General features: G+C 40.0%; 3 protein-coding genes, 1 long non-coding RNA gene and 1 pseudogene across 4 annotated transcripts; 1 reads left to right on the forward strand and 4 right to left on the reverse strand.

The window, feature by feature from the left end:
* Positions 1-15,175: 15,175 nt before the first annotated feature.
* Positions 15,176-58,580, reverse strand: LOC148026270 (uncharacterized). The gene is made up of 2 exons (XR_015692820.1): positions 58,470-58,580; positions 15,176-16,107 (listed from the first exon to the last, which is right to left on the reverse strand). It is a non-coding gene; the product is annotated as an uncharacterized LOC148026270 (long non-coding RNA).
* On the forward strand, positions 15,179-59,255 carry LOC148026271 (monooxygenase 2-like). Its single transcript, XM_087690690.1, has 6 exons — positions 15,179-15,459; positions 15,922-16,068; positions 16,280-16,342; positions 16,664-16,829; positions 35,165-35,390; positions 58,529-59,255. The coding sequence occupies exons 1-6, from the start codon at positions 15,179-15,181 to the stop codon at positions 59,056-59,058; spliced, it is 1,413 nt and encodes a 470-aa protein (XP_087546816.1). The 3' UTR covers positions 59,059-59,255.
* Positions 59,256-93,575: 34,320 nt separating this feature from the next.
* LOC148026272 (uncharacterized) lies at positions 93,576-94,619 on the reverse strand. Its single transcript, XM_087690661.1, has 3 exons — positions 94,205-94,619; positions 93,718-94,076; positions 93,576-93,632 (listed from the first exon to the last, which is right to left on the reverse strand). Exons 1-3 carry the CDS (start codon positions 94,617-94,619, stop codon positions 93,576-93,578), a joined length of 831 nt encoding a protein of 276 aa, XP_087546787.1.
* Positions 94,620-94,773: 154 nt separating this feature from the next.
* On the reverse strand, positions 94,774-95,545 carry LOC148026273 (uncharacterized; annotated as a pseudogene).
* Positions 95,546-97,898: 2,353 nt separating this feature from the next.
* LOC148026274 (uncharacterized) lies at positions 97,899-111,519 on the reverse strand. Its single transcript, XM_087690662.1, has 3 exons — positions 110,781-111,519; positions 110,297-110,652; positions 97,899-97,970 (listed from the first exon to the last, which is right to left on the reverse strand). Exons 1-3 carry the CDS (start codon positions 111,517-111,519, stop codon positions 97,899-97,901), a joined length of 1,167 nt encoding a protein of 388 aa, XP_087546788.1.
* Between the last annotated feature and the right edge of the window lie 32,660 nt (positions 111,520-144,179).

The following is a 144,179-nucleotide window of genomic DNA, read 5'->3' on the forward strand; positions in this document are numbered from 1 at the left end:
TGATGCCAAGATTCCTCCATTAAAGCATTAGCATGCCCTTTGGGTCCCCTCATGTGAGACCATATAAACACATCATGTTACTCATCCCAACATGAGCTTGGTGTTGTATACACCAATCCAAGGTTTAGATCACCAAAAGATATGAACTTGATGATACACATCAAATCTACCAATAATGAAAGAGCATCAGCATGCCCTCTCTCTACCCGCACACTTGCCCCCTCTGGCTAGGAGCATGTGTGGGCATATAGTATCACTAGAGCTAAGAAGAACCATCTATTCAAGCCATCAATAGGCCCTAAGTGAACCAATATAATATCCGCCACACGTAGTAGTAACATACCTCTCATATCTTCATGCTCTTTAAATATAACACTATGCTATACCATTCTGTCTCTTCACTTTCATATGCATGACTGCCACTATGTGGCATCTTGATAGAAGTAGAGATTCCTCCAAAGATTGGGGTAACTCAATAGAATCGCTGAAAAGCATTGATTAGCATAGCAACACTCAATCAAGGAGAGAGGACCAGAGGGAGTGTGAATAGCCTGCAAACCCTTAATTAGCTCAAAGTATCAGATGAGCTGCTTCACATCACAAGGTCAACCAAACACGGCACCAGCCACCAGGTCTCAACCGCAAACAACTACACCGCAAACAACTACAATAGTAGCATACTTGTCAAAACACAGCACCGAAGGACGTCAATGGCAACCACATGGCGTACGTAGATGGGTAGTTTTGTAGCAACAGTACACGCAGACAAGTAGACACAAAGTGATACCGACACAACACAATACCAAACATTGCACGTGCTTCTGGCATCAACCCCAAGGCGTCCACACAGTAGTGTGAAAATGCAAAGATAGGAACAGCGCTCAGTTAGATGTACACTACAGAGAGAAACGTAGTCCCCGTATCAAATCCATGCCTCGTGCACACCTCCATCAGCCATAGCTAAGCATGAGACATCTATGTCATATCTTCTTCAACAAACCTAAACATTTGACACCATGTTAGAAAAGCGAAACACATAGCGGAATAATGGAAGACACAAGATCGATGAAAGAGAAAATGTGCAAGATGTAACCAGGAATAGGAATCTACTATGATAAGAGTATAATGGCTAAGTGCCAACTCACATACTCCACAAGCTCACTCTCTCCATACCAAGAATCTACAAGTACATGAACGGATAGATAATGGACCATGGCCACAATCTCTCCTTTTATAGACAAAAATAAAGGAGTTATCCTATCTAACATAGGTTGGCCAATTACCAAATAAGAATAACTCACCCATAAATTAGGTCATGGGTGCCTATGTACCTGTGATATAGCCACTTCTAACAATTCCTTGTCAACATCGTGCTCTACCTCTTTATATTCAAGCTTTGGCTTTAGCTCTTCATAGGTTTGTGGATTATAATTCGTAATTGGGATCATAATATTTGTTCATGTTTCTTACATGTGGCATTATCATCCATATTCGGTGATAGTACTTTGCATTCATCATGTTTGTCACTCCCTACTTTGAAAATCATCATTAGGAACACGCTACCAAAATCTGTTCATAACTTTTGATCCATAACTCGGATCTCTAAGCTTTCTTGTGTAAAATTTAGCCCCACTTCTGATCTACAATTTTGTAAAGATAGTGGACCAAATGCCAAAAGATTCTACCCCAAAAAAATCATGTGCATCCCCTGCAACTCTCTTTTCTTGCATATAGTCCTGGTCACACATGAACTTCCAAAGCCTGTAACTCTTGCACATTGACTCAGATGACAATCGACCTTGGTAACCCTCTTCTTGTGGTATAAAAGCCCATCCTAGAAGTGACAGGCACTATGAAACCTCTGTGATTTAGAATAAATTTTAAAAACACTAAATTTGGCCTAAATTGCTAATTCCAGTAGCAGACATCCATAACCTCCACTTGGGTCAAATGGCCATATTGTAATCACCTAGTAAAGCATTCATACAATCCAAATACTCTCTCCTTAATTAAATGTTCATATTATGATCTCCCAAAGAATTCCAAAGTCTCTTGCACATAATCATATGTCCACTAAAAATTTTTCCCAACTTCTCAATATCCAAAACAGCCTGCAGAACTAATCTATGTATTTCATTTTAGATCATAAGACATCCAAACTTTAGACAATCCAAAAAGCATATATTCATAAGCTTCCACTGTCTCTAGTATACCCGCATCTTCAAACAAAGCTTGCATATCCTTGAATATTTTTTCATTCTCTATTGTTATATCTGCAATATGTTTGGTTAAAGCATCCTGCTCTTTGCATATCCTTGAATATTTTTTCATTCTCTATCGTTATATTTGCAATATGTTTGGTTAAAGCATCCTGCTCTTTCTCTTCCTACATTTCTTACTCTTCTAGTTTTTTGTGCTCTTTATTTTGTTCTTTCTATTCTTCTTTTTTCTCTTCTAGGTGTTTTCCCTTCTTATTCTACTCTAACATGAGTCTAGCAAGAGGTGTAGACTGCTCAAAATCAATCTTGCTACCCTCTCTAGTTTCTTTCTTCAAAATACCACATTTTCTTTCATCTCTCTTCCTCTTATCTTCCACAATATCTTTTGTAATCCAATCCAATATGAGATTTGATAGTTTGACCTACATTGGATAACTCTGTCTAATGCACCTTATGCTTTTTTGTATTCTACAAGGCATAGGCCCAATTCTCTATCTTTTTACCTTCAAGCTTCTTCTCAATTTGCAGTCCATAGGTTATAGCATCAGTAGTGGCATATCCAATCTGCACAAACAAGTCCTCTAAAATCTTCTCCATTCCACCCTTTCCAAATTTTGTGGCAATAGGCAAACTTATACTCTCACTGGTACAAATCTTCCCATCCTTCCAAAAATTTTAATTTTCCTACATAGCATCCCTATAAGCCTAAGAGTTGTTGCGATCATGTTCAACATTGTTGCACGACATACATCTACAAGCAATCTCTTTTCTATTTGGATTTATGGTGTAGTAGAAGAGCCCCTAAATCTTGTAGATTGTCTTTTTTTTTTGTGCTATTTTGATATGCAAATCATGCATATACTTGATCAATTTAGCCATTCTTTAATCTCTAGTAGGAATAGCTATAAGAACAAGCTATTTAACCATAAATATAGATATATATATAGGAGTAGAGATGGGAGTAGAACAAAAGAGGAGACTTGTGTAAGAGATCCAATGTGCATCTTAGTTTTGCACCTTTCTCTCTTTGGAAGAATAGAAACAACACCCTTGGCATCCTACCTTGGGGGGTCCACCTATAAGAAATCGTCTATATAATGTTCGTTCAAAGGATATTAAGAAATACCCTTTCTTTACATGCTATAAGGTCTTAAATTAATCCCTTTTACCTTACTAAATTTATAGATTTTTTTTTCAATTTGTAATTTAAAAAATCCTTTTGTAAATATAATCCTATAATTGTTACTAAATATAATACCCTTTCTTTTGAACTCACATGATATCTTACAAGTTTCATAAGGTGGACTCCTCGGGCATCCTGCCAATCTACCTATAGTCCTTATTTCTTTATCTTATCTTCCAACAACTACTCTAGGATTATCTACAAAGTGGGTTTTGCAGCTGTTAAAATAATTTCACATTCTTTATTGCTCCACAAAATCCAATTGATCAAATTGAAGCTCAAACTCTTGTATAAGCTCAATAATACCCAACCTTTGTTTGGTTTTTGAACTCATTCCCTAAAAGTTCTTATGGTCAGCAAGCTTGAGTCTTCAAAGGAAAAATTCTTATTTCATGGCTTTCTTGAATTCATCCTAAATAATCACTACAAGATATAGGTCTTATACCGATGTTAAAAGCGACGAAAATGTTAATAAAGAAATTTGCCCCCATCATCGCAAAAAGCATCATTATTAGCAACGCCATAGAACAATCGGTATTAGCATCGTTATCAGTGTCGCTATTTGCTTCAGCATTTGCGACGCTGATACTGACACAAATAACAACGCTGATAACGATGCTTTGCGATGCTAATAGCGGTGTGTGCAGTAAAATTGCAACACTAATAGCGACGATAACAGGAAAAAAAAAAATTTATGGCAGGGCAGATATAGCACTAGGTGCTTTATTTGGGCCATACAAAATAGTTTCATAAATGTGTACAATGCTCGTGTAAATAAAGACAAAGTGTACTTAAATCATAACACTGATACATGAAATAAATACATAATCGCATAATGAAAGCGACTGGTACAATCATGGCAAGATATCACTACTACATAGAAAATGTCTACACAGATCACGTGACCAAAAAAGAAGGGTGTATGAGCTCCAGAGATCCAAGGACGAGCTATAGATCATTGCCATCTGAAACCTCATCCCATCGCAATGGAGCATCGAATGAACTCTGCAAAAAAAGAAACAACTACACATCAGTCCACTATACAATAATGCATTCTAATTAAACATGGTAACTACGAACAAGAAAGATTAGTGACTTACAGAGCCACCGCGTCCATACAATCAGTCGATCAATGCAGTGAGACCATGCCTCTCTGCATATTGAGTCTCAAGGCTGGTCAGATTGCGATTTGTAATGGAGTGCTGCAAAGAAAACAAAATACAACTGTTAGAAACATGATTGTCAATAAAAAGGATATTGCAAAAAAATAAGTAAGCAAAACAAAAGAAAAACTTACAAAGTCCTCCAGATATGTCCTGTGGCTGCCACTCCCAAGATGATGGACCACTCCAGCCTCTACTCATGCCCTCGCCGCCTCGCGCTACCGTCTCCAACGTCCTGAGAATCTATAGCCTCCTCCCTAAGTCGGCACCAATTGTCCACGTCTAGCCACTTAGTCTTTGCAACCCCACTCTTGAGTGCCTTGCGTATGTCCGATCGTTTGTGTGATATATATGCATGCATGCACTCCATCATCCAGCCCATAGAAAACCTATCTGCTACAACTGGTACCGGAAACTTCTCATGCAAGGATGCTACTATGTAGTCATTGCTCCCCTCCAGTATGTTTTTTCAATGATCCAAGACATTGTGCTGAAAAACTTGTTGGCACAGCTCTCTTATGCGAGCCATCACCCTTCTCCCCTCATTATTTATGATAATGGCTCCTGTCCTATCATCTACAAGGTAGGCATACCCCTCTCGGGTATGCCTAAGATGGGTTATCTCCCACCTGCGATCACGGTCCTGGGCATATCCAGGAGACCGCTGTACATCTAGTATACCGACTGGGATAGTATCTATCGAAGTAGCACCCATAGGGATACCACCTGCGGATAGCTGAGCAAAAGCTAGAGTGAGTGGAGTAGACATCCCCATAGGCATGACAAATCTCGGAGGTGATGCAACTCCAGCAGAACGACGAGACGGAGATACCGTGTCCGTCCCTCCACATAACAACCACCTGAGCCACGCTCTCTGGAACCGCCACATGAGAGCGAGGAGTAGCACCTATATCCCGAGCCGACTGCAAGCTCACTGTATCTGGATCTCCGCAGTATCCCCTTGAAGCACTCCCTTCATCTAGCCCAAGTCTAGAGCGTCGACCTCATCTGCTCGAAACTGAAGCATCAAATCGCGCCGAAGTAGATCTAATAGAGCGGCCTAACGGTGTCCGAGACAGCTCTTGGTCCCCCATGTCTCTGAATCTCGCCATCTGATCTGGAGACATGCGCATGAAGATCTCCTACAGCTCCTCATCGCTCATCCCTCGACTCATCCTGATGATCTAAGTATCCACAAAGGTCACCTGCACATACAAAAAATGATGTTAGCATAATCAATTTAAATCATACAAAGCACGGTAATATAAATCTTTTAAAAAATGATCTTACTTAAAATGCATAACTTATGTATCCTTATAAGCGATTCGTCAACCAATTGAGTAGGTGGATGCTCCAAGTATGAAGTATCCTATGATCCCATGTCAATCTCCTAACACAACTCCGCATACACTGGAAGGTCGATAGACATGTCACCACAGAAGGATGAGTCTACCTCATTCTCAAAGAATTCTTGGACTCCTGTATTTCCATCATTGTTACCCGATGCTGGCTCCTCTACATTCTCCAACCTTTTGATGGCCTCTACCCCTTGTAATATCGACCCCTCTATTTGCATATTGTCCTCATCTATGCTCGGAACATCACTTTGATCATATACTCTCACACTTCGAAGAGCTGAAGGTATAACATACCACCATCGAGGTTGTCGGGGGTTTGGATAGAAGATTACCTATTCACAATCACGTACAAGAGAGATTTAACTATTGTGACATGTACCATGTCATAATACAATTAAAAATAAATGAGTTCATGCACCTGTTCACAATGGGCCCGCAACACAAAGGTATCGCGCAAATCTGTCCATTTTTTTCAAAATCTATTTCGAGAAATCCAGATGGACCTTGTCGAACTGTTGCTCCAGCTCCTTCAAGTACCACTTTGAACCACTGCGCAGCATCGAATAGTATCATGGAGAAGCTACGGTAATCCACCGTAACAATACTTTGCAAATTCTCAAAATGCTCCATCTCATCTATAACCGTGTTTGGATCCGTTGCTCGTCGTCGGCTCTCTTGCTTGAACCTTGCCATGATACCACAGTTTGTTGTGGAGCGCATTTTGTCAATACGCTTCTACGCAGAAATGTCATCCGCACGACCACGCTGCACTATATATTTTGTATTGTACATTAAAACACTCAATTAGTTATTGCATATAAAATATAGATACGACAAACCCTAAACACGTCATCACCTTTGGACTACATCCCCTCAAGAATTCCGACATGATGGTCTAAGCAACAGAGAGGAAGCTATTATTTTATGCACATTTTTAGTCTACAAGAGATTTATCTTCTCAGGATGCAAAAATAAATTGACATGCTTCACCTCTATGAGTATTCTTCTATTTCTTTAAACCCCTTCTCTTATGTCTACTCCTCTCCCTAAATCTCCCATCACCCTACTATCTCTTACCCCTGTGGTAGACTTTCGACCCCAAACGCTCAATGGTTCACCATATTGTGCATGAACATTAGCAATAAGCCCTATGGCACAAACAAAACCCCATGTGCATCTTTATAGGCAGCAAAGGACCATGGAGACACATGTACGAACCACAAACTCCCAAAAATCGATGCAAAATCCAATGCATGAGCACCGATCGTAAAGATGGCACCATGAGGATAAGAGAGCACGATGGTAGAGCCATTGAGACGGCAGGAATTGGTGTTTTTTTAGTGGTGGTGAGTGTAGTGCACACGGGTGCGAGAGGTAGGAATAGGGGCTAGGAAGGGGAAACCGATGGCAGAGGGAGAATTTGGTAGGGTAGAGTGGAAATGGGATTTATGGGAGGGGAGGTGGGGAAAAGCCAGGGTGAGTTTGGAGGATGGGGTGGGAATGGGGTTTATGGGGGAGGGACATGGGGGGTGGAGGAGAGAGACGAGGGGAGGTGAGTGTGATCGATTCTTCCTTCAATCCATTGAGAGGTGAGGATTAAGGAATGTTACAATATTGGTGATCAAGTATATTCCCATTTCCCTTTGCACACACAGGTTGAGTCTCTATCACCACATCAAGATACGTCACTTTGTTTTGTACACTGCACTATTTGGCTCTCATTTTTACACCTCTGCTAGATGGGTTGGGATGCACTGATACACCATCAATTATGCACACTAGCATACTCCCTCTGAGCCATCCCTCTTGTCGATTTCTAAACCGGGAATGAGATAATGGTTTCCTTCATTCCTCTTCGAGTGATATGAGCCATGGGGTGAAAGACTTCTCTCTCATTCCCGCATGAGCAGTTGTTGAATTGAGTGTTATATTCTTTGTCCTTGATAACTTAACAAGCCTTCATCAACAATGCTACCTCACTAGGTACTGCTACATGGTCTCCCTCTCATCTCCCTACCCTGATTAAAGCATACTACGACGAGCTCTGGTACCTTCTGCAATAGTCGACTTCAACATCTCACACGTCAATGCCTATCAACATCAACCATCTGCTAAACAAGCCAAGTGTTTCTAACCCTACCTCTTATGTTTATATGTGTATGTCATGTTTTAAGTATGGGGATGCAAGGTTTGCAGTGTCGTGACGATGTGCATCCACCACTGTGAACCCAAGGGTGGAGTTTTCGATAGGAATTTAATCTCATTATTCAACATCATTAAGAATTTGTTTTTCGTTGTGTGTGTCTTTTTGTTTGCATTTTGCATGACGCACAAGCACATGTAATTAGGCTAGGCACATTCTCTTCAGTGCATTCATAATTTTTGTGTGGAGTATTGATTGATTGACTGCATCGTATAGATCTTAATTTCCATATTTTCTCAAATCATGAATGATTGGACACGAAGTTTCATATAATAGCATATTCTTAATAGGGCACATTGGATTGCAACACTTGTTGAAGTGATCAACCCAAAGCAAGGTCATGGATTTTGAAGACAAGAAGCATGGAAATTCTTCTTGTCATGAGATTTTGTGGGGATGCAAATTTGGACGACTCGATGTTTGTAAGAAAGCAAAGCAATGGTGAGTGTGATTGTTCAAGACAATCGGGGTGTTGTACATGTGTATTGCAAGGGATCTTTTGAGAGAATAAAAGACTTGTGCCTTCAAGATGGCTTGCCAAAGGACTATTTAAAAGTCACACAATCTCTTGCCCTTGATGGCTGCTATGTTCTTTCATTAGGGCACAGGAGATTTGGATCTGATCTAGAGTTGCAAAATATTCTAGAAACCCTCGAGATGAATTGGAGACTAACCTACAATTTGTAGCTCTCCTGATCTTTCGCAATGAGCTGAGATTTGGATCTGATCTAGAGTTGCAAAATATTCTAGAAACCCTCGAGATGAATTGGAGACTAACCTACAATTTGTAGCTCTCCTGATCTTTCGCAATGAGCTGAAGGCTGAGAGCCAAGTGGCTATCAAGCCCTTGAAAGAAGGGGAGGTACACCCTATGATGGTCACTTGGTGATAATGCGCAGTGTGAACACTATATAGCTCGAGTATATGGTCTTGTGACACCACATGCACACATGTTTTTGGGTGATTTGAGTGATGAAAATGGCTTGTTCTAGGTATCAGTGAGTAAAGCTCGATGTTTGCAAACCTGTGAAGTTAAACGAGCTTTTAGAAGAGCATTAAAAAGGCCTTGGCAGGACTTGTTGAGCTTCTTGTGGACAAGAAAAGCCTTCATTGTACTTAGAAGCATTGGAATGATAGACACCCTTACCTACTACTACTCAGAAATAGTGGGGGAGTGGCGCTGTCGGAATGTGTACTCTTCCATAGGGTGTGACAAACTTGATAGCACACATGATGAACCCAATGAGTAAGGTGCTTAGGGATTACATACTACATCTTGCTATGCCCTTTTTTGAATGATATACCATTAAAGGCTTGTGCAGAGGATGAGAAGAATGAAGAGTTGGATGGGCATGGGTCATTAGAGGAGATTTGAACTCACTTTTAGGCCTTTTAAGCTCTTTGAAATTTTAGGAAATATTCCATAAGGGCCAATGAGGATGAGGGTACCATTACGAAACTTTTGAGATTACTTTTTGGTCAGGAGGTCATAACTTGAGCATATAAACTCCAAATTTTTCTAAGGTTGGTGCGTTAGAATCCTCTCATCAAGCTCTTTCTAATTATATGTTATATGATATACACTTTCTTCTTCCCTTTGTCTTTACCTACAATACTAGTAGATGCATGTGAAGATATAGGATTGCTCCTTAGTGTCCCAAACCAAAGGTGGCTATTTGACACATTAGTCACACCATCCATGATGTATGGTGCACCTATTTGGACCCTAGCTTGGTTACATACCTATTGATATAGATTGAGAGAACACAAATCATCATGCTCTCATGGATGATATATAGCAAACCATCAATAGCGCATGAGATTATTAGAGCTGAGTTTACTACACACCCATGCTAATGGAGGCCCTTTTTCAAACTATCAACTTCATCATATACAAAATATGTGACATGTACTCAGATAGACTACCTAGGAGGGCCTTCCAAGCCTTTAGGCAGATAACTCAGGCAAGATAAGAGACTTCATGTTATGTATAGGTCAAGGAGTGGCTTACAAGATATGGGATCAACATGGACCATCTCCCCACCTTTGAGGATGGTCCTAATTCCCCCTTCATACATCTCTCCCACATAAAAAGAAACTTCGTCATGTGATAGGATATTTACCAATTGTATATACATGATACATGGCTATCACCCAAGTAGCCCATTTCACCAAAGATGTCTTGCTACAGAGACCACTTCATGAAGACTACCATGGATGGCTTTATTGAGAGACCTAGATACCTAGATGTATACATGCCACATGAGAGGTGGATAGCCATTGGCCAATATAGGATATCCTCCCACCAACTTGAGATGATCGGGAGAGCAATCCACCTCCCTAGAGCTAAGCAGATCTATAGATTATACTAGGAGGAAGTAGAGAGTGAGGAGCACTCCATCTATAGATGCAGTGCTTATAATGCAGTCCAGGCTAGGTACCCCTTGCTATTTGGAGGAGACACCTCCCTCAGACTAGTCATGGAGTTCCCACATCAATGCCACTTGGGCTAGTTCCTACTCCAAATTCAGAGGCTCCATACATCACTACTATAGGTTGGTGTAGACAAAGAGGGGAAGTTAGTCATAGCTCATCGATTTCATCTAGACAGTGATCACCCACACATCACCCACACAAAGAGGGGTGGAGGAGGGGTGATAATCTAGAGAGTTGAGGAGATTAGAGCAATATGCCACCCATGGATATAAGGGTATCAAACACAAATGTTGCATTAGAGAGAGATGAGAGAGATCCGCTAGTGATATGAGTAGCAATTGATAGAGTTGAGGGCACATTCCAGATATTACCCTCATACTAGTTCATCCGAGATGTATGACATACTCTATCCATTGATCTTGATTGGGTGGAACTAGATATAGGGATATGAGTCACCCACACATCTAGACCTATACTATCTCAATCTCCTGTTGTATCTCTATACGAGCACTATTTTGCTTTGTACATCAATTTTGCATCTTTTCATAGTATATCATTGACCATCTTTCAGTATGTCACACTTTGATATCTACTAATGACCAAAGTTGTACATGGTTTTGTTTCATAGGCTAATATTGGCCTCAAGATACGTTAATATTTATTTAGTTATCTATCTATCTCTCTCTCTCTCTCTCTCTCTCTCTCTCTCTCTCTCTCAATTTCTCCCTTCATCTCAATCTCCTTTCCCCTCTCTCTTTCTCTACCTCCATACATCTCTATCATCTTTCCCCTATCTTGGTTTCTCTCCATCTCTCTCTGTCACCTTTCATTCTCTCCCCCTTGTTCATTTTTAATGCCCAATAATTTTAAATTTCTCTCTCTTTATTTCTCTCCCTCTCTCTCTATTTCTCTCTCCCTCCTTGTTTTCCTCCCTCCCCCCTCCCCCCTTCTCTCTCTCTCTCTCTCTCTCTCTCTCTCTCTCTCTCTCTCTCTCTCTCTCTCTCTCTCTCTCTCTCTCTCTCTCTCTCTCTCTCTCTTTGTATTTTTCTCCCGCTCTCCCTATTCCTCTCTATTTCTCTCTCCCTCTCTCTATTTCTTTGTCCCTCTCTCTTTGTCCCTCTCATCCCCACCCTTGAGCCCCCACCAGCCCCACTGACCTCCCGGCCGTGGGGGACCACCCTAGCCATAGCCACGGCAAGAAACAAAGCCCGACGCCCACACCCAACTGCTCCCCGTCCTCGCAAGAGGCACATGTCAAGGATACAAGGGATACTACGCCACCATCGGAGGGCCCTGCCCCACCGATTCAGCATCTCAATGTTAGATAGACCCATGGGGGACATTTTAAGGTGACCAAGATCCATGAGTAGTTCCACACCATACTTGGAACACATATGAATTGTACCCAACTTATATACCACCTTGTACCTACTCAATTAGTTTATCATAGCATTAGATGGTAGCTAACTAGGACCTGAAAAGTTTCCCAGACATTTTATATGTAATATTTTGGTCTCATAGGCCACTTTGGCCTTTCGTAGACGTTAATATAACTTTCTTTCTTTCTTTCTTTCTCCCTTTATCTCTCTCTATTTCTCTCTCTCCCTCTCTCTTTCTCTATTTCTCTCTCCATTTCCATCTCCTTTCGCCCCTCTCTTTTTCTCCCTCTCTCTCTCTCTCACAAACATAATACACAAAGAAAATAGAGAAATAAGAAAAAAAAAAGGGTTCACCTCTTCCTCTCTCATTTTCTTTACTTTCTCTCTCTATTTTCCTCCCCTTTCCCTAATTCTTTCTCCTCTTCTCTTTATAACACAATGCATAAAGAAAAATAAAGAAAGATGAGAGAAAAATGATTATCTCAAAGCTCGAAGAAGCACTCTTTGTGGTCTTCTTCTCCTTCTCCTTCATAGCCTTCCTCCTTTTCTTCTTCTTCTCTTTTGTGGTCGTCTCCTTCTTCTTTGTGGATGGCTCTCTCTCTCTCTCCTCTCAACCTCCCTTACTTTTTTTTGTGTTGTCTCTCTCCTTCTATCTAACTTCATGCTCATTTACAATGCACTTTTTGTGTTCAATACTTTTTTTACCCATAGTGAGCCACCACTATTTGTGTTAGTATCAACATTAGAATGCACATCAGGATTGTCAACGAGATTAGCATCAGTATTACCATCATTATATGCTTTGCCATATAGTGACACATATAACGACTGTAATTAAGTGATGCATATAACGATGGCAACCTCGACACTAATACCAATGCCCATATCGACAAGCATAACAATACTGAAAAAAGTGTCACTACCATTCATCTTGCTATTGTGGCTTCGTTTCCTTGTTTTGATAAACCAAGATTAGGGTTAGGGTTTGGTCACTTCTCTAGGATAGCACTAAGTTTGCATTTTAGGTTTGTACCCTTTTTATGTTTTAGAGTTTTCACAGCTAAGTTAGTGTTTGTGTCGTCTTTTAGGTGTTCTAGCCATCTTGTGGGATCTAGACCAATTGTTCCAGGAAGCATGCTTCTAGCCTATACTATTGCAATTACATGTTCATGTGCACAAAAGATACAATAGTTTTGCAAGTGCGACAAATACAACTATGGATGATAAATATAATGCGCATGAGAGCAAGCCTCGTTTTCACAAAATAATACAATGTGTAAGGGAGTGAGCACGCTGGCTCTCACAAAATAATACGACCATGATATTAGATAATATGATGAAGAGCTCTAAAAGTAATATCCTTCCAAAAATAATGCTAGCACTTGTGCTTTGATTGCCTTTGACCTTCTTTAACTTTACCATTGACTGTAGCCTTCCATATTTACTATTAACACTATGATTTTTCTTCTTACATATCTCCAACAACATTTGTTGTGTTAGCGTTAATACTTCTACCAAAAGAAAAGAAAACTATGTTTTACTTTTCTTAAAAATAATGGTGAAGACAATATACAATACCACCTATTTTGAAATGATAAATATGAGAGAGAGAGAGAGAGAGAGAGAGAGAGAGAGAGAGAGCACATTACCAAGGTACCTCAATTTCACCAAATGGCTTTTTGGCATACATGGATCCAAGTTTAACTAGTATCGTGAATTCTTTTAGGTAAACATGATAAACAAGAGGGACCTTTTAAAAGTGATTTCTAGCTTTTATGTTTATCATCAACGCATGGAGTTATTTTTGCATGTGGTTTAAGGCACAAACACAAGATTTGCCATAGTTATTGGAACAATTCCAATCAACTAGAAGATTGGAGTATTCCTTGTCAACATTCGCATTCAAAGAACCAGGGTAAGTTCTCACATGACCATGGTTCATAATGTGTGCAACTTGTGAGGGAGATTTATGGACCTATTCCCACCAAACCCATGTTTGCAACCAGGTTGGGAACTCCTTGTGAGGCTCATAGGACCTATCTCCACCAATGAAATGGCTTGCAACCAAGTTGCGAGACCATAGAGATGTGTAGGTTGTGTCAAAAGGAAATTGAAAAAATTAAAATATTACTTTCATAGCCTGAAAAGTTGTGCCTAGGCATTGCTGACCAATAATAGATCTTACACGTGCTGAATTAGAATTGAACCTCATTGAGCAAGCATCTCCTTGATGACTGAGAAAGGTTGGTGGTTGTGAACCAGATTGCACATTCTAGCACATGTGAACTAGTGGGTTCGATATGGAGTGTCCAACTCGGTTGGGAGCCCCATCATGGTGGGAATAGGTCCATAGGTTCCCATGGCTTTTGGATTTTTGGTTTGCAACCCCAATGGGCAATGGGAGAGCACTTGGTCCAAAGTGATTACCAATCAAATCAATATATTATATGTCAAAAACTATCACTTTTTGAACACTTGGCTACCACTAGGCAAATCAACCAACCTCATCAACCTTTTCGTGCTTAAAAAATTTTGACTTTCGAATTGGAGCACCTTGTCACTCCAATGCAATATATGCTTTTTGGGTGTTGAACCAAGTTAATCACCCAAGGCTTGGTGGGAAAACGTTCTATATATAGTCTATGTTGAATATTCATCATGGCAATGGCAATGCAAACATTTTATATTTTATACTTATATTTCCTTTTGCAATTGTAGTTTCATTTTTTTCCGTTTTTGCTTTTTTAAAAGGAAATTTAAAAACAAGCAAACACAATGGATGGCTCTCGGCAGCCCAATTTGCCATGAGGAACTGTAGAGTCGGGGTGGAAATCGTTTTTGTGATTTTTAAAAGAAAAGCATTCGGGAATCGGACTCTTTTGATTAAGTGGATGGTGGATGCCACCAACTCCGATAGAACCAAACAAAAGACGCACGAGTAACGAAGGAAGTCCAAATTATCTGTCCGGTCCAGTGCCCACCTGAATCATGTTGTTGTTTTGTTCACGTAGGGTGGACTGTAGAGTCGACTATACTACTATCCATATTCTATGGCACGCTGCGGACGTCATTACTAATTAGGAAGGAACAATGTCCTTGTCACAAAATAATATTGTTTCCAGAGAGTACGATACATAACAATACTCTCGAGTCTCGTCCCAGACAGACTGACTCACGCACACAGACAGAGAGAGAGAGAGAGAGAGAGAGAGAGAGCGGCCCGTTCTCCAGCTCAGGATGGCACCTCCTTGCATATGCCACGACGTCTCTCATAATCTTTCAGCGTCGCAGTTGAGGTCCGTGCTCTGGGCTCAGCCAATGTTGTCTGCTGCTGATTTCTCCCTAGCTCAGTCTTTAGCTCCAGGCCGTTGTTCCAACCGCCGGTCGATGCTGCTTTCTGTAAAATTATGCCGTGTCAATGCCCGCAATGCTAGTGTGGACAAGACAACAAACATAGACGAGGTGGTGATCGCAGGAGGTGGGGTTGCGGGCTTGGCTACTGCCCTTGCTCTCCACCGGTATTATTCTACTCAAAAATCTCCATTTATTCTTGTCGTTTTAATGCTACAGCTCAATTCACATATCTAGCACTGGATTGAGGGGAGTCACAACCCTCATCTACATGTATGACTAACCACAACCAGAAACATCCCATTTACCAAAGTTTCCTGCAACACGTTGAACACTGCTTTGGTGCTAGTCTCTATGCATTGACAGTTGTGGTCTAGGTGAAATATCAGCTATATATTTTTCAGCAATAATTCAGTCGTAAGATCAAAATGTGAGATTCCCAAACATTTACACACCTTCTCATAGTCGAGGAAACTATAGTTGGTCTTGGAAGTTCTGTGAATTTGTAGGCTAGCTATGTCCATCTGTGAAACCTTCTTGAATATCTATAAAGCTGCGTGCTAGCTATTATAACTTTCTTCAATCAGCTGACATTTGTGTTGGCTATGACTTATTGATGAATTTGGCAGAGTTGGGATAAAATCAGTTGTGTTGGAGCAGTCCCCATCTCTGCGGGTAACTGGAACTGCTCTGGGAGTTTGGACAAATGGTTGGAAAGCTCTTGATGCTCTTGGAATTGCAGATGGTCTTCGTGGAAAATTTTACAAGCTCTCTGGGTACAGCATATGATCTGTTTTTTCTTCTGTTGGGAAAACCTGCTGAATGACATCATGTAATAACATCTTCATATTCACAAATTTTAATTGCATCCTGTGTCCTACCTTTGCTTACAGCATTTAAGGATCATATTATGTTATGCAAGTGTTTCTAAATCCTTTCAATGTTAAGATTCAAAATGATGTATAACTGCATCAAACATTTGAACAGATTCGACTTTTACACAACTGATGGACTTGGTTTGCTGGACTTGAGCTTCCCAACACGAGACAGGTTACAAACATCTCTCTTCCTTTCAAACCAAACAAGCTATGCTTACAGTTATTTCTGATGTAGAGAATGCAAGGATGCCCAATATCATCCGAGCATACAACTGACTTTTCCTTCACAGATAAGCACAAGCATCTTAGGTTCACATTTTTATGCATGCAAGAGGATCAGCAAAAGATCAGTCAAGTTATCTGTTTGAAGATGGGCAGCAATTGAACTACATAATTGTGAATAGGGAGAAGCCACGGCTAAGTTTCCATGGTATGTTACAAGCAGGATTCTGGTAGTAGCATATTAGAAGTTAAAGTTTCTCTTATTTTACAGGGATGTTGAGCTGCGCGCAGTTGATAGACGAGTGCTGCTTGAAGCACTTGCAGACTCTCTCCCAGCTGCTACTATTTGCTACGACTCTCGAGTTGTCAATGTTTCCAATTTGGAAGGGGGTTACATTCAAGTTGAACTTCAAAATGGCTCAACCAAGCAAGCAAAGGTGATTTGAGATGTAAAAGTAACTTACTAGTGTTGTGAAAGGAGAATTTGACTGCGGATGTTTGTGTGTGTGGGGGACATGTGCGTGTGTCTGGAAGCTTATGAGTGGCATGAAGAATCGGTAAGGAAAAGCTTTCTGATTGGAAATCTCACAAGCACTGGTAGTAGGCTGCTTGGGTGTAAGCAACATGCAGTCATCGAATATTCCCTTGGCAATATAAAGTGTGTTTGGTTATATTATCAAAGTCAAACATGGAAGTACATGGCCTTAACAGCATGGCTGGAGCTGAAAATGTCTGCTTCACATAAATTCAAAGCCTCTTAGAGCCATTTGGATGCAATGGGGGGAGAAGCTAAAGATGGGGGTGTAGCACCAGTGAGGGTTACCATCACGTAGCATGAAAAACAGGCTATGGTAACCCTAGGTGTGAAGAAACATCTATCCGAATCTAATGGTATCGAGAGTCTTGCTAGAGTTGTTTCGGATACTCACAAAGTGAGTGAACAAAGGAGGATAGAGCTCCCAAGAGTGGTGTCGTTGAAAGACACTCATTGTTGAAGATCAATTGGCAAGGCTGCCAATGAGCTTCTAGACCTGTGATTATGACATTGAGGGCTTGAAGGCTGCCAAACGGGCAAGGTCTCCAACCTCGCAACAGAACAAGAGACAATCTCGATAATGAAAGTGTTATGTATCTCAGACTTGTAGAGCAAGTGCTAGCCTTGGTTGGTTGATTGCCAACATAAGGCTTTTCAAGATACAATTGAGCTCAGCTCTTGCAACTCTTGGTTGTCTTGCCTAAAAAACAATTGGTATATTTTTGTCTCTAGTATAGCAAAATTCACTTGTTTTTTTCTTTGTACTTGGTGTCAAAAGGTCAATCGAGCTTGCTTATGTGTAGTATCTCTTGTACCGATCTCGCATATCAACTTTGTCTATGCCTCACAACACTCATCATCATAGCGATTGTTTTGTTGAGCAATACTTTGTGCATTCTAGACCTACATCTACAATTTCCGAAGCTTATTGACAGGGTCCCGCATAAAAGACGACTTGTTTGGACTCAAAGTCCACATGTGAACCTCTAGAGGCACTCATTTCATAATGGCCATTTGATTGTACATTTGATCCAACTCTAGCCATGGTCAAGTGCTCGATGTAGACAGTGACAGCTTGAGTGCAAGAGAGAAATAGGAAAAAGCAGATGCAGGCATTTAGTTTATCCCAATGTGCTTGTACCTTGAGCAACTTAGCTTTCTCATTAGCAGAAAGCTTGGAGGAATCACGAGGTGCGGGATAGTCTATAGCCTCGGTCATGAGCTCTGCCAAATCACAGGACTCCATGATGGCAAGCACTGTTACCCGCTAGATGTGGTAACTCTCCCTATCAAGCTTCTTATCTGAGGAAGAGCCAGTAACATGGGGATCTTATAGTTTGAAACTCTGGGTCGATCTTGGAAGACATTGTCACTTGAATAACCTGCATAAAAACAAGGGTAAGCCCTCTCTGACTCTGCAGGTGCTTGCTATGACTTCTTCCGCTCATCCCAAACGTGTTTCAACCAGTAGAGGCAATGGAAACTCAAAATCTGCTCCAAAAGGCTGAAAATGCAATCTTTTCTCCTTCACAAACAGCAAAAATAGCAACTTCGCTCCTTTCCTGCACTTTGCCTATTCATCTTAGTCTTTGAGCGGTGAAAACACAAACTTTTGTTGCACTGAAATCTCTTGTTCAGGTCTGCCCATGATCAATGAGCTCTTCAACGTTGCTCTAATACGATGTCAAAGTGCAGCTAGTGTGGAAGCATCTGGACAAGACTAAAAGAGGGAGAGAGAGAAGAGAAAATAGAACACAGAAATCTGCAATGGACGAATGCTGAAATGAAGATGGTAAATGTACAAATGGACCGTCGAAGTATCTTTGTGAGCGGATCTCTCTCTCCATCTGAATATGACAAGTGAAGTGGGCTGACTGGAGTTGGACAATAAATAGCACAAAATAGGCCAAAAATTTGATTAGATCGGCCAACTAATTTTGGTCAACCAATTGCTAAAATAGCTGATTGCACACTAGAAAGTGCAGAAAATTGCGATCAACATTGTAATGGAGACCTAGGAGAGAGAAGAGAAGAAAACTGTAAAGAGGAGAGAGAAAGAGAAAGAAAGACTAGCAAAGGAGAGAGAAAGACAAAAGAAAAGAGAGGAAGTCATAAAAGTTGCAACAAAGGTAAAGTAAATGAGTCTCTCAACACCTTGAATATTTGGTCAATGTAACTGAGTATTCCTGTGCTAACCCCATATGTCCTACCGGTCTATCCCACTATTTTATATTCCATCGTGACCCCTAAGGTTTTTTCCCTCAAAAACAAAAAGAGGACTTATTGGTGTGGCTTACAGTAGGGCTACAGACTACTACTCTGTGGCTTACAGTGGGGCTGCAGAATACTACTCTGTTTAGCATTACAAGGGTAATATATATATGGAGAAGCTCAATCTCATGTGGAATTGGGGTGTATAGATGTATATGGAATATATGTACGATATGCATGAATTGATAGTGTATGAGTTTGGCCACCAATTCTTGACAGTTAAGGTGTGACAAACATTACAAATTGACAATGTATGAGTTTGGCTACCAATTCTTGATAGTTAGGGTCCGACAAATAGTGGATAGCTATGCTGTCCAGAATAGGCTTGTTGGAGAAAATTGGTCATAGATTTCTATGGGTGGCTCCAATTGAGACATGTGACAAGTCAAAATGATGCTCATGAAGCGTACTTTTAGTCTATATAGGTTACACATGATTGTCATTAGGACAGGGTAAATACTATTTTAAAACAAAGTGTTGTCTTAAGTAGTTTGTAGGCCAAATTGGGCCAAAATGAGCTAGTCTTCAGCCAAAATTGCATCCCTTAGGTGGGGGAACTCCTCTAAGATGGTTGTTGGTTTCCAAGAGGCTTCTTCCAAGGGTAAATTGAGGGTTCAACTTCTTACTTAATATGATCGTAAGAAGGGGCACCCTGTATCTATACATGGCCTCAAAGGGCGATACTCCAATGCTAGCATGAGTGGATTTATTATAAGAAAACCAATGATAAAGCCCTGTGTGCGAAATGCTCTTTTAATCTCATCACCTACTCTCATGCGTAATTGATGATAGCCAAATCTTAGATATATCTTTGTGAAATACTTCGTCCCCTTTAGCTCATCAAGCAAGTCATCAAACCTAGGTATGGGGTATCGGTTCTTAACTGTAATTTTATTCAAGTCTCTATAGTGAATAGACATCTTGAATGACCCATCTTTCTTTTTGACTAACATGATTGGGGATGCATAAGGAGAAGAACTCGGCTCAATGAACCCCATCTCAAGCAATCTCCTTGACTTGCTTTGCAACTTATTTATGTTTGCACTTTGGGAGCATATAAGGTGGCTTATTCACTGGCTTTGAATGGGGCTTGAAGTCAATGGTGTGATCTACGCGACTCTTAGGCAGCAAGGTTGTAGGCATTTTGAATAAATCCTTGTATAAGAGATCTTTCAATGCTGAATTTTTAGGTGAAATTATTGATTGATATGTAATTTCTTTATTCAAATGCAACACAAATATCTGTGATTGTTTCTTGAATTCCCTTTTGAGTTGCTTGGCTGTAATAAGCTGAAATTGTGCATTATCCTGAATTCCCTCTAAGCGTATGAGCTGTCCATGCATAACAAACTTCATGTAAAGCTAAGAGAAATTCATGGCAAATTTTTCCAAGTGTTTCAGCGAAAAAACAATATCAATGAAGTCCGTATCGAGTGTAATCAAGTCCACAAATGACACACAATTTTTGGCCAAGTATAAAGATACTCTAGAGCATATTTGAGTGCTGATTTCCTCATCACCATTTGCCACTTGCACTCTTAGGGGTTGCTGTAATTCGGTGGGGAAGCATCACAAACGATCCATGTCAGATTTATTCACAAAATTGTGACTGCTACCACTATCCACAAGAAAAAAAAGATTTTTTTCATTTATGCTCCCTTGTGTGATTGGACTTCTCGAGCCCGTCCATGCATCAATAGAGATAGAGCATATGGAAGTGGCATCATGTGGAGATATGGTAAAAGCATTTCCATTTGGGTCATGAGGTAAGCACCCACTCAGGTCGAAGGGAAAGATGTTCGAGGGATCATATAATTGCTCTTGACCCGTATGCTTATAGTCCTCACGATCAACATGTACTATAGCATTTGGATCCTCATCTTCCCCATCTGCATCTTGCAAGACATACATACTATGGAGATTAGCCTTCGATAAGCACATTTTGAAGCATGATCCGTGGTGTACTTTTTCCCACATCGAAAGTATAAGCCCTTTTTTTGTCCATCAGGGTGAATTTTTGGCCTCTTGATTACCTTGGGCTAAGGCACCCTTTGGTTTATTTTCAACATGCTTTGCGTTGTTTGTTGTCCTAAAACTTGGTTGTTGTTTTGAGGCATTCAATATCAAGGATAAGTGGGTATTTTGGGGTTGCTATATGGCATGTTACTTCCCCCATAGGCACCTCCTTAAGGGGTTTGTTTAGCTACTGCTGGCATAGGGATGTGAAATTTTGAGATGCTTTAATCTTGTTGATAACATTTGATTAAGTTATTAATCAAATGTGCAAGGTTGTTTAGTACATGTGATACATATGGAAGTTATTTTATGGTAACATGCCAAGAATCCTGAGGATGCAATGGATATCAAAGGCAAAGGTTGTGATTATAAGTTATACCAACTGGGTTTTGGTGGTTAGTTGGTGTCAAGTTTGACCCTAGGACATTTGTTTGGCCAATAAGTGTCAGTGGTGATACTAGGGACTAGCATTACTTAATTAATTAATGCCAATCTAAGGGTCAACAGAGGTTGGGGACCACTCCACGTTGCAAATGACCTAGTCTGTTTAATTATGGATGGGCACATTTTATTTTGGTAGGGTTAGAAGGATTGAAATTAATTTTTAAAATTATTTAGTTTTGAAAATTAATTTAATGGTTGGATAATGCTGAAAAATGGGTTAAGAAGGTTGCCACTTGGCAAAAATGCCTATGCAAACTGAGAAAACGTTTTTTGGACTGGGTCTCAACCATTCAGTTGGTTTGGAGCTTGAGAGAGAAACAGAGAAGGGACTATTGGTCAATTTTCTATAGAGAACATAGCCATTGGAGGTTAGGACAGTAGACAAGAGCCAATTTGGAGTTGGCGAATGCAGGAAGAACTTCATCAGTAGTAGGTGACAGCATTTAACAGTAGGCAATAATATTCTGGAGGCTCCATGCAGTAGGCGTCAGCATTAAATGCTGATGGGTGTAGGCTGCATGCAGAGCGTGGAAACTCTGAATTTTCTCTCTCTGGCATTCTCTCATCTATTCGAGTGCCGACATGCTGAAATTGACACTTATTTACCCTAATTGTCTATTATTCTTCTCCATTGAGAAAACTTTGCCGATTCTTAGGTAATCTTAGTATTTTTGAGCCATTCGGAGCATATCTCAGCCAAATTTGCTACACAGTAGAAGGATTTTTGTTGTAAACGCTAAAATTTTGCAAAAATTAGAGTTTAGCAACCACCTCGAGGGCTGTGCCAATAGGAGAAGACATCATACATTGAAATCGGCACATGCAATTTGTTGTATTGTTAGGGATTTCAAATGCCCAACCATCCATTGTAAATTTTGGGGCAACATTTGGCTAGTTGGGGTTCAAGTAGAGTAAGTCCTAGGTGAAAATTGAGGGGGAAATTGCCCAATTTGTTTGTTGATTGTCTGACTAGAAAGTGACTTTTGGATTAGCTAAGGAGATCATGGAATCTTGACTTATAATCAATCCATTGGCAATTGAAGTTAAAGAAATATGGAAAGGGGTGTCATTTTTGGGGCCAATAGGGTGTCCAATGTCCAAGATTATTAAGGTAAATTGCGCATTTTAATTTATGTTTATTTGCTGATTGTTGTAATTTAATGCTTGATGAGGGAATTACAACTCTTTCTGAGCAGGAAGGCTAGTTTCATGGTTCCATTACCGGAATACCACTCAATCCTTTGATTTGGTGGACTTCAGGCACTTGATTGCAAGCTGTGCTAGCCACTATGAGATGTAGGTAAATGAGTATGGTTGTTACCGCGGCTCTGAGACTATACTTTTGTATCAGTTTGGGATTAGTTCATGATTAGTTGGGCATGAGCTTTTGCCTTAGTTTTGAGATCAAATTTTGATAAGTCTTAGCTTAGTTTTGATCAATTTGAGAACCGTTTTTGTGTCACTACGTGGACACAGTGTGAAAAAGGTTGAAAAGTTGGATGCTAAGGTAGAAGAGAAGGGGCGGGCAACATCTTAAAGACCGTACAAAGAAGGATACAGAAGGAGATGCATTTGGTGTGACAGTTTACAACATGAAAAGCGAGACTGTATAGCCTACCGTGAAGTGGAAGCGAAAATGTTAGTCTTTTGGAAAGATGACAAAATACATGCAACAAAAATTGGTCTTCCAATAGAGCCAAATTTTGGAAATGGTGGCATGTAGAAGAGATTGGAAGAGATGGCAACAAGGACAACATTTGTTGCCATAGATACAAACACATATGGCTTGAGAATTGAAAGGATCAAAGAAGCTTGTAAAGGAGGTATGATTGAAGCAAAATCTTGCATTTGGATGCATGTATTAGATGCATGGAAAATTGTAAAATAACAAAGTTTGAATTGGCTGATGCAAGTTAGAGTATATGAGGGAGAACAGGATGGAGTGCACCAATGGATTCATTTTTAGCCTATGCTTATTTGGTTGAGATTTATAATCAAGAAGCTCTTGTGGAAGAAAAGAGAAGAAGAGATGAGGACACTACTAGCCCTTCCTCTGCAAGCCCATCTAAACACACAACACAAAGTAAAATGGAGCAGCAGAAAGATGCTGAAAAAGCCATATTTGAGCATGTTATGGAGGATGCATCTCAAGAGAAGGAACAAGAAGGGAAGAAAAGGGGCAAGTAGCCCGGTTACAGGTTACAATTGGATCTTGAGACTGCCACAAACCTTAAAAAGATCCTGGAAGATCGCATACTTGGCAGTAGAGTAGAATTCACACTTGGCGAAGTTCTTGGAATCGCGAAGTGTGAATTTCATGATGCATTCATTGATATGCTGAAATGAAAACGACAGTTTGATGGTGAAGTTTTACAAGTATTGATACAGGTTGACAAAGACATAGAGAAACAACTTCAGAGGGAATATGATGATGCATGTAATGTTGATTTGGAGCAGACGATGTTGAAAACGGGTTAAATGGGAGTGTAGACAGTAAGCTTGTGGTTGAAATTGGTCTTATGGGTAGCAGTAAGCATAGAGAGAAGGCTATGTATAATGGGGATGTCCACCAACAAGTACATGAAGAAGAAGATGCTCATTTTATCCCAAGCAGTCATTATTCACGAACGCATTGGGCTCGTGCTACAATAGAGACAATTGTTAAAGTGGGAGAAAGAGAGACGCCTTGTATAGCTCTCTTGGATCATGGCTTCGAAATGAATGTTATGGCACACAGCTTGTATGAGAATGGAGGTTAGCCGATTGATGTGGATCCGGGATGGCGCATGCGGGCAGCAAACAATTCATCAGGGATCTTTATGCAGCTTGTCCGAATGTACCCGTGACTATTGGAGATGCTAGGGATGGATATTATTTTTTTGTACAAGATTTATGTAGTTATCCGGTGATTTTGGGGCAGCCCTATATTTCAGAATTAAGGCTGGAAACAAAAGCCTTGGATGATGGTTTGTCATATGCTTGGGTTCGGAGTAAAGACAATACAAAGGCGGTACAGTTTCTCATTGTTTGTGTGAATCATTCCCACAATCGGGATAGGCTGTAGGGCAAGTCTTAGGTGAAAATCAAGGGGCAAATTGCCCAATTTGTTTGCTGATTGTTGGACCAAAAAGGGGCTTTTGGATTAGCCAAGGAGATTGTGGGATCTTGGCTTGTAATTAATCCATTGGAAATTGAAGGTAAAGAATTACTGAAAGGGGCACTAGTCTGGGGCCAACAAGGTGTCCAATGTCCAATATTATTAAGGTAAAATGTACATTTCAATTTATGTTTATTTGGTGATTGCTGTAATTCAGTGCTTGATTAGGAAATTACTAACCTTTTCGAGAAGGAAGGCTGGGTTCATTTGGTCTTTGCTATCAAAATTTGGCAGAAATCCAATGTCTTTCTTGTATTTACGGGCATACCTTTCAGCCAACTCTATCGCTTAGAAAAGTGTAGTGAGCTTTTGTGCCGTCACATTAGCGGACAAATTGGGCTCCAAGCCATATACATACTTATGCAACTTTGCATTGTCACTAACACTTTCCACATGCATTGTCAAGTTAAGGAATTGATTTGTGTAGTCTCTCATGGATAAGCTATGTTGCTCTAGTTGGTGGTAGCGCCTCCTAGCCAACCGCTCGGCTTCAACCAGAGAGAGAAACACTTGCATCATATGTGCCTTGAAATCTTCCCATCCATGAATAGGCTGATTTTCGCTGTTTACATAGCGTCACCAAGTATGCGTAAGACCGTTAAGATGAAGTGTGGCAAAGTGTATCTTTTGCTCATCCGTCTTGGGGTAGAGATCAAAGTAGGATTCCAACTTGGCTGTCCATTCCTCTAGATCCAATAGGGGACAAAGATTGGTGGTTGTATTTGATAACAATAATCTTGTCCTAGATCTCCTGATCATAAGCATTTGGTTGCCCATTCAAGCCATGTTGGCCATTGTAAGCATGCTGCCCATTGTGGCCATGCAGCCCATTAAATGCATGCTGCCCATTTTGGCCATATTGTTCGTTATGTGCATGCTGCCCATGACTATCAAGCTATCCATTTGGGCCAGTGCGAGGCTGAAAGCGACTCCAAAGTGGGGACTGACTTCTAATTTTGGGGCCGTACGGAATGCACTCATCATCAATTCTTCATTTCTATTGGAGGGTTCACCCACTTTAAAGATGCTGATAGGAAGGCCTGTACTTCCAATAATACTAGGCCGCAAGTTTGTAGGGGAGGTGGGACCACTGTGCACAAAAAATGCAATATCTTCTCACCTGTTGCTCTAATCAAGGGAATTTTTGATTGCAATTGAAGCAGACTTTGCCATCTTTGAGATGAGCTATAGGGCTTTTGTTCAGCAATAATATTTGATTTTTTGCAATTGAATCATTGTGGCAGTCCTGGAATTCCTGCATCTAATACACTATCTGTCTTGAACCATACTTGCATTGTTTGCATGCCTTAGGGTTGAGAAGCATATACCATGACATGATCAGCATAAAATACATACTCAGTACTGTGGAGAGCCATGTGAGGCCTGCATCAATGAGCCACTTATGTGTGCAATCTCAACAGAGATTTTGGGTGGCATACATTTCCATTCATTGTTGCATGCATCCCAAGAGCATAACATACATGTTTGCCAATACATTTACCTTTTGCGAAGTGTGTTTTCCGAGTGGTGCAGCCCTTCAAGGTCTTAAGTGGTAAGGGAGGGTTGCCTCTCTTTTGGCTTACCACCTTTCTTGGCATTGGCCTTTTCCTCAACTGGAGTATACACAACAAACGTTTTTAATTAAGCAACCAACATGAAATAAATTTAATTGAAAAGAAGCTATGGGCTTTTCATGAAGTGCATGGAATAGACAATGGTGTGGATAGGAGAAGGATTCCCCTGGCAGTCCAGTGACTCAGTGGATGCCAACTTACCCTTTTACAATTTATTTTGGGTTCTCATTGATCAGCACAACAAGTTAGACAATCATGACTATAAAATTACAATGAGCTGATAATGATTGGGGAAATTAGTAAGCGCATGGTTGCATAGAGTTTGCAATTGTAATTGATCTTCTTTAATGCATCAATACAATGAAGGGGATGGGTTGATTGATGACTAATGTAACCTTTCCAATTTTAGTAAGTGAAGAGTTCTTGATCAAGTAACCTTAGTGAATTTTGGGTGGGATTCGATGACTTACCTCTCCCATGGAGTTGATAGTTTCATCCATGAAGAATGGGTACCCTTGAAGCTCAATCCTGCACAATGGAGAGCCACAAGCACTTGAAGGTTGGTGGAGCTTTGTTGAAAAAGGGTCTTCAACTCTCTTGAGTGCCTGTCTACCAAGATTAGTACTCTTGAGAAGAATCTTCAAGAATTAGCCCCATCTTGCTTCTTGATGCTTGAATCCTCCCAAATATTGGACATGCTTCATCTTTGCTTGATGGAGATGGGTCTTGGGATTAAAAATTGAAGGTTTCTTGAAGGGGATGAAAGCTCGAGCTGAGGATTAATGGCTGCCTGCTGTGTATTCAGGGTTTCAGAAGCAAGAGCGCACAAATGTTGAAGAAGGATGACCAGGACCTTGAGCAAGAGGGAGGAAATAGTTATGTGAGACCTTGGGAAGCAATATAACTGAGCAGTGAAGTAGGGGATGGAGCTGGACTGAGCAGGGAGTAGCAGCACATCTTTAGCCGCAATTTACGAGGCTGCTTGGAAGGCCCAAATCAGCAAGACTACTCCACTTCACAGCTCAAACTGAAGCTGGAGGCGCCAAGAATTCACTAGTGAATGTCCTTGATGCCTTGGAGGAGGAGGAAGAAAGATCTGAAGGGATCCTTGGCTGTGAATCCATGCTAGCTTGTGCATGAAGAGAAGAGAGAAAGTCTTCTTTCAAAAAGTGAATGTGGCTAAAGACTTCTCTAATCCTTGGAGCTCCAAATTTGACCCTAGATCCTTAAAATTTACATAGAGAGGTGCCAAGAATTCACTAGTGAATGTCCTTGATGCCTTGGAGGAGGAGGAAGAAAGATCTGAAGGGATCTTCGGCTGTGAATCCATGCTAGCTTGTGCATGAAGAGAAGAGAGAAAGTCTTCTTTCAAAAAGTGAATGTGGCTAAAGACTTCTCTAATCCTTGGAGCTCCAAATTTGACCCTAGATCCTTAAAATTTACACAGATTCAAAGTGATGACTTGCTAAATTGGTACGGTTACCTCCTAGGGTTTTTTGCTCTGAAAGGGGAAAGTAGATTTGAATGAAGGAGAGAGAAAGAATCAAAGCACATAGCTACCAATTGTACTGAAGGAGACCTAGGAGAGAAGAGAGGAGGAAGACTGCAGAGAGGAGAGAGAAAGAGAGAGAGAGAGAGAGAGAGAGAGAGAGAGAGAGAGAGAGAGGGGAGAGGGAAATACTAGCAGAGGAGAGAGAAAGACAAGAAAAGAGAGGGAAAGCCTTGAAAGTTGTAAGGGAGGTAAAGAGACTTGATTATTGATAATTGATGTCCTAACTGAGTCTCTCAATACCTTAAATACCTCGTTAGTGTAACTGGATATTTGTGTGCTAAGCCCATGTGTCCTACCTGTCTATCCCACTCTTTTACAAGCATCTGATGTGCCACATGGCTTTGCTGCCTACCCACTGCATGTTCAAGCTACTCAAAATCAAGTGCGTGCGTTCGGTGACTACTGGAAAATGCCCAAATTGATAGGAAATGCATGTAAAATGCCCAAAATCTGATGTATAGTGCTTGTGCCTGTTCCCGGGATGACCAAATCTCTAACACTTGATATGATGTAGCATGCAAGGATTCTCCCTTGAGAGGAAGCCTTGTATATTACTAGCAGAACGGACATTCATATAATCTCATTGAGGGTCATCTTGGACCTTGATTCATGTAAGTGTAGACCATTAGCTAGAGTTACATTAATAAATGTAACTTATGGGAGACAGGCGTGAGGGATGACCATTCGGGGGCCTTGGGCACTTGAACTGGGTCAAGGGGAGCCTAGAGAGTGAGTGAGTCTAAGAATAGTAGGACTCACCTAAAGCAGACGGCTGGTAGTCCGAACTAGGGAGAGGAGCCAACAATCTTCTAGGCGAGGTTGGGTGGTGAATCGAACGACATCTCTCGTGCTATTACAAAGTGGTCACTATATGGTATTGAAGATTTATGACATGCAATCTTATACTGGTATCAGAGTTGTCGGGTCCCATTTTCTGGAAGAGCCGTTGGGTCTCGTTTTAACTGAGGCGAATGCTTTCGTATTGGCACGCTGGTCTCACACCCTACCAATCTTCAATTCGAGCTTGGATTCGAATCCGTGTGGGCGCCGTCGTCAAAGTTCGAGTACTTGACAGATTACGTCAGTACTAGCCAGCTGTCGCCTGATAGACTTGACGTTGATCAGCCGTCGCCTGACAGTATTGGCCACCGTCGCTTAATAAATTATGTCGGTATGGGCGCCATCGCCAGATTTCATGTATCGGAAGTGGATGGTAGTATGGAGCTAGTCCGAGCGAAGTCTCGAGGGCGAAGTCCCGTTTGAAATATTGCTGTGGGTAAAGCAAGTTTATACGTGACCTGTGGGGGGGGGGGGGTGTGTTTAATCCCCTTCTTATTTTGTATTCCTGCCCGACAGGCTTCATTTCAACGCGATTGGCTCGATTTGGAGGAAAGTCGAACTGTTCCTCACTTTTTTGGTTATCACTAAACTGTTAAAGCAATCAATAGCTGCCCTATCACTATAATCAGGGAAGTACTTCATTTTGTACGCAAATTTCTTATATTTGCTTTCTAATTCCAGTGTATTAATGGAGGGTAAAGAGAAAAAGGGGATGACAGAAGATTCTAGTTTTGGGGACCATCCTATGGCGGATCTCCATGAAACAGAAATTCAAGAAGAACAATGGGAATAATTTTTTGCTACATGAGAACAATTTGATGATTTAACTGCTCGTGTGCAAGTATAGGGGGTTCAAATGGAGTTTCTAACTCAAACACTCACAGAAATAAAATCTCAATTAGCCTTGTTACTAGAAAGGGATAAAAATAAGGTAGAAACCTCGGATATTCCATCTTCATTGAAAGATCTAGATGTGACTATGCGAGATCCTAGGGAACCCCACCAAAAGTTAAGGGATAACCCAGTGTTAAAAGATATGAAACCCCCTTAGTTTCTCAGGGAGGAAAAAAATAGAAATAAAGACACTATCTTTAATTTTCTCCAAGAATGGGAGGATTTGCACAAACTTAAAAATACTCCACCACATCTCCAAGCGTTGGAGACCAGTTTAACTTTGGGGCCAAAGGCATATAAATGGTGGAGAACTTTAAAGGAGTCAAATAAAATACCTTAAACTTGGGCTCAATTTGAATCGGTTTTTTTGAAAAAATTCCTTCTTGAAAATGAAATGGAAAGAAATTGGAAAGATTGGGATTATGTCAGACAAAAAGAAAGACCTTTGTTGACATATCTAGAGGAGTATCGTGAGATAATCCTCAAATTGGAAGGAATAGATGAATTTCAAAAGACAAGAGGATTCATTAGGGGACTAGATAAGGCCTGTAAAAAGGAAGCGAAAAGGAGTTCACCTAAGACGCTTGAAGAGGCAATTAAATTTGCATTAATCAATGAAGATAATAAACGTCCATGTACACTTACTAGTCTCACTGATACGGAGCCCAAGACTAAGGAATTTGAAGCCTCAAAATTTGTTGGCAAATTTAAAAGAAAAATGCCACGCCTTAAAGGCAAGAAACAACCATTTGAAAAGAAACAATATGTAAGGCCAAAGTTAAGTCAAGATGACTTTGATAAGGCCAAAAAAGAAAGGTTGTGTTTCAATTGCCTATCCCCTAACCATGCTGCCTGGAATTGCCCTCAAAGAAAAAAGGGGTAAGATAAAGGAAATGATAAAGATAAGGGCAAGGGAAAAGAAAAACAAATCCATGTAGTGCAGACCGTGGAATTAAAGGGGCATGGAAAGTATAAATCTTTAGAGGTCTTGCACAAGGATGTACAACACAGGTGTTGTATGTCAACTTCTATGTGGCAGCCTACTTTTGGGCCACATGATTTGGTTAGAGTGCATGGATTGATAGCTGGAAAGAGGGTTAGAGCCATGATTGATGACTCTGCTACCCACAATTTCATAAATTATGCACTTGTAAAAAAATTGAAACTTCCCCAACAAAAGAGTGGGCATCAATATGTTGTTCGTATGATGTAAGGTCAGGATAATAAAATATGGGATACAATGGTATCCAATTTGGAAATTGAAATTCAAGGATATAAAGATAAACTTGATTTTCAAATTATGAATATGGAAAGAGCCGATATTGCTTTAGGAAGGGAGTGGCTATGGGGATTGGAACCATCCTTAAAACGTAGTTATCATCATAATACACTGGAATTTGAAAGGGATGGTAAGACTTTTGTGATTCAAGGTGAACATGAAGTATCTGATAACCCTTTGTTGTGTTCCACTGAAGTTTAGAAGCTAATAAAGAAGGAAGCTTGTGAGGTATATATGTTATAGTCTCTTCTTGTACAAAACACTTTTACTTTCTGTAATATAAAGCAACAATTTCCTTATGTTTGTGAGTTGAATGTAAGTAATGAATTAAGTGGTTTGTTACATGAATTTAAAGAGGTGTTTCCTTTTGATTTACCAAGTGGCCTTCCACCAGATAGGGGTGATGTAAATCACCCAATTGACACAGATAGGGATACACACCCTATTTCTAAACCACCTTATAAGTTAAGTGAAACACAGCACCAAGAAGTTGAAAAACAAATTAAAGATTACCTTGATAAAGGGTTTATACAACCCAGCAATTCACCTTGGGCTTTGCTAATTTTATTGGTAAAGAGAAAAAAAATGGTTCTATGCGACTTTGTGTTGATTATAGAGCACTTAATAAGATAACGGTGAAGAATAAATTTCTATGCCCAGAATGGAAGATATTTTTAATCAATTACAAGAGGCAAAATTCTTCACAAAGATAGACTTAAGATCAGGCTATCACCAAGTAAGAATTAAGTCACAGGATGTTCCTAAGACAACATTTCGTACTAGATATGGACATTATGATTTTTTGGTGATGCCTTTTGGCCTTACTAATGCACAAGCTACTTTTATGAAGCTGATGAATAGTGTGTTACGGCCCTATCTTGATCTTTAGTAAATCAAAAGAAGAACATTTGGAACACTTACGATTAGTATTCCAATTGTTAAGAACACATTCCCTTTATGCGAAGAAAACTAAATGTGAATTCTTTGAATAAGAGGTCAAATATTTTGGGCATATTATCTCGAAAGAGAGAATCAAGATGGATCCAGAAAAAGTAAGGGCAATTATTGAATGGCCATCTCCAAGGAACCTGGAAGAGCTGCAGATATTCCTAGGTTTATCTGGATTTTATCATAGATTCATTCAAGATTATGCCAAAATAGCTATTCCAGTGACAGACCAACTTAAAGGGAAAGAGAAGAGCTTTAATTGGGGAACAGACCAAAATGAAAGTTTTCAAAAACTTAAGGTAGCTATTGCTATAGCTCTAGTACTATTAATTGTGGATCCTAATAAACCATTTGTGGTTGAAGCCGATGCCAGTGATAAGGCGATAGGCGCGGTCTTACTACAAGAAGGTCGACTAGTTGCTTTTGAAAGCAAGAAATTAGACCGTGCAAAACGGAATTATTCTGTTTATGAGAGGGAGCTGTATGCAATAGTACATGCAATGAAGAAATGGAGGCACTATCTGTACGGTGCCAAACTTTTGATCTTGTCGGATCATGAAAGCATTAAGTGGCTTAATGACCAACCGGATCTACAAGGGCGTAAAGCCAAATGGGCCGAACTTCTTCAAGAGTTCGACTACGAAATAAGGTATAGAAAGGGGAAGTACAATATAGTGGCTGATGCACTCAGCAGAATGCCCATCATAAATGAATTGAGTTTTACTCAGTTCACTTCCGATTTACTTGAATCTTTGAAAGGGAAATGCCAAGTTGATCCGACATATTCCAGCAGAATGCCCATCATAAATGAATTGAGTTTTACTCAGTTCACTTCCGATTTACTTGAATCTTTGAAAGGGAAATGCCAAGTTGATTCGACATATTCCAATATATGGGAAGCAATAAATAATGGGGATCCAAATGGAAGAGTCTTCATAGAGGAAGGAATATCTGAGGATGTTCATCAAGGAAATGGAGCATCATGGGTTGCTCAAATGAGATTCAAGTGGAAGAATTTTACCATTGATAATGGTTATTTACTCTACAAGGGTAGAGTATGTGTCCCGAAAGATGAAGAAATAAAATGCTAGATACTCTTTGAGTGTCATGATACCCCTAGTGCAGGACATCCAGGAGTTAATAAGACTTATAGTCTTATTAAAAGGCAGTTCTATTGGCCTGGAATGAATAAGGACGTCCTTGACTATGTGGTCAAATGTAATAAATGCCAGGTTAATAAAACTGAAAGATTGAAAATGGGAGGACTTTTCCACCCATTTAGGCTAACCAAAATGGCTAGGTTTATTCCAACTTCAACTAATGTTAAAACACCAGAATTGGCTAGATTGTTCGCAGAGAACATATATCGATTGTATGGCCTTCCGGAAAATATAGTTTCTGATCGAGATAGAAAATTTGATAGTCAATTTTGGCGTGTTGTATTTAGGAAGTTGGATATTAAACATAGCATGAGTATGGTGGACCACCCGCAAACTGATGGGCAAATTGAAAGGGTTAGCCAAATTCTTGAAGGTATGCTCAGGGCATATGTAAGTAAAAACTAATTGGGAAGAGTATCTACCGATAGCAGAGTTTGCATATAATAGTGCCAAGCACTCTTCCACTGGATATAGTCCATTTATGCTAATGTATGGGTTTCAGCCCAGAGCTTCTCATGCAGTAGGACTGCAGAAGGAAAAGGTTCAGGCAGCCAAGGACTTTTTGGAGGATATGAATAGTACGTTAAAATTTGCTCAAGAAAATATTAAGAAAGCTCAAAATCGAGCTAGAGCTTATGTAGATCCTCACCGAAGAGACATCTCCTTTGAAGAAGGAGAATTGGTCTATCTTAAGGTGCGTGAACAAACTAAAACCATGAAAACGGGACGATGTCCAAAGCTTTTACCCAGGTATTGTGGTCCTTTCACAATACTTAAAAGGGTGGGAGAATAGGCTTACAAGCTCCAACTACTTGCTGGTAGTAAAACACATCCAGTTTTTCATGTAAGTAAGCTAAGAAAGAAGCTGGGTGATTTGGACAATCTAATCTTAAATGATAACATTTAGGAGCTATTAGATGACCAATCTAATCCACATGAACCAGAAAGAATATTAAATGTTCGTAACAGACGAACAAGGAATACTATTTATCAAGAATATTTGGTCAAATGGAAAGATTGTTCAGAAGAAAGCTCAACATGGGAGCGAGTAAGTACTTTAAGGAAAAGGTTTCCCAATTTATAGTTGGACCTTCCAAGTATCGTTTTCGAGGATGAAACCGATTCTTAAGGGGAAGGAAATGTTACATTAATAAATGTAACTTATGGGAGACAGGCGCGAGGGATGACCATCCGGGGGCCTTGGGCACCCGAACGGGGTCAAGGGGAGCCTAGAGAGTAAGTGAGTCTAAGAATAGTAGGACTCACGTGAAGCGGACGGCTGGCAGTCGGAACTGAGGAGAGCAGCCAGCAATCTTCTAGGCGAGGAAGGGTGGTGAATCGAACGACATCTCTCGTGCTATTACAGAGTGGTCACTGTATGGTATCAAAGATTTATGACAGGCAATCTTATAGCTAGGATGGCTAAAATGTTATATGCATGATATCCAACTTGATAGGAAATTTCACTGGACAAAGACATTATGATTCCTTTAGTGATTGAGAATGGACAAAATTTTTATGAATGATAGATTCCTAAACCTCTTGTCTGCTTGTTCAGTCTATGCTGTATAATTTTGCGAAACCCAATTACAATCACCTTTCTTGAATGCGAGATCTTGTCTAAACTTGTTTGCTTGCCATGTAAAAGATATCTGCTTCGCTGCATGATTGCAGTGTACTTTATTAACTCCACAAATGCCTGATTCACCCCTAATTAGTTTGATACTGCTCTACAGCAAAAAGCTTTGAATGGCTTACAAAATGCTGCCTCATAATGGTGTCATGCCGGAGTAGGCACTGTTTAGGATTCTGCTTGCTAGTTATGCAGATTGAAGGTGAGAACATGAAATGCCATCTGATTGTAGATCTTAGTCTGCCTGTTTGTTTGGGATGGGAATGCTCTACAAAACTGTAATTGATTCAAAAGATGTCCAATAATGCCCTCCAAAAATATGAATTGAAATTGAGATTTTCCACTCTGTCATGATTCTTCATGTGCTACATTCCATCAAGTTTTCAGGTATACTATTTCAATTTCTTATTTATTAAATGTTTCTCGAGCCATAACTTTTTTTCTCCCTTTGGTGTTATTTGGTTACCAGGTCCTTATTGGGTGTGATGGAATAGGGTCAGTGGTTGCAAAAAACTTGGGATTAGGTGTAGCACGCTATGTTGGTTACATGGGAATACGAGGTTTAGCTTCATTTCCTGAAGGGCATAGTTTCAAAAATGCCTTGAGTCAAACCGTGGGGCGTGGTGTGCGAGTAGGACTGCTACCGATGGATTCAAAGAGAGTATACTGGTTTCTTGTCTTCAATCATTCTCCAGGTTTGTGCATGTTGTATGCAGTAAAGTGCCATAAACTTCAGATTCTTGTACTCAAGCATTTAGTGCTGGATTAAGTTACTCCTGGTTTTTGTGGTGAGCCTACTTGAGAGTCTAGATTTTTGTTAAAGAAAAGAAAAATCTATCAATATCACTTTGGAGAAATAAATCCCCTGAGGTAAAATACCAAGTACAAGGAACTCTGTAAAGAATAACTAAGTACATTACAAATACAATGGTTGTGTGAACAACCAATCTGGTGGGTCTATCAGTTCGTAATGTGAGTACAGGTTTATTTCTAAGGCATTTTGCATGCTTTATGAATTTACAATATAGTGGCACACATTTGGGTAAGGGTGTAGTTTATAACAGCTAGTCTCAAAGTAGTTTTTCTACCTTGAAGTTTGTTTAAACTCTGTACATATGAGGGAGGGAATCTTAGCATGTACGCCTAGACTTTTTCAACAGGTAGTCTCTAAGGCCACAAACTTGGAGGTGTTTTGGAAGGCATTCGAGGTAATTTGAGGCTGCTAAGAGCTGTGCCAAGAAGTTGAGTCTTTGGTGGCTGCTTGACTCCTACTTTTGCCATGACACACTGATTTTCAGTTTGTTGATGCAAGCTATATTATTGGTGACTCTCAAATGTGTTCATCTTTACTTTCCAAAGCTGGTACTTCTTTACATTCTGCCTTGAGATGCACTTTGACATCACTTAGTCCTCTAGGCTGTTTTCAATCAAGATGCAGTGTCTATTGCAATTTCTAGGGAAGGAAAGTTGGTTGCGAGAGGCATAGTGCTTGACAGGAGTACTCTATCTTGAGCTTAAGGGAAGGAGAGAGAAAGAAAGTTAATGTCTACAAAAGGCCAAATCGGCATATGAGACCAAAATGTTACATTTGAAAAGTTAGGGAATTTTTCGGAGTCCCAAAATAGCTGTCATCTAATGCTATGACTAACTAAATGGAAAATAAACAACAAACAATACATAGTTGATGAGTACAAAATGATGTCTAGGCTAGATACAATGTTGAACTGCTCAGGAGGCACTCTCATCCCAAGATATCTCTCATGGATCTATCTAACATAGAGAAGTTGGTGGTGGGGTATGATCCCCTGATGACAGTGTAGTATCCTTTGTATCTGCAAATGATGCCTCTTGCGGGGGCATGAACCGGTTCAGCGTGGATGATGAGCTCTATGTGTGCACTTAAATTACTGAGCAAGACAATGTAATGCATGTAAGAGAGAGTATAGATCAAAGAATAGCATTAGCAGCCATTCTGCTTACGTGAATAGGAGCAATACACACACACTTTTTTGGTGTAACTATTACATCAATGTTCAAAGACAACTATGTTTAATGTGAAAAGAGCTAAAGTTAGAAACATTGAAAAAAGAGTAGAAGGAGAAAAAATCTCTATAGTTTGTCTTCTCTACATGATTCTGCAAGTGTACTCTCATCATCATCGTGAGGTCTTTAAATTGAAGAAAAACTCCCAAAGCTAGTTTTGTTACCATATTTTGGTAGCTATGTGTGTGAGAACACTTAGGAATGGTGGGTTTGCTTCTAGCTTTGTATATAAGCCCATTCACTCTAGGATAAACGTAGTCTTATAAATCTTTTGTAATGATACTTCTCAATACACTTTTTATTGTGTGTTCTTAAACTTCTTCTCCAAGTTGTGTGAGTGCATTCTACAACCCTATATCCAACATTTGATATTAGAGTGGGCTTTGGCTTCTTGGGCAGTATTGCCAATACCCTTCGTTTCATCTCCTCGAATTGAGATGAGATTCGATGAGCATTGATAGGTTGACTAATATTGTTGGAAAATCATAGTTGTCAGGTATGAAAGGTACAAAACCGTATGGTGTTGCGTGATTACACGTTCAATAAAGAAAAACTAAGAAAAAGATTACAACATAAATATTCCAGATATATGCATACGGGATACTTACTCATAATCATGGCAAATTTTCTAGGTTCAGAACTAGTCTCCAAAATAGTATGAATATCCATTATTGAGTTCTATTAACTTAATAACAATTTTGGGTGGATAACAATACATGCAAGGAGTTATCTGGAGTGCTATAGGGAGTCCAGGCCTAAAAATACGGAAGGCAACACATTTTAAGAAAAGTGGCTTTTTGACTATTCTAAGATGATTTTTGCAATTCTGTCAGTGCTAGCTCGGAGATTGGGTCTATTCTAGTTGATTTGAGTACTGTTTGGCATCAAACCATATTCTGAGTTGGGAGAAAAAGTTAGGACGAAAAACAAGTTGTAGCAAGTTTATGACAGGAGTGCTGACCTTAGAGCTTTGATACAGTGTTTCTTGCTTAAGGCTTCTACTTGCCTACTGTTGATGGATGCTTTGGGCTATAAAAGAAACATTGTTTCTCAGGGAAAATGTGTAATCTAAGAGTGCATTTGTAGTGTACAGAGTGATTTATTGAGTAATTTACAGGTTTCTTTTGGTACTCTTGATTCTATCTTGATTTATTTCTTTCCTTGAACCCTTGTGGTTTATGGCTTGACACACATCTCCCTTGACATTTGGTGAATTTGACATGAATAGCCACGTCCAAGCTACGATAAGATGGGAGATTCAGTAGTATCTTCAAAATCTACAAGACCTAGAGGATTAGTACGTGCTTTTGACGACGTAAAATAGATGTTACAAGCTTTCAATATGTACATATAACAACAACAACAATAGCATCAGCAACAACTATAGTAGTAGCAATTACAACATCAACAACAACTATAACATCAAATTCAATTACAGTCTTATGTGCAATATGAAGTTAGAGCGATCAAAGCAATGGAGGCTGTAGAGAGCCAGATAAAGCTATTTGATGGCAAGAATATTGTGAGTCATCTAAAGTTGTATAAAGTAAAGATGGAATTCTTTGGGGTCCCTAACCGCATGATGAGTTAGTACTTTGTACGACTTATGACTTCTGTAATGAAGTCGCACATCAGTGATATTTATGTGCAATATTCTGGATGGTCAGAATTCAAGAAGGCTTTGAAGAAAGAGTATTTCCTTGAAGACTTAGGGGTGATCACCCATCGGTCTTTTCCAGAGTGGGTTCATAAGCCCAATAAAGGGCTAGCCACATTTGAGCTTCTATGGAGTTCGAACACTGTGGAGTAGATTGCTTCGGAGCCTGAGAATGTTGAGCTATTTCTATAGGCAGTAGACACTTCGTTGCAGATGGAATTAGTAAAGTTACTTGAAGGTGAAACCAAAGTGATGGGTCTAAACATAGATGTTACTCTAGTCTCTTCTTCTATACCTTCGTTTGTGTATCTTCTCTAATAGCTACTCCTATGCCTTTACTTGTTTCTGTGGTTAAACCGCCTATTTCTCTTGCTCCTCCTTCCAATGATGAAGGCATGGATGAGTTAATCAAAAGTACGAGGGAGCTAAAGTTGAAGATGTCAAGGGTGGAAGAACAAGTGAAGATTGTAGGTCCATCTATAGCACCCAAGAGTTCGAGAAGAGAAGCCTTTGTGGGAAGGTCTATATGGTGCGATAGCGAGACAACGTATAGTCATGGACTTTGGAAAAGGAGACATGAAGAAGATCCTTGAGGAAATGGTAGTGCGGACTATCTACACTGTCATAGATGTTGCATCTTATGGTCTACAAATTGAGAAGAAGCCAAAGGGCAAAAAGACAAAGCTTTTGACCTTTGCCTTGCAGACTACAGGGAAGGGAAAGATACCTCAAGCAGAGTTGTCTAGCACAAGTCAGACTATCAGATCATAGACAGTTTGAGATTCTCCAGTCAACACCTACTCAATCTATGCTTACCTAGCGAAGACTCATAATGCTGAAGAGATCGTGGCAAAAAAGCGGCAAAGGGATAATGTTTCTTCAGATTCTTCGAAGGGACCGACTAGAGGGGGTGAGTAATCTACTCCTATAAGACCGGGTCCTAAGTACGATATGGATGACATGCAAAAGAAAGGGAAGAAGTAGGAGCTTGAACCCAAGAAACAACCGGGTTACAACCTTCTTTTGGATATTAAGGCTGCAACGAATCTAAAAAGAGTTTTGGAGGAGAGGATTTTGAACAGTAAAGTGGAGTTTACTCTAGGCGAGATCTTAAACATTGCCAAGAGAGAATTCCATGAAGAGATCATCGACATTATCAAGAGGAAGAGGCAGGTGATTCGGACTGTAGAACGGCTCATCATGTAGGGTATATAGATTGGAGATAGATGAGAACAATGATGAGGATGCTCTTGTTGATCTTGTTGCAATATGTCAACCTGTGTAATATTCAGGGAATGAGACATCTATGATGGTTCCCTTCACTCATTACTCTTGGAATCATTGGGTCAGAGCGACTACAGAGATAGTAGTCAAGATTGGAGAGTTAAAACACCTTGTGTTTCCCTAATTAATCATGGTTTTGAAATCAATGTCATGGTTTGCAGTTTTTATGAGTGGCAAGTGGCTTGTTGGTGCAGGGCACAATTAGTGGATGTAGGCAACCAAAAACATTGCTGGAGAATCGTATGAGGTGTGCTCGAATGTAAAGGTTGTGAAAGTGTACAACAGAAAGGAATGGAAACACAAAGACAAAGGAATAGAGAGAGACTGCAAGAAAAGAAGAATGAAATCTGCACTGAACAAGAAAGAATGCTGATACGAACAGGAAAGCGAAAGGAGATTGACCAGTCCTTGCATGCAGCTCACAGCATTAATGAGGGCACAAGATTAGGAGGATGGTGATGGTAGTACCGGAGAGGGAGGAAGATGATGGAATCGGAGTGTGCACGTGCGAGGAAAGGAGGAAGATGAATGAATGATGGGAGAGGCATGCTATATATAGCAAAAAATGCCCAAATATGGTCGACCTGCATTAGGGGAGGTCATTAATGCTGTGTAACGCGAGATACATAGGAACTAGGGGTTAGATACCTAGTCACACTGATCGGGGTATATAAGGTGTAAGAGTCCCAGTTTAGGGCAACAAGTTATTAGTCTTTCTTTCTCTCTTTCTCTCTCTTCAGCTCATTCTCCTCTCTTCTCTCAGCTTCATTCATTACAAGTGGTATCAGAGCATCGGGCTTTGGTCCTTTTCTTCTTTCCTCCTCCTCCCTTCTCAAATCCCAAAACCCTAGTTACTCAAGTTACAGGTATAGGTATAGTAGAAAGGACCACAGTTAGTCTTAGCTTTTTGGAGGAAGTAGGAGCTATGGCTGGAGAATCAGACATATCTGGAGGTAAAATGGCTAACTTAGCAGGTCATCACTCCTTTTCATGCAAATTTTAGGAGTCCCAGGTCAAGTTTAGAGACTCAAGAGTTAGAAGAGGGAAAAAATCTCAGTCACTTTTTGCTTCAGCTTTTCTTTTCTCTCTTCTCTTGTAAGCTACCATGGTTGCCAGCCCCAAAAATCTCCAATGTAAGCTACCATGGTTGCCATCCCCAAAAATCTCCAATGTCTGGCAAGAGTCCAACTCAAGACTCAACCAATGTTCGTGCTCACATTTGGCTTCTTCTCATAATGGGGGTCTTACAACTTTGAGTACCGTGGAACATTGGTGGTACCTTACGAGGGTGGGGCATGAGTATATCTATCATCCCCTCTCTATTTTCACCCACAGGTGAACTATCTCCTCAGCTCAATACCGAGTTTGTGAAGATAAACTTGAAGTAGATCCTTCATAAGTGCTTTGGTGAAGATATCTGCTCCATTCTCCTCTGTTGTAGCTCCACTATCCCATTCTCCATCAAATCACGCACATAGTGATACTGGATCTCTATATGTTTGGTGCATGCATGAAACATTGGATTTTGGGCAATGGCGATGCAACTCTGATTGTCACATCGTAACATAGTTGGTTCTTCATCCTGCAATCCCATATGCCATAGGATCCTTCTCAACCATACTGCTTAACATGCAGCAAAACAAGTTGCCTTGTACTCTACTTCGGTAGAAGACAATGCTACTGTTGGCTGCTTCTTACTAATCCAAGAGAAAATTCTTGAACCCAAAGAGAAACAATAATCAGAAACGGACTTCTTGGAATCACTGTCTCCTGCCCAATCTGAGTCACAATTCCCTACAAGAGAAGTTTCGGAACTGTATGTGATACCATAGTCAAGAGTTTCCTTCAAGTATCCGAGCATACGCATCCCAGCCTTCCAATGACTCTCATGAGGTTTGTTTGAGAACCTGCTCAAAACACCAACAAAAAAACTGATATCTGGTTTGGTATTACACAAGTAGATCATACTGCCGATCATCCTCCTGTACCTCCCAATGTTTGCTAGTGCTGATGTATCCTCAACGGATAACTTTGTATTCACCTCCATAGATGTAGCTATCTCCTTGCTCTCGGTCATGCCAAATGCCTTCAAGATCTCCCATGTATACTTCTTTTGAGAGAGGAAGATTTTCCTGGCTCTTGCCAGACTTCAATTCCCAAACAATAGTGCAACAAGCCCAAGTCTGTCATTTCAAACTCAGAACTCAAAGCCTTTTGAGTTTGGTTGATCATATCTTCATAGTCACCTGTAATAAGAAGGTCGTCCACATAAAGGACAATCACTTCAGACTTTTCACCATTCCTGTAAACATACAAGTTAGCATCTGAGGCATATCTTTTGAAGTTTAAGCTTAAAAAGAACTTATCTATTTGCTGGTACCATGCTCTGAGGGACTTGTTTCAGCCCGTACAATGCCTTCTTCAGCTTACACACTTTCGTTCTCAGAATGGGGGGCCTCAAACCCTAGTGGTTGAGCCATGTAAACCTCCTCCTTGAGGTCACCATTTAAGAACGCTGACTTAATATCCATTTATTAAACTGGCCACTGCTTGTGGGTAGCCATTGCAAGTACTGTGCGAATAGTGGTCATTTTGGCAGTTGGGGCAAATGACTCTTGAAAACCAAACCCTTCAACCTGTGAAAAACCCTGTGCAACCAATTTAGCTTTGTACTTTTCTAAAGTACCATTAGCCTTGTACTTTACATTCCAGATCCACTTGGTGTCAATAACCTTCCGCTTTGCTGGCTGATCCACTAGCTCCCAAGTGTCATTTTTCATTATGTTGTCATACTCGGCTTGCATAGCTGCCTTCCATGTTGGATCTACAAGTGCTTCTTCTAAATTAGTTGGCTCCTTTACTTCTCTCATAACCTCAGCCATCAAGGCCATATTGACTATGTGAGCAGAAGCCCTCCTTTGCTCCTCTATTGTTTGAGACCTCCTTGGTCCGTCTGCCTTCTCCTCAACAAATGTGGGCATAGAATTATTGTGGTCATAGAGCTGCTTTACCCAACGCGGCAATGGCTTTTCCGGTGGGGTGATGTCAGGTTGGTGAACTTTTTCCTCATCATTTGAAGATGATGCTTTCTTCTCCTTAAGGATAGGGACAACTCTCGAGATAGATTCATAGTGGACTACTTTTTCGCTTGATGATAAAGTGGAAGAACTTGCATTCTCCTCCTCCACTATATGTAGTTGCTCATTGAATACCACATCATGACTCGTGATAATCTTCTTTGCCTCTTGGTCATATAATTTATAAGCTTTCTGCTCATCACTATAACCTAAGAAGATACATTTTCTGCTTTTTGATTGTAACTTGTTTCTCTTTTCATCTGGAATATGTGCATAACATTCACATCCAAAAATTCTGAAGTGTGAGACAAATGATTTCTTACCAGTGTAAGTCTCATGAGGTGTTTTTTCCTTTAGAGCCTTTGTGTAGCTCCGATTTAAAATGTAGACTGTAGTATTTACAGCTTCAGCCCAAAAATGGTTAGACAATCCCTTGTCCTTTAGCATGCATCTTGCCATCTCCACAATGGTGCGATTCTTGCGTTCCACAACACCGTTCTGCTGAGGTGTGTGAGGCGTCGTCAATTGATGCTTGATCCCTTTGCTCTTGTAAAAGTCTTCAAACTCCTTTGAGTTGAACTCATCACCACCATCTTGTCAGAGTGCAGCGGTGCGGAAGCGTAGGACTGAGAGAGAGAGAGAACGTAGAGAGAGAAGGGAGAGAAAGAGACAGTGGACGATGAAGATCTGCTGTATAAAGAATGCTGAATACAAAGATATACACGGGCGCAGTGCGCTGGACTGCGTGTCTCCACCTCGACGATGCAACCTGCTGTCCACCTTGAAGTCTGCTACAGTCTGCACTGTCTGCTGTTTGAAATCTGTGAACAGAGATAGAATCTGCGCGCCACCGGTCTGTAATCTGCGTCAGAGAAGTGTATCAGACTACTGAGACTGTCGGGTATAAATAGCCGAGAACTGCCTGGAAATAGGGCACCAGAAATGCCCAGTCGGCTGCATTAAATGCAGCCGACTGCCTGCTGCAGGTCGGACTGCCACGTGGCAGTCCGACTGCATGCAGTCCGACTGGACTGCACAAGGCTGAAACCTCCTGCCTGGCTGTGATCTCTCTAACACCCCCTCTCAGAGCCTGGGCAGGGCAGAAGCCTGAGGGATCTGGAATGTCTCCGAAGTAAAGCCTGAGGAAGCACCTTCGTAAACAAATCCGCAAGATTGTCCTCCGTCTTGCAGTACTCCACAGTGATGGTCTCATCCAGAAGCTTTTCTCGGATGAAATGGTACTGGATCTCAATGTGCTTCGTCCGGGCATGAAAAATAGGGTTCCTTGCCAAGGCAATGCAACTCTCATTGTCACATCGCAGCAATGTAGGACGAGTCTGGGGACACCCAAGCTCCTCCAATAATCTCCGAAGCCACACAACCTCGCATGTGGTGGAAGACGCAGCCCGATACTCCACCTCAGTAGACGAAAGGGCTACCGTGGGCTGCTTCTTGCTACTCCATGAAATAACACCTGCACCCAAAGTAAAGCAGTAACCTGTAGTAGACCGCCTATGGTCCACGCCACCGGCCCAATCCGAGTCGCTCCAACCTGCAAGTACAAGATCTGACCCATCTGTCCCTGCGGGGTAATGAATCCCTAAATCAGATGTCCCCCTCAGATACCAAAGTATCCTTTGAGCAGCCTGCCAATGCACCGTCTTAGGTTCACTCATGAACCTTGCCAAGAGCCCAACAGCAAAACATAGATCAACCCTCGTGTTGAGAAGCCAAATCAAGGACCCAATCAACTGTCGATAGCGGGACGCATCCGCCAAAGGAGAAGCTGAATGGGAAGTGGCCTTCCAGTTCGGATCCATAGGAGTCGAGAGGGCCCGACAATCCTCCATCTCAAAAGACACCAAAAGCTCCTGTACATATCTCTGTTGAGAGATAAAGATCCCCCTCTAAGACTGATAAATCTCATGGCCCAAAAAGAAATGGAGTAGACCCAAATCCGTCATCTCGAACGTCCAATGTAAAGCTGACTTCGTCTCCTGGACCTGCTGTGCATCATCACCTGTGACAATCAAATCATCAACATATAATACAAACAGCACACAACCATCCTCGGAAGTGTGAACATACAGCTGCGGATCGGCCTTGGACCGCCGATATCCCAACTGAGACCGGAGGAACGAATCAATCTTCTTGTTTCATGCACGCGGAGCCTGCTTGAGGCCATACAAGGCCTTCTTCAACCTGTAGACTTGCCCATTTAAAGAACCAAAGCCAGGAGGCTGCTCAACATAGATCTCCTCCTTCAAATCACCATTCAGGTTGGCCGACTTCACATCCAACTGATAAACAGGCCATCTCCTATGGCCAGCCAAAGCAAGAACAGCTCTAATGGTTGCCATATGAGCTGTGGGGGCAAAAGTGTCATGACAGTCAATACCTGGGCGCTGTGCAAAACCTTTAGCAACAAGGCGAGCCTTGTGCTTATCCAAAGTACCATCACTGAGGTATTTGGTCTTGAAGACCCACTTGACTCCAATCACCTTCTTCTTCAGGGGGCGGGGTACGAGTGACCAAGTGCCATTCCTCTCAATAGCCTCCAACTCAGCTTCCATTGCTTTCTTCCATGGTGCGGACTGTAAAGCCTCCTTCATGGAGGTGGGCTCTCGATCCTGCATAACACGGGTCATCAAACAATAGTTGGAGCAAACAAGCTTCGTAGAATGTGCCTGGTGCCTCCGTGACCGCCGCGGACCATCCTGTGGTCCCCACTCCTCAAGAACCCCCTCGATCCCTGAATCACGGAGTGTGTCATGGGCCCAGCGTGGAGGAGGCCGAACCTCCCCCCGTCGTTCTCCATCAGCAAAAGACTTTGGAATATCCACCGGTGGTAACTCCTCAGAGGTGTCCGGTGGAGCAGTAGACTCTGTGTCAGAAACATAATCATAATCAAAAGGCACGGGCTCCAATGGAACTGTAGAAGGAGCCCAACGCTCCCTTGGATCTCCAAGAACGGGATGCTCCTCACCCATTGAAGTAACCGGAATCTCCACAAACCGCACATCACGGCTAGTGTACACATCCCGCTTCACGGGATCATACAGTCGGTAGCCTTGGGACTGGGAGCTGTAGCCAACAAATACCTGTTTTCGAGAAGCCGCTTCAAATTTATCACGGTGAGCCTTGGGAATGTGAACATAGGCATCACACCCAAAGACCCGAAAGTAAGAAACATCTGGCTTCATCCCAAAATAAGCCTCAAATGGGGTCATCCCTTCCACGGCCGAAGTAGGGGATCGATTGAGGATGTGGACTGCAGTAGCCACAGCCTCGGCCCACAGAACTTGAGGGGTCTGTCGGTGCTCCATCATGGTGCGCGCCATCTCGATCACACTGCGGTTCTTCCGTTCAAGAATACCATTTTCTTGAGGAGTGTTAGTATTGGCAAACTCCTGGTGAATTCCTCTATCTGCACAAAACCGAGCAAACTCATTAGACACAAATTCACCTCCCTTGTCGGATCGCAAGGTCTTCAACTTTCGGCCTGATCGGTTCTCCTCAAAGAGAAGCCAATCCTTGAAGTGCGAGAAAGCTTCTGACTTTAATGCCAAAAAGTAGGCCCATGTCATCCTGCTATAGTCATCCACGATCAGCATGAAGTACGAGCTCCCACGCAGGGACTCATTCCTCATAGGGCCACATAGATCCGTAGATACTAGCTCCATCGGGGAAGTAGACTGCCGCGAAGCTGTGTGGGGAATGGCATCCCTATGTTGCTTCCCCCGAATGCAGGAGACACATGGTTGCTGGCTCACCACTATATCCGGCAACCCTCGAACAAGCTGTCCACGTGACGCCCTCCGAAGATAGTCATAGTTCAGGTGACCAAACCGAGCATGCCATAATTCTGACTGTGACTGTGAGGTAAGAAGAAGAGTAGAGAGGGCAGTGGAAGACTTCAGTTTATAAATGCCGTTCTCATATCCGGATGAGAGAACCTTCCTCGATCCACGATCAAGGACTCGCACCGTAGAACTGTCAAACTCCACCAAAAGACCAAGGGAGCAAATCTTATGAACTGAAAGGAGATGGTACCCTAATCCTGGTACATGCAAAACCTCTGAGGTATGGGTACCACCTCGTCCATCCGGAATAAGCTGCATCTTACCCCGACCTGCAATAGAAACTGAAGAGCTGTCTCCAATGAGAATCTGCCCACGCGAGGGTCGCAGCTGGGCAACACCATCTGATGAAGGAGTCATGTGCCGTGAGGCACCACTATCAACAATCCACTCTCGAGCCTGGGGAGCCGTCATCGCAGCATCAGAAGCATTCGGTGAAGCGTCCTCAATGACAGCTAGATGAAGAAATGCAGCTGATGAGGGTGCAGCTACCGCTCCAGAATCCTTAGTGTCCTTCTTCTTGGTGTCCTTCGTGTCTTTGTCAGGGCAATCCTTCTTCCAATGGCCAGTCTTTCCACAAATATGACATGTGGAGTCTTTGTCCTTGTCCTTCTCCTTGTCCTTCTTGGACTTGTTATCCCCCTTCTTCTTCTTTTGGTCCTTCCCCTTCTTCTGAGAGGCTTGACCTGTCAGCGCCTCCGACTTGGAAGCATTCTGTCCCTTTAACTGTTCCTCTTGGTCCAAAACCATAGGAACCAACTCTTCCTAGCGAAGAGTAGACTCTCGCCCCGAAGCAATAAGGTCAGAGTAAAATGTATCGAATCGTGGCGGCAACTGGGATAATAGTGTGATCGCCATGTCTTCGGAGGAAATCGGCTTCCCCGCATTCTGAACCTGCATCTGTAGTTGCCTTAGCTTGTTAATGTGTTCCCGTAGCGAAGAAGACTTATTGACGGACAAGGTCCGCATCTGTACCTCCAAAGAAACCCTCTTCATCAGGGTCATCCGATTGTACATTTGATCAAGCTCCAGCCATATCTCCTGAGCCACCGTCAAGTGCTCGATGTGAGCGATGACGGCTGTAGTGCATGATAGAAAGAGAAAGGATCGAATCCTGGCATTCAGTTTGTCCCAATGAGACTGGGCCTTGGCCAACTCCGCACAAGCATCGGAAGAGAGTTTGGACTCATCTCTTACCGAGGGCCGGTCAATCTCCTCCTGTACCAACTCCGCCAAATCATAGGACTCAAGGATGGCCAACATCATGACGCGCCAAATGCGGTAGTTGTCGCCGTCGAGCTTCTGATTTGTAGGAAGAGCCGGTAAGACAGGCACCTTCCGATCCATAATCGCCTGGAACTCCAAGTCCATCTCTGTAGACATCTTAACCTGTAATGCCTTCACAAACGCAAAAGCAGCCCCCTCTGACTGGGAAAACTCAGCCTGCTAAGGCTCTTTCGCGTCCTGAAGCTTCTTCACCCGCCAGAGGCGATGAAAAAGCAAAACCTGCACTTGTAGGCTGAAAACTCAAACTTCCTCCGCGTCAAACAGCAGTAAACAGCAGCAAATCCACCACTTGTACTCCTTTCCTGTGCGCCCACACTCGTTTCAGCCTTGTTCCAAGGCGCAGCCCTCCTGTCTGCCCTTAAACGCAAAAAACGCAAATTTGTGTCGCGATGGAAACTCCTCTTCAGGTCGATTCTGTGCTCAGTCAGCCCTTAAAAACTGCTCTGATACCATGTTAGAGTGCAGCGGTGCGGAAGCGTAGGACTGAGAGAGAGAGAGAACGCAGAGAGAGAAGGGAAAGAAAGAGACAGTGGACGATGAAGATCTGCTGTATAAAGAATGCTGAATACAAAGATATACACGGGCGCAATGCGCTGGACTGCGTGTCTCCACCTCGACGATGCAACCTGCTGTCCACCTCGAAGTCTGCTGCAGTCTGCACTGTCTGCTGTCTGAAATCTGTGAACAGAGACAGAATCTGCGCACCACTGGTCTGTAATCTGCGTCAGAGAAGTGTATCAGACTGCTGAGACTGTCGGGTATAAATAGCCGAGAACTGCCTGGAAATAGGGCGCCAGAAATGCCCAGTCGGCTGCATTAAATGCAGCCGACTGCCTGCTGCAGGTCGGACTGCCACGTGGCAGTCCGACTGGACTGCACCAAGCTGAAACCTCCTGCCTGGCTGTGATCTCTCTAACACATCTGTTCTAAATTTCTTTACACTTTTCTCTGTTTCATTCTCAATAAGTGTTAGCTATTCTTTAAACTTACCAAAAGCTTGAGCCTTATCACGAAGGAAGTGCACCCACATCTTCTTACTGTAGTCGTTGACAATCAACATAAAATAAGAAGATCTCCCTAAGGTCCGTGTAGGTATCTTTGTGCACAAGTCAGCATGCACCAACTCTAGAGAAGCTTGTGCTCTATTCTTGCTTTTTTGTGAAAATGCCTGTCTCTGTTGCTTGCCCATCATACAAGCTTCACATGGTTTCTTCAATTCAGCCATTGCAGGTAGATGAGCAACCATACCTTGCTTGTGTATCTCCTTCAACACTGCAAATCCAATGTGTCTAAACCTTTCATGCCAAAGCTTACTTGTGCCCACGCCAACGGTGGCTGTAAGAGCACTTAGCTCATATAGGTTGTTTCTTCTTTCTTCTTTGCCAACAACTTTGCCATCATTGTCAAGAATTTCTGCACTTGTCTTCTTGAACCTCACTTCATGACCAAGATCAGTTATGGCAGCAAAACTGATAACAGATTTCTTCTTATTTCGTGAACATACAAAACATTTGAAAGTTTTTTGACATCACCATTTGCAGCAACAAATGAAATAGTACCTGTGCCCGCAGTAGGGCATTTTGCATAATTTCCAACCATCACAGTGATAGATTCTTGTAGAGATTGTATAGAACTGTATAGACCTTTCTTATTGGTCATGTGACGGGAGATCCCACTATCCAACACCCATGAGTCAGTGGTAGATTCTTCTTGCGCCGAGGAGCACACCTCCTCAATGGTCACCATGAATAACTCCAACTCTTCTTCAGCCGTATTGGTTGTCTCTTTCCTTTACTTTTAAGGGTACCATTCTTTTCATTTGCCTTCTTGATATGACAATTTGCGATTGCATGTTCTTTCTTCTTGCAGTAGAAGCACTCTCTTTGAAACTTCTTCTTACCACCCTTCTTCTTTTTGTCACCATCATTTTGGGTGGAGGAACCATCTTTGCCTTTTGCATTGGCAGAGAATGCAGCATCTCCATTGTTGCTTCCTTCTCGGGCTTTCAGCCTCTACTCCTCCTTCAGTAATAATGCACAAAACTTCTTAAAACTCAAAGCTTGAGGTCTCACCTGAGTATTAAGGGCAGTTACTAGTCCATCAAACTTTTGTGGACAAATCCGAAGACACCTCCTCGCTAGTCTTTTGTATCCCAACACCAGTCATCTGGTTGCGCAGATTCTTAATTCGAGTGATGAATGCTTCAACTGTCTCTCCTTCAGCAAACTTCTCCGCTGCTAGTTGATTCTCCAAGTTTTGAATCCTTGTTTGGTTTCGCGTTTCATACTGACTTCTCAATACATTTTAAGCCTTTGATGCTTTGGTTGTATGCTGAATCAAAGTCAAAACATTGTTAGAACAGCTTCTAACTAAGGCACACAATGCATTTGCATTTCTTCGTTTCCAAGCTTGTAGAAGATCTGCATTTGGAGGAATCATCACACTAGGATTTGATGGGTCGGGGGTAAGCTGTGGTTCTATATCAGTCCCCAACACAGTCTCCAAAAGCTCATAAGAATCAAGGATAGTTGTAATTTTGAACTTCCACAAGGTATAGTTTGTACCATCTAACTTTCCTTCGCTGAAGGTTGGTGAACAAATCCTCAGTGTTTGAATAGTTGGTACAACAGCATCACCTTCTGTACCACACCCTGATGCGCTAGAACAACTTTCGGAAGACAAGATTGTTCCTCTTTGTTGTTGAAGCCTTTGCCTCTTGTGTACTCTTCGATCCCTAGAGTTTCTTGGGCTCTGATACCATGTAAAACTTACACGGCGCAGTGAACAGAATCTGAGAAAGAGATAGAGATAGAGAGTACACAACAGATAAGAGGAGAATTAGAAAATTTCTTTAGCTCCAAACAACTGATACAGAGATGGCTTTGTCCACCCATGCGCTTCCACAGTGAAAGCTTGGATGGCGATCTAGACAGAAGATAGGTGAAGAGCTTAAGGCTAGCTGGAACAACTCTGACTGGGTGAAAGATAGATGATTGATGGCTGTGAAGGGGTTTAGCTTTTATAGCCCGTGAAGGCGGTTAGGTCGGCATGACCGACCCATCATATGAGTCTCCACTAGTCGGCGAGGGAATATTCCCTTTACCATCGGGCCGAAGGCGCTGCCCTCGGACCCTCGCCAGGGGGACCGCTAGCCCCCTTGGAACTCCCCGCAGCCAGGGGTCGCTTCCGCGGCCGCCGGACCCCAAAATAGGGGCCCCGTTTAACTCCCTTACCCCATAACTCGATGCAATGTGCCTTGAGTCGCTACCAGCTTAACTATTCAATCCAATCCAAAGATTAGACCCACAATGGTCACCTTTTTGCCATCCGGTCACATAGACCTCATCTGATATACAAGTGAGGACTCAACCAATGTCCGGGCTCACATTTGGCTTCTCCTCATAATGGGGGCCTTACAACTTTGAGCACCATGGAACATTGGTGGCAACTTATGAGGGTGGGGCATTGAGTATATCTAACAGACAACAACTAGATAGTTTGGGCAGCCATGGATTCTTCACTTGAAGCTATCACAGCTAATGAAGCTCAGCCCAAGTCCTCCCACCTTTGAGAGCTTAGCCCCCAGAAGCTTCTTTAGCCCCTTTTGCCTCTTCTACATGGATTGAAGATATGGAGCTCAACATGCAGAGAAGTTTTGTAGGCAGCCATGAAAGCTCCATTTAAAGCTTTCCATCTTGAGATTCAAGCTCGGGAATCAACACAGGAGCCCCATCATCACCCGTCATCAGTGAAAGCATTCAAATGCTTGAAGTCTTCATCTGTTGGAGTGCTTGAACCAATCGGGCTTGCTTGATGTAGCAATTGGCATCATGGTGGATCTTGCTCCAACTATCTTTTCCAAACATTGAAGAGGTATGTCAATCTGATCTTAATCTCTTATCTTAATCCACTTGCTGAGCTTGATTCCTTTTGTTGGAGAGATTAAGGTTGCAAAGGTTTTATTAGTTCACTCCTTTATTGTATGCATGTGCCTACTAAAATCAATCCTAGCCCAATTGCATTTGTTGGCATTAACCCCTTCTTGCTCTTGTATGCTTAGATAAATTCCAAGTGAGTAATAAGCCTTTGTAAATGGTAAGTAGCAGCCAGTGAGTCATTGGACTACCAAGGTAATCCCTATCCGAGCTTTTGTTTGTCCTTGCATCTCATGAAACGACCTAATGTTTCCTTTCCAATGCATCTCATGCTGATTGTTTAATAAAAATGTTTGCCATATGTATACTCCGACTGAGGAAAAAGGCCAATGCCAGGCGAGATGGTAAGCCAAAAGAGAGGTGATTCTCCCTCACCACTTAAGATCCTGAAGGGGTGCGAAACTTGACGCGGGGGAAACTTTGACCACCTCCTGGTGATCCGGAGCCCAATACTTGTATGCGGGTGTAGGTACTCTCCTTTGGTCACCACCTCTTCCGATAAAATGATCCCCTTTGGATACCCTTTCAGTGCTTATGGTACCTATGTATGACACTTGAAGTGTATATTGTCAAAAGAGATGTATGCCATTAAGCTCTAGTTATGAAGTGATGACAAAGTAGATGGACATGTAAATGTGCTTGGGATGGTGATCAGTATGCACAGGATGTTATTTATGATGTTGCTCATGCCCCTCAGTTTATGAGCCATTTATATAGTGTTTTTGCATTAAAGGACAGACGATGTTTTTAGTCATAGTCAATCAGGACAATCATAAAGATTCAATTACAAAAAATTCTGTATTATACCTGGGAGTAAATCCTATAGCTCGTCTCGAAGAAAGAACTTCGTCCCTTCCGGTTTGAATAAAAAATCTCCCCAATCAGAGCTACAATTTGAAAGTTATGGCTATTATTGTGCACTAAGGTCATTGTGGCTAGGGTGCAGACCACTGCAGGACAGACATAAAAATCCAATTGCAAAATATTCTGTCCATTTTTTGTCACAAAGCTTAATAGCTCATCTTGAAGAGGGCTTCCTCCCCTCTGATTTGAATAAAAAATCTCACCAATTGAAATTTCCCACCAAAAGTTACACCCCATTTACTGACAACGGGTCGTGTGGATTGCATCCAGCTTGTTGCAAAAACTAGCATCGAGATTCAGAAACCTTTGGGCTCCTCTTGCGCAGCTTAGGTGGAAGACTGGCTGGCTAGAAAGGCAAAAGTAAGGCCCATGAAGAACTCCAGAGGGAGATTAGAGACTCCAGGACCTCTATGAATGATGAACCTTGCTGCACAAAATTACCATGGTGATATGTATGAGGAAGTACCCAATATGGATCCCTATAGCTTGCTCAACCACACCTTATGTCAGCATGAGCTTCGTCACATGGAGAGGCATAATGACATGGTCACCAACCACGGCCAAATGATGTCCAAGTTTGATGAAGCAATTGAGCAAATGGCCCTTTTGAACTCTAGGACTCAGCAAGCGTTGGAGTAGCTCACCACTCTTGTAGCTCAGCTAGCTACAACTTCATCCCAAGAGAAGGCAAATGAATCCAAGCGCAAATCTCTACGGCCTCCACCATTGGAGCCATTGCATGGTCCATAGGGCATTTTGGGATCCAAGGGTATCCCCCCTTCTACCTATGAGGTTGGCAAACTCTCTCATGCTCATGATGAGCCTGTGTTGAGCTTCCCCCTCTACCATGTAGCCAACTCTCCATTGAGACCCTCTCCCACCATTGGTAGAAACTCCCCCACTCTCCCACGGAGCCCGAGTGGAGCTTATATGAATCATCCCTATCATGAATAGCATGGTATTAATGGCTAGCATGGCAATCATGGGCAACATGGCATTAATGGGTAGCATGGGATAAATACACAACATGGTATGTATGGGCAGCAAGGTATGTATGGACATCATGGGATGTATGGACAGCAAGGATTTCATGGGTAGCAAGGCCCTCACGATCTACATGATAAGATTCTTTTCACCAAGTATAATGGGCAATTTTCCTCACCATCAGGCTTGGAGGAATAGATATCCAAGTTAGAGTCCTACTTCAATATCTACCCTCGCAGTGATGATTAGAAAATTATCTTTGCTTCTCTCCACTTGGAAGGATTTGCCCACACATGGTGGCGCTATATTAATCAAAAGAATCATCAGTTCATTGATTGGGAAGACTTTAAAATGCATATGGTTCAAGTATTTGTATCCCTCGTGGAAAAAGAGCGGCTAGAAAGACGATGGTACACTCTTGACCAACGTAATCTCACTGTGCGTGAGTACACAAATCAGTTTATGAACTTGACCATGTATGTGGAGAGCATTAGCGATGATGCCAAATTGCATAAGTATATCTATGGGTTGGGATTGAGCCTATCAGCGGATGTTATGGCTCAAAAGCTTACTACACTATTTGATGCAATTGAATTGGTTGAAAGATATGCAAGGAAGTACCGTAAGAATGAAAATTTTCAGCAAGATTATGGACAGCCCCATATCCCTTCAAGATCAGCCCTATATGGAGGTAGTTTTAGATGCAATTCCACGCCAAATAACAACTCCAAAATACCCACTTATCCCCCTTCTATACTAAAAGAAAGCATGGCACTTTTGGGATAGCATTTGGCACTAATGCTGAGAGTAAGTATGCTGAAAGTAGACAATCCACTGCATCACCCTCCAATGGCTCCAACGGCCAATGGTTCATTTCACCAGATGTTGTGAAGGAACGGAAGGAAAAAGACCTATGTTTTAAATGTGGGGATGAGTACACTGCCAACCATGCCTCCAAGTGTCCTTACAAGACAGCCAAGGTCAAGGTTCATAGCATGTATGTCATGGAAGATTGGCACAATGATGAGGATGACTTACCTATTGACCATGTTGAGCATGTTGAGGATGTGGATCACGAGCAGTTCTATGATCCGGAGGATGGGTTCCTTTTTGATCCGGGTGGTTGTCCATCCTAGACACTTGATTTGACATTCCACCTAACTACCACCTCCCTTTGCTCCATCTCCTTGGATGCTTGGACGAGTTCTCAGAGCCCCTGCACCTTGTGCATTAAAGGCAGTTTTTATGGGAAGCATGTCTTTATCCTTGTGGACAGTGGTAGTACTCATAGTTTTGTCAATAAATCAGCCATTGACCGGTTGAGATGCTCCCCTACGGAATTACAACACCCCTTGAAAGTTCCAAGTAGCAAATGAAAAAGAAAAAATCAACACACATGTATGTCATGTAGTCCCCCAGTGCTTGACTGAAAATTATGTGGCATTGGTTGACCTAATTGCCTTAGATATGGGCCCCATTGATGTTGTCTTGGGTTATGATTGGCTAAAATAATTGGGGAAAATTGTGATGGACTTTTCTCAGCTCTACATGGAGTTTATGATGCATGGACAGCTCATCCGCTTAGAGGTGATTCAAGATAATGCTGATTTTCAGCTCATTACAACAAAACAACTCAAATGAGAGTTTAAGAAATGTTCACAAATCTTTGTCTCGCAATTGAATAAGGAAAATTTAGGTCAGCCCTTTGAAGTATCTAAGGATTCAGCCTTGCAGGCCTTACTTGAGGAGTAAAGTGATTTATTTCAGATGCCTACAACCCTTCCCCCTAAGATGCAAGTGGACCACCCACTTGATTTAGAGCCCAATTCCAAGCCAGTGAACAAGCCCCCTTACAGACTCTCCAAGTGTGAACATGAAGAGATTGCAAAGCAAGTCAAGGAGTTGTTGGAGATGGGTTTCATTGAACAAAGTTCTTCCCCTTATGCATCCCTTGCCCTGTTAGTCAAAAAGAAAGATGGCTCTTTCTACATGTGCATCGACTATAGAAACTTGAACAAAATCACATTGAAGAACTGCTACCCCATCCCACGGATTGATGACTTGCTCGATGAGTTGAAAGGGGCATGCTTTTTCACTAAGATTGATTTGCACTTTGGCTACCATTGACTTTGTATGAGGCAGGGTGATGAGATTAAAACGGCTTTAAGGGCTGATCATGGGCTTTATCATTTTCTAGTGATGCCTTTTGGGTTGACTAATGCCCCGGCCACATTTCAAAGCCTCACGAATAAAATTCTTCACTCCTTCTTGTTTAAGTTTGTGCTCGTTTTCTTTGATGACATTCTCATTTACAGCAAGTCACAAGAGGAGCACTTGGCACATGTCAGAAGGGTGTTTGATATGTTGAGAGAACATCGACTCTTTGCTAAGGAAAGTAAATGTATCTTCATGCAAACATCTGTGGAGTACTTTGGACACATTGTTAGCAAAAATGGTATATAGGCTGATAAAGAAAGTAGAAGGAAGTCATTGGGCAAGGCTCTAGTGGACGTGGGAGAGGAGGCTGACTTGTCACTGTGTAGAGACTAGCTGCACAACCAGCTGCATACTACTCCCATGTATTGGGGGATGTAATAGTTGACTGGGCAATGCTCTCTAAAAAAGCCTCCAGGCCTCTCTAGAGTCTTGACTCAAGAATAGTTGGTAAAGATCCCGCTCCAATTGGGCCAAGAATGCTCTCTCCTTCCGCCTTATGAGGCATTGGATGAGCAGCTGCACTTGTTTGTGGGTGGTGGATCCCAAGTCTACCTCTCTCTGTAGGCGGAGCTTTGGCCTGCTAGGTGAGATCCTGTATATGAGATGTTGGGGTCTGCATCATGTAGTATTCTAATGATCTCCTCCATGTAAATATCCTTTGTCTCCTAAGAGAAGTAGTTGCCACTCAACCATGATGGTGGGTTGGCTCAACAAAACCCCTTCCAATACAAAGTATTTGTTTGGTGGATATTGGTGGTCAGTCCCCCTCTTGCTTCTACACTTTCCAGACACAGCATCTCCAATGGTTCGCGCTTCTTCTGTACTACAAGCATGGAAACATGTCATCATCAGTTTATTAGCAAGAGGGCAGTATATGCTGCGGGCAAGGGCTTTAGCCCTTGGTTGCTCTGTTTTTTTTATTTGAGGCCTCTCTAGAGTCTTGACTCAAGAATAGTTGGTAAAGATCCCGCTCCAATTGGGCCAAGAATGCTCTCTCCTTCTGCCTTATGAGGCATTGGATGAGCAGCTGCACTTGTTTGTGGGTGGTGGATCCCAAGTCTACCTCTCTCTGTAGACGGAGCTTTGGCCTGCTAGGTGAGATCCTGTATATGAGATGTTGGGGTCTGCATCATGTAGTATTCTAATGATCTCCTCCATGTAAATATCCTTTGTCTCCTAAGAGAAGTAGTTGCCAATCAACCATGATGGTGGGTTGGCTCAACAAAACCCCTTCCAATACAAAGTATTTGTTTGGTGGATATTGGTGGTCAGTCCCCCTCTTGCTTCTACACTTTCCAGACACAGCATCTCCAATGGTTCGTGCTTCTTCTGTACTACAAGCATGGAGACATGTCATCATCAGTTTATCTCTCCTGCTGAATGGCAAGGAAAATCAGGTCCCTTTTATCTGAGATTTGGCATTGTGTAGGTGGAACTACCATGCGTCCCCGTGATTGGGAATTTGGAAAGCCTTGGGATCGGCACCCGACATCCCATATACAGGACTGCCTTCATTTTGGTTCCCATGCCAGAGTGCAAAGTCACATTGCTCAACTGAGGTTTTCTTCACTGGCAGTTTATTATCATGCGGTATGCAGGCATTCTCCACAGGGACGATTTGGTCTCAAAGCATATGGTAGTTTCTTCAGTTCCTCTACTGCCCTTTTAGTTTTTTCAGTTCCTTTATGAAAAAAGGAGAGAGCATTCTTCATGTTTCCTTAGAAGCATGTTATGTGTTGTGCAAAAATGTATTTAGCACAAAGACACACGCGATACACCCCTCCAGGCCATAAAATCCTGTTAACAAAGCATTAATGTGACAAAAGGCTCAAGGAAATTGGCACTTGATGTGTACCAAATGTGCCGCTTGACAAATGTCAAAACTATTTCTTAGTCCTAGACTGCAAGCTTTGGTCCCTGCTTGACTAGAAACAAAACACATGCATAATAAACTTCACTAGTCCTTTTAGTGCCCCATACCATGATAAGCTCCATGAATCATGCATCATCTTTCAAACAAGCGGGTTGAAACTTCAATCAGGTCTTAAATGTAGAGTCACAGCAGATGCCAACAATGCCAATGCCATGTTATGGGCTGATTATGCTGGTGGTAGACTTGTGAGGATGGTTCATGAATCTTCCAAGCTGACGGTGCTTTGGTTTGTGTGCATTTTCCCATCTGTTTCCTCTTCAGTTACTAAGATCTTGTTGAATGTGTTGGGGAAGGTTAGTTATTTTGTAGGTACCCATGGTTACTGATTGTCGAGAGAACCAAGCCTACGTGGTGCACACTATTCACGAAAAAACTGACGTTTAGTGTTCAACGAATTCCACAAACAGGACAAAAGCTTTCAAATTTAGAGAGAGGAGGGCCTAAAATTGAGAAAGTTGAGCCCATGACATTATGGCTATGTAAAATAAAATTTTAGAGCCTTGAAATTAGCCTACAAATTTATCTAGACTGCATCTGCATTTTCCACCTATCGTGCACATAGAAGAACAGTTGTAGAATGTTCGAGTTGGACAGGTTTTGCAGTTTTATCACCTAGAAAGGAGTTTAACCAACCTTGAAGTGGTAATTGCCCTCTTAATTGGTTGATGTGGTTTCCTGTTATTAAAACCCAGGTAAGAAGGTAGCAGATCCTCAGCTCATCAAAGAAGAAGCCTTGAGATACGTAGAAGGATGGCCACAAACCATCATTGACGTGGTGAAGAGATCTCCATTGGACACATTGAGCAGGGCTGCCATCTCCGATCGATGGATGTGGCCGTATGGGGGACCGAAGCTTTATCAAAATGGGGTGACAGTAGCAGGGGATGCCATGCATCCCGTGACACCCAACCTTGCACAGGGGGGCTGTAGTGCCCTGGAAGACGGTGTCGTTCTTGCACGGGCGCTGTCAAAGGCGTTTGGGAAGGGGCAGGAGCAGAGTGGATTGCCCCAGATGAAGATGATTGAACTTGCGTTGGAGTCGTATACAGACCAAAGGAAGAAGCGCATGTTTCCCGTGGCCGTCCAAGCGTATGCAATTGGTGCTATGCTGCAGCTCGACCAACCGGCCCTCTGTTCACTGCGTGATGTCTTGATGTCCAGGCTGCTCACCGTCGACAGTTACATCGGGCATTCGTTCTTCGACTGCGGGCAGTTGGCATGATTTTCTTTTGTTCTTTTTGTGCTGTTGAGGCTCAACAGTTCCTCTCTCCACACTCTCTCACTAGGGCGCTCACTCTGCGTATCTCCATGCGTCTAAAGAGTGCAGGTCTTTGTATCCACATGTGCGCACGCACATTGTCTTTGGCATCCGAACCTCACGTCATAGCGTCTGTGTATAGTTTGGTGATGGTTTTTGTTCGAGTGTTCCAAGGTTTTTCTTCGAGTGTTCCTTTTTCTTTTAAAGAAATGCGCCAAAATAATGGATAAGATAAATTGCATGAGCTGCACTCAATTGAGCCACTTCATAGGCATCGAGTAATGACTATGTTTGGTTATGACTTAAGTAGTGTATACTTAAAAGCATCGAGAAATTGCATGCTATTAAGTTAGGACCTCAATGCTATAGTCCCATAAAGATTGTGTTAAAGGTTAATGACAATGCTTTTAGGTTAGATTTACTTTCTCACTGGAGTCTAAATAACCCATCTCACATTAGTTTGCTTTTGACTTCCTTCTTGATTAAAATTGTGTAGATCAATATAGCAAATAGCAATTCTTGTGTTGTGAATGGTGGTCTCTCTATTTTCATTAACATCCAAGTAATTCACTTTATGAATTTGTTGCAATTAGCATTACTTGGCTCAACATAAAAGACAAATATGTAGATAGCTTTGCTTGTTTACATTTTACAAGCATTACTTTTTCCATTCAAACATTCATTCACATAAATATCTAATTGTTTAAATTATTTGGTGGTTCAATGTTTTTTTTTTTACAAAGAGTCTTCCATCATTCTAAAAGTGTTGCAATAGTTCCACACTCAAAAGTTGTAGAAGGGTCCCATAAAATGTACATCATAATGTAGAGTATCTCTACTGTTATTGCTTGTCTATCTTGGTAGAGTGTTCCATTTGCCTTCCTTGCATGTCATGAGAATGTGTGTTGTACACTCAGTGGCATACAATTTAGGCTAATGTGAGGTCATCATCTAGGAAAAACTTTTCTTTTGAACACCTAGTAGTGAGAAAGAAACTTGTGATGTGCTATCGCTTATTTGTTGTATTATCTTTCTTGACCCTCTAATTATTTGTGAAAAAGGCATCCCCTTTATTTCCATTTTGGTGTAAAGAGCCTTGTCATCTACATGTGTTGGTCTTCTTCGTTCCATCCACCATATATACATATAGGGCTTGATTCTTCCTTGTTTTCTTATCTATGGCTTCATTTGTAATTGTAGTCTTGCTCTTTAGAGACTTAAGTTTTCTTTCATCCACATTCATCCATTTCTTTTTTGGCTTTCTCCTTGGCCTAATTCAATTTAATTCCTCTTTGATGGTGGCCACGTTGTCCATGATTTTTCACTTTTAGTTGATCTTCTCTATCTTTACTTAGATGAACAAGTGCCATTGAGATGCCTTGTTTTTCGGTGGCGGAAGGGGGGGGAGGAGACACGAGGATTGTTGCTCATGACTCACATTGGGCAAGCAAGCAATTTCTCTAATCCGAGGGAGTTGCAAGTTGTAAAATCAATGTGTGTGTGTGAGAGAGAGAGGGTTATATTAACATTTACAAAAGGCCAAATCAACCTATGAGACCAAAATGTTGCATTTGAGAAGTTTGGGAATTTTCCTTGTCCCAAGCAAGCTATCATCTAATGCTATAACTAACTAAATCGAGAAAAATGAAACACTGAACAATACATAGCCGATGAGTACAAAATGATACTTAAGCCACATACAATGTGGAATAGCTCAAGAGGTACTTATCCTAGGATGTCTCTCGTGGGTCTATCTAGCATAGAGAGGTTGAATCAGTTAGGAAGGGTCCCCAAGTGGCACTGTAGTATCCTTTGTATTTGTTGATGATGTCGTCTACGAGGGCATGGACTAGCTAGCCACTAAGTGAAATGCATGGTTATGGTGGTCGGAAAGTGGTGCAATGATGAAAGTATATAGGAACAAGCTCTAAAGAAAAATAAAATTGCAATTGCTTGTTGGCCATGGGTAAGATGGGCAGGCCTCATCATTATATCACGCAATGTTGTTTCACAAAAGTAATGGAATCAATGCTGAAAATTGGTGCACATTTTGAAGTGATATATCCGATGTCTGAGTGTAAAATTATGAGCTTTGTATTGTTATGTGACATATGAGCATGATAAGGTTTTACTCACATTTAGGTTTAACAAGAGCTACATATTTTTGCAAGAAACCAATGGGATTTAGAGTTGCAAATATGCAAGTGCAAAGCTAAGAGAAGAAGCCTAAGTGTGCTCTAAAATTGGCTAGACATATATACAAGGTTAGGGGAAAATAAGCTTCTAGAGATGGAAACAAGTGCCTTGGCAGTCCTCTCCAATGAGATCCCATCTCGATTTCGTAAAGAAAGATTGATTGAAGCTGGTTGAACGTTGAAGTTTGAAGCAAAGTAAGATGTGAAAGACTCAGAGAGAGAGACGCCCGCATCCAATCTTCAGTCATTGTTCACTAAGCGTGTTCACACATCATTACCAAAATATGGCAACAAATTTCCCCCTAGGAGTGATGTGGTGAACAAGCTCGATGGACTAGAAATTCTGGAGGAGTAACCACTTCTAGTGTGAAAGCCAGATTTATACGGAGAAAGACTAATGGCTACTTTGTATGAAGTCTGCTAAGATATGACTGCCTTTGTCACTCACTAGCTCCATCGGACAGCCATACCAGGTCATAATATCCTAAAAAAGACAACAGGCTATGGAATTAGCCAAATTATCCTTTAAAGCCCATGCCTCTATCCACTTTGTACAATAATCTATAACTATATGAACGTACTTGTTCTTAGTATAGGCTGCCATTGGCTTCATTGAATCGATGAAATCATGGCCCCACTTTTGAAATGGTTCCACCAAAAGAATTTGGTGAAGAGGTAGCCTATCCCTAGCTAGGCTTCCCCACATTGGTAGATCCATTTCTACACATCAGTATGCATCGTCAGCCACTACAATCTAGCTTACAAAAATTTTTGAATGGTTAATTGTGTTGAAAAATGGCCACTAGAGACTCCTTGGTGGGCTTCATCCATGGCAACTTTCTATTCCATTGGTAGAACCACCCTTTGCCCTACTCCATACAAAGTTTGGTGATAAAGTTGACCCAAGATATATTCAAATCATCGTTTGGAAGTGCTAGATGCTTATGTCTAGAACTTCACCCACTTAAAAAAGTAAGCATCTCCTCATACTAGGACCAAGGAGGATTCATAGGCCCATTTGTTAGATGCTCAACTCTACGGCGGTTGAAAAGAGCTAAGCATCAAGAAAATCATCATCAACACCTATTGAAACTTCATCGAGAAATCCAACCAAGAAAGAAAATTTGCCACCACATATGGACTCCATGCTAGTCCTGGTGAATGACCTGAACTCTTGAAGTGGTAGAACCATTGCATCAAATGATGAGTACCATTCTACCGCTTTATTAGATAAACCAAGATTGAGTGATCCACATGAAAGACGAAGGGATGACCTAGCAAATAATTCTGAAACTTCTTGAGTAAATAAATATTACTTAAGCATTTCTATTGTGTGAATAGAGTAATTATTTTCAACTATGGACAACATCCACTAGCAAATAAATAGGTTGAAACCAACCTTTGGAATCCTCCTACATCATACTATCAATAGCACATTAGCAAAATCCCATGTTGTCGTAGCGCGTAGGGTTGAAGGTCACCACATGGGATTAACAAGAAAACTAGACAAGATAATTGGATATGTGGCTTCAAGAGATACGTAGATTACAATGAATGCTTAAAGGTTCAAGAGGTACTTTGTGGTCATTCATAGGGGTTTGAGAAAGAAGAATGTTTGGAGTTCAAGAGTTTAAACTCTAGAGATGGTAGAGATAAGAGAAGAGTTGAAGGTTTCAAGCCAAATCCAAGGCTTCCAATTGCAAGTTCTTAGCAAAGATCACAAGCGTATAACCTCATAAGCTCTAATTTAAGCCAAGCTTGTTTTCTTGATTGTGAGAGTAATCATGGATTATCAAGTTAAGTACAAGTATAAAAAACAACTCTACATCCCGTCATTCAAGCATGGACCAACTCTGCATGATTACATTCAATGTATACTTGTAAGGAACAAAGCTTACGAATTAATTACAAGACTTGTAGGACAAAGAATTTTGCTTCAAGAGATCTTCAGATAAAGATCCTGATAAAGTTAAGATACCACGGTTAAGAAATAAGAGAAAGAGCTCATATTAATTCAATTCATAGTATCTATGATTGATCTTTTAACATTGCCCTGTCGTAGGGGCACATGATGCTTGCATATTTTGACAAGATGTCAACTGTAGAGCAAGAAATTAAAAGACCAATGCTGTAGCTAATTCTTTGAATATGGCTGAAGATATAAGCCCCAAATCAGCCCATTAGACTTTCGGAATTCACCTTTGATGTTAGCATGAACTTTTCCTAATGTAGAGTGTATAGATCAACCAAATACAAGTGTAAATCATACCATATGAAGAAATAGAGAAGTAAAAGGATATGCTGTCCACAAATCTTTGTGTGGGCTGCCTATTTCAGCCCATATTCATGGCATCTACCTCCCAAGAAGGCACTTTGATGAAGTACAAAAACAACCCCTATATTCAAGAGCATGTAACAAGCAATAGGTAGCTTGCAATAAGCATGTAGAAGTAGGAGAAAAGAAGAAATTCCTACTACCCTTGTTTGCTTTATAATTGGCCACCTATTTTAGCCCCAAGCACATACATAGTGCAATCGAGATGCTCTCTTGTTACCCCTTCCACAATACTTATGCAATATCCACTTGCATCAAGCATATCAATGCCATGAATCTTCAAGAAGAGGAAGATAAGTGCTGCTCCCCACAATTCTCTGAAATATTCAACCCACTTTCTTCTCATAAACAAGTCAAGAAGGCTTCTTGACACTCCTCTCTTCAAGCTTCCTCTGTGGTAGATTGCAGTAAGCTTCCAAGAGCAAGAATGAGCCCTTTGTGTCAAGATTAATCAATAAAGCAAGTAGATGAACTTAAGCCCTTCAAATAACAAGATTGGAAGATCAATAATAGTCCCTATTTAAAAGACTTAAGAGAGTGTATTAATGTCTCTCTTGATATGGGAGATCGAACTCAGCATAGATAGGTCTGGCCCAGTCCTTCCTGAAGACTCATAATCGAGCTCTAGTATGTATGGGATGTTGCCCTTTAAATACATAGTTCTGCCCTGTTTTACTCGGCCAAGAATGGCCTTCCATCAAAGCAGGAAAAGAGTAGCACTTACATGTCAAGTGGAGTCTGCTGCAGTTAGATGTTGTTGCATGGCTTGAATTGCCCCTTTATGCCCCTTTATGTGGTAGCTTTGGACACCTCTCCCCCTTCTCCATTCATGGCCCCTGCTCATCCCAAAAAACGCGAAAAAAATCACGCTACCCTTCTTGTCTTTTTCCTTTTTTATTTTTCATGTCTCATTAGTTACAGAAGTAAGACATCAGACATATACAATGTCTTATGTTCACAAACATAGTAGACTTCATGAACTTAAGTGATTTTTCTTTCTAATGAACTTGTGAGTCATGTTTTTAGAGTAACTTCATCATTGATATATGAAGTCAAGGCCTCCTGCATAAGCCATATGATTGTCCTTGATCACTCATACCATGTCATATGTAGCATGATTTACAAAACTTGTAGCAACTTCATGTAAGCAATGCAAAGACAATTAAGAGCAAGTGACCAAATTCAATCATCTTGTCAAGGGACCATGGTAATTTGATTACATTTTAAGGCAGAGAGCCCCCATCTTTGTTTCAGCATGCCATATGCTGGTGGACTTAGGTTTTATGTTTTATTGCACTAGGCAAGTCTCTTGTAGTATGTCTAGATTACAAGTGACTAAGTAATGCATGTAAAGGTTAAAAGTTTTATGTTTAGACCATTGGCAAAGAACCTCATGACATTCACCCCCTCCTAACCTGCACATCCTCTGGCATGTGCCACTTTATGTTGCTTTCATCTTTCATCATGCCCTCTTCTCCGTCTTTGAAGTCATCTTCTTCCTCCATGTCTTCATGATCTTGGATATCCAAGTATTCTAACTCGTATGTTGAACTTTCTCTTCATTTGAAGAGCTTGATTTTTTTACCAGCTATGGGTATCTTCATGCTTGTTCCATCCAATTGAGCCAATGAATATGTGGCATTGTCACGAACGACCTTTACCACATATGGGCCAAACCAACGCTTTACCATATTCTTAGAAGCATTGTATTGATTGTCTAGGATGCTGTCATAGACGAGCACCCAATCATTTTCTTGGATAGCTCTTGGTTGAAGTCGATGTTGCCTATCAAATCTTCTTTTGTTCTTTAGTCTTGTTGTTTTTAGCTTCTCAATAGGTGCATGAACATCTCTATGCCTTCTTTCTAGCTGCCATATGCGCAAAGTCAGCAACTCTTCTCTACTGATGCCTTCCTTCCAAGGTAGAAGACTCCATGTGAGAATAGATTCTTCAATTGGCATAATTGGTTGTTGCCCATGCATAAGTTCAGCTGGCATATAGCTAGTTATAGCACTGTGAGTAGTCAGGTTAGCCCATAATGCGAAAGCAAGCATTTTAGGCCATTCTTTGATTTTTCCTCTACAAGACTTTGCTAGAGCTTTGAGAATAGGCTAATGCCCTCTCTCACTTTTCCCATTGCCTTCAGGGTTGTAAGTTGACGTTAAAGCCAACTTAATACCCAATTGAACAAAGAAGTTGTGTGCCTCATCAGCATCCAATTCTCCTCTATCTGCGGTTACCTTGCCAACACAACCATATCTAAAAAATAATTCTTGAAGCAAAAAGCGGCAAACAACTTGAGTGGTCTTGGTTGTTAAAGCTTTATCTTCAACTTGATTGGTTAGATCTTCTCTTGCAAGCACTAAATACCGCATATTCCATATCCCTATAGGCATGGTTACAAGATCAACAACCCATCTGTAGTGTATAGTGAAGGGATAAGTTAGTTGTAACCCATCTCATCTCCATGCTTAACCACCATAGAGTATATCTGACACACACAACATGTTTTAAGAAAATTCTCTATGTCCCGATACATGTTGTGCCACCAATATTTCTCTTTGACTTTAAGAAAGGTTCCGTATATGCCTCTATGGCTAGCCCACAAGCTTTCATGATATTCCTTCATTACCTATTGTTGCAAACTTTTTTTACCTAGAACTCAGACATGGTCTCCGTTCTTCTTCTTTGTGTGCTTCCATAGATGCCAATTTTTAAGAAAGAAGCCATAAGCTTTCCTCTTAATATGCTTGAACTCTTCATCAGTCCAAGTCTCTTTATTCTTCATTGTGCTCAAATATTGGCCAATATTCTCCATAATCTTCTTCAAGGAAATGGACTAGAACTTGAGCAATGCAATGAGCATGCTGGCTTCTAGTTGACCACCCTTATTCTATAGAAAAATTTTTGATCTTTGTTGTTGTTTGTTGAATTACAACAATACCTTTTCATGTTGTTGCTGTATTTAAAACTGTACCACTATAAGATACATACCTTATACCGATGTGTAAAGCGACGAAAATGTTCATAAAGAAATTTGCCCCTGTCGTCGCAAAAAATGTCTGTATTGGCGACGCCATAGAACATTCGGTATCGACGCTGATACCGATGCAAATAGCGACGCTGATAATGACGCTTTGCGACACATGTTGTGATGTTGATAGTGACGCGTGAAGATAAATTTGTGATCCTAATAGCAAGGTAACATGGATTTTTTTTTTTTTGTGGGAGGGCAGCAAGCTATCCTACCACATATAGCATTATGCGCTTTATTTTGGCCATACAAAATAGTTTCAATAATATGTACAATGCTTATGTAAATAAAGGCAAAGTGTATTTGAATCATAACACTGATACATGAAATAAATACATGATCGCATAATGAAAGCGGTCGCTACAATCATGGTAAGATACTACATAGAAAATGCCTACACAAATCACGTGACCAAAAAAGAAGAGTATGTGAGCTCCAGGGATCCAAGGGTGAGCTATATATCCGTGCCATTCAAAACCTCATCTCGCCGCAAAGGAGCATCGAATGGACTCTACAAAAAAAGAAACAACTACACATCAATCCACCATACAATAATGCATTTAAATTAAACTTAGTAACTACGGACAAGAAAGATGAGTGACTTACAGGACCGTTGCATCCATACAATCGGTCAATCAATGCAGTGAGACCGTGTCTCTTTGTATATCGAGTCTTTAGGCCGGTGGGATTGCAGTTTGTAATGAAGTGTTGCAAAGAAAACAAAATACAACTATTATGAACACGATTGTCAGTATAAGAGATATTGCAAAAAAAAGCAAATAGAACAAAAGAAAAAATTAGAAAGTCCTCCAGATATGTCTTGTGGCCGCCACTGCTAAGATGATGGACCACTCCTGCCTCTAGTCGTGCCCTCGCCACCTTGCGGTGCTATCTCCAACGTCCTGGAGAATCTGTAGCCTCCTCTTTGAATCGACGTACCAGTCGTCCATGTCTAGCCAATCGGGCTTTGAGGCCCCACTCTTAAGTGCCTTGCATGCATCCGATCGTCTGTGTGACATATACGCATGCATGTATTCCATCATCCAATCCGTGGAAAACCTATCTGTTGTGGCTGGTACCGAAAACTTCTCATGCAAGGATGCTACTATGTAGTCCTTGCTCCCCTTCGGTATGTTCTTCCAATGATCCAAGACGTTGTGTCGAAAAATTGTTAGCGCAACTCTCTCATACGAGCCATCACCCTCCTTCCCTCATCATTAATGATGATGGTTCATGTCCTATCATCTACAAGGTATCTATACCCCTCTGGGGTATGCCTAAGATGTGTCATCTTCCACCTGCGACCACACTCTTGGGAATATCCAGGAAACCCTTGTATATTTGGTGTACCTACAGGGGTGGTATCTCTTAGAGTAACACCCATAGGGGTGCCACCTACGCACGGTTAAGCAAAAGCTTGAGTGACTGGAGTAGATGTCTCCACAGGTGTGACAAATCCTACGGGTGACGCAACTCCAGCAGAACGATGAGACGGAGACATTGCGTCGTTACCTCCACAACAACCACCTGAGCCATGCTCTCTCGAACTGCCACGAGAGCGAGGAGTAGCATCTGTATCTTGAGCCGTCCGTGGGCTCACTGCATCCGGCTCTCCATACATCCCTTTGAATCACTCCCTCCATTTGGCCCAAGTCTGGAGCGTCGACCTCATCTACTAGAAACTGAAGCATCGGAGCACATCGAAGTAGATCTAATAGAACGGCGTGATGGCGTCCGAGAGAGCTCCTGGTCCGTCATATATCTGAATCGAGCCATCTGATCTAGAGACATATGCATGAAGATCTCCTGTTGCTCCTCATCGCTCATCCCTCGACTCATCGTGATGATCTAAATATCCACAAAGGTCACCTACACAAACAAAAATTAATTTTAACATAATCAATATAAATCATACAAAGCACGGTAATATAAATCTTAAAAAAATGATCTTAGTTACAATGCATATCTTATGTACCCTTATAAGCGATTTGTCAACGAATTGAGTAGGTGAATGCTCCAAGTATGAGGTACCCTATGGTCCCATGTCAATCTCTTGACACAACTTTGCATACATTGGAAGGTCGATAGACATGTCACCACAAAAGGATGAGTCCACCTCGTTCTCAAAGAATTCTTGGACTCCTGTATTTCCATCATTGTTACCCAATGTTGGCTCCTCTACATGCTCCAAGTTTTTTATGGCCTCCATCCCTTGCAATATCGACCCCTCTATTTGCATACTGTCCTCATCTATGCTCGAAACATCGCTTTGATCATATACTCTTGCACTTCGGGGAGCTGAAGGTATAAAAAGTACCACCATCGAGGTTGTCAGGGGTTTGGATAGAAAATTACCCGTTCAAAATCACGTACAAGAGAGATTCAACTATTGTGACATGTACCATGTCGTAATACAATTAAAAAAAACATGAGTTCATGCACATGTTCACAATGGGCCGGCAACACAAACGTGTCGCACAAATCCATCCATTTTTTTTTGGAATCTATTTCAAGAAATCAAGATGGACCTCATCAAACTGTTACTCCAGCTCCTTCAAGTACCACTTTGAACCACTGCACATCGAATAGGATCATGGAGAAGCTACGGTAATCCATCGTGACAATACTTTGCAAGTTTCTAAAATACTCAATCTCATCTATAACCGTGTTTGGATCAATTTCTCGTTGTCGGTTGTCTTGCTCTAACTTTACCATGATACCACAATCTAATGTGGAGCACATTTTGTCAATACGCTCCACGCAGTCCGCGCGACCGTGTTGCACTATATATTTTGTACTGTACATTGAAACACTCAATTAATTATCACATATAAAATATAGATATGAAAAATCCTAAACACGTCATCACCTTTGGATTACATCCCCTCGAGAATTCTAACTCCTCGGTTGAGATCTCTGCCCCTTCGCGAGACGTTACGATCAAAGCTCCATGCAACCATTGCGTTGACATACACCGCAGCATCTCCTCCATGCCCTCGGGATATTAAATTAGTCGATGGCGCGTACTACATCAAAATTCAGATCACGCTTCCTCCCAATCTTTCCTAGCTTGCTGGTACCTAGCGAGCCACATATCCATGGAGGCATGGTACAACATACAAAAGCGATTCACTTTTTCCTCCATTGCAGCATCCATTCTTTTTTCTGCCCCATTTCCAACCACTACATCTCCGGTTAGTCTATCATCGTCCTTCAATGACCATAGCATACTATTGTCTGGATCGCCACGCCGGACGTATGAAACATGTGGTTTATGTGGGGGATAATCAGAAAGTATCTATGAGGGATTGTTTTCTCTTGCAAGTCCTGTCGATACTTGTGAGCACCACACTTTGGATATGTCTCCATAGTCTCGTATTCTCCTTAAAACAGTATACAATCATTGATACATGCATGGATGCTGTTGTAGTCCATGGCAAGCTTTCGTAAAACATGTCGTGCATCATCAAGAGACTCAAGCATGGTATTTGCAAGTTGTAATATATGATACTTCAGTAACATGAAAAAAATCATAAAACACCTTGAAAAAGCACATATGTTTTTCATGAAATCCGTTGAAAAGAAATCAACTAAGCGTACGTATAAGGTACCTGAACAACTCGGTCACACTCGCATCGCTCCATCCTTATTTTTCTTGCACACTTAGGAGGAGTGCAAGCAGTGTCTTTAGGTGAGATACTCGGTACCTATCATATAATGGTATGGATGATTTCTCTCTAAGTGGATCAGATGTCTCCACATCCATGGGCATCAATGCGTCAATCATTGCTTCCATCTCAGGCTCCAAGTTTGTAGGAAAGTTTGGAAGGCTGCATGTCTCCTCTGGTATTGATGGTATAGATTGGGTAGTACCTTTCAAGTGGTAGATTGGCTCAGGCACTCCATCCACCATTGCACGCCCACAAACTATTCTATATGGCCGCAAAGGGTGCACTCCTCCTTAGGACGAGATGCCACCTCCTTGGATAGGAAATTTGCGAGCCATACCCAATGTTTTTGTATATGGTATTCAATTAGCTTGCAAATACAATGCATGATTGATATACACTTTTCTTACCGTTTGCTCAAAATATGAGATCGCCCGATCAATGATCTCTAATTGAAGCTCATCAAAGCGTCGTACGTGTTTTATAGATAATCGACGTTTTTATCTAATTGCTAGCTTACATTGAGAGCAAGGACATGGGACATGATGATTAAGATACGCCTCGCGATTTCGAACATCACGACCTTCATCATTTTCCATTTGGTTTACGTTACGACAAACAATTTGTTCTTCTTATCATTCTTTTTTTCTTTCTTAAATTGTTTGAGAATGGATTTCTTCTCTTGTAACTCAATAAAATTAACGTATGTAAAGTATCCACCCACCCACAAATTAACGTATGTCAGAGTGTTTTCCGTCTCGTGGTATTTATACTAGACCTCGCCACCACCACCACCACCACCACCACCACCACCACCACCACCACCACCACCACCACTACTACAAACAAGAAAAGAAGATGTTAAAGCACAAGATCTTACCCTCTCTTTGTTTTTTATCCATTCATTCTCTTCTCTCCCTTGATCTCTCTCTCTTTTTCTCTTTCTTTATTATGTTGTATGTTTATTCCCTCTCTCTCGTTCCTTCTTTCTTTTTCTCTTCCTCTCCCTCTCTCATTTTCTTTAATAAAACATCTCTCTCTCTCTCTACTACTACCACTACCACTACAATAAACAAGAAAAGAAGAAACAACAATAACAATAACAATAACAACAACAACTATTACTACAACAACAACAATAAATAAGAAAAGAAGAAAAAACTACTACAAAAACAACAACAACAGCAGCAAACAAGAAAATTAAACAACAGTAAACAAGAAAAAAAACAAAAACAACACCAACAAACAAGAAAACTACTACTACTACTACTACTACTACTACGACGACTACGACTACGACTACCACAATAACAAACCACTACCACTATCATTACAATAAACAAGAAAAGAAGAAAAAACAACAGCAACAACAACAACAACAACAAACAAGAAAAGAAGAAAAAACTACTACTACTACTACTATAATAATAACAATAACAACAACAACAACAACAAAAAAGAAAACTAAACAACAATAAATAAGAAAAGAAAAGAAAAAAAACAACAACAACAACAACAACAACAAAAAAACAAGAAAACTACTATTACTACTACAACCACGACTATGACAACTACGACCACGACCATGATTACCACAACAATAACAAACAAGAAAAGAAGAAATTAAACAACAACAACTACTACTATCACTACCACTACTACTACTACTACTATGACTACACAACAACAAGACTACCACAACAACAACAAACAAGAAAATAAGAAATTAAACAACTACCACTACCACTACCACTACTACTACCACTACTACTACTACGACTACCACAACAACAACAAATAAGAAAAAAGGAAAAGAAGAAATAAAACAATAACAACAATAACAACAACCTCTCCCTTTCTCCCTCCCTCCCCCTCTCTTTCTCTTTTTCTCTATTATGCTTAATGTTTTCTCCCTCTCTCTCTCGTTCCTTCTTTCCTTTTCTCTCTTCCTCTCCCTCTCTCATTTCCTCTCTTTCTCTCTCAATACACATGATTTCTAACAAAAACAAGCAAAAGAAAAGGAGAAAAAAAGAAAAAAGCAAGAGGGAACAATGCACTCACCGCAAAGGCTTGAGGATGGATTCGGCGGATCCTCTTCGCGACGGCGGCGGCGATGGTGAGAAGCTTTCCTTCTCCCTCTTTCTCTCTTTCTCCCCCTCTCCCTCTCAAACGCAAGATAGATTTCGCTCTCCCTTTCGCTCTCTCTTTCCTTCGTTCGCGCAAAATGATACGCTCTGGTTTCGGCCCACGTTTTCTCACCTGAGTACCGTCGCTATTTGCATTGCAAATAGCGACGTTGCGAAGTTACGTCGAAAACTGTTGTCACTATGCGCCTGTATCCTTGTAGTGTACCATTAAAAAGATCAGCTACACATGCAATATTCAGCTTTGGGTTTGTATATGCAGCAACTGAAAAGGAACTTTCAACAGCCATGGAATGGAATTCAAGAAGTATAAATTCTTCATCTTCATCTTCTTCCATAAGCTCTTCTTCATTGTCATATATTGCTCGTGACAAGATGTGAGCAATTGGATTCTCATTTTTTGCAATATGCTTTAATTTGGGGTTGAGAGATTTAATATATACAGTCCATCTTAGCATAGCAATGTCGGGTGTAGAGCAGTTGGCAATCATGCCCAAGAGTGGAAGACAATTTGTTTCCACCACTACGGAAGCACCTTTAAAGTATTCACGATCACACTTTAATGTTGTTACAACTCCCCAAAATTCCCTTTTTACTTGTGCATATCTTATTTAACGTTCATTGAGAACCTTTGCTCCAAAACGAATTGCATACATGTTACCTTCAAGATCTTCTTGGCCAATAGCCCATCCTATCCCAATGGGACTTGTATCCACAGTAAGGATGATGGGTTGACCATTTGAATAATCAGCCCTTTTGAGAGTGGGGGCTAAAATTAACAGCTTCTTTAATTTGCGTAAAGTGAGAGTATGCTCTTTATTCCAAGAGAATCTTTGGCATTTTCTTAATAATTGATAAATATTTTCGGCTACATGAGAAAAATGTGGTATCCATATGAGATAGAATACACATGCGCCAAGAAATCTTCCCACCTCTGAAATATTTGCGCATTTTTCTTACTTTGTGTTGATGGCATCTATCTTGATTGGCGAAGGTTTACGTCCATAGGGGCCACATAGATGTCTGAGCACTAGGATATCTTCAACTCCAAAGATTGATTTAGCTCTAGAAAGGGTAAGATGAACTTCTTCTAGTTTTGCCAAAATCATGTCACAATCATGAATACGGTTGACTACAAATGTCATGCAGTCATCTTTGTCAAGCTCCTCATTCTTTTCATAGACTTCACATCCCCCCTTGATAGGTACATCATCAAAAAATGGAAGAGTAAGCTGTGGAATAAAGTCTCTTAAGACTTTGTGCATGGCATTCATCATATGGGCTACGGAGTTTGTGGCACCTTGTGGTAGAGTGCACATGTAAACCAATCAAAGAGGTGTCTTCATTGTGGTAATGTCTCGGCTTTCTAATGAAAGCTAAAATTGGTCATATCCAGAATATAGGTCGCCCATAGAATAAATTGCTCTCCTTGCAAAAGCTTAAGAAAACTCATCAACAATTGGACCCGAACCAACATTTCGGATTGTGACACGGTTAACAGGCTGTAGATCTTGAATAAATCGTAAAGATCTATTTTTCTTGGGCACGATAAACCATCGATTTAAGTAAGGTGTTGAAGAAGGTTCTAAAATCTTCATTCTGATCTTTTCATTTAGAAGTTCCAGTAATTTGGACAAATGCGCCCTTGGAATGGGAGTGGGATTAAGGTTCCGAGGCACATGTGGGACCATGAAAATGACCATAGGAGCCACAATATTTGGATCCACACAGCCTATTTCACTTGGCTGAAATGCAAAATCTTTTCTATGTTTCATTAACATTGTCATAAAAGAGTGTTTTTGAACCAGCGAAAGGAAAGAATTATCACCTAATTTGAGCTCTTTTATACTTTCAGATGTAAACTTGTGTCTAATGCTGAAAGGATATCGAAGACTTGACTGATTTGCTGCTCTATCAACCAGCCCTTCAATTTCAAGAGGCATTGGGATTGGCACATGCTTGACTTTCTTATCCACCGTCTTGTATTTTTTCTCCACTTGTGCTTCAGCCTTGTTAAGTAAACCAATGTCTTCCTATTCAACAAATTCTTGAATTGTTTGATAAAAATCCAATGAATAGGCTTTAATGGACTGATTTTTAGCTTGATTTTCTGCATGAGCAGCTACATATATTTCATCCAATGTGTCAGTAGTAATTAGTCCAAAAAAATTACTCAAAATATCTTCATTTTCAACCATCATGTCATAAGTTTTTAGCACCCTTTTCACATGACATAAGTATTTTCTTTAAGCTTTAGTCATGATTGGAAGAGACTTATAACATCCCATACTATTGGTTGTAAATACATGCAGATTTGCTAGAGACACAGTTTCTGTAGTATAAGGAGGTACAATCTTATTACATGACACACTGCCATAGCCGCCTTTTACAGCAGTGCAGCCCAAAAACCCTTGAATTCTCGGGCATTAGGAGACATAGGATAGTCTTGCAATCGATCTCTGTTTCGATGATGGTTAACACACAGTGTAAGAAATTGGACAGCTTGTTCATTATCCTTGCTTCTGATTCGAGCATAGGAAAACCATCATCAAGAGCTTTTGTTTCCAAGTGGACTTCAGAAATGATAGGTTGCCCAAGAATGATAGGGTAACTACAAGAGTCTTGAACAAAGAGGTGAAAATTGTCTTTTATGTCTCCAATAGTTACCTGTACATTAGGATATGCAACATATAATTCTCTAGCAGAGTTGTTTTGCAGCTCTCATTTGCCAGCCCGGATCAACGTCTATGGGCCATCCACCACTTTCATAGAGACTCCTAGCCATAACGATTATCTCAGAATCATGGTCTAAGAGTGCAATACATGTTGTTTATTTTTCCCCAATTTTGATGACTGTCTCTGTTGTTGTCCTTGCCCAATGCGTACGGGAGTAGTGACTGCTTGGAATGAACCGAGCTTCTTTCTCATCATGCACGTGTTGTAGACGACCTTCTTTTCGAGAGGTGGGCTGCCCAACTGGTTTGGACCAGCCGACCATTGCATTTTCAGCTTTTTTGCATCCGTGCTTTCTTTATCTTCAACTTCAATTGCTGCAATTAATTCTTTAACTGCTTCAAGCTGAATTCCTTGTGGAGTCAGCTTCTCTTCATCTTGCACAAAAACTTGAAGAGCTTGCAAAAAAGCATGCACTCTTTCTTCAGCATGATCACCAACATATTGTCTTTTTCTTTTGATTTCATTAATAATTGCATCATGAAATTCACATTTGGCAATTCCAAGAATTTCACCTAAGCTGAACTCAATTTTACTTCTCAGAACTCGTTCTTGTAGAACTCGTTTGAGATCGATTGTTGCAAATTCTATGTCACATTGCAATTTATAGCCTGGTTGCTTGCCTTTCTTCTTTCCTTCGGGCTTCTTTATTTGTGGTGCATCTTCCATCTCTTGATTTGGGGTTATATTGTCAGTAAGCTTTGGTTGTTTAGGTGTTCTTCTAGTTACTCGTTTCAGAGGGCCAGAAGAGGAAGGCCCTGGTTCATCTTCTCTTCTTCTCTTTTCTTTAATCAAGACTTCTTTATGATTGATGTCAGCCAAAGGTGCAAAGGCACAAAAAGAATCTACTGGTTCTTTCCAACCAGTTGTTCCTCTCGAATGCATTGACTGGCGTTAGTCAAGTCATCTTTGTCTACTTTACCACATTCCATTTGATCTAATTTTTGCATTCATACTTTAGATTGCACATTAGCTTTACATGCTTTCAAATTTGATTTAGTTAGCTCAATTTGCGGCCCATAGGTAGCTGTATCAATTGCTACTTAGGCATTCTTTACATCTAAATCTTCTAATCTTTTCTTCAATCCACCATTGCCAAAATTTGGCTCCAATGGAAGACCAGTTTGAGTTGCATGAATTTTCTCGTCTTTCCAAAATACGAGCTTCTAAGCTTCACCCTCACAGAAGGCAGAACACTCCCTCTTGTCATGTTGTTGGCTGTCACACTAAATCCAACACCTCTTTAAGCCTTCTCTCATGGGTCTTTGAGTTGATGATCATCCTTGTTCTTCAACTTTGACATCCAAATTCTCCACCTTGGAACTAATTTCTCTAAAATTTAGATGAAGGTCACGCATGATTTTAATGAGTTCATCCATGACATCATTTTTACAAGAAACAGTGGAAGAAAGAGTTGGTTGGTTAGTCAAAGGAATAGAGGATTTTGAAAGTAGAACATGCTCCATCAATGGATTTGTTGGAGTTGAAGTAGAGCCCAATCTTAGTTGCATCCTCTCTCTTCGAGTAATCATGTTAACTACATCAGTAACATCTGTCCATGTAGTCTTGAATCCTGATACGAAGGTAGCATGTCCTAGGTGATGAACAAGATTCTCTTGTAGTATGGGATCTACAGCCTTAAGGAATAATTCAACCTTCTGTCCTTCCATACTATGTTGGTATTTAGTATCAAGTTGTCCAAATTTACTTTCAAATTCATGGTATAAAGCTGTTGCAGCTAAACCTTTGTTGGGTTTCTCAACCCAATTAGTGAAACGTTTCTTCGTCATTAGGCCAGAGTCTTCTAAGAAGAATTCTTCAAGTAGGGATTTTTTAACTGTAGCCCAATCGGCATCTAGCTGAAAAAGACTACGGATTTCTTCTTGAAGACCATGCTTGGCTAGCTTGGCAAAATAACAGCTCCATGTATGTTGCGGCACACCAAAGAGTAGCATTTTTTGAACATACAAATGAATGAATACCAAGACATTTTGACCATTAAATTGTTTCAATTCACGCCCAACTTTCTCTAGGGCCTTGATAGCTGTGGAATCAATCTTCTCTTCGTCTTGCCTTTATTGTTGTTGTTGTAACATTTGGATTTTTTGTTGCTGAGTGTGCTGCAAAATGTGCAGCAACTGTTGTAGAGTATCTTTTGAAGAATCCACCATCTTCGACCTTCATGTTAGGTTCACCAATGTCACATCGTGTAGGGTTGAAGGTCACCACAAGGGTTTGACAAGAAAACTAGATAAGATAATTGGAGATGTGGCTTGAAGAGATAAGTAGATTACAGTGAATGCTTAAAGATTCAAGAGGTACTTCACGGTCATTCACAGGGGTTTGAGAAGGAAGAATGTTTGGAGTTCAAGATTTTAGACTCCAGAGATGGTAGAGATAAGAGAAGAGTTGAAGGTTTCAAGCCAAATCCAGGGCTTCCAATTGCGAGTTCATAGCAAAGATCACAAGCGTATTACCTCATAAGCTCTAATTCAAGCCAACCTTGTTTTCTTGACTATGAGAGTAATCATGGATTATGAAGTTAAGTAAAGTATCAAAACAACTTTCATCCCATCATTCAAGCATGGACCAACTTTGCATGATTACATTCAATGTATAGTTGGAAGGAACAAAGCTTAGGAGTTAATTACAAGGCTTGTAGGACAAAGAATTTTGATTCAATAGATCTTCAAATAAAGAATCTGATAAGGTTAAGATGCCATGGTCAAGAAATAAGAGAAAGAGCTCATCTTAATTCAACTCACAGTATCTATGATTGATGTTCTAACACTGCCTTGCCATAGGGGCACATGATGCTTGCATATTTCGACAAGATGTCAACTGTAGAGCAAGAAATTAAAAGACCAATGATGTAGTTAATTCTTTGAATATGGCGGAAGATGTAAGCCCCAGATCAGTCCATTAGACTTTTGGAGTTCACCTTTGATGTTAGCATGAACTTTTCCTAACATAGAGTGTATAGATCAACCAAATACAAGTGTAAACCATACCATATGAAGCAGTAGAGAAGTAAAAGGATCTGCTATCCACAAATCATTGTGTGGGCTACCTATTTCAGCCCATATTCATGGCATCTACCTCCCAAGAAGACACTTTGATGAAGTACAAAAACAACCCCTATATTCAAGAGCATGTAACAAGCAATAGGTAGCTTGCAATAAGCATGTAGAAGTAGGAGAAAAGAAGGAATTTCTACTGCCCTTGTTTGCTTTATAATTGTCCACCTATTTCAGCCCCAAGCACATACATTGAGCAATTGAGATGCTTTCTTGTTACCCCTTCCACAATACTTATGCAATATCCACTTGCATCAAGCATATCAATGCCATGAATCTTCAAGAAGAGGAAGATAAGTGTTGCTCCCCACAATTCTCTGAAATATTCAACCCTTTTTCTTCTCATAAACAAGTCAAGAAGGCTTCTTGACACTCCTCTCTTCAAGCTTCCTCTATGGTAGATTGCAGTAAGCTTCCAAGAGCAAGAATGAGCCCTTTGTGTCAAGATTAATCAATAAAGCAAGTAGATGAACTTAAGCCCTTCAAATAACAAGATTGGAAGACCAATAATAGTCCCTATTCAACTCTTAAAAGACTTAAGAGAGTGTATTTAATGTTTCTCTTGATATGGGAGATCAAACTCAACATAGATAGGTCTGGTCTAGTCCTTCCTCAAGACTCATAATCGAGCTCTAGTATGTATGGGCTGTCGCCCTTTAAATGCACAATTTTGCCCTATTTTACTTAGCTAAGTATGGCCTTCCATCAAAGCATGGAAAGAGTAGCACTTACATGCCAAGTGGAGTCTGCTGCGGTTAGCTGTGGTTGCATGGCTTGAACTGGCCCTTTATGTGGTAGCTTTGGACACCTCTTCCCCTTATCCATCCATGGCGCCTACTCATCCCTAAAAATACAACGAAAATCATGTTGTCATTCTTGTCTTCTGCCTTGTTTATTCTTCGTGTCTCATGAGTTACAAAAGTAAGACATAAGACATATACAATGCCCTATGTTCACAAACATAGTAGACTTTATGAACTTAAGTGATTTTTCTTTCTAATGAATTTGTGAGTCATGTTTTTAGAGTAACTTCATCATTGACATATGAAGTCAAGGCCTCATGCATAAGCCATATGATTGTCCTTGATCACTCATACCATGTCATATGTAGCATGACAGACAAGACTTGTAGCAACTTCATGTAAGCAATGCAAGGAAAATCAAGAGCAAGTGACCAAATTCAATCATCTTGTCAAGGGACCATGGTAATATGATTACATTTTAAGGCAGAGAGCCCCCATCTTTGTTTCACCATCCCATATGCTAGTGGAGTTAGGTTTTATGTTTTATTGGACTAGGCAAGTCTCTTGTAGTATATCTAGATTACAAGTGACTAAGTAATATATTTAAAGGTTAAAAGTTTTATGTTTAGACCATGGGAAAAGAACCTCATGAAATTCAGCCCCTCCTAACCTGCACATCCTCTAGAATGTGCCACTTTATGTTGCTTTCATCTTTCGTCATGTCCTCTTCTCCATCTTTGAAGTCATCTTCTTCCTCCATGTATTCATGTTCTTGGATTATATCTAAGTCTTCTAACTCGTATATTGAACTTTCTCTTCATTTGAAGAGCTTGATTCTTTTACCAGCTATGGGTATCTTCATGCTTGTTCCATCCAATTGAGCCAATGAATATGTGGCATTGTCATGAACAACCTTTACCACATATGGGCCAAACCAATGCTTTACCATCTTCCTAGAAGCATTGTATTGATTGTCTAGGATACTCTCATAGACGAGCACCCAAACATTTTCTTGGATAGATCTTGGTTGAAGTCGATGTTGCCTATCAAATCTTCTTTTGTTCTTTAGTCTTGTTGTTTTTGGCTTCTCAATAGTTGCATGAACATCTCCATGCCTTCTTTCTAGCTGTCATATGCACAAAGTCAGCAACTCTTCTCTACTGATGTCTTCCTTCCAAGGTAGAAGACTCCATGTGAGAATAGATTCTTCAATTGGCATAATTGGTTGTTGCCCATGCATAAGTTCAGCTGGCATATAGCCAGTTATAGCACTATGAGTAGCCCGATTAGCCCATAATGTGAAAGCAAGCATTTTAGGCCATTCTTTGATTTTTCCTGTACAAGACTTTGCTAGAGCTTTGAGAATAGGCTAATGCCCTCTCTCACTTTTCCCATTGCCTTCAGGGTTGTAAGCTAACGTTAAAGCCAACTTAATACCCAATTAAGCAAAGAAGTTGCATGCCTCATCGGCATTCAATTCTCCTCTATCTGGGGTTAGCTTGCATACACAGCTATATCTACTAAATAATTCTTCAAGAAAAAAGTGACAAACAACTTGAGTGGTCTTGGTTGTTAAAGCTTTACCTTCAACTTGGTTGGTTAGATCTTGTCTTGCAAGCACTATAAATACCCCATATTCCATATCCTTGTAGGCATGGTTACAAGATCAACAACCTACATATAGTGTATAGATATGGGATAAGTGGGTGGTAACCCATCTCCATGCTTAACCACCATAGAGTATATCTGACACACATAACATATTTTAATAAAATGCTCTATGTCCCGATACATGTTGTGCCACCAATATTTTTCTTTGAATTTAAGAAAGGTTCCCCATATGCCTCTATGGCCAGCCCACAAGCTTTCATGATATTCCTTCATTACCTGTTGTTGCAACCTTTTGTTACCTAAAACTTGGACGGACGCTCCTTTCTTCTTCTTTGCGTGCTTCCATAGATGCCCATTTTTAAGAAAGGAGCCATAAGCTTTTCTCTCAATATACTTGAACTCTTCATTAGTCCAAGTCTCTTTCTTCTTCATTGTGCTCAAATATTGGCCGATCTTCAGCCAATCTTCTTCAAGGAAATGGACTAGAACTTGAACAATGAAAGGAGCATGGTGGCTTCTAGTTGACCACCCTTCTTCTATAGACAAATCTTTGATCTTTGTTGTTGTTTGCTAAACTATAGCAGTATCTTTTCATGTTCTTTTTGTATTTAAAATTACACAATTAAAAAGATAAGCTACATGTGCAATATTCAGCTTTGGGTTTGTCTATGCAGCAACAACTGAAAAGGAACTTTCAGCAACCGTGGAATGGAATTCAAGAAGTGTAGATTCTTCATGTTCATCTGCTTCCATTAGCTCTTTTTCATTGTCATATCTCGCTCGTGACAAGATGTGAGCAATCGGATTCTCATTTCTTGCAATATGCTTTAATTCAGGGTTGAGAGGTTTAATATATATAATCCATCTTAGCATAGCAATGTCGGGTGTAGAGTAGTTAAAAATCATGCCCAAGAGTGGAAGACAATCAGTTTCTACCACTACGGAAGCACATTTAAAGAATTCACGATCACACTATAATCTTGTTACAACTCCCCACAATTCCCTTTTTACTTGTGCATATCTTCTTTGACATTCATTGTGAGAACCTTTGCTCCAAAACGAATCGCATACATGTTACCTTCAGGATCTTCTTGGCCAATAGCCCATCCTATCGCAATGGGACTTGTATCCACAGTAAGGATGATGGGTTAACCATTTGAATAATCAGCCCTTTTGAGAGTGGGGGCTGAAATTAACAACTTCTTTAATTTGCGTATAGTGAGAGAACGCTCTTTATTCCAAGAGAATATTTGGCCTTTTCTTAATAATTGATAAATATTTTCAACTACATGAGAAAAATGTGCTATCCATATGAGATAGAATACACATCTCACCTCTAAAATATTTGTGCATTTTTCTTGGATTCTACTGATGGCATCTATCTGGATTGGCGAAGATTTGCGTCTGTAGGGGCCACACAGATGTCTAACCACTAGGACTTCTTCAACTCCAAAGATCGATTTACTCCAGAAAGGGTAAGATGAATTTCTTCTAGCTTTGTCAAAATCTTGTCACAATCATGAAGATGGTTGACTACAAATGTCATGCAGTCATCTTTGTCAAGCTCCTCATTCTTTTCATAGACTTCACATCCCTTGATCGGTACATCATCAAGAAATGGAAGAGTAAGCTACAGAATAAAGTCCCTTAAGACTTTGTGCATAGCATTCATCATATGGGCTAGGGAGTTTGTTGCACCTTGTGGTAGAGTGCACATGGAGACCAATCCAAGAGGTGTCTTCATTGTGGTAATGTCTCGACTTTCTAATGAAAGCTGAAATTGGTCATATTCAGAATGTAGGTCACCCATAGAATAAATTTCTCTCCCTACAAAAGCTTCAGCAAACTCATCAACAATTGGACCTGAACCAACATTTTGGATTGTGACACGGTTAGCAGGCTGTAGATCTTGAATGAATCGTAAAGATCCATTTCTCTTGGGTACGTTAAACCATCGATTTGAGTAAGGTGCTAAAGGAGGTTCTAAAATCTTCATTCCGATCTTTTCATTTAGAAGTTCCAGTAATTTGGGCAAATGTGCCCTTGGAATGGGAGTGGGCTTGAAGTTCCGAGGCACGTGAAAATGACCATAGGAGCCACAATATTTGGATCCACACAGCCTATTTCACTTGGCTGAAATGCAAAAGCTTTTCCATGTTTCATTAGCATTTGCATAAAATAGTGTTTTTCAACCGGCGAAATGAAAGAATTATCACCTATTTTGAGCTCTTTTATACTTTCAGATGTAAACTTGTGTCCAATGTTGGAAGGATATCAAAGACTTGGCTGATTTGCTGTCCCTATTAGCCATCCCTTCACTTTCAAGAGGCATTGGGACTGCCATGTGCGTGACTTTCTTATCCACCGTCTTGTATTTTGTCTCCACTTGTGCTTTAGCCTTGTTGAGTAAACCAATGTCTTCCTGTTGAACAAATTCTTGAATCGTTTGATAAAAATCCAATGAACATGCTTCTATACTGATTTTTAGCTTGATTTTCTACATGAGTAGCTGCATATACTTCATTCAATGTGTAAATAGTAATTAGTCCAAAATAAATGCCCGAAATATCTTCATTTTCAGCCATCATGTCATAAGTTTTTAGCACCCTTTTCACATGACATATATATTTTCTTTTAGCTTTAGTCCTAGCTGAAAGAGACTTATAATAGCCCATACTATTGGTTGTACATACATGCAGATTTGCTAGAGACAGTTTTTGTAGCATAGGGAGGTACAATCTTTTTACATGACGCACTGCCGTAGCCACATTTTGTAGTAGTGCAGCTGGAAAACCCTTGAATTCTCAGGCATTAGGAGGCACATAATATTCTTAAAATTGATCTCTATTCTGATGATAGTTAACACCATAGTAAGAAATTGGATAGGTTGTTCATTATCCTTGCTTCGGATTCGAGCATAGGAAGAACCATCATCAAGAGCTTTTGTTTCCAAGTGGGCTTCAGAAATGTAAGGTTGGTCGATAATGATAGGGTAACTAAAAGAGTATTGAACAAAGAAGCGAAAATTGTCTTTTATATCTCCAATAGTTACTTGTACATTAGGACATGCAACATATAATTCTCTAGCAGAGTTGTTTTGCAGCTCTCATTTGCCAGCCCGGATCAACGTCTATGGGCCATCCACCTCTTTCATAGAGACTCCTGGCCATAAGGTTTATCTTAGAATCATGGTCTAAGAGTGCAATACATGTTGTTTATTTTTCCCCAATTTTGATGATTGTCTCTGTTGTTGTCCTTGCCCAATGCATACGGGAGTAGTGACTGCTTGGAATGAACCGAGCTTCTTTCTCATCATGCATGTGTTGTAGACAACCTTCTTTTTGAGAGGTGGGCTGCCCAACTGGTTTGGACCAGCAGACCATTGCATTTTCAGCTTTCACTTCTTTAATTTTTGCATCCGTGCTTTCTTTATCTTCAGCTTCAATTGCTGCAATTAATTCTTTAACTACTTCAAGCTGAATTCCTTGTGGAGTCAGCTTCTCTTCATCCTTCACAAAAACTTGAAGAGCTTGCAAAAAAGCATGCACTCTTTCTTCAGCATGATCACCAACATATTGTCTTTTTCTTTTGATTTCATTAATAATTGCATCATGAAATTCACATTTGGCAATTCCAAGAATTTCACCTAAGGTGAACTCAATTTTACTTCCCAGAACTCATTCTTCTAGAACTCGTTTGAGATCAATTGCAGATTCTATGTCAGATTGCAATTTATAGCCTCGTCGCTGCTTGCCTTTCTTCTTTCCTTCGAGCTTCTTTGTTTGTGGGACATCTTCCATCTCTTGATTTGGGGTTATATTGTCAGCAAGCTTTGGTTGTCAAGGCGTTCTTCCAGTTACTCGTTTTGGAGGGCTAGAACAGGAAGACCCTTGTTCATCTTCTCTTCTTCTCTTTTCTTCAATCACAACTTCTTTATGATTGATGTCAGCCAAATGTGCAAAGGCAGAGAAAGAATCTACTGGTTCTTTATGATTGACGTTAGTTAAATGTGCAAAGGCAGAGAAAGAATCTACTGGTTCTTTGCAACTAGTTGTTTCTCGAATGCATCATCTTTGGCTACTTTACCGCATTCCATTTGATCTAATGCTTGTATCCATACTTTAGATTGCACATTAGCTTTACATGCTTTCAAATTTGATTTAGTTAGCTCAATTTGCAGCCCATAGGTAGCTGCATCAATTGCTACGTAGGCATTCTTTACATCTAAATCTTCTAATCTTTTCTTCAATCCACCATGGCCAAAATTTGGCTCCAATGAAAGACCAGTTTGAGCTGCATGAATTTTCCCATCTTTCCAAAATACGAGCTTCTAAGCTTTAGCCTCACAGAAGGTAGAACACTTTCTCTTGTAATGTTGTTGACTGTCACACCAAATACAACGCCTCTTTAAGCCTTCTCTCATGGGACTTTGAGTTGATGATCATCCTCGTTCTTCAACTTTGACATCCAACTTCTCCAACTTGGAACTAATATTTGTAAGATTTAGATGAAGGTCTCGCATGCTTTTAATGAGTTCATCCATGACATCATTTTTAAAAGGAACAAAAGAAGAAAGAGTTGGTTGGTTAGTCAAAGGAATAGGGGATTTTGAAGGTAGAACATGCTCCATCAATAGATTTGTTGGAGTTGAAGTAGAGCCCAATCTTAGTTGCATCCTCTCTCTTTGAGCAATCATGTTAACTTCATCAGTAACATTTGTCCATGCAGTCTTGACTCCTGATTTGAAGGTAGCATCTTCTAGGTGATGAACAAGCTTCTCTTGTAGTATGGGTTCTACAACCTTAAGAAATAATTCAACCTTAGGTCCTTCCATACTATGTTGGTCTTTAGCATCAAGTTGTCCAAATTTACTTTCAAATTCATGGTATAAAGCTATTTTAGCTAAACCTTTGTTGGGTTTCTCAACCCAATTAGTGAAACATTTCTTCGTCATTAGGCCAGAGTCTTCTAAGAAGAATTCTTCGTGTAGGACTTTTTTAAATGCAGCCCAATCCACATCTAGCAAAAAAAAACCAGGGATTCTTTCTTGAAGACCATGCTTGGCTAGCCTGGCAAAATAACGGCTCCATGCATGTTGCGGCACCAAAGAAGAGCATTTTTTGAATATACAAATGAATGAATACAGAGACATTTTGACCATTAAATTATTTCAATTCACACCCAACTTCCTCTAGGGCCTTGATAGCTATGGAATCAATCTTCTCTTTGTCTTGCCTTTGTTGTTGTTGTTGTAACATTTGGATTTGTTGTTGCTGAGTGTGCTACAGAATGTGCACCAACTATTGTAGAGTATCTTTTGAAGAATCCCCCATCTTGGAGTTTTCTTACATTGACCTTCACATTGGGTTCACCAATATTGCAACGCGCAGGGTTGAAGAGCACCACAAGGGTTTGACAAGAAAAGTAGAAAAGATAATTGGAGATGTGGCTTCAAGAGATAATTAGATTACAGTGAATGCTTAAAGGTTCAAGAGGTACTTCACAGTCATTCACATGGGTTTGAGTAAGAAGAATGTTTGTAGTTCAAGAGTTTAGAATCCAGAGATGGTAGAGATAAGAGAAGAATTGAAGGTTTCAAGCAAAATCAAGGGCTTCCAATTGCAAGTTCTTAGCAAAGATCACAAGTGTATTACCTCATAAGCTCTAATTCAAGCCAACCTTGTTTTTTTGAATGTGAGAGTAATCATGGATTATGAAGTTAAGTAAAAGTATCAAAAACAACGTTGCATCGCATCATTCAAGCATGGACCAACTTTGCATGATTACATTCAATGTATACTTGTAAGGAACAAAGATTATGAGTTAATTACAAGGCTTGTAGGACAAAGAGTTTTGCTTCAAGAGATCTCCATATAAAGATCCTAATAAGGTTATGATGCCACGGTCAAGAAATAAGAGAAAGAGCTCATCTTAATCCAATTCAAAGTATCTATGATTGATCTTCAAACATTGCCCTACCATAGGGGCAAATGATTCTTGCATATTTTGACAAAATGCCAACTATAGAGCAAGAAATTAAAAGACCACTCCTGTAGCTAATTCTTTGAATATGGCTGAAGATATATGCCCCAAATCAACCCATAAAACTTTCATAATTCACCTTTGATGTTAGTATGGACTTTTCCTAACATAGAGTGTATAGATCAACCAAACATAAGTGTAAATCATACCATATGAAGCAATAGAGAAGTAAAAGGATCTAGTGTCCATAAATCATTGTGTGGGCTGCCTATTTCAGCCCATATTCATGGCATCTACCTCCTAAGAAGACACTTTGATGAAGTACAAAAACAACCCCTATATTCAAGAGCATGTAACAAGCAATAGGAGCTTGCAATAGGCATGTAGAAATAGGAGAAAAGAAGGAATTCCTACTGCCCTTGTTTGCTTTATAATTGGCCACTTATTTCAGCCCCAAGCACATACATAGAGCAATCAAGATGCTTTCTTGTTACCCCTTCCACAATACTTATGCAATATCCACTTGCATCAAGCATATCAATGCCATGAATCTTCAAGAAGAGGAAGATAAGTGCTGCTCCCCACAATTCTCTAAAATATCCAACCCACTTTCTTCTCATAAACAAGTCAAGAAGGCTTATTGACACTCCTCTCTTCAAGCTTCCTCTATGGTAGATTGTAGTAAGCTTCCAAGGGCAAGAATGAGCCCTTTGTGTCAAGAAGATTAATCAATAAAGCAAGTAGATGAACTTAAGCCCTCCAAATAACAGGATTGGAAGACCAATAATAGTCCCTATTCAACTCTTAAAAGACTTAAGAGAGTGGATTGTATGTCTCTCTTGATATGGGAGATCAAACTTAGCATACACAAGTCAGGCCTAGTCCTTCCTCAAGATTCATAATCGAGCTCAAGTATGTATGGGCTGTCGCCCTTTAAATACACAGTTCTACCCTGTTTTACTCAGCCAAGAATGGCCTTCCATCAAAGCACGGAAAGAGTAGCACTTACATGTCAACTAGAGTCTGTTGCTGTTAACTCTAGTTGCATGGCTTGAACTGCCCCTTTATGTGGTAGCTTTGGACACCTCTTCCCCTTATCCATTCATGGCTCCTGCTCATCCCGAAAAACGTGAAAAAAATCACACTGCCCTTCTTTTCTTCTTCCTTGTTTATTTTTCATGTCTCATTAGTTACACATGTAAGACATAAGACATATACAATGCCCTATGTTCAAAAACATAGTAGACTTTATGAACTTAAGTGATTTTTCTTTCTAATGAATTTGTGAGTCATGTTTTTAGAGTAACTTCATCATTGACATATGAAGTCAAGGCCTCATGCATAAGCCATATGATTGTCCTTGATCACTCATACCATGTCATATGTAGCATGACATACAAAACTTGTAGCAACTTCATGTATAAGCCATATGATTGTCCTTGATCACTCATACCATGTCATATGTAGCATGACATACAGAACTTGTAGCAACTTCATGTAAGCAATGCAAGGAAAATTAAGAGCAAGTGACCAAATTCAATCATCTTGTTAAGGGACCATGGTAAATTTATTACATTTTAAGGCAGAGAGCCCCCATCTTTATTTCACCATGCCATATGCTGGTGGAGTTAGGTTTTATGTTTTATTGCACTAGGCAAGTCTCTTGTAGTATGTCTAGATTACAAGTGACTAAGTAATACATGTAAAGGTTAAAAGTTTTATGTTTAGACCATGGGCAATGAACCTCATGAAATTCAGCCCCTCGGAACTTGCACATCCTCTGGCATGTGCCACTTTATGTTGCTTTTAGATTCTTCAATTGGCATAATTGGTTGTTGCCCATGCATAAGTTTAGCTGGCATATAACCGGTTGTAGCACTGTGAGTAGTCCAGTCAGCCCATAATGCGAAAGGAAGCATTTTAGGCCATTCTTTGATTTTTACTCTACAAGACTTTGCTAGAGCTTTGAGAATAGGCTAATGCCCTCTCTCACTTTTCCCATTGCCTTCAGGGTTGTAAGCTAACGTTAAAGCCAACTTAACCCAATTGAGAAAAGAAGTTGCATGCCTCATCGGCATCTAATTATCCTCTATCTGCGGTTACCTTACCAACACAACCATATCTACAAAATAATTCTTGAAGCAAAAAGAGACAAACACCTTGAGTGGTCTTGGTTGTTAAAGCTTTACCTTCAACTTGGTTGGTTAGATCTTGTCTTGCAAGCACTAAATACTGCATATTCCATATCCTTGTAGGCATGGTTACAAGATCAACAACCTATCTATAGTGTATAGACAAGGGATAAGTGGGTTGTAACCCATCTCCATGCTTAACCACCATAGAGTATATCTGACACACATAACATGTTTTAACAAAATGCTCTATGTTCCAATATATGTTGTGCCACCATTATTTTTCTTTGATTTTAGAAAGATTCCCCATATGCCTCTATGGCTAGCCCACAAGCTTTCATGATATTCCTTCATTACCTGTTGTTGCAACCTTTTGTTACCTAAAACTTGGACGGACGCTCCTTTCTTCTTCTTTGCGTGCTTCCATAGATGCCCATTTTTAAGAAGGAAGCCATAAGCTTTCCTCTTAATATACTTGAACTCTTCATCAGTCCAAGTCTCTTTCTTCTTCATTGTGCTCAAATATTGGCCGATCTTCAGCCAATCTTCTTCAAGGAAATGGACTAGAACTTGAGCAATGCAATGAGCATGCTGGCTTCTAGTTGACTACCATTCTTCTATAAACAAATCTTTGATCTTTGTTGCTGGTTGGCTGAATTATAGTAGTACCTTTTCATGTTGTTGCTGTATTTAAAACTGTACCATTAAGAAGATCAGCTACACTTGTAATATTCAGCTTTGGACCAGTATATGTAGGAACTGAAAATGAACTTTCAATAGCCATGGAATGAAATTCAAGAAGTATAGACGGTTCAACTTCATCTTCTTCCATCAGTTCTTCTTCATTGTCATATATTGCTCGTGACAAGATGTGAGCAACCGGATTCTCATTTCTTGCAATATGCTTTAATTTGGGGTTGAGAGATTTAATATATACAATCTATTTTAGCATAGCAATGTCATGTGTAGAGCAGTTGGCAATCATGCCCAAGAGTGGAAGACAATCGGTTTCCACCACTACGGAAGCACCATTAAAGTATTCATGATCACACTTTAATGTTGTTACAAGTCCCCAAAATTCCGTTTTTACTTGTGCATATCTTCTTTGACGTTCATTGAGAACCTTTGCTACAAAATGAATTGCATACATGTTACCTTCAAGATCTTCTTGGCCAATAGCCCATCCTATCCCAATGGGACTTATATCCACAGTAAGGATGATGGGTTGACCATTTGAATAATCAGCCCTTTTGAGAGTGGGGGCTGAAATTAACAACTTCTTTAATTTGCGTACAGTGAGAGTATGCTCTTTATTCCAAGAGAATCTTTAGCATTTTCTTAATAATTGATAAATATTTTCTGCGACATGAGCAAAATGTGGTATCCATATGAGATATAATACACATGCGCCAATAAATCTTCTCACCTCTGAAATATTTGTGCATTTTTCTTACTTTGTGCTGATGGCATCTATCTTGGTTGTTGGCAAAGTTTTGCGGCCATAGGGGCCACACAAATGTTGGCGAAGGTTTGCGCCCATAGGGGCCACACAGATGTCCGACCGCTAGGACATCTTCAACTCCAAAGATCGATTTAGCTCCAGAAAGAGTAAGATGAATTTCTTCTAGCTTTGTCAAAATTGTGTCACAATCATGAAGATGGTTGACTACAGATGTCATGCAGTCATCTTCGTCAAGCTCCTCATTCTTTTCATAGACTTCACATCCCTTGATAGGTACATCATCAAGAAATAGTTACTATATATAAATCCTAGGCATCACGTGCGTTCAAGGCATGTTTTATATATCCCTATGTAACCTATTTTGTAAAATTTTATTGGTCCTTATATGACTTTTTAGCAATATTTATAATCCCTTACTGTGAGTTTATTTTTTTTAGTAAAGAATTTAATAGATCCCTATGTAATAGTATAGATACAAGATACTACAATATAGAATTGACCACAAAGCAACTCCCAATGGTTCATACAATCTCTTAGTAGTTCTAGTGAGTATGAAAATATCATTGTAACATAGGACATACAAAGATAGATTTCAAATTTTTATCAATAAAAGTAAGACTTTAAAATAATTTCTAGATAGAGACATCAAGTATATAACTAGAGCATGCAATTCTCAACCCAGAACTAGCTAGCAAAAGGCATTCACATTAGTATCTTTACGGCTAGCATTGCCTAAAGCTATGATACACAATTACTAGGAAGCTAGACTAGCCCAAAGTTAGTCTTAGAGGTCTTTAATAAAAAAATACATAACTAAATACTTTGACCATCCTATTACTATCTTTGAGCTTGCTTACATTGCAATATTGATCTTGATGTTGCACTATTATGGTGGTAGTAGGGCTCTAGCAAGGTATATCATTATATCTGTTGTATCTAGTTCATCTCAAAATATCCTCTCCACGGCTCATCTTTTCTAGATCGAAGGCATATATGTCGCGCATACATACACGTGTACACACACACACACACACACACACACACACACACACACACACATCTCTCTCTCTCTCTCTCTCTCTCTCTCTCTCTCTCTCTCTCTCTCTCTCTCTCTCTCTCTCTCTCTCTCTCTCTCTCTCTCTCTCTCTCTCTCGGAGATGACAAGAGATAAATGTACTCAATCCATAATTCAAGCAACACAATGAAGCCACACTTCATTTGTAATTCAAGGAGGTAGGTACATTAAAAGCAAAAAACATGTTGTATTTCTATAGCCCAAAAGAAATTGTAGAATAATCCACATTATTAATTTTTGCATTTGTTGAAAACTTATTTTGTGTTCCTTTATAAAGTAGATGTAGCTATACAAAAAATGTGAATATACAAAATACACATGATGATTCAATGAAAAATATGGTTTTTTTATTTTTTGCATTTATACAAAACTTATTTTGTATTCCTTTACAAAGTAGATATAGCTATACAAAAAATGTGATATACAAAAATTTTCTCCAATCCATAAGTGTGTTCTACTTAATACCTTGGCATTTTCAAAGCTCGAGTCCATGTTGATTCTGACATGCTAAAATGCATCATCATGATCCACTAGTTGCATTCCTGACACAAACATACAAATATAAAACATTAACATGAAGGAAAATGCCAAAAAATCACCTCAAAATCACTCTATCAGACTTTTTTCCTTCACTCAATTTACATAGGAGATAATACTAAAAAAGAGGAAAAATAATGTTCATTTACCTATCCTCGATGGTCGTTTACAAATTCATTGAAGATCTTCCAATCATTTTCATCAAGCTCATATTTATTATTATTATAATCATATGTGAGGTTTGTAAGAGCAATGACACTTTCAATATCTATCATATCAAGGTCTGTCAAATCATATGTAAAGGGACGTGTTCCCTTTGATTTTTGATACCATCTAAGTTGAACCTCCACTCCTAAGGGCCTATCTAGGAGGCTAAACCCTCTCTTGTATTCCCCATAGGCGCCACCAACTTTTCTTCTCATCTTTTGAACTCGTCCTAAGTACCACACACTTTGGCTTTTATTTTTTTAAATACTTTTTGAAGATCTTATCAATAGCCTTGTGATCTTCCCATTGGTATGCTCTTCTTGGAAGAACACATCACAATCTGAACCAATGCCAAATAGATTTTCATTTGTTTGAATATGATGTTTCTCCTCCTTACTATAGTATACTCCTTGTCGCACCCTTGTAACCCTATCTTTGGACAATGTGGGATTGCCATTGAGTTGACTTACCAATGTTGATTTAAAGAGAAACCTGTTATTGTCAAGCTCCACTACTGGATTTACTTTGTCCTTTTCATCTAACAAAGAATCTACTACATGTCTTATCTCACTTGTGGATACATTCTCCTCTGAATCCACTCCATCATTTGTAGGAGCTGAAAATTCCTCATCTATATTAGAATCCTGGAAATTTGAACTGGTGTAAGCATAAAAAAAACCTTCGGACCAAGGCTCCAACCACCATTGCTTATCCTCTTTACCTTTTGGTTTTATTTGTAAATGCTCACAAATGTGGTGAGCACTTTGTAATCCCCTTTTCAAGGCATCAATTATCTTCTCATCAGTTGAAACACATCTGTAATCACCTACATCTGCTTCTTCCATGGTCTCCTTGAGATTCAACTCTCTCCATACATGCTGCTGTTTCTTATGGGCACGTGAAAATTTCACACTATTCTCCTTGAACTCAAAATATGAAAGCCTATTCAAGATCCCTATACTATGTAGCATGTCCACCAAATCGTGCAACCTTGGTCCACCCCATATCTTTGCAACCTCAAACAAAGCTTTGGTATTTGCACTATATCACTGGCCTCCCTTTGATCGTAACATATTTGTAGCTATGTCTTGCAAGAAGTCTTAGAGAGCAGGTTTTCCACCAAACTTTCCCAATTTATGGGCTTCTATTATATTGTTACAAAATCTCTTTACATCTCTTCGCTTAAGAGACTCCATGTTGGCTTCATGTAAGCTCCTTATTTTCACTGAAAGAGCTGCAAGCCGAAGCTTATACTTGCATAGTTTACAAGTGAGTTCTCTTATATGCTTTTTGGAAACAAGTGTTGTTTGTTTGAGCTCTTGTCTAGTGAGATAATCTAATCTTCTGCCAAATCCAGTTCCCCTATCCCCTCTCTTCTCTTGGACTAACTTCTCCCTATATACTCTCATCCTAAAGTTAGCAAGTGTAGGTATACCTTTGCAATGAGCACAAGAGAAGTCTGTGAATGGTTGCCCACTATTGGAAATACCTGGACAATCAATGTGACAAAAACAACCATCTATTTGAAAGCATGTATTTTCATAATTTAGATTTGCCCTGGTAAAAGGCTCTGAAAACCAAAGTTTGCCACTACATTGATCATCTAATAAAGATTTCACATTGATGCTCTTCTTGCTGACCTCAATTATGTGACTCCATAAACCCCAACATAACAAGTTTAAACTTACCAATGAATTTTCATCATCTTTACGGTGATTTAGAGATGAGGCCAATGGATCACAGTGAGTTAAATTTCTAGCCTTTGTAGAGACCATGAATTTGCTAAGAGATGTTTGTTTTGGATCATGCACTATACCCTTTCGAGGACGTCCATGCAATCCTATGAGCAATGGCTTGGATTTTTCCTCCTCCTTCAAATATGCCTTTGTGTGCAATATTGATTTTGTATGCTCTATCAAAATTGTATATAAGTCAAACCTTGAAGGACACAAATGTAGCCACGTGTCATTGTACTTGCACCTTACACGAGCAAAGCTTTTGTCTTTGAAGTCATGTAAGATAGCTTCGATGATCTCAAAATCCCAATCTACATGATGAAAAGTAGACTTATATTATATAATGAGTTTGATATTAAAAAGCCTAATCTAATGCGCAGCCTATTTTTCAATAAAAAGAACTACATATATAAACTCAAACAAAGAAAAAAGATATTACCTTTATGTTTCTCCATGTAAGAATGTAACTTCTCTATTGACATCTCCATTTCTTTCTTATCATCTAGTTCTTGATCAACTATAGTATGTTGTATATCCACTTTTGTAAGCCCTTGAAACATAATATAATTTTTCTCATGACGTTTATTTTGCATGATGTGTGTCCTCACGAAGTTAGAAAGACAAGTATATGCTACATGCTTCCCTTCCACTGAGCCCTTCCCATACAACGAGTTACATTTGTTACACCAAACACGAACTCGAGATTCTCCATTGATATCTTCACTGTGTAATTCAAACCTATCATCCCTTGAGATTTTTGATTGTTTTAACTTTAGCCTTATTCTATTGCATTCATGTTTCCAAGTCTCGAGAGTGCTTGGACTTAACAATTTACTGGCACGAGAGTTGTACATCTAAGAATGCCGCCTTATTGATAATTTTTTTTGACAATGTATGTGTTGCATGTTTCATAATCCAGGATCTCCAAACTTGAAAAAAAAATGCCACTTTCGCTGCTAAATGGACTCTCTCCACCAAGCTGAGGTGTGGAGACAAGAAAATATCAATTTAGTCTCCTACAATTTCAAGGTAAGCTTGTGTTCCCACCATGCTCCTCTATTTTCTATGTTTTCCATTATTTGCTAGCTCTCCCAAACACCATTGGACTTGCCTACTACACATTCTTTGTGCTGCAGCCCAATTTTGATGATCATCTCGCCTAATATCAGCTTCCTTGAGCATATGCTTGTCAAGTGAAAAGGAATCATAAACAATGGCAACATGATTCAAGGTAACCCAAACATTACCAAGAGCTAGTTGACGCTTTGGTTTGTTAAGAATATTGACAAGCTTTTTTCCATTATGTATAAAATCTTGATCATGTAGACCAAAAACCTCTCCATTTGATAATTTGGTTGAGAGAGGCCATCCATCCCATTCAATCTTGTATCTAGTGCCATATTTGTGAACATAATTAACTAACATTAGTTTTCTTCGTCGACTATCTCCATCTTGATGCATGTCCAATAATAGGACCTATTGTCGAGGCAAGCTTCTCATCCCACAATGTTGAGATTTCACTCCATTTGCTTTGGACAAAACTTGCATCAAACCGATTGCATGTGCAATGAGCAGCCACCACAACTAAGCGCGGAAGTGCTTCATGAAGTGGATTTGCAACAAAGACTCTTGCATAACCACCAATGATACGAGTCTCAAAAGCATCAACAATTACATCATAGCTTGCTTTTCCTTCTCCAACTTTAATCATGGATGCAGTCCCGCACTCATGGTCTAAAGACTTGTATCCATCAAACCCAATAAGCATATCATCTTTAGGGTTCCACCTACAATCAAAACAAAAAATGTCATAAAATTTAAAAGTTGATCGAGAATATTTTTTACGATCCCAGAAAACAAATTTTGCAATATGTTTACCTTATTCACTTCTTTACGGTAGTCTCATCTTCCACCAAAATAAAGGGAGTCTTTCCTACAATGCCATGTTTTTCTTTCTCCTTTCGATATATTTCAGCAATGGCGTCAAAAATTTATCCATGTATACCAGGTATGAAGTGGGTGGCTTGTCTATGGGCTCTCTTTGTCGTTGAGAGTGAAGGGCCATTGAGGTTAGTAGTGAGGAAATCATGCAACCTTGGTCCACCCCACATCTTTGCAACCTCAAACAAAGCTTTGGTATTTGCACTATATTGCTAGCCTCCCTTTGATCGTAACATATTTGTAGCTATGTCTTGCAAGAAGTCCTAGAGAGCAAGTTTTCCACCAAACTTTCCCAATCTATGGGCTTCTATTATATTGTTACAAAATCTCTTTACATCTCTTCGATTAAGAGACTCCATGTTGGCTTCATGTAAGCTCCTTATTTTCACTAAAAGAGCTGCAAGCCAAAGCTTTTATACTTGCATAGTTTACAAGTGAGTTCTCTTATATGCTTTTTGGAAACAAGTGTTGTTTGTTTGAGCTTCTGTCTAGTGAGATAATCTAATCTTCTGCCAAATCCAGTTCCCCTATCCCCTCTCTTCTCTTGGACTAACTTCTCCCTATATACTCTCATCCTAAAGTTAGAAAGCGTAGGTATACCTTTGCAACGAGCACAAGAGAAGTCTGTGAATGGTTGCCCACTATTGGAAATATGTGGACAATCAATGTGACAAAAACAACCATCTATTTGAAAGCATGTATTTTCATAATTTAGATTTGCCCTAGTAAAAGGCTCTCAAAACCAAAGTTTGCCACTACATTGATCATCTAATAAATATTTCACATTGATGCTCTTATTGCTGACCTCAATTATGTGACTCCATAAACCCCAACATAACAAGTTTAAACTTACCAATGAATTTTCATCATCTTTACAGTGATTTAGTGATGCCAGGAGGCATATTTCACGGTGGATTCCGTGAGGTTTTACGGTGGATTCCGTAAACTTTGATGACCGGGGCTCATACACAAAGTGGATTCTTTGTGCGAGAAGTTGATGGGGACGCCTGTCCTTTTCGGGCGTTTCATTAATTTAGTGTGTACATGGGTGATTCCATAGCGGGTGATTCCGCAAAATGCATATTAAATTAATAAATGTTTATGAGTTTAGAGTGCGCACTCGTAATAAATTAAGGTTAGGATTTATTTCTAACCAGTTGATTTATTTATGTAGCTGAAGACTGCTAGGTATTCACTTTTGTTGGTTTAATTGTATTATTTTACTAACGATTGTGAATGCTTCAGTTGATGTGTAGAGATACCAGCAGTGGCGGAGGAAAGCATTGGAGTCTAGCGAGTATTCGACCTATGGATTATATTTTGATAGGCGCCACGCCTATATTTTGTCATGTCTATTGAGGCATTGATTATTGATTATTATTTTGTATGCGCCTATGCGCACGGATATGTTATTTCTATTTGGGACATTGAGATTGGGCGTGCCAGACTCCATGGGCACCGTCCATTAGCTTTATTTCCTATTTTTGTAAAAAAAGCAAACTCAAAAGCTAAAAGCTTGTCATATTTCTGTAAATTGGGCTATTATTGAGCATGAAGATGGAAATATACATAAAATACATGCTTTGTGAAGCGCTCACACAAGGCATGGAGGGAGATTGAACCCAATTGGTCTCTTGCTTCTTGTCGTTCATGCTTTTATATTGTTTTTTGTGCAAAAAGGTAGAGTTCATTGTTCTTGGGGACCTTCCGGGATTCACTACGTGAGCATACAGCGACCAATCTGCGCACCAGTGGTATCAGAGCGGAGCTGAGATCAAGAGCTTCCAATCGCTACCCATGTCATGCGAAGGCGGAGCTCCTGGAACGATCGGGCTCTATGGTCAATCTCGTCGCGAACCGTCGATACAGACAGACTTCTGGCGATCAAGAACCCCTGTTTCTACTCTCAGATCGTGAAGGACCAGGCTGTACATGCGGAGGACCACTCCATCATCTCCCTAAACAAGTCGTGGAAATACAGTAAGAAGCTCATATCTATCTTCTTCAAAAAGCTTAGTCTTAAAGCTTAAAGGCTTAAGGAATTTAAGAAGCTTTACAAAAATCTTCATCGAGCTGTAAGAGGACGTCCGAAAAATCCGCGACGTCAACAAACGGCTGCCCACGTCCTCCATGATCTACGCCGTTTTTCTCAATTACCCCCCCCCCCCCCCCCCCCCCCCCCTTCCATAAGCTTAAGCTACTAAGCTTAAAGCATTAAGGTTAATCAAGTTGGACAAGACAAGCAAGTCAACAAACTTCAGGTCCTGCACTCCAGAAATCAAGTCCTGCAAGTCAACTGTGATCAAGTTCTGCAAGTTCACTAAGTCGGCTAAGTCTGCAACTCTGCAAGTCGGCTAAGTCTGCAACTCTGCAAGTCAGACTAGTCAATTGGAGTCAGAACTGATTAATGCTCAAAACTCCTAGAAGGGTTGTTCCTGCGCAGAAACTCTGAACTGCAAAGTTGTTCGTGGCAAAGAATTCTACGTATACGCAGGTTCGCTGAAGTATTTTCAGCATACGAAGAAGGAAATATCACAGATTTTCTGAAAATTGAGAAAGAAACACCCAAAAAACACATAGCCTTGTAACCCCGAATTTGAGCTACGCTCATCCCGCTAACCTGATTTTAAGAGAGAAAGGTCTTTTGAGTTTTACAGGATGACGGAACCACATATGGATGGCTGAAGACGACCTACCTGAGCCTACCATGGAACAAAAGCTGGACCTAATCATGATGCAATTGGAAAAAGAACGAAGGGCTAGGCAAGCATTGCAAGCGCAATTGACAAAATTACAAAGAGCGTCCACCGATAAAGAAGAACCTCAAGCTGAAGATTTGATTCGACATACCATCGATGCCACTCTTGAAGCTCAAACCATTCGCAAGGAATCAAAGATAAGTAAACGAAGTTTCGAATTTCGCACTTTCAATGGCATACGAGAAGGAAAGACTATTTTATCATTCATTAGCCAGTTTGATGACTATTTTAATGAGGAAACCTATCCAGAAAAAGATAAAATCAAGTGTGTTACTAATCATTTGGTAGACAGAGCATCACTTTGGTGGACTATAGTACGCAAGAGCATAGAATATCCTGCTACTTGGGAAGATTTCAAGAAGAAGTTCATGCAGAATTTCCTTCCACTGCAATTTCATGAGAAGGCTATCAAGCAATGGGATCTACTTCAACAACGGGATCGTGAGCCTATACCACAGTATACAGAGCGTTTTTGGAATGCACTCTTACAGCTACGCATGCTTGAAGACGTACCAGAGACGACACATAAGCGGAAGTATATGTCTGGACTTCTTGGACATTACTATGCTGAAGTGAACATGTTCAAGCCTGCTACCCTTGAAGACGCCATCTCACTAGCTCACGACACTGAAGATAAGTTACGCGGTAGAGACAGAAGACCACAGCAATTCCAAGCCAATGGTAATTATGGATCTAAACAATTCAATTCCAATTTTAGAAGATTTAATCCAGGTCGTTTCTCTTCACCATCTTTCCGCAAGAATTGGGCTAAACCACCTGCATTACCATCCAATGTCAATCCAAATCCTAAGTCTATTCCACAGCCAAATCCAAATGTACCTAGACTTCCAGCCATTACAAATAATGTAACCAAAGCCAAGCCAATAGTATGCTATAAATGTCACCAGCTTGGACATCTCGCAGCAAATTGTCATTCAAAGAAGCCACCAGCTCATATCAACTATCTTGGAGCCATGGACGAAGACGAACATGAGGATATGCCTGATTTCACTGAAGATGAGGATGACACTACTACTACTTCCGACATTTTACCAGGTATGCCTACTCCACATTCATTATTGACTATGAAATGTTTGGTGCATGGAAAGGAAAAGACTATCTTGCATGATGACGGTAGTACTCATGACTTTATTTCAGCAAAATTGGTAAAGGAATTGAAATTACTGACTGTACCTACGCATTATCGCATAAAAGCTGCATTTTTAGGTACTAGGTATAATGGTACACAAGAAGTGCAAGATTTAGAGATTCAAATCGGTTCATACACTGAAAGAAGAAATTTCTTAGTTGTTCCATTACAGTCGAGTGACATTATTTTAGGAATGCCTTGGCGACACCAGCATAATCTAGATATAGATTATTCCACACACACAATGAATATTAATTTTCAAGGAAAATCTATTACATTATATGGTATGCATGCATCTAATGTTTTTCCACTGCTTTCGCATACTCAAGCAAAACGTGCATTACACAAGAGTACTAAATCATATCTCATTTGGGTGAATGAATTACAAGCAAAGGAAAATCATATGCACCCTAGGCATAAGGAATTTCTTGCATATTTTAAGGACTGTTTTGCACAAGACCTACCACCAGGTTTACCACCTTCACATCCAGAAGACCATAAGATTGATTTGATACTTGGCACACAACCACCTTGCAAAGCACCATATAGGCACAATCAAATAGAGCAAAAAGAAATCCAGAGTCAAGTTGAAGAATTACTAAATAGAGGTTTAATTCGACCTAGCAGTTCTCCATTCGGTGCACCTGTATTGTTAGTCAAGAAAAAGAATAATACTTATCGTATGTGTATTGACTACCGAGCTTTAAATACGATCACTGTAAAGAATAGGTATCCTATTCCTAGAGTTGATGACCTTATGGACAAACTGCAAGGATCTTCTATATTTAGTAAAATTGATCTTAAGTCTGGATATCATCAGGTGAGGCTAGATAAATCTGACATATTTAAGACTGCATTCAGAACACAGTTTGGCCATTACGAATTCTTAGTCATGCCATTCAGATTGACTAATGCACCTGCTACCTTCAGTAGAATGATGAACCGTATCTTTCTGAAATATCAGTACTGTGTGATTGTTTTCTTTGATGATATTTTGGTGTTTAGTCAGAATGAGAAAGAGCATTATGAGCATTTGTCATTAGTTTTTCAATTACTGAAAGAAAATCAATTGTTTGCAAATCCTGAAAAGAGTGAATTCTTTAAGACAGAAATTGAGTATTTAGGTCATATTGTATCATCTGAAGGAATTAAAGTTGATCCTAAGAAAATTGATGCAATATTGCATTGGCCTATTCCTAAAAACGTGCATGAGTTACGCTCATTCCTTGGTCTTGCTAGTTTCTATAGGAAGTTTGTACGTAATTTTTCATTACTTGCTTTACCATTAACAAAACTTCTCAAGAAAGGAATTGTTTATCAATGGACCGAAAATCAACAGAAATCCTTTGACTTACTGAAACATGCATTAACCAATGCCCCTGTTTTACAGTTGCCTGACTTTAATAGACCATTCTTTCTAGTTGTGATTGATGCTAGCGGATCAGGAATAGGAGCAGTACTAATGCAAGACAATCATCCAATAGCATATTCTAGTTGTAAGCTGAAACCCTCTGAGCTGAAATATTCCACATATGACAAAGAACTATTAGCAGTTGTACAAGCATTAAGACAGTGGAAACACTACTTAATGGGTTCAGAATTTATGATAAAGACCGACCAGCTGGTGCGCAGATCGGACGCAGATAGCTCACGTAGTGAATCCCGGAAGGTCCCCAAGAACAAAGTACTCTACTTTTTAGCACAAAAACCCATGTAAAAGCAAGCACGACAAGAGGCAAGAGACAAATTGGGTTCAATCTCCCCCATGCCTTGTGTGAGCGCTTCACAAAGCATGTATTTTATGTATATTTCCAATCCTCATGCTCAATAATAGCCCAATTACAAAAATGTGACAAGCTTTTAGCTTTTGAGTTTGCTTTCTACCAAAAATAGGAAAATAAAGCTAATGGACGGTGCCCATAGAGTCTGGCACGCCCAATCTCAATGTCCAAATAGAAATAACATATCCAGGCGCATAAGCGCATACAAAATAATAATAAATAATCGATGTCTCTATAGACATAACAAAATATAGGCGTGGCGCCTATCAAAATATAGTCCAAAGTCGAAAACCCGCTAGACTCCAATGCTTTCCTCCACCACTGCTGCTATCTCTATACATCAACTGAAGCATTCACAATCGTTAGTAAAATAACACAATTAAACCGACAAAAGTGAATACCTAGCAGTCTTCAGCTACATAAATAAATCAACTGGTTAGAAATAAATCCTAACCTTAATTTATTACGAGTGCGCACTCTAAACTCATAAACGTTTATTAATTTAATATGCATTTTGCGGAATCACCCGCTATGGAATCACCCATGTACACACTAAATTAATGAAACGCCCGAAAAGGACAGGCGTCCCCATCAACTTCTCGCACAAAGAATCCTCTTTGCGTATGAGCCCCGGTCATCTAAGTTTACGGAATCCACCGTAAAACCTCACGGAATCCACCGTGGAATATGCCTCCTGGCATCATACCCCCGGGGTGGGATAGCAATTGACCTCAATTGCTATTAGCTCAATGTGGAGCTAACAGAGTGGGGAAAGCATTTAAGTCTCTAGCGTGCATCCATTGTGCTTCCTCTACAGGATGATTCTTAAATTTCACTAGATATCTAGAATACCTTTGGCCAGTTCTAGTGGTCATGTAGTCAGTGTCTATAATGGCTTCTGGTTCAAGTATTTCAGTCTCTTCTTCTAGTAAAGGTGGGTTTTCATAGACAGGGTGGATAGGTAATTGGCCTTTAAATGGTCTCAATAAACTAATATGAAATGTATTATGAATTTTCCAATGAGATGGCAATTCTAACTTGAATGCATTGTCATTAATCTTATGAATGATTCTAAATGGTCCGTAGAATCTAGGAGCTAATTTGACAACTGGATGTCTATCTACACTTTGCAGTCTACGCTTTTCTATTCTAAGCCAAATATAATCATCAACTTTGAAATTCATGGCTTGTCTTTTCTTGTTGGCTTGTTTGGTATATGATTGTTGGGCTTTAGCAATCATATCCTTTACCTCATCAAAAATAGTATTATGCATTACAGCAATATCATCGGCACTTTGTATTCTATTAGACAAAGATGCAACAGGTGTAGATAATCTATATCCATAAATAACTTCAAAAGGTGCTTTCTTTGTAGATGTGTGCGGTGTATTGTTATATGCAAACTGTAATAAATGCAAATGAGTATCCCATGTCTGTGGTTTAGAGATAGTGTATGCACGTAAAAGATCTAAAATAGTGCTATTTGTGGCTTCTGTTTGTCCATTTGTTTCTGGATGAAATGCAGATGAGAAATCAATCTTTGTGCCTAGATTTGCAAACAGTGTAATCCAAAAATTATTACAAAATCTAGAATCTCTATCTGAAATAATCACTTTCGGCAATCCATGGTTAGTAAAAACAGTTTTCAAAAATAACTGTGCTGCTTGTGATGCTGTTAAAGTTTTCTTACATGCAATGAAATATGCTTGCTTACTAAATCTATCTACAATTGTCCAAATCATGTCATGGTTAGATTTAGTATTTGGTAAGCCAGTAATGAAATCCATAGATATATGTTCCCAAGGTTTAGATGGAATAGTTAAAGGCATTAATAATCCATACTGTTTACCATGATGTCTCTTTATTCTTTAACAAATCAAACATTCAGAAACAAAATTAGATACATCTGCATCCATATGCGGCCAATAAAAATCTTCAGTTAACATGCGTAATGTAGAAATGATACCTCTATGACCTTGATATGGGGGACAATGAATTTCATTCAAAACAAAAGATCGGAATGGAATAGTAACACACAGTCTCTTTTCAAAGAACATGAATCCATCATTATATGACAATGAATCAACAAGAATGAAATTATTTTGAACTAATTTTTGCCAATCAGAATGAAAAGTAATATCCTGGTGATATGTGTCTTTCATAGCAATCAAAGAATCAAAAGATATGATAGAAATGTTATGAATTGCAGGTCTTCTACTCAATGCATCGGCAACTACATTTTCTTTTCCAGGTTGGTATTGAATGATAGGATGGAAACTTTGAATGAATGAAGCCCATTTGATATGACGGTCAGAAATTTGGGGTTGGCTAAGTAGATGTCTAATGCTTTGTTGATCGGTCTTTATCATGAATTCTGAACCCATTAAATAATGCTTCCATTGTTTTAATGCTTGGACAACTGCTAAGAGTTCCTTGTCATAAGTGGAATATTTAAGCTCAGAGGGTTTCAGCTTAGAACTAGAATATGCTATTGGATGGTTGTCTTGCATTAGCACGGCTCCTATTCCTGATCCACTAGCATCAGTCACAACTAAAAAGAATGGTCTGTTAAAGTCAGGCAATTGTAGAACACGGGCATTGGTTAATGCACGTTTGAGTAAGTCAAAGGATTTCTGCTGGTTTTCAGTCCATTGATAAACAATGCCTTTCTTAAGAAGTTTGGTCAATGGTAAAGCAAGTAATGAAAAATTACGTACAAACTTCCTATAGAAACTAGCAAGACCAAGGAATGAGCGTAGTTCATGTACATTTTTAGGAACAGGCCAATGCAATATTGCATCAATTCTCTTAGGATCAACTTTAATTCCTTCTTTTGATACAATATGACCTAGATATTCTATTTCTGTCTTAAAGAATTCACTCTTGTCAGGATTTGCAAACAATTGATTTTCTTTCAGTAATTGAAAAACTAATGATAAATGCTCATAATGCTCTTTTTCACTTTGACTGAACACTAAAATATCATCAAAGAAAACAATCACACAATATTGATATTTTAGAAAAATACGGTTCATCATTCTACTGAAAGTGGCAGGTGCATTAGTTAATCCAAATGGCATGACTAAGAATTCGTAATGGCCAAATTGTGTCCTGAATGCAGTCTTAAATATGTCGGATCTATCAAGCCTCACCTGATGATATCCAGACTTAAGGTCAATTTTACTAAATATAGAAGATCCTTGCAGTTTGTCCATAAGGTCATCAACTCTAGGTATAGGATACCTATTCTTTACAGTGATCTTGTTTAATGCTCGGTAGTCAATACACATCCGATAAGTATTATTCTTTTTCTTGACTAAGATCACAGGTGCACCGAATGGAGAACTGCTAGGTCGAATTAAGCCTCTATTTAGTAATTCTTCAACTTGACTCTGGATTTCTTTTTGCTCTATTTGATTGTGCCTATATGGGGCTTTGCAAGGTGGTTGTGTGCCAGGTATTAGGTCAATCTTATGGTCTTCTGGACGGGATGGTGGTAAACCTGGTGGTAGGTCTTCTGCAAAACAATCCTTAAAATATGCGAGAAATTCCTTATGCCTAGGGTGCATATGAGTTTCTTTTGCGTGCAATTCATTTACCCAAATGAGATATGATTTAGTATTCTTGCGTAGTGCACGTTTTTCTTGAGTATGCGAAAGCAATGGAAACATATGAGATGCATGCATACCAAATAATGTAATAGATTTTCCTTGAAAATTTATATTCATTGTGTGTGTGGAATAATCTATATTGGGATTATGTTGGTGTCTCCATGGCATTCCTAGGATAATGTCGCTAGACTGTAATGGGACAACTAAGAAATTTCTTCTTTCAATATATGGACCAATTTGAATTTCTAAATCTTGAACTTCTTGTGTGCCATTGTACCTAGTGCCTAAAAATGCAGCTTTTATGCGATAGTGCGTAGGTACAGTATGCAATTTCAATTCCTTTACCAATTTTGCTGAAATAAAGTCATGGGTACTACCGTCGTCATGCAATATAGTTCTTTCTTTTCCATGCACCATACATTTCATAGTCAACAATGAATGTGAAGTAGGCATACCTGGTAAAGTGTCGAAAGTAGTAGTAGGATCATCTTCTTCTTCAGTGAAATCTGGCATATCCTCATGCTCGTCTTCGTCCATAGCTCCAAGGTAGTTGATATGTGCTGGTGGCTTCTTTGAATGACAATTTGCTGCGAGATGCCCTGGCTGGTGACACTTGTAGCATACGATGGGCTTGGCTTTGGTCACATTATTTGCAATGGCTGGGAGTCTGGGTATATTTGGATTTGCTTGTGGAATAGGCTTAGGATTTGGATTGACAGTGGATGGTAATGCAGGTGGTTTAGGCCAATTCTTGCGGAAAGATGGTGATGAAAAACGACCTGGATTAAACCTTCTGAAATTGGAATTGAATTGTTTAGATCCATAATTACCGTTTGCTTGGAATGGCTGTGGTCGTCGATCTCTTCCGCGTAACTTATCTTCAGTGTCGTGGGCTAAGGAGATGGCGTCTTCAAGGGTAGCAGGCTTGAACATGTTCACTTCAGCGTAGTAATGTCCAAGAAGTCCAGACATATACTTCCGCTTATGTGTCGTCTCTGGTACGTCTTCAAGCATGCGTAGCTGTAGGAGTGCATTCCAAAAACGCTCTGTATACTGTGGAATAGGCTCACGATCGCGCTGTTGAAGTAAATCCCATTGCTTGATAGCCTTCTCATGAAATTGCGGTGGTAGGAAATTTTGCATGAACTTCTTCTTGAAATCTTCCCATGTAGCAGGACATTCTATGCTCTTGCGGACTACAGTACACCAAAGTGATGCTCTGTCTATCAGATGATTAGTAACACACTTGATTTTATCTTTCTCGGGATAAGTTTCCTCATGGAAATAGTCATCAAACTGGCTAATGAATGATAAAACAGTCTTTCCTTCTCTTATGCCATTGAAAGTGCGAAACTTGAAACTTCGTTTACTTATCTTGGATTCCTTGCGAATGGTTTGTGCTTCAAGAGTGGCGTCGATGGTACGGCGAATCAAATCTTCAGCTTGAGGTTCTTCTTTATCAGTGGACGCTCCTTGTAGCTTTGTCAATTGCGCTTGCAAGGCTTGCCTAGCTCTTCGCTCTTCTTCCAATTGCAACATGATAAGATCCAGCTTTTGCTCCATGGTAGGCTCGGGTAGATCGTCTTCAGCCATAGGATCATCCATATGTGGGGTAGTCATCCTGTAAAACTCAACAAACCTTTCTCACTCAAAATCAGTTAGCGGGATGAGCGTAGCTCAAATTTGGGGTTACAAGGCTATGTATTTTTGGGTATTTTCTTCTTCAATTTTCAGAAATTCTGCAATATTTCTGTCTCCGTTTGCTGAAAGTACTTCAACAAACTTGTAGATAGGTAGAACAGCTTGCTGCGAACAACTTTCCAGTTCAGAGTTTTTGCATACGAACAAGTCTTCTATGAGTTTTAAGCACTAGTCAGTTCTGATTAAGTCTGACTTGCAGAGTTGCAGACTTAGCAGACTTGCAGAGTTGTGGACTTGCTGGACTTAGGCCGACCTGCAGAACTTGCAGAACTTGATTACCGTCGACTTACGGAACTTGACTTCAGGAGTGCGAGACCCGGAGTTTATCGACTTCTCTGCCCTGTGTGACTTGCAAAAAGCTTAGAAGCTTTGTTTGACTTAATGGATTAAGAAGCTTTAAGCTTCTTAATCCGTCATGGATTTTGAGGACAAGAATATGTCCTTCACGGATTTGCGCCGCCCTGGACAGCCTCACGCCGCCGATTGACGAATTGTTGGTTGAAGCTTTCTTAAGCTTATAACTAAGCTTATTAACTGATAACTTTAAGCTTTGAAGCTTAATGAAGAAAAAGAATTACTCTTTTTGTCTGTTATCCACGATTTTAGTGAAGAAGATGATTGCATGGTCCTCCGCCGACAGAGCCTGGTCTTTCGCGATCTGACAGTGGAAATAGGGGTTCTTGATCGCCAGAAGTCTGCCTGTATCGATGGTTCGCGATGAGAGTGACTATAGAGGCCGTTTGTTCCTGGAGCTCCGCCTTCGCCCGAGATTGGTAGCGATTGGAAGCTCTTGATCTCTGCTCCGCTCTGATACCACTGGTGCGCAGATCGGACGTAGATAATAAATCCTAACCTTAATTTATTACGAGTGCGCACTCTAAACTCATAAACGTTTATTAATTTAATATGCATTTTGCGGAATCACCCGCTATGGAATCACCCATGTACACACTAAATTAATGAAACGCCCGAAAAGGACAGGCGTCCCCATCAACTTCTCGCACAAAGAATCCTCTTTGCGTATGAGCCCCGGTCATCTAAGTTTACGGAATCCACCGTAAAACCTCACGGAATCCACTGTGGAATATGCCTCCTGGCATCACCAGCAAAGCATTCGACATTTACTTAGCCAACCCCAAATTTCTGACCGTCATATCAAATGGGCTTCCTTTATTCAAAGTTTTCATCCTATCATTCAATACCAACCTGGAAAAGAAAATGTAGTTACTGATGCATTGAGTAGAAGACCTGCAATTCATAATATTTCTGTCATATCTTTTGATTCTTTGATTGCTATGAAAGATACATATCACCAGGATATTACTTTTCATTCTGATTGGTATAAATTAGTTCAAAATAATTTCATTCCTGTTGATTCATTGTCATATAATGATGGATTTATGTTTTATGAAAAGAGACTGTGTGTTACTATTCCATTCCGATCTTTTGTTTTGAATGAAATTCATTGTCCCCCATATCAAGGTCATAGAGGTATCATATCTACATTACGTATGTTAACTGAAGATTTTTATTGGCCGCATATGGATGCAGATGTATCTAATTTCGTTTCTGAATGTTTGATTTGTCAAAGAGTTAAGAGACATCATGGTAAACAGTATGGATTACTAATGCCTTTATCTATTCCATCTAAACCTTGGGAACAAATTTCCATGGATTTCATTACTGGTTTACCAAATACTAAATCTAACCATGACATGATTTGGACAGTTGTAGATAGATTTAGTAAGCAATCTTATTTCATTCCATGTAAGAAAACTTTAACAGTATCACAAGCAGCACAGTTATTTTTGAAAACTGTTTTTACTAACCATGGATTGCCAAAAGTGATTATTTCAGATCGTGATTCTAGATTTTGTAACAATTTTTGGATTACTCTCTTTGCTAATCTAGGCACAAAGATTGATTTCTCATCTGCATTTCATCCAGAAACTAATGGACAAACAGAAGCCACAAACAGCACCATTCTAGATCTTTTACGTGCATATACTATCTCTAAACCTCAAACATGGGACACTCATTTGCATTTATTACAGTTTGCATATAACAATACACCGCACACATCCACAAACAAAGTACCTTTTGAAGTCATTTATGGATATAGATTATCTACACCTGTTGCATCTTTGTCTAATAGAATTCAGAGTGCTGATGATATTGCTAGTATGCATAATAGTATTTTTGATGAGGTTAAGGATATGATTGCTAGAGCCCAACAATCATATACCAAACAAGCCAACAAGAAAAGACAAGCTATGAATTTCAAATTTGATGATTATGTTTGGCTGAGAATAGAAAAACGTAGACTGCAAAGTGTAGATAGACATCCAGTTGTCAAACTAGCTCCTAGATTCTATGGACCATTTAGAATCATTCATAAAATTAATGATAATGCATTCAAGTTAGAATTACCATCTCATTGGAAAATTCACAATACATTTCACATTAGTTTATTGAGACCAATTAGAGGCCAATTACCTGTCCACCCTGTTTATGAAAACCCACCTTTATTAGAGGAAGAGACTGAAATACTTGAACCAGAAGCTATCACAGACACTGACTTTATGACCACTAGAACTGGTCGAAGGTATTCTAGATATCTAGTTAAATTTAAGAACCATCCTATAGAGGAAGCACAATGGATGCACGCTAGAGACTTAAATGCTTTCCCCACTCTGTTAGCTCCACATTGAGCTAATAGCAATTGAGGCCAATTGCAATCCCACCCCGGGGGTATGATGCCAGGAGGTATATTTCACGGTGGATTCCGTGAGGTTTTACGATGGATTCCGTAAACTTTGATGACCGGGGCTCATACACAAAGTGGATTCTTTGTGCGAGAAGTTGATGGGGACGCCTGTCCTTTTCGGGCGTTTCATTAATTTAGTGTGTACATGGGTGATTCCATAGCGGGTGATTCTGCAATATGCATATTAAATTAATAAACGTTTATGAGTTTAGAGTGCGCACTCGTAATAAATTAAGGTTAGGATTTATTTCTAACCAGTTGATTTATTTATGTAGCTGAAGACTGCTAGGTATTCACTTTTGTCGGTTTAATTGTATTATTTTACTAACGATTGTGAATGCTTCAGTTGATGTGTAGAGATACCAGCAGTGGCGGAAGAAAGCATTGGAGTCTAGCGAGTATTCGACCTATGGATTATATTTTGATAGGCGCCACGCCTATATTTTGTCATGTCTATTGAGGCATTGATTATTGATTATTATTTTGTATGCGCCTATGCGCACGGATATGTTATTTCTATTTGGGACATTGAGATTGGGCGTGCCAGACTCCATGGGCACCGTCCATTAGCTTTATTTCCTATTTTTGTAAAAAAGCAAACTCAAAAGCTAAAAGCTTGTCATATTTTTGTAAATTGGGCTATTATTGAGCATGAAGATGGAAATATACATAAAATACATGCTTTGTGAAGCGCTCACACAAGGCATGGGGGGAGATTGAACCCAATTGGTCTCTTGCTTCTTGTCGTTCATGCTTTTACATTGTTTTTTGTGCAAAAAGGTAGAGTTCATTGTTCTTGGGGACCTTCCGGGATTCACTACGTGAGCATACAGCGACCGATCTGCGCACCAGAGATGAGGCCAATGGATCACGTGAGTTAAATTTCTAGCCTTTGTAGAGACCATGAACTTGCTAAGAGATGTTTGTTTTGGATCATGCACTATACCCTTTCGAGGACGTCCATGCAATCCTGTGAGCAATGGCTTGGATTTTTCCTCCTTCTTCAAATATGCCTTTGTGTGCAATATTGATTTTGTATGCTCTATCAAAATTGTATATAGGTCAGACCTTGAAGGACACAAATGTAGCCACGTGTCATTGTACTTGCACCTCACACGAGCAAAGCTTTTGTCTTTGAAGTCATGTAATATAGCTTCGATGATCTCAAAATCCCAATCTACATGATGAAAAGTAGACTTATATTATATAACGAGTTTGATATTAAAAAGCCTAATCTAATGCGCAGCCTATTTTTCAATAAAAAGAACTACATATATAAACTCAAACAAAGAAAAAAGATAATACCTTTATGTTTCTCCATGTAAGAATGTAACTTCTCTATTGACATCTCCATTTCTTTCTTATCATCTAGTTCTTGATCAACTACAATATGTTGTATATCCACTTTTGTAAGCCCTTGAAACATAAGATAATTTTTCTCATGACGTTTATTTTGCATGATGTGTGTCCTCATGAAGTTAGAAAGACAAGTATATGCGACATGCTTCCCTTCCACTAAGCCCTTCCCATACAACGAGTTACATTTGTTACACCAAACACGAACTCGAGATTCTCCATTGATATCTTCACTGTGTAATTCAAACCTATCATCCCTTGAGATTTTTGATTGTTTTAAATTTAGCCTTATTCTATTGCATTCATGTTTCCAAGTCTCGAGAGTGCTTGGACTTAACAATTTGCTTTTTAGCTTTGAAGTGAGGTTGCTTAAAGCTTCATTTTGATCCTCTACAACTTGTTCTAAACATTGTCGCTTATTTGGAGAATGTGGTTCATTCGTCACAATGGCATACCTCTTGATGCAAACTTGAAGATTATCACTAAGAGTCCACCGTTCCTCTTGTCGCTTTTTAATAATATAATTGTTCTCAATGAATTTAAAAGACCCATCTATGAGCTCATCACCTTCAATTTGTTCATGAATTTGAGCAAAGGTAGGTTGGGATCCATCTTTTATTAGTCTCACAAGACCTAGATTTTCTTGAGTATCATCGAAAATTACTTGAATCTTGTAAAAAGATCCCATGAAATCCAAATGAAAAATCACTTATTCAATTGTAAAACCTGCATTCAGCATTAAAAGATGGTTAGCAAAGCATATCTTAATTGAACGAGAAAATATGATAATTTTAAGTGTTATCTTTATAAATTATAAAGTGGAAAGCATTGTGGAAAGATCGTGGATCTAAAATCTAATTATCAAGATGTGATTAATAATAGTAAACTTCATATATGAGTCAAATGACTTGAAGCAACCCATACAAATATTACTCGAGAGCATGTAAAGCATTTACATTCTATGTAATGGCATGGAGATGGAGTATGATGCTCATGAGATGGTATTATATAGTACAAATTACATATTGTATTCCATAGAGTTTTACAAAAAATTATGATTTGTTTCAAGGCATCTTTGGATCCATGAGTCATAGAGGCTAGTAAAACTAGATTAGATGTTTTACAAAATATGGGAAGAGATTGCAAGATGTGGATTATTTAGTAAGGGTGAGCTAGGATAGGGCCAATCTCTATGAGTGGTCTTTGTGCCTTTGTAGGATTAGTGCCACACTTCGTCCTCAAAAAGTCATCAAGATCTACAAATGATACTCGCATGGCCCTATCATCTGCCAACATGTGGTTCCTTGCCTTGAACTCTATTAGGTGCATGATCTCTTTATCTGGAGCATCTCTCAACTCCCTGTGTAACCACAAGCATTGGCCTAAGCACCAAAACTCAATGAGGTAGATGATGAGCCATCCAATTGCATACACATCTGACTCCTTACCATATGTAGACTGGCATAGTGGGTCATAGATCTTAGGTGCAATCCATGGCCTTCTTTTCCTCTCCAACGCTCCTTTTCGTCTACGCTCATCTATAATGTGCATGGGATCATCTATCCCCCCACATTTCCAGTTGAGGGCTGGTCTTGTCATACCAGAAATAAGCATTAGACCCCAATCTATGATACCAATTCTTGTGGTGCTATCTCTAGTAAAGTCCAATACCATATTGTTAGCATGCAAATCTGAATGGATGACACTGGCATTATGCATGGTCTTCATCCCATCTAACAATGCATGAATAATATTTGGAATGCTTTTTATGACACCCACAATTCTGGCCATCTCCTCTACACTGGGCACCATGTCAGGACCAGGTTTGAATCCCATTGATGGCTTGTGTAGACGCTCTATTATTCTTCTGTATTTACATTCTTGAAAAGGACCCCGCATCAATATATCATTTAGTGTACCACCATTGAAGAAGGGAAAGATTGTAACCCAAGGGGGCTCAAAAGTAAAGGCAATGCATCGTACAATTGATGCATTAACTTTCTGCATCGCACGGTCCACTTGAAATTGTTGTAGTTTAGTGTTGTTGGAGCCCTTGTAGATTTTAGCACAATATGATAAATTTGAAGGAAAATAGCTAATATTGTCTATGGTAGCTAAAACACACTTTCCGAAGGCACCTTGGCCAATAACTCTCCCTGGCTTGATAGCATAAAAGGGAATGCCAATTGTTGGTGCATATTGGTGATTCCTCAATGTGCACAATATAGTTCCTGCCCCTGACAAATCACATTGTTGCCTAGTGGGATTGAAACTAGGACTTGCACCTATGGTGGTCTTAAGACGCTTTGGCAAAGAAATTCCACCAGACAAGTCCTTGGCCCTCTTTGAGCATGCTACCTCCTCTCTCCACTTTGTGTTCCATAAGACTAGCTTCTCCTTTGATGCAAATGTTGTTGGTGCTAATTCTTTAAGATCTTCTAGCATCTTGGGTGCATTTCCAAGCAGTGTGCGACAAAGTTGTAAATTTTTCTCTGAATCCCAAAGCACGCCAGTGACTAAGTTTGAAAGCCCTTGTTGCTGCAACATTGTACGCAGCATGGCTACACATGCCCGGTTGCAAAAGATGACAAAAGCAACATCATTACTATTAACAAAGGATATTTGATATTCTGTGCAAGATGATATGGCCTCTATCAAGCAAATACGGAGAGCTTTGGCAATGTTGAGGGCCATCGTAAATCATAAACTGTCCACTAAAGAAAGGCAAGCATATAAGCATGATAACAAAGGCTTAAACCATGCACTTGCATATGGACATGACAAAAACCTAACAAAACTTATAATCACAATTAAAATAAATACACGATTACAATATATGAAAACATTGAAATACACGATTGTAGTATGATCTTAAAAAGAAAATACATGATCGCAGTATATGAAAAACATTGGAAATGCAACATAGATTGCACTAGATCTTCAATTAAAAACATAATTGCCACCTATGATATGGATGGGCACTTGGTCGTGAATTTGGCTAAATAGTGCCTTGGCTTACATATGATGAATAAGTGATGGGAATTTGGTCGTATATTCGACTACACAATGTCCTGACACGCTAGTTATTTGGTATTGGTTGATGAAATGGGCATTTAGGCCGTATACTCGACTAGAAAATGTCCTCACATGTGTAGTTGTTTAAAAAAGTGGTAATGTTTTAGCATTTTTTATATTGTTGAACTATGACTTAATGTAGTTTGTGTAACATTTTCAATGTCTAAATGGTATCATGCAATTCTATAGTTTAATCAAGGTTTACGTAGAATACCAGTATAACTTGAGATTGATATTATACATTTTTGTTTTCAATCAAAGATTACATGTCACAATAATTTATTTGAATCAATCATAGGTGGCAATTATGTTTTTAATTGAAGATCTAATGCAATCTATGTTGTATTTTCAATGTTTTTCATATACTACAATCGTGTATTTCAATGTTTTTCATATACTGTAATCGTATATTTCTTTTAATTGTATAGTTTAATCAAGGTTTACATACTAGAATACCAGTATAACGTGAGATTGATGTTACACATTTTTGTTTTCAATCAAAGATTACATGTCTTACTAATTTATTTGAAGAAGGGAGGGTGTCACAATTAAAATGACACCTCTGTGTCGAGTTCACGACATAGTGCCAAGTCGATTATGACATGCCCACCAAAAGACACTCACTTGCCGAATTCACGGCTAAGTGCCTATTTGAAAAGCACCTTTCGGCCCTACATACACTTATCACAAAACAATAGAGGTATCATGACATGTATATGTTGAGTTCACGACACATGACAATCCACATGTCCCACAAGTAACAAGACAACTTGCATATACGGCAAAACTCAAATATACAAATAAAGCACGACAAGGAAGAAGCACCTCATGACACACATAATGTATGCCAATCAAAAACCTCTTCCTTACCATGTATATATGCATGAAGGGTACACATATACATGCACTCATGAAAACTCCCATGCACACATTGAACTATAGCAGTTTATACTTTTTGTAGATAACTTGCAATAACAAAGATAGAATCAACCATACAAAACACAAGTAACATGCATATCAAAATACATAGATAACAAAGATGGGACTAATCATATTATAGAAATTTTCTTTTATCTACAAGCTTATTTAAGTCACTAGCTACTCATATAATTTGTGGATGGGTCTTTAAAGCTTTGCCATGCCCTAAAACATAATTCATAGTTGCTTTCGTTACTTCAAGAACCAACACCAATTCTTAAACAAAGGAAAATGATTTTAAACATCGCACAAATCTTGATTGCTTGAGGGGACACATATTTATGGAGAGTAAAACAACACCTGCCATGGGGAGAAAATGTGTGGAAACAAGAAACCCTTTCAATCTAGAATCCTTTAGTTAACCACATTTTGAATATGCCCTCTATTATATAATTGGCATTTCCTTTTCAAATTATTATGAGCCACACAAACATATGTTCCTAAATAACATTTTTCTAAAGAGAAGATAATGAAATAGAAGACAATGAAATAGAAGACAATGATAGAGTATGATCATGGATACAGTAACTTCTAGGAGGAGACATAGCTAGGCATATATGTTGTTTTTTTCCATTGAGAACACAATTATCTCCGATTTCAATTTCAGCATGATGCAAGCTTGGGATGGTGGTTTTACAATGCTGTAGCAATAATTGGTGTTTGTCTTTTCTAGGTCTCCCCATCCTAAAATCATATATTGAGCTAACCTTACAATTTTTGCATGTAGTCAAAAACTTATAGAAAGACAAGCGAAACAAATGTAATACTTCAACTCATAAGTACACTCCTTTTTCTTAAAATGTTAGTACTTCAAAGCTAAAGCATTGAGAAAGCTTACCTATTGAATAGAATGCCCTTATATTTGCAGCAACTTCTTCTCAATGCACTATAAGCTTCTTTATGTATCCAAACAATGTGCCTTATCTACTTGCATTTCCCTGCAATATAATCAAGTTCAACAACATCATAAAGTTTTCTAATCAAGTGTTTTAAATATTGTTCTAAGTTTGTAGTGCTCCATTTAACATGTTCTATTCAACAATAAAATGAAACTCCTTGCATGATGGAGAGTTCTATCAACTAATATGCAAAAACCAAATGATTAGCTTATCAACCAATATTGTGATGCCTATTATTGAGCTATTATCTTCCTCCAAACAAATTTTAAGGATCAATTACTAATGAGAATTAGCAATAACAAAGGAAAGGAGCACTAAGTACTATCTCCTTAAAGGGGAGAGAGGGGGATTCTAAAGACATGCAGAGAAGGAGATGGTGGCAAGTGGCCAACTTGATGGAGAAACGATGGCAAAGGGGGTACCATTTATGGGCCATGATTATTGCCATGCTATGGATGAGAGGAGTTGTGGGCTTGTCTGATCAGGCCATAGAAGAGCCGACACTACTATTGATTAATTAGTAGACTAGAGTAGTGGATTGGCAAAGGAGTAGTGGACTTGGCAAAGGATTGGCAAAGGAGTAGTGGACTAGCGACACATGGCAGGCCAGAGTAGTTTGATACGACAGATGGCAGACCAGAGTAGTGGACTTGCGAAGGACTAGTGAAGGACTGTGGCGACTGCCATCGTTTGATGCGAATGACTGTGAACGTCGTTTTTTATGAGCATCTGATCTAGTGAGTGCCTTATTTGATGAGCATCTGATCTGGTGAGCAGAAGTTGAGCATTGATCTGATGAGCATTTGGTCTGGTGAGTATTTGATGAGCATTAACTCATCAAGCTCAAGCCATTCCTCATTTGGCATAGTTACAGGCGGATGCTCGCTCAACCTCAAAGGTTTGATATGTGATTTCTGCACCAACACCTGCCAAATCTGGCTCTTCCAATAAGATTAATTCATACCATCAAGCTTAGTGATGTTGAAAATAGCATGATCAGTTGACGAACTCACCATAATGCACACTGAAAGACTGGATATAGTTTAAAACTGCTTGTTGTTTACTGACCAAAAAATCACCAAAATCGAGAGAAAAATGGTGAGAAAAGTGTAACCAAAGCTGTTGCTCACCAAGTACTAGTGAAAGTACATCATTTTAGAATATTTCAGCATGAAAAATTCATGTCAGTCTGGAGCTATATACTTGCTGTAATAAATGACAGCAAGGTACTGTGAGAGGAAATTGCTATGACCAAATCACTGCACCAAGTCAAGAAATGACAGTCAAGACATGACTAGCCATAAACGGGCATAAATCAGCACCAAACAGTCATCAAGACCCTGATCAAACACCCAAACATGTCACCAAAGCATCCGTCAGTGAGTAGGCATACCCCCTGGACAATAGGGCAAAGTATACATAACACTGGCAAGACCTGACACTAGTAGGTGTATGCTCACAAGAGTGCAAAGCCCAAGCTCAAATCAAAAGCAACTCCAAGATATCAGTGCATGAACCATGCAACATTTAAGTTTAAGAGATCCCAAAGTCTCAAGTATCTACAAAATGCTCAAAATAGCATAAACCTCCTGCTCAATGTCGATCAAGCATACAAGAGGCTCCCACTGGCTCAAAAGGCGGATAAATGAGCTCAACAGCTCAAGCAATCCAAGTCAATGTACCAAAGACATGTAACCAAGACAATGCTTCAATAGCATCCAAGGTCATAATGAAAAAAGCCAAGTCGTAAAGGAAAAATCCAAGTCAATGTCCAACTGCTCAAGGGAATACTCAAATGAATGTCGAGACAAGCTCAAACAACTGCCATCCATAGCCAAAGCATAAAGCATTCACCAAGACATCATAACCTGTACTGGGTAGCCTAGGCATAAACCATGTCATAGATGAAATGCCAACTACAAAGAAGTGACAATCAAACCCAAATCGAGCTCTAATCTCAGCTCAAAAGCATTCCAGGGCATAAACAAGACATGTGGCATAGTCCAAATACATCATGACATCATACCGAGTAGCCGAGAGCACCCCGTGTGACCAATAGGCATAACCCAACTATAACATAAATATCTTCAACCCTAAAGTTTCCAGCAGCGTATAACCTATGTAAACTGAGCAAATTAGTGCTCAATCCAAGCTCAAATCCATAGGCAAACCATAGGCATACATTGCCGTATGTATAGGCACCAACCGAGCATAATCGGGCATCAAATGCCAAGACCTGTAAGCATAAAATTGAAGTAACAGTTGGTTTCCCTATTTTGGAAAGATCTGGGATTGTTCAAAATAGTCAATGGCTGAGCTAAATCAGCTCCAAATGCATCTCACATAAGAGGCATAATATCCACAAGTGATCCGGTATCAATAGATATCAGTAGAAGCATCACACAAGCCATAGGCATACAAATACATGTTGTCTCAGACCTGAAATTTGTTGCAGAATATTCTATCATCAGAACTTGGAAAATCCGACATCACCATTGCATCCGGATTATGCAAAACCCCAACTTAGACTCTTACCTTGCCTGATTCGGGTTCCGAATGCCCGAGATATCACAAAAAGAGTGATTTTTGGGCCAGATTTTGAAACATGTACAAAAAAAAAACGTGAGCTGGTTGGGGGAGGCCTGCTATCCCAGGTGTCAACAATGGGGCCTAAAGGGGACACAAATGGGGGCCAAAGAAGGCCTACACCAAGCGTCAGCAAGCCTTGATAGGCTGGAAGCAAGATCCAAGTGAAGGAAGCTCCAAGAGGTGTGAGCTATGGCTGCCCACAACCTGTGAAAACCCTGTTTACCTAGACCTGTGGACTGAAGTAAAACTATGAAATAATGAAGCAATACCTCAATGTCAATGCTCTAATGGTGCCTCAATAGGCTGGGAAGAAGCTCGGGAAGCCGAGGAGTGACGAGAACTCAAGAGAATGAGCTATGGCTGCCGAGAAGGAGACCCAATGCAAGTGGGGAGTCAATGGGAAGCTGAGAATGCCATGAGCTAAGCTGAAGAGTCGGGAAGCCGTGCTCTGATACCAATTGAAAGGTGAGAAGGATCGAAGCTTGCACTCGAGAGCTATGGCGGGAGAGCAAGAGCAAGAAAGAGAGAGACAAGAAATGGGAACTCCAACAGTCACAATGTGTGACTGGACCTTCCTTTATTCAAACTGTCACTAAAAGAATAAAGAATAAAGTGATGGTGATGGGTGCCCACCACCTGCAGTGTGCAATGACGGTGACTGTCAGTGTAGTAATACACGGGTGGCTAGGCAGAGATGCCTTTACCCCCAACATGACAAAGCTGATGGATTTGCTAAATGAAAATATTCACATGAAGATCTTGGAGCCTTCCTCAGTCTCATACTCAAATCATTGGTTTACTGTGCCCAAAAAGAATGGGGCTTTAAGATTTATTGAAGACATGCAACCGGTCAATAAAGTGACCATAAGAAATGTGGGTGTAGGTCCTATGGTTGATGAATTTGTAGAGGCTTTTGCAAGCAGATCGATCTATTCTTTGGCTCATCTTTACTCGGGTTATGATCAGTTTTAGCTTGCAATTGAAAGTAGGGATATCACAACCATGAAGACTCCCTTGGGGTTAGTAGGGATATGTACTCTCTCACAGGGTGTAACAAACTCAGTGGCACACATAACAAATGCTATGAATAGGGTACTCATGGATTTTGTACCACAATTGACAATACCCTTCTTGGATGATATTCCAATCAAAGGGTGTGCAGTGGATGAAAAGAATTAAGAGATGGATGCTCATGGATGCAGATAGTTTGTTGCAAACCATATTGTAGATTGTGAGAGGATTTTGACGCGACTAGAGGAGATGCATTTAACTCCTTCTGCTATCTTTGGAGTTGAAGAGGTTTTGATTGGTGGGCATATGTGTGGGCCTTATGGGCAACGACCATCACTAGCAAAATAAGATGGGATTGATAGAGTGCAAGATGTATGCACGAATGTGTCAATGTGTGTAGATTCTTGGGAGCATATGTGTTCTATTTGATATGGATTCTTCACTTTGCACATGTAGTCGATGCTCTATATCAACTTCTGAGGAAAGGTCAGAGATTTCATTGGGAAAGGAAGCATTAGAAAGCAATGAAGAAATTGAAGCAACTCTTAAAATCTGCTCCTACATTGAGAAACATTGACTATTCACATGGAAAGCCTATCATTACTACTGTTGATACAAGCCCAATCGGGATTGGATGGGCAATTGGGCAAGATGATGAAGAAGGGCAAAGATATGCAATATGCTCTGGTGCTAAAGTATTTACTGAACGATAGAGAATATATCCACAGGTAAAAAGAGAATTGTGGGGAATTGTGACAGTCCTTAAATGTGATAAGGAGTATTTTATGGGTGCTCATGTAGTCATTGAGACTCATTGTTTGCCGATATTGGGTATGATTACTAGTTGTGCTACCCCGGACATTGCTATGCTCCGGTGGATTGCATACATCAAATCTTTGAACCCTGAATTTTAGCATATTGCAGGAAGAGATAACCCAGTGATGTTATCTCCAGCACGCTCTGAGAATGAAGATGGGATGATGGATGAGGAGGAATAAGATGACTTTCTTGCGACTGAAAATGATGTTGCAAGAGTGAATTTAGCAATGCAAGGTGTTGCTACAGCATTAAAAAAAGCTTTGACAACAAAGAGAAGTCACTTTAGATGTTTTACATCTTGTGTAGAAGTGTTTCTGGAAGACAAATATGCAAGAGAGTAGCTGAGAATTGGTCAATACCTCAGTACATTAACAAAGAGAGATGAATGGTCAGATGAGGAGTTTAAGAAAATCAAGAGAAAAGTGTATGGGTTTTTCTTAAAAGATGGATACTTATGGAAACATGCTAAAAAGAAACAGGGTATGCATTGCGAGTTTTGGGTGACAGAGCTTCACAAGTAAATGTTATGCAAGAATTTCATGAAAGCTTGTGGGCTTGTCATAGAGGTAAAGAATCCCATGAATCCAACAACAACAGCATATCTTATGCCTTTTATACAAGACAACAATGAGAAAAGACCCAGGCATCGTGATAAGGTAGATGCTAATACGTTGGACACTTATAGTTATTGGATTATATCACGGTTTCACTCAATTCATGCAACAAAGATATATATTCAAAGTAATACTACACGTTGTCTAAAAACCGAGCATTTATACACCACGAGAAATGCTAGAATATTAGTTGATTGTCCTGTCAAATTGTGCATTAAGCTTTCACAAATGACAAATATGCAATCACATATTGTTATGAAGAATGTCCCTTATGTTGAGCAACTTCAACAATTAAGAGATCAGTGGTGGTTAGCATTTGATTCTCCACCAAAACCCCAACAATGGCTTTCTAAGACAAGCTCTCAAAGAGTACCATAGCAAGTAATCACATATAAGCTTACCTTCTCTTTTTGTCAAGATTAGTGTGATGCTCTTTCTTTTGTTCTACTCTCACTATTTTGATCTGTTTTTTTGCCAAAATTTGTGGCATACATTGGAGAAAATTACGCATCTAGAGATTTCCATATGATTGTTGGCTTCCAATAGATATTTAATAGTTGGATCAAAATCATGAAGAGATACTCTAGAGGTGAGCTTATATCCTAGGAGGAGAGTTTGAGAAAGAAGGAAAGGCAACCTTCTCCTACTGCATTTCATTGCCTTATGGGTCTAAAGGATGGAGACATCCTTACACTACAAGAGGAGATCATCCTTTTTCTTAGAAACAAATGGGATAAGGAAGATATGATTGACATGGAAATAAGGGCTAAGAAAAGCAACCAAGATAGGGTCCTAAAGGAGGAATTAGTCACTCTTTTCAATACCTCAGTTCCAGAAAAAGTAGTGTTGTGATGAAGACTTGGGAAGAGCTTGTTGATGTGACTATGATATCAATGATGAAGTCTACACAAAGTTTTTAGGCATTTGCAATGATTGGGTATTAAAGAAGCTCACACATGGAGTTGATGCACGGCCCCTACCAAATGGAGCAAAAGATATTGTGAACTTCCTAATTGAAAAAATAAAAATCCTCTTCAATCCTCCACTAGTTTTCCTTGGCATGTATATGTTGTCAGATGCAATCTAGAAACCTTTGATCTTATACATAATGTTTATAGAGATCCAATTACCATTGGTGTTATTGTTCTAGATGCAGCACATGGAGTTGAGGTAATGAAATGGGACTCTATAAAGTTTGGAAAGGTTTTATCCATTCTACTACAAATGACACGTGAACCTAAACAATTCATGTTGTTATCATTTCTTAATCGAAAGTAAATGGCAGCTTTGAAAAATGCTCTTGAAATCATTTCTTGCAAGTAGCTCATGCTAGTTGTTGATAGTATTGACTTCCTACCAATGGATAGAACCTTTGCTTTTGGATCGATAGATTCTTTTGTGGTTTTAACATTAGTGACAATGCTAGTTGATGAAATGCTTCATTTTATGTATGTTCGAGGATTAGAGTATGGCATCACATGACTTGAATTATTTTGTGCGACAAGATTTGCATGTGGATTTAATGCTTTTCAAACACAAGAAATGAAAGGGGAAGAAGTCAAGAAAAGAAAATTCACTCACAAAAAAAACTTTGAGGGAGACAGCAATAGTGATGAGGAGGGCTTTGAGGAGGAGGTAGGGAAGAAGCCTAAGAAGTCCAAGAAGAAGAAAAAGGATTGTCAATCCTTTTAAGGGGGCGATTGTAAATCTTCCATGAAGACCATGAGAGGGAACCCACCAGCCAATTGGAGCAGCACTTTGAGACCGCATGCACCAACCTATACTTAGCAAGATTATCCGTCTCCCCTGGGCCGAGGAGGTCGAGGTGCCCCTCTCAAAGGCAATAATGCTTTATTGCATGCAAGAAGGGCACTAGCAAGTGAAATGTCATGATGCCTAGGGCGGGATAAAGATTTCATAACTTCTAAAGCCAAAAGTGCACATGGTGACCCACATTCGGTAAAAAGCTTAAAGTGGCATTCGAAAACCCTACAGGTCCATCTTGGGGGGCGGAGCAAAAGGTTGACTGTCATCAAGTGGTGGGCTAGTTCAACAGCAATGCAAGATCTGTAGCCCATTTATGTTCAACATCCTACCCAACAGCCCACAAAATTGGAAGCTCTAATAATTGAAAGTTCGGTAATGATGTGGAACGACTCCACTCCACTGCATTCTAGGTAGACTCAGGGTGTCCACCACCCTAATAAACTATTCATTTTTTGAATCTATTTCTCGCATTTAAGGACCATCTCTTAAGAATGATTTAATTGGACCGTCGTGTACAGTTGGAGATCATGGCTATGACACCATAAGTTATCTCAATAGAAGATTTAATAGTTTATGAGGATATTCCTAGATGACTTTAGTGTGTTTGAGGCAATGTTTCCACACCTACACCATCTATGGCTCTGTCTTACCCGATATCTGCAGAGATAGAGTTGAGCTTGAGGGAGAGTGTTGAGATGGCAAGCTCAACATGTGCAGACATTGATGATAGACCGCCTGGCTAGATGAGTCCGCACGTCTACACTTAGCACGTTGTCGTGATGTTATGAGGACACAGTGTGAAAAAGTATGGAATGCATCATCATCCGACTTCTCTATTGATCTAGAGAGTCAATGTGATCTGAGCCATTAGTACTAGTGTGAGTTGCATGGATTATCCAAAAATACTAGATTTTTGGGATACTTTTAGTCTATTTTTTATATTATTTATTGTAAAAATCCAAAAAAGTTAAAAAAGCTTCTAGATTAGGATGGCATGCAAAGAGTTAGATGATTTTTCAGCCAATTAGGAGATTTTTCATAAAAAGGATAGATTGACGAAATCGTACGCGTCGCGATCGCTGTAAACAGGCTGAAAACTGCAGATTGCACTAAAAGAATAAGGAGTGATCTGGGAGATCCATGACCAGGCATCTTGGGGTTTTACCCCCCCTTTCGGAGCCAACAGAGCCATCAGATTTGGGTTCTGAGAGCAACGGAGAAGGAGCTGATTTTTCTAATCCATGTTTTTGGTCTACGAAGGAGCTCTAGGAGAACTAATGCCTGGAGATTGCTCCTGAGTATTGCAAAGATTCCAGGTCCTTTCAATACATATTGATTTAATTCTTGGTGATTTGTTTTTGTCGTGTTTACCACTTGGGTATTCTCTATCTTCTCTTCCATCTCCTATCTCTACTTCCTTCTACTTCTGATCCCCGGTGGATTCGACCTTTCGACAAAAACCCCTCCGACATTGATGAACCCGACGTGAAAGGTTGTCACAGAAGAAGGAAAGATAATATGGGAGAACCTTCCAATACAAACTCCAATTATGTCTTGCAACAGTTGGTGCAAAATATGAATATGCTTATGTAGGTACAACAATAACAATAGGTGATGCAAGCTTCAGATCAAACAGAAAGTGTTGTGATGAATGCTTTGCAAGTAGTCCAGCATGAGGTGAAGTTATTCAATGGCAAGAATGTATCTGCATATGTACATACCTATGCTCAGAAGATGGAATTCTTTGGAGTGGCTCAATCTGCATGGAGCTGGTATTTTGTATGTGTTACTGTTCATGAACTGAAAGCACGGATTACTGAATTATACTTGCAGGATGTTGACTAGGTAGCCTTCAAGAAGACACTCAGGGAAGAATTTTACATTGAGGACACCAGTTTGATTACGCGCAAGACTTTTCAAGAGTGGATTATACAACCCAATAAGGGTCTTGTGGCTATAGAATTGTTAAGAGAATTTGAAAGTAGATTTGAGCAGTTGGATCTTGCAGAACATCAAGCTCTTACAAGTCAAAAGATTGAATTGTTTCTATAAGCAACTGATCCTGAGCTTCAAGAGAAGCTTGATGATTTGCTGGAGGATCAAACTATAGAGACAGGTTTGAAAACAAAGTGGAGACATGTCAAAGAAGCTGTTACTTTGCTTGTGAAGAAGCATAGAAGAAGAGAAAGATTGCATGTCTCTAGCTTGCCCACTGTTACAAGTAAGACAATTGAAGTATCCAGTAAGCCACCCGCTTTTGTGGCTAACCCTATGGCTGTACCTGCTATTGTTCCCTCTATTAGGAAAGATGTCTTAGATGAATTGGTCAAAGGGATGCGGGATCTTCAATTGAAGGTTGCAAATTTGGATGAAAAATGACAAGAGGAAAGGGGACGGATAGCAGCCCCTAAGCCTGGAAAAATATGTATGTGTGTGACAGTTTGCAACACGAGAGAAAGGTCTATGCTTCATATTAGGAGGCCTTGGCACGACAGCTTATCTTTTGGAAAGAGGACAAGATCCATGCACAAGAAACGGGATTGCCTCTTGCTTTGAATTTTGGAAAAGAAGGTATGCAGAAGTTGTTGAAAGACTTGGTTGTCCGAAATGCTTATGCGGCGGTACATGCTTCTACTTTTAGTCTATACTTGGATAGAATGCATGGCCAAGTGATGGTTGGTCCAAAGGCTGAAATATGGACACATACTTTACATGCAGCTGAAAAGAGAAAGGTCACTGATAGTGAAATGTCTCATACAGGGAAAGACATTCGTGGCATAACTGGTTGGGAATCACCAATAGATGCATATTCAGTGTATGCATATTTAGCAAAGGTACAAAACACGGATGTACTTGTGGAAGAAAAACGAAAAAGAGATAAAGATATTGCAGGAACATCCAAAAGAATGACAAAAAGAAGTATGGATCAGCCTAAAGCTGTAAATCAGTCACCTCCTGAGCATGTTATGGAAGAGGTCAGTCAGAAGCAAAAACAAGATAACAAACAAGAGGGAAAAAATAAGGGCAAGCAACCAGGATATAAGTTGCAATCTCACATTAATATAGCCACAGATCTTAAGAAGGTTCTTGAAGAACGGATCTTAAACAATTGGGTGGAATTCACCTTGGGAGAGGTGCTTGGCATTGCCAAGCAAGAATTTCATGATGAGATCATTGACATAATTAAAAGGAAGCGTCAGTTTCTTGGTGATACCACTAGTGCATTGCTGCAATTTGACGAGGAAACTGGTTTATTGGGTATTCGGGCTGAATATGAGCATGAAGTAAGTACTGGATTATCTATGTAGGATGCTACTAATCAGGACAGCATGTGGAAAAGAGAATAAAGTGGCCGAAAATGCATTGTCTAGTAGCAATATGCATGGTGGAGTAAGGCAAATGCAATGATATGGAGAAGAGACTCTAGGATTTATTTCTCGAAGTCACTACACAAGAAATCATTGGGCTAGAGCTACCACTGAAACGGTAGTGAAAATAGGGGAGCGTGAAACTCCTTGTGTTGCTTTACTTGACCATGGGTCTGAGATAAATGCCATTGAGCATGGATTGTATGAAAATGGTGCATGGCCTATAGGCATTGATCATGGTTGGCGAATGAGGGCTGCAAATAATTCTTCAAGGGAGCTCTATGCTGCATGTCCTAATGTAAAAGTGACGATTAGTGATGTACAGAAAGAGCAACACTTCTTTGTGCAAGATAATTCCTCATATGCAGTGATTTTGGGACAGCCCTATATTACAGGAGTGCGTATGGAAACAAAGTACTTGATGATGGTTCTGCTTATGCAAGATTCAACAGCAAAGATCGGAGGAAAGCAGTCCAATTTCTTACTGTTTGTGTTAATCATCCTAGAAATCGTGATATGCTTCAAGATTCTCCTTTGGTTCCAAATGCAAGGGAATTCAAAGACCTGGATTTTCATTAAGCACTGTTGTAATGCGGGGCTACAGTAGTGCTGTTCAGAGGGTGTACTCGCCTCTTGATGAAATGAAGCATGTATTTACTATTGGTAATTCTCAGTTTACTGCAAATAGTTCATGTTGGTTTAAGCCTATGGAAGCTATGTGTAGGGCTAAACGCATATCTATGAAACGGGCTATTAAGAAACTGAGATATCATGGTATACATCAAATTGCCCATGGCAGATGCATAAGGGATCTTGGCCATCTTGGCCTTCTGCTCAAATTTATTCATAAAAGGAGTATATGTATTCCATGTGTGTATTTTTTATATAAGGGTATTATTAATTCATAAAACCAACAAAGATTTTCTTGCAAAAAAGGGAGTCTCAAATAATGCCTTCCACTTATGAGCACTCATGTGGTGATGGACAAGTGATGGACTTGTCAGTTTTGTAGACTCTTTGTAGACAATAGAACTGCTTAGATGTGATAGGAGACAAGATTTATAAGTAGGGGCCATTGGAGCTCTTGGAATGTTTGTGGAGGTTGCATAAGTGAGACATCCAAAAGCCTTGGGTATGGACATGTTTAGTGGCATGAATATTGTAGTTGTGTAGCCAAATGGTGACCACATGAGACCACATGCTCTTCACTCACTCTTTAACACTCCAACATCTCCACAAGTTGATTTGACATGTGTATGAGATGGCTCATAAGAGTTGCACCACCCCTAAATACATGACTTGAGCTAAGAATGCAAAACAACCACATGTAGGTAGAGTTGATAGTGGACGAGTAGTGGACCTAGAGCTTGATGTGCTACACAGATGAGAGAGAAACCACAATCAAAGGAGAGACAAACAATCCAATGCTCAACAAACTTCCATGTTTGGAGAGTCAATAGAGTAAACCCACTAGATGAGGTTCCTTATTTTGTGGGGTTGAGGTGGGGTTAAAGTTTAGAGAGTTATCGGACATTAAAGTTTAGAGAGTTATCGGACACACGCATGTCAATGGCTCATCAACGGCCACTTTTGCAACCTGCGCATGTCAATTGACCCATGTGTGTCGAGTGTGTCTTGGCCCTAATGACTTTTCCATTATTTTATAATTACAACATACTTTCTCCAAGCTTTCTCCCTAATTAAAGTGATATTGAAACACATGTATTTTCATGCTCATCTCTCTCTCAAACAGGAGTGTGTGCATGTGCACACACATACACATAGTCTCTCTCCCTCTTGTCGCCTGAAGGAGGCCTGAAGTCACCACTCGGGTAAGCTACTATGTACTCACTATGTATAAATTCTAGGCATTATGTGCGTTCAAGGCATCTCTATCACTCTCCCACTAAACATGCACCAAGCTACCTAAAGTTTCAGACCTCTATAAAGAATGAAGCTTCAAGTTGCACACTATGGTCATTTGGCCGTTTCTGGGAGAGGCATGGCACATCAGAGAGCAGAGCACACAGCGGGTCCCAGTCAGAGAGGGGCCCACCCAGATGACTATTACACAGTTCTTTCAGACAGACAGAGTGAGAGCTACTCTACCAGCCTCCAGCCAGACCTCCGGGCTCACACTACAGCAGGCTAAGGACCAGCGTACCCGACGCCGCACGAGGATCCGTGGGTTTCGGACCCCACAGCCACACCGACAGGAGATCCGGAGGATTCTTGATCTACATCAACAGCAGACTGAGATCCAACGACACTCGACACATTGGATCTCAGATCTCCAGTTTTCTCTTTCTCCACCGCCGATGTACCACATCCTGCATCCAGGAGGGATCACCTGTTATTAGCGACTTCGACGACTGCTACTACATCCCAGGATAGTATATCTCCCTGCATCTGTTACATATACACCTCGCACCACTTTATCACAGCCGACAGTTGTTCCCCTATCATAGCCGACATTTGTTCCCCTCTTGTAGCCATTATCTGGAGTACCAGAGCTACATATGCACATACACATACACGACACTTATCACACTCACAGCACCGTATTTTCAGTTTCCAGTTTTTAGCTTTTCATTCAGCACTTTTATTTTGGATAGCTGGACCTCATCAGTTGTATCACAGTTTGTCTCATAGGCCAGTTTTGGTCTTTAGAAGACGTTAATATAACTTTCTTTCTCTCTCTCTCTCTCTCTCTCTCTCTCTCTCTCTCTCTCTCTCTCTCTCTCTCTCTCTCTCTCTCTCTCTCTCTCTCTCTCTCTCTCTCTCTCTCTCTCTCTCTCTCTCTCTCTCTCTCTCTTTCTCTCTCTCAAACGTGCATATCCTCCCTCCTCTTCGTGGAGAAACCTTGAACAGATTGTGCTTCATAAAATAGGTGAAATTATTTCTTATGTTGACGCAAGTGCCTCAAAGTTTAGATAAAATTTTACAAGTTCTAAACTATTCTAAAGTTCTTTTTGTTAATTTCAGGTCTAGTTATTCACAGCAAAATATGCTCCTTGGTAGACTTGCACAAAATTCCAATAGGATCTTTTATAGGAAATCTTTACATGCAAAAGGCCATGTCAGTGCAGATGACTCACCTCCAAGATTTGAAGGGATTATTGTTAAACATGCCAAAGTTAATGTACTTGCCTCTCACTTGCCTATGCAGTAACAAAAACACACGAGCAACACACATACGAGAGACACATACCTTGGCACTGTATTGACAATGTCATCTAATGAAGTAAGCTTAGATTTGGTTAAAAGCATTCACTTTTTTATTCTGTAATGCTTCTGCAACTTCTAAATCTACATTTATGGATATTTTAGATTATTTATGACTCTCCCCACAAGTTGTTGTTGAATGTGAAAGTACTAAAGTGTCTACGCAACAGCAAACAGAAGTGAGAGTATTGGAAGCTATACTCAAGTTATACATCTATAGATTTCTATAATCCCTCCTCAATCCCTCAAAGGCTCCTCAATGGTGTTCTTCCTTGTCACCCATGAAATTGCATGTGAAACATTAAATGTGATGTAGTGATACTATGTTGTGCAGTCTTCCAGAACCCAAGGAAGTGCTAACAAATGTTGAGGATAACTTGATTCCTTCTATAGCTTTGATACATGTTGAAGATGATGATGGAGTTGAGGAAGGAAGTGTGCCAGATAAAGTGTGGCAATGCATCTTGGTATGAGATCTCTATGAAATATTGTATACTTTTTAGTGTGTATTTTTTATTGCCTTAATTGTTTTTTCAGTAGTAGAAAGTACAATTCTTGGTTTTAAACCTAATCTCTTTGACTTGAGAATTTATGACACCCCAAGCTACTCACTAATTCTCTCTAACAAGTGAAATAAAATCTCTTCACAAGCCGAAAGTGTACGTTTGTTGGTTACGGGGATTTCTTTGGTATAAAAGGTTTTCGATTATATAATCATGGCACTCTTACTTTTACCTTTCGCTATCATTGTTATTTGCAATCATTGGGAGTCTAGAGACTGGGAGAATGTCGCCAAGAGGAGGATGTGAAGGTGGGGCCAGGGTCACAGCTATTGGGGAAGTCCACCACTCAACACTTTAATAATTTGGAGGCTAATCTAGAATGGGTGCCTCAAGTAAAGAAGAGTTTTCTTGGGAAGGAGTGAGGGTTAATCATCAATGATTGCAAATTTAGTGGCAGTACCTCAACTCTCTCGTGCAACAGTCTCGTGCAGCAATCTCGTGCAGGCTACCATTCCACGATGCAAATGTGTTCACCAACCTCCCTCTTTCTTTACATGTCGAAGACTCATTTTCTGTTGATTTCGAGCACATGAGGCACAGTCTCATTCTCAATTGATTACAATTCACTTCCTCTCTTGAGGCGCTTCCTCTAATCATTTCTGTCTCTTTCTCTCACCAAGGCGCCTCCTCCATTGCACCCAGAGAGGAAGCACTTCCTCTGACCAAGTCGCTCTCCCTCTAAGGAAGCCGCTAACTCATTTTTGTAACTTTCTCTCACCAAGGCGCCTCCTCCATTGCACCCCTTTCTCCATTGAAGCATCTCTATCTGCGACTAGATCAGATGCTCATTAGATTAATGCTCATCAAATACTCACCAGACCAAATGCTCATCAGATCAACGCTCAACTTCTGCTCACCAGATCAAATGCTCATCAGATAAGGCACTCACCAGATCAGACGCTCATAAAAAACGACGTTCACAGTCATTCGCATCAAACGATGGCAGTTGCCATAGTCCTTCACTAGTCCTTCGCAAGTCCACTACTCTGGTCTGCCATCTGTCGCATCAAACTACTCTAGCGTACCATGTGTTGCCAGTCCACTACTCCTTTGCCAAGTCCACTACTCCTTTGCCAATCCACTACTCTAGTCTACTAATTAATCAATAGTAGTGTCGGCTCTTCTATGGCCTCATCAGACAAGCCCACTTCTTAGAATCTCCTACGGTTCCTCTTCGTCAACAAACTCCTCGCATCCATAGCATGGCAATAATCATGGCCCATAAATGGTACCCCCTTTGCCATCGTTTCTCCATCAAGTTGGCCACTTGCCACCATCAAATCGGAGATAACTGTGTTCTCAATGGAAAAAAACAACATATATGCCTAGCTATGTCTCCTCCTAGAAGTTGCTGTATCCATGATCATACTCTATCATTGTCTTCTATTTCATTATCTTCTCTTTAGAACAATGTTATTTAGGAACCTATGTTTGTGTGGCTCATAATAATTTGAAAAGGAAATGCCAATTATATAATAGAGGGCATATTCAAAATGTGGTTAACTAAAGGATTCTAGATTGAAAGGGTTTCTTGTTTCCACACATTTTCTCCCCATGGTAGGTGTTGTTTTACTCTCCATAAATATGTGTCCCCTCAAGCAATCAAGATTTTTTCGATGTTTAAAATCATTTTCCTTTCTTTAAGAATTGGTGCTGGTTCTTGAAGTAACGAAAGCAACTACGAATTGTGTTTTAGGGCATGGCAAAGCTTTAAAGACCCATCCACAAATTATATGAGTAGCTAGTGACTTAAATAAGCTTGTAGATAAAAGAAAATTTCTATAATATGATAGTCCCATCTTTGTTATCTATGTATTTTGATATGCATGTTACTTATGTGTTTTGTATGGTTGATTCTATCTTTGTTATTGGAAGTTATCTACAAAAAGTATAAACTGCTATAGTTCAATGTGTGCATGGGAGTTTTCATAAGTGCATGTATATGTGTACCCTTCATGCATATATACATGGTAAGGAAGAGGTTTTTGATTGGCATACATTATGTGTGTCATGAGGTGCTTCTTCCTTGTCATGCTTTATTTGTATATTTGAGTTTTTCCGTATATGCAAGTTGTCTTGTTACTTGTGGGACATGTGGATTGGCATGTGTCGTGAACTCAACATATACATGTCATGATACCTCTATCATTTTGTGATAAGTGTATGTAGGGCCGAAAGGTGCTTTCCAAATAGGCACCTAGCCGTGAATTCAGCAAGTGAGTGTCTTTTGGTGGGCATGTCACAATTGACTTGGCACTATGTCGTGAACTCGACACAGAGGTGTCATTTTAATTGTGACACCCTCCCTTCTCCCTTGGATATGGATGGGCACTTGGTCGTGAATTTGGCTAAATAGTGCCTTGGCTTACATACGATGAATAAGTGATGGGCATTTGGTCGTATATTCGACTACACAATGTCCTGACACGCTAGTTATTTGGTATTGGTTGATGAAATGGGCATTTAGGCCATATACTCGACTAGAAAATGTCCTCACATGTGTAGTTGTTTAAAAAAGTGGTAATGTTTTAGAATTTTTTATATTGTTGAACTACGACTTAATGTAGTTTGTGTAACATTTTCAATGTCTAAATGGTATCATGCAATTCTATAGTTTAATCAAGGTTTACATAGAATACCAGTATAACTTGAGATTGATGTTACACATTTTTGTTTTCAATCAAAGATTACATGTCACAATAATTTATTTGAATAAATCATAGGTGGCAATTATGTTTTTAATTGAAGATCTAATGCAATCTATGTTGCATTTTCAATGTTTTTCATATACTACAATCGTGTATTTCAATGTTTTTCATATACTGTAATCGTATATTTCTTTTAATTGTATAGTTTAATCAAGGTTTACATACTAGAATACCAGTATACCTTGAGATTGATGTTACACATTTTTGTTTTCAATCAAAGATTACATGTCTTACTAATTTATTTGAATCAATCATAGGTGACAATTATGTTTTTAATTGAAGATCTAGTGCAATCTATGTTGCATTTCCAATGTTTTTCATATATTGCAATCACGTATTTTCTTTTTAAGATCATACTACAATCGTGTATTTCAATGTTTTCATATATTGTAATCGTGTATTTCTTTTAATTGTGATTATAAGTTTTGTTAGGTTTTTGTCATGTCCATATGCAAGTGCATGGTTTAAGCCTTTGTTATCATGCTTATATGCTTGCCTTTCTTTATTGTGGACAATTTATGATTTACGATGGCCCTCAACATTGCCAAAGCTCTCCGTATTTGCTTGATAGAGGCCATATCATCTTGCACAGAATATCAAATATCCTTTCTTAATAGTAATGATGTTGCTTTTGTCATCTTTTGCAACCGGGCATGTGTAGCCATGCTGCGTACAATGTTGCAGCAACAAGGGCTTTCAAACTTAGTCACTAATGTGCTTTGGGATTCAGAGAAAAATTTACATCTTTGTCGCACACTGCTTGGAAATGCACCCAAGATGCTAGAAGATCTTAAAGAATTAGCACCAACAACATTTGCATCAAAGGAGAAGCTAGTCTTATGGAACACAAAGTGGAGAGAGGAGGTAGCACGCTCAAAGAGGGCCAAGGACTTGTCTGGTGGAATTTCTTTGCCAAAGCGTCTTAAGACCACCATAGGTGCAAGTCCTAGTTTCAATCCCACCAGGCAACAAGGTGATTTGCTGATTTCTTCTTCTTCTTCCACACACTTTACAATGTACACAAAGTATAGATAAGATACAACATAAAAGGAAAGTGGCCTACTAAGTCAAACAATGCATAACCGACTACACTAGTCGACTGGCGCTATAACTATGCCAGATGTAAATAGGTGTAACAACCTGAATATAATAAGTAATGAGTCAGTGGCCATGTGAGAGTCATAATGACCACCGACGTGCTAAGTGTAGACGTGTGGACCCATCTAACCAGGCGGTCCATCATCCATGTCCACATGTGTTGAGCTTGCCATCTCAACAATAGTTCTCCAAAAAAGAAATAGCTTTGCCATATCGCCTTGTAAGCCTTCATATATAGAAATTTGCCCTTCAGCCCTTGTATATCTCATAGAGATGGCAGATAGACATCTGCTATAGAATTTGTACATATATTTTATATTGATAGTAAAGATATCTTTTCTTGAATGTCCTTGCAGTGTATATTATTTTCTCTCCTTTTCTATATCTGCAAAAAATAAATTACAAATGTTTGTTAGTTAGGAAGTGAGATCTTGATATACATCTAGGTAGATATAATATGGTGTGAAAACTTACTCGTTTTTTGTCAAGTTGGAATACAAAGGAGCATGGTAGTTCAATGTCTTCATTTTGTAAATCCATCCTTACTTGATGTAGCGTACATGAATTTCTGATCTTTAAGATTGCAATAATATCCTCGTTGAACCAAATATCAAGATCCACTATAGGATCTTTGCTGAAATCATTAAGATTCTGGTATAAAGCAGCTAGACTACTACCAACAAAATGCCATCGACTATAGTAAAAGCTAAGGATAAAATTTTGAGTAGCAATTATATATTTACAAGCTATAGAGTTGTCAGAGAGAGAACTAGGGAGAGAGAAAGAGGAGAGAGAAGACTGCAAAAGAGAGAGAAAGACTACAGAAAGAGAGAGAAGAAGAGTGATGAGGAGAGAGAAATATTAGATTTAGAGAGAGAAAGATAGGAAAGAAAGGGAAGCCATAGAAGCTGTGAGCAAGAAGGGAGAGAAAGTCTATAATTGTATTATTGTGTCCAAAAAGATATGAAAAATTACATCTTCTCTCCTTTAATACCAATGTCAGTGTGACATGGCATAATATCAATGTTATTAACACTAATTTGTTATTCCCAGCTTCTTACAATCCATCCCTTCTCAAAAGTTTTTGTCCTAAAAAACAAACCTAGAAATAACTAGAAAGAAGATGGATAGAATAGAGTACTACTCTGTTTTACAGCTTTACAAATGGAAAATGAATGAAAGATGACCACTACATGAGCTGAATTTGAAGAACGGAAGTAAGCCCCAGCTATATACATGATTTGAAATACTTCAGAAGTAAATGGAGCCATAAAGTCTTCAACAAATATTTTTCAAACATGTGAAATCCAGATTCTTCCTTCTTTTACTTCTTCTTAACTATCTCAAGAAAATCAAATGTTCTTTCTACTCCCTTGAAGCTTCATTCTTTTGTTGGGGTGATCACCTTTTCTTGATAGGGAAAGTAGCTCACTATTTTGGACATCTTGGAATATTGATATAATGTCTTCTGTGCCCTTTACCTCCTCAAATAAGGTCCAAGCCATTTTTTTCAAAGAGTATCTTCATCCTAAGTTAATAAGTGCAAAGTGAAATAACAAAGGATCAATTTTGTATGCTACATTTTTTCCCTTGATCTTAACAAGATTACATGGTATTCCCTCTTTCCCAACACATCCATTTGCTATCTTCTCTATGACACCATCTTCTTGTTGAAAAAATGAAATATCACTCTTTAAGTAAATAAGAAACATTGTCAGCCCTTTTTCCTTGACTATCATAAACATCCACATACCATGGATATACAAAATCACCACTAACTCCATCAATGGTTTAGGTCTTCTTAATTGAGCCATTTACTTCTCTCACTTTATTCTTGAGAATTTGAACACAATCATAGTCCAAAAATACCATATCAGATCTTTTGTTAATATCACCAGGTAAAAAGTAACAAACATTGAAGCCCTTAGGGTCAGCCCTTTTATGAAGGGTAGATAACTCCTCTTCAAAAGATGCGAGTTGTTCTGCTTCCTTTTCTTCTTCCTTCCTTCTTTTATACTCCCTCTATTTATCTGCTTGGTTTTTTGTGGCCTTTTCCTCTTTCTCAAGTTGTCTTGTGTCCTTTTCATGCATAACATCTTCAACCTTTAGACTTGGATCATTTTTCTTCTTTTTATATGAAGACACATTTAAAATATTGAAAGCCTTCAAGGGACTGGCTCAAGGACCTTTGAAAACCTGTATCTCAATCTCCTGAGAATTATCATGTATTTATCCATAAGTGTAAGCGTATGTGCATGAGCAGCACAGATATAAGAAACTTGGAAAACTCAATCAAAAAATCTTATGTAGCCTCCTGAATACAATTGAGAGCTGCCCTAGTCCATCTAAAACTATCAAGACTATTCTTGTCACAAATTTCTCTGAAAAGCCTCTGAAAAAACAACTTTGGAATTACATTATTCAGAGCCTTCATTGCACTTCTAATCTCCTTTAGGCACCTAACATGCTGTGAGAACCTTCTTCTTGGCTTTGATTTCCTTGTAAGTTTGGAAGGCTTGGAGAACTGATGGATCTTTGAAGCAAGACCTCTAGGATTAAATTTCTACTTCCTTGCAGGGGCCTTAGTTCTAGCCATCTGAAACATCCAAAAAAACAAATAATACAACCAAATTAGGAAATATCCCTAAATCTCTCATATCATTTTATCTACAATCACTAAGTAGCAAACAAACACTAATCATATAGTCTAAATCCAATTTCAATAAAACAATGCACAAGACATATGAAACGTGAGGAGGCCTTTTAAACTAGAGAACATAACACCATATTTTGTTTCATATGTCACAAGAGGAACAATGTAGGCCTAAGTCGTATGAAATGCGAGAAGGACTCACATGGACAAGGGAACCTAACACCCATCGCGTTTTATACATCACAAGAGAAACAATGCAAGACTAAGTCGTATAAAACGTGAGGAGGCCTCACATGGACAAGAGAAACCAACGCAATCTCATGTTGAATACATATTTGATCAAAGAGAAACTTACCCTCCAAGCGATGTGTGAAACACGAAATAGCTATTGTTGATGGAAAGAGCCATGGCGAATCGCGGTTCATATGTTCAGCATTTTTGAGGATGATTTGGTAGTAATTGTCAAGTGATTCAAAGTTAACTCATATTTTAGCAAAAAACTTACATTCTCGAGGGTTCCGTGCAAATGCTGGGCGATGAAGCTTTCTATAGTAGCCTTGCACTGAAGAATAATTTTGCACTGCGATCAAATTAGCCTTGTGTTGGTTTGGTTGAGCATAGGGAGAGCTTTGTCTTCGAAAAAACTCTTTTGCAGTTCAAAAATTGGGTTTATAAGTATATTGGTTTACATGTGTGATTGTTGTAATATGTAGTTAATTTCACATGTGCAATTGCAGACTGTTTTTGCCTGGGAACTTGTTCCACGTGTAACTTACTTTTTCAGCATAATAGCACTTTTATGGCTTCGATTTTTAAGTTTTTACCATTTTCTTTTTCATTTTAAGCGCACCTCCTCTGAATTAGTGCAATGTACTTTTTGAACAAACGTGCGGTGACCATTGGCATATATATATGAACACTCAAATTCGGGTTTTGGTTACTATTTCTTTCACTGCATATCTTGCCTTGTCTTCAACTAGCTATTTATCTTGTAAGCATCACAAGCCAAAACAAGCATATTCTTATAAAAAACCATTTATTCTCAGGAGCAAGGCCTACAAATATCAGGTATCACACTTTTCTTACTATTTTTCTCTGCAATCATGAATTTCGAGACATTGAAGATATTAGTTGATTTAAGAGGAGAAAGATACATTAGGAACTTAGGAATTCTGTAAGGGTTCTACTTTGTTTTTCTATCAATATTGGTCTTGTACACATGTTAAATGATGGGGTTTTGACGTTCTTGATGCATTGTTTTGTTCAAATTTTTCGAATGTATAAAATGCGAATTCGTCAAGTTTTTTTGTCAAAGTGACGTGTGAAACATGATTTTGTGAACTGTGTGAGGTGGTCTGAATCATTGTTTTCGTGTTTCATGAGTCGTGAATGTTAAACAAAGTTTGATCGATGAGACTTAGATTTTCATGCTTTCTTTGCTGCATAAAGTGTGAATTCATTCCATTCATCTTGTATTTCTTAATATCTTATATAACAAACACGTTAAATTTTGTAACGTGCTCGCTCCTCAAATCGTGGGACATGTCTTAGAAATCCATTGAGAGATATATCTAGAAGACGCCACCCGGCACTCCCAAGGAATGACATGGGGTTTGCCAACTAGGGTCTCTCGAGTCTGCCTCACAATGGAACTTATCTGGCCGTTCCCACTAGGATCGACCTGAAGTCCGGGTTCCTTGTAGCCGGGTCTTCCTAACAGCCTTCTAGCGTCGATCTACAACTGCTCCACTTTGCACAAATACAACTGGACCAAAGCAGACTCATACTGCACTTGGTTCAAAGAGAATGGAAAATGAGAGGGATGCATCGCTCGACCTCTCTGCCGGTAGGGCATAGTCTCATTCTGGTCCCCTAAAACGGTATGAAGCAGGGTTCTAACCAACATTGTCTAAGGCCATCCTCTGACTTTTCCTAACATTTCTCGTTAATATTTCCTTTGAGGAAAGCTCTTGACTAACCGAGACCACCCTTTCGTAGGATAGACCCATTGGTCACATCCACCACGCTTCCCTCGAGGGATGTTTTAGTTATCTAATTACTTACCACATTATGTTTGACACATAAAAGCAGCTTCCTTAATTAACCTATTAATCACAGGTTCCTTTACGTAATTTAGGGCACAGACACTAAGACAAGATAAAACAAGATCAAACAATTCCTTATCTTCAGATTAATGTTTGTCTCCCACCCATACAGGAGAATTAAGTGTCCCATTCTGCCTCCGCAGAAATAATCCTTCTATATCTCCGAAATAAAAACCCAAAGGTTTATCCTACCAAGATTCTGCCTTGTAACTAGTATCAAGGCCTCGAGATCCCATCTGAGTCACGTAGAACACTTGTGTAGGGTCCGGAGGCATTGGGATTTACGGCCAAAGCCCCCCTTGGCACCGAAGCATCCTCCTATGCCAAGTAATTTCCACGGAGAGACCTCTCACAGCGGGTTTGGTCCACATTCCCGACGCGGATTCATAACCCCCTTGGTTAGGGTTTGGCGATTCGCGAGGGGTAGCTAGCGCCATCCTTCCTTAATTATCCCTTTAGGAAATCATCCACAGCTGAAGCAACTATCCTAATAACATTTACTAGGGAAAACATCCCTTTTGTTCCCATGGCAATTTATCCTTACAGTTCTCGCCATGAAAATATAATCACTTGGATATTCATCCAAAACCACAATCAATCCTTAAGTATCCTTTCAGAACAATCAAGCTGAAACAACTAGCCTAACATCCTTCAACTAGGAAAACATTCTTTCCTAATCCAACTTTTTTAATCACTCTGCTTACTAACCTCTTTTCCATCTTAAACAAGGTCAACCCTCATTAGAAACATCAATGGTAAACCATTTCAACAAGTCCCTTAAGCCACTGTTGCATTGGAACTTAGCTTATCCCTACTTAAATCATTTTTAGTCTTGATATATAACTGCCTCCCTAGCGTTTACTCTCCCCCTTGGGATCTAGGGTTGCTCAAGGAACAACTTTAACAGTTATCTTCTAGATCTTTTTAATAATCTATGTGATTTCACCTTGACCTTTATTAATCATGGCTACCTATTTAGGGTAGAAGGTCAACCCATCTTAAGCCCTTTAATGGTAAATACATGCAATTCTACCTCTATTTAAGAATTCAAGATGCGTGAGAAGAATCTAAATCTTGGTACAACCTGGATATGAGCTATAGTTGCCGGAGGGTTGGTGGTATTAATGTCTCCGCTGGCATTGGATATGTTCATAGCTCCGTTTGCAACTTCAGCACTTGTGCTCCTTGTAACTCGTCTCTTGGGTGCCATCCTTGTGCGTTCTTGGTCTTGCAACCCTTGAGGTAAATCGGCCGCTCTTGCCTTGGCAAAAGGAAGTGGTACGAGGGTTCACAAGGAATCTAAGGCCAATCAATGTGACTTCAAACATGCATAACTCTTCTTCTTCTTTTACCCTCTCCCCTGTTTGTTTTCCTTCTATCTCACCCTCTCCATCTCATCGTCTTCTCTCCCTCTCTCTTTCTCTCTCATTCTTGTTTTACTTCTTCTTCTCTTCTTCTCCTTCTTCTTCTCCTTGTCTCCCTCTTCTTCTTCTTCTTCTTCTCCTTCTCTCTTTCCCTCTCCTTCTTCTCTTCTTTTTCTTCTCTTCTTCTCCTCTCTCTCTTCCTCTTCTTCTTCTTCCCTTCTCCTCCTCCTCTCCCTCTCCCTCTCCTTCTTCTTCTCTTTCTTTCTCCCTCTTCTTCTTCTTCTTCTTCTTCTTCTTCTTCTTCTTCTCTCTCTCTCTCTCTCTCTCTCTCTCTCTCTCCTCCTTCTTCTTCTTCTTCTTGTTCTTCTTCTCTTCTTCTCCTTCTCTCTCTCCCTCTCCTTCTTCTTCTTCTTCTCTTTCTCTCTCCATCTTCTTCTTCTTCTTCTTCTTCTTCTTCTTCTTCTTCTTCTTCTTCTCCTCCTCTCTATCCCTCTCCTTCTTCTCCTCCTTTTTCTTCTCTTCTTCTTTTCTCTCTCTCTCCCTCTCCTTCTTCTTCTTCCTCTGGGTATTAAGGCGGCGTTATTTTTTATCATGGGGAGGGGGGGGTGTCCAGGATGACGGGGGGCCGCTGCTTGCCAACGCGGAGGGGGGTGTTGTCCGTTCCCGGACCCCCAGGGGGGAGCTGCTGCCTTTTAAGGTGGGGGGAGGTGGCTGATGGGGGGGGGGGGGAGACGGCCATCTAACGGCTGCTACCCCACACCTGGGGGGGCTGCATGACTCCTCTTATTACTCTCTCTCTCTCTCTCTCTCTCTCTCCCCGCCATGCACACCGCAGGGGGAGAGAGAGGGAGAGTAAAAAAAATTGCATTAGTTTTTTTTTAAAATTAAGGGGGAGTTCTCATGAGGGGAGGCACGGGGAGCACGGGGGGGACATTACAAATTTATTAAAATATAAAAGTAGTGTGTTATAGGTTTTGATTAAAGATTTTTAGCAATCTTTCTTTAGTCTACTGGATATGAGCAAATGTGGATTTGTATATTATGCCCCTAAATTTAAATTTTTGTTTTTTGGATTTGGTTTTGTGAGTAATCAGGAGGTCCACTAAAAAGAAGTTTTCTTTAGAGGGAATGGAGGAGGAGGATTTGGAGGATACCTGTGATGAAAAGTTGTTTGATTTTCTTCATGCAACTGGAAATTCATCTAGATTTATTTACATGAGAGATATGCTCAATGTTCCCTTTGATTTGCAAGAGCTTTTGAAGGATCTTGAAGATAAACTAAAGGATTTTAGGGAGTTTTATGATAGCCATATGGAAGGCCTAGAGATTGAGGGATTTGTCCATTATAGCGATGCAATAGAAGCTTCCAATGATACTAGAATAACTTTGCAAATAAGGTTTAGCTTATTGATGAAGAATTCAAGAAGTGGAAAGCAAATTGCCATTTTCATCAAAATTAGCATCAATGTCTTCTTGTACAGAAGGATGTTGGATTTCTTGTATGTCTTCAATATATGGATAGTTGTTCTTCAGATACAATACAAGATAAGAAGATGGAGGATATTGCATGCAAAGACAAAGAAGTTGAAGAAAAGGGTGAAATGTTTCAGGAGGATATTGAGAACTAGTTAGTGCAGGGATTTGATGTTGCTTTGTTTAAAAGTGAGAACATTACAAAAGTAGAGGAAAATGAGATAGAGTTGAGTGTAGAGATTGAAACAGGCCCTCTTGAATGTGTCCCAACATTTCCTAGTTATCTCATCAACAGAAAAAGATATGTATTGCTAAACAATATTCGACACCTTTTTGATCTTAGAGAAGATTACTACTTGGCAATCCTTGCTGCATGGGGTCAAAATGAAAAGAATTTTATAGGTTATCAAGAGAAATGTCATTTTTTCGCTCGAAATATTAAGTTGACCTTAAACCCCTCACACCCTGTGCAATAAGGCACCCCAAAGTAATCTCCCACATCGTAAAAAGTTGGCAGTTAAATGCTTACCCCGTGCGCGTGTTAATAAAGCCCAACCGTGTTGTGCAAATAAGGCCGAGGCTAAAGCCCGCAAGCTGCACATGAACACCCTTCACGAGGAAAAAGGGGTTAATGGATAACTTTAGTGCAAATTTTTTAAAAAATAAACCCTTCCCCCTCAGCCGATGCATGGTAGGGGAGAGGAGTGTGAGAGGGAGTAGAGCTAAGTGGTGTGGGGAAGCATGAGGGAGGAGGAATGCACGCAAGCCACATGTGTGGCTATCTCCTCCCCCCCCCCCCCCCCCCCCCCCCCTTGGAGCATGTGAAGGAGGAGAGGGAGACGAAGGCTGCTGTGCTGTTCGCCTGCCATGGAGGAGCGGGCATAACCACCACCGTTGCCCGTTGCTGCCGCCATGCTGCGCCACGCCACCACCGTCCTCACCACCATCATCATCGTCATCCTCTTCATCATTATCTTTCCCCCCCTTTCCATAATTTTTCTCCCCCCCCCCGTCATTTCTCTCCTGATCCAGAAGCATAGAAGCTTCCAAATAGAAGCTTCTAAAGTTAGGCTTCCATAAGCTTGGTTTCCCCGTGTGTTCTTGAGTGCTTTAAAAGCCAAGCCTCCAAGGCCCATGATCCTACACAGCAGAGGGAGATCGCGAACTGTAAGTCTTCAGGACGCGCAAGTAACCCAAGGGGAGATGCTACGACAAAAAAAATACACTGCATAAATGGCCCCAAAGTTAAAGATGCGAGGCGCACACGTGGGAGCCTCCAACCCAAGTTTACACGTGGACATCCCTACGAGCCCTCATGCCCAAGTTCTTAAAAGATTAATTCCGCATAAAAGGAATGCATTAGGCACGTTTAATTTTCATGGGAAGAATGCGTTACGCATGTCTCTAATTCACGTAGTCAAGTTAAAATACATTTGGGGAATTCATCTCCTTGGACGATTTACAAGAGTTAGTGCATGTCGTGCATTTGGGTTTGCTTGCATCTCCAAGTTGCAAATCCTAAGCACATATTGCGTAGGTTAAAAAAAGATGGAATTATTTAAATGCATCCTTGATTGGCCGCCGTGAAAAAGAAAAGCGCATAAGGCATTTAGGTAATAATTTTCTACTTGTGGATTCGTATGAGATAATCGTTGTCATCCATTGGATGTTATCCAAGTAGTTGCATTGCATGGAAATGAAACCATGAACTTGCCTGTTGCATGCAAAGATGCTTGCATTTTAAGTCGGGTTAAGTGCCGTAGAACGGATTAAGTCAACGATAGTCTTATGACGTTTACCATGCATGGACTTCTTCTATTGAAGTTTGTATTTAGAAAAAGATGCATGTCATATTAAATCATGAATTCAATGCATTGGACAAAGGGTTTATAAGTATAGTTCTTGATGTAATCCAACTTAGGTTTCTGTACGAGTTAGTCCTAAAATTGTCAATCTTTATAGTTAGGCAAGAAAAAGAAATGGTCATTGTGCATTTTATAGTTGCATAGAAGGAAAAAGACAATGAATCACATATTTGCATGAAATGTTATGACTTGCAACTATTTACATCTTTCTAGGAAAAAGTATTAGCATCTTTAAGGAAAGATCACTTCTTGTCACAAGGCAATTAGTTTGATTAGGTAATTCGCTTGCAATGGTGTAATCTAAACGATGATTACCTCAATGGGCTAGGTAGAGTTTAGTATGCTAAAAATTCTGCCTAGTATCGCACTCGACAAACCGACTTAATATTTTCAATCCTAAAGACCTTATCCACATTCACGAAATGTTAGGGTTAATTGGATGTCCATACAATAACGAACTAGGGTTTTTACCCTAGGGTAAATTGGCCTAATACTAGACTTCCAATTCAGTTTAGAAACCCTAGGGACAAACGTTGTTGGCCTAGTATGGTTAGGGTTGGGTTGGGTCAAGAAGACTCCCAAACCCTACATCTTGACCAAATATATTTCTTGACCAAGGAACGCCGTTTGATGGGAGAAATGATCCCCCAAGTCAGATGCGACTCCTATGCAACAAGTTGCAACGTCGCATGGCTTTGTATTTAAACCACAAGATAGATTTGCCAATCCTTGGAACAAGGTTGGCAGGTTCTAGTGCAAGTCCAATTTGCAAGAGGATAAGTAGACATCCTGCTACATCACCTTTCCTTGGGCCGATTTTCCAAGTTAAGGGAAGTTATGTATTGCCTAGCAAGAAATTGACCAATCAAGTTAGAGCGACGAGGTTACCTAAGATTTACTATCTTAATTTAAGGAACCTAACGTGTTGGTTAATTTGGGTTAATAGGGTATAAACCCTAACCCAAGGATAAAAGGGTAAACAAATAACAAAACCCTTGGGATCTTGCCAAGTCGCAATTGATCCCAAATCAAAGGCTGGATGTATTCGGAGATAAGGAACATACCTTAGCAGTTGGCCAAATAAACGACCACTGGATTGATTGTGTTTGTACATTTTAGGAGCACTGTTTGTATTGCTTTTTTCAAAGAACTAAAGATGAAAAAATAATTAATG

Source organism: Lygodium microphyllum, chromosome 13, assembly GCF_053477565.2.
Source record: "Lygodium microphyllum isolate KBCC chromosome 13, Lygodium_microphyllum_v1.1.10, whole genome shotgun sequence".
NCBI classification, from domain to species: Eukaryota; Viridiplantae; Streptophyta; class Polypodiopsida; order Schizaeales; family Lygodiaceae; genus Lygodium; species Lygodium microphyllum.

Bases quoted from the DNA above. Each gene is read 5' to 3' on its own strand.
- LOC148026271 (XM_087690690.1), top strand. From the start codon at position 15,179: ATGGCACCTCCTTGCATATGCCACGACGTCTCTCATAATCTTTCAGCG. The intron at 16,830-35,164 runs GTGATTTGAGAT...TTTGGTTACCAG, and splicing joins GCTCAACCAAGCAAGCAAAG to GTCCTTATTGGGTGTGATGG. The intron at 35,391-58,528 runs GTTTGTGCATGT...ATTAAAACCCAG, and splicing joins TGTCTTCAATCATTCTCCAG to GTAAGAAGGTAGCAGATCCT.
- LOC148026272 (XM_087690661.1), bottom strand. From the start codon at position 94,619: ATGTACAACTCTCGTGCCAGTAAATTGTTAAGTCCAAGCACTCTCGAG. The intron at 94,077-94,204 runs GTAATATCTTTT...TTCATCATGTAG, and splicing joins TTACATGGAGAAACATAAAG to ATTGGGATTTTGAGATCATC. The intron at 93,633-93,717 runs GTAAGTTTAAAC...AATCTTTATTAG, and splicing joins AAGATGATGAAAATTCATTG to ATGATCAATGTAGTGGCAAA.
- LOC148026274 (XM_087690662.1), bottom strand. From the start codon at position 111,519: ATGGGATCTTTTTACAAGATTCAAGTAATTTTCGATGATACTCAAGAA. The intron at 110,653-110,780 runs GTATTATCTTTT...TTCATCATGTAG, and splicing joins TTACATGGAGAAACATAAAG to ATTGGGATTTTGAGATCATC. The intron at 97,971-110,296 runs GTAGTGAATCCC...TCTGGAGTGCAG, and splicing joins ATCGGTCGCTGTATGCTCAC to GACCTGAAGTTTGTTGACTT.